The sequence below is a fragment of the Emydura macquarii genome, unplaced genomic scaffold, assembly GCF_026122565.2.
Source record: "Emydura macquarii macquarii isolate MOO-44397 ecotype Brisbane River unplaced genomic scaffold, CSIRO-AGI_Emac_v2 contig_67, whole genome shotgun sequence".
Taxonomy (NCBI): Eukaryota; Metazoa; Chordata; order Testudines; family Chelidae; genus Emydura; species Emydura macquarii.
In genome coordinates this window covers 4,348,479-4,492,657 of record NW_027130204.1, presented here as the reverse complement: position 1 = coordinate 4,492,657, position 144,179 = coordinate 4,348,479, and the positions used below count along the sequence as shown (strand labels likewise).

General features: G+C 46.1%; 2 long non-coding RNA genes across 4 annotated transcripts; one reads left to right on the top strand and one right to left on the bottom strand.

The window, feature by feature from the left end:
* Window positions 1-77,567: 77,567 nt before the first annotated feature.
* On the bottom strand, window positions 77,568-136,387 carry LOC137141473 (uncharacterized). 2 transcript variants are annotated; one of them, XR_010916654.1, is made up of 3 exons: window positions 136,295-136,387; window positions 96,074-96,125; window positions 77,568-77,777 (listed from the first exon to the last, which is right to left on the bottom strand). It is a non-coding gene; the product is annotated as an uncharacterized lncRNA (long non-coding RNA). The 2 variants fall into 2 exon arrangements; XR_010916659.1 differs by having other exon boundaries at window positions 135,915-136,379.
* Window positions 98,319-141,131, top strand: LOC137141401 (uncharacterized). 2 transcript variants are annotated; one of them, XR_010916626.1, is made up of 3 exons: window positions 98,319-98,562; window positions 134,818-134,971; window positions 140,923-141,131. It is a non-coding gene; the product is annotated as an uncharacterized lncRNA (long non-coding RNA). The 2 variants fall into 2 exon arrangements; XR_010916634.1 differs by lacking the exon at window positions 98,319-98,562 and adding an exon at window positions 133,715-133,826.
* The last annotated feature ends 3,048 nt before the right edge of the window (window positions 141,132-144,179 follow it).

The following is a 144,179-nucleotide window of genomic DNA, read 5'->3' as shown; positions in this document are numbered from 1 at the left end:
AACCAAACCTGTAAGCTCATCAAAGAAAGAATCAAGTTAATGTGATAAGACCTATTTTCCATAAAGCCATGTTGACTGGCATTAATTATCTTCCTGGCTTTTAATTCTTTGTCAATTAAATCCCATATCAGGTTTTCCTTTATTTTGGCCAGAATTAATGACAGGCAGCTTGCCCTTTTTAAATATTGGCACATTAGCACTCTCCGAGTCTTCTTGAATTTCCCTGGTATTCTAAGATTTATTAGAAGTCAACATCAGCAGGCTGGAGCTCTCCTCAACCAGTTCATTTAGCCTATCGTGGATGCCAATTATCTAGATCTGCTGATTTTAAAATGTTTAGCCCTAGTAGATGTTGTCTAACATCCTCCTCAGTTAATAATGGATTGGAAAGTACTTTATCATCCTCATGTGGTATGAATACATCATCCTGCATCTGTCCAAATTCAGACCATATTGTAGCAAGGCGCTGTGGCCTTCCTTGGAGCCTGGGCATGAGGAACAGCTGCAACCCCCCTGCTGGGCAGAACACGGCCCTGCAGGGCAAACACCTGAAACAGAGGGGCAGAGCCAGGACAGGAAGGGGAAGCTTAAAAGGCCAGCCTAGCAGCTCAGTCAGGGGGAAGCTGCTGCCAGAGGCAGACGTGTCTTCCTAGAGGCTGCAGTCTGGGCCTGACCCAGGCCTTGTGTTTGTTTGGAGCAATCGCCCCACTGACCGGAGCCTCCAAGGCCTGCCTGGACTGCCAGGCCCGAGTGACTGGAGAAGGCCGCTGGGCCCTAGTAGCTGGGAAAAGCTACCCGAGACGTGGAGTGGGAGAAACCCCCTGAGGCTGGCCTTGACCTGAAGGAGCTGCCTGACATCGGGGACCCACTGGAGCAGCCTGAGCCTGGTGTACTGGAGGACCTGCTGGGACCCTGTGACCTGGAGGAGCTGCTATCCACTGACGACCCTGAGGAGTTTCCAGACCTGCCGCCAGTCGACGGTGAGGGACTTGTGGGGCTCCTGCTCACTGACTGCCCCAGCGACCCAGGGGGAGACACCTGGCTGCAGATACCCGGGGACAGAATGGGAGGAAGTAGCCCAGGCACAGCCGACTAGAGAATGGCTGAGTCTGTGGCTGAACCAGTCACCATGTTGCAGCTGGATCCCTGCTGACTCGGTGACAAACCACTTTGCCACTGATAGGGCCCTCGGTGGGTATGCACTGGAGTTGGGTGGGTGTGTGTCCCCCCCCCATCTCTAACCACGCCGGGAGTGCGTGGCTTCCTCAGAACTTGCCTACCCGAGGATACCGAGTTTTGCCAGCCCGCCTGCCTGGAAAGCCGGGGGCTCTAGACTGTTACGCTTGCCCCGCCCATTGGAGGGCTGGGGGCTATCGAGTGCTTCACCAGCCCTGCTCAACTTGAGGGCCGGGGGCTGTAAACTGCTTGCTTGTCCCACCTGTTGGAAGGCTGGGGGCTATAGACTGCTTCGCCTGCCCTGCCCTGCCTGAAGGCCGGGGCCTACTGACTCCCTTGGCTGCCCTGCCCTGCTTGAGGGCCGGGGGGGGGGCTACAAACTACTTGTCAGCCCCACCCTACATAGGGGCTGGGGGCTAAAGACTCACCAACCGCTAGCGTTTTCCCGCTGTAGACTAAGGCGCTGTGGCCTTCCTTGGAACCTGGGCCCAAGAAACAGCTGCAACCCTCCTGCTGGATCGGGCCACACGCCTACACATATTTATTGAATACTTCTGCCTTTTCTGCATTGTTGTTAACAATTTTACCTCTCCATCTAGTAACTGGACTATACCATTGTTAGGATTTCTTTTGCTGCTGCCAGCCATGGATTTTCCCCTGATATCTTTTTCTTATCTTATCAATTTTCTATACTTCATAACTTTTCATTTATATTGGTTGCTACCTACTTCCCCTTTCTGTTAAGTATTATATATTGGGTTTTCGGGTTTTTTTATCTAATTGCTGCCTTCATGTCCCCACTGAACTAGGATGGGCTTATCCCCAAAGCCGTCGTCTTTTTTTGACTGAGAAATTGTGGCTTTTTGGCTTTCTAATAAACTCGACTTAAACAACTCGCAGTTTTCACTCTCATCTTTCTGCCAAATTTTTCTCCCCATCAATTTCACTCATCATTTTTTTCAGCCCTGGAAAATTAGACCTTTTGAAGAGTCAAGTTGATGTAATTACTGGTTAGGACAGTTCTTTAGTTGCCCAGATTGAGTGTAATCAGGCATTAATCACCATAACCACCAATGTCCAGTCCAGGGATCAGTTCGTCTTTATCCATCACAATGAGGTCAAGTATAGGTTACCTTTGGGTGGGTGTAATAACTACTGTGTCAGAAAGTTACCTGTAATGTTTCGAAATGCTAATGATGATTTACTGCTATCTGCAGACGACTGTCTGCACATCTGCTAGAGCAACACAATTATTCTTTGCCCAAATCACAGACATAATGTCCAGTCATCTATATGCAGAGCTGTGTGGAGCTGGCGTGGGCCATGCAGAGGTGGCGGGTCCCATACTGCGAACCAGCCTGCAGCTGTGCAGCGATTACCATGAAACCGAATGTGAGGGGGAGGGTGTGTGAGGGGTATAGATGCCACACTAGGACTGAAGGGGTTAAAGAGCCCCCTTTCCAGCCCCCCTCTGCAGTAAGAAGGAACGGACACCTGAACCACTAGACCATGCTTCCATCATGTGCCAACCTTTGCAGGCAGGCTTCTCTCTCCCGCTACCCTCTGGGAGTGGAGAGCTGCCTGGCCACGTCCTGCTCCTTTGCCCAAAGGCACTGTTCTGGGGTGCAGTCTGATTGGCCTCTGTCTAGGCAGACAGTGGCTGTCATGTGGAGCCAGCCCTGTCCAGCGTGTGTCCAATCTGAGGTCCACAGGCTGCGTGAGGTCTGGAAATTCCCATGCATGCGCCTGGCCGTGCCCGCTGGCTGTGCTCACATATCTTGGCACTGAGCAAAGCTGCTCCTGGAGGGAACCCAGTAAAGCTGCAACCCAGCTCCAGCACCCAAAGGGGCTCGCCCCAAACACACGGGCACCTCCCACTGGCAGGTGGCTGTGAACTGGAAGGAGGGAACACCACGCCGCAGGAGGGGGCACGTGCAGGCTGTGGTCATGGCAGAGTTTGGCTGGTCAGTGACAATTATATAGTCTCCTGCTCGAGAGCAGAAGCTGTTTGGTGACTAGGGAGTGAATGAAAACCCTGCCTGAGCTGCAGGGCTGAGATGGCCAGGGCCATCCATGGCTTCATGCAGGGCTGCTCCACCATGCAGCTGAGCAATTGCAGCCCTTCACCAGAGATACTGTGCCTGGACCCCTCTCTCCCAGGTCTTGTTAGTCTCCCCGCTCGCAGGGATTTGTATTCTGGCTGTGTACAGCAATATCCTGCCTGCCTAGGATTTGTGGGTGAGAAAATGAGATCTGACAGAAGGGAGATCCCTTACAGCGGCCCCAGCATTTCAGGGAAGTGCTGATGTGTCCGGGGCCAGGGCGGAAACATTGCTCTGGCATCAGGGCCCCTTGGAGAGAACAAACTTTGCAGGATGGTAACATGACAGCCAGTGTGGCCTGAGATACGGTGACCATTGCTTTAATGACTTGGGTGATGTTGGTTTCGTTTTCCCTGAATCCTCTGTGAGCAGACAAAAAAAAAACCCTTGATTAGGAAACACTGCGCATAGAGCAGCCAGCGCTGCCCTTGTGTCCTGGGGCTGGACTAGGGAGCTGTGTTTCTTCCATCGGCGGGAAGCTACCTTGTTCTTTGGCAGAACCAGCCACCATCTGTGAAATAGCTGCAGCCCTGAGAATTGAATTTGATCTGACATTTTGAGGTTGAGCCTTGGTTTCCTCGCTGATTTGAATACCATTGGGTGTCCAGCGCAAATGAGCCTGGCCAACACAGATGGCTGGGCTGCACCTATCAGAGCCCTGGAGTTGAACATTTGCTGCAGGTTTTCATGGGGGTCTCCAGAGTTGTAACCCCAGCCGCGTTTGCTCACTTAGCAATGTGCTGTCTTTGGAATTGTTCCATGGACTTGATTAAACTTGACGGATGCTATTGTCCGTGTTTCCATTTCGGCAATTTCCTGCATTGACGTGTCGCTGATAACGTCATGCTTTCATTGTGAGAAGCTGTTTCTAAGTGTGCTTAGTAAGAACAGTAACCCTATAGGAGACACTGCTCAGCCACGGCAAGCCAGGTAGCTCCCAGGGCTCAGTCGTCAGGATCTGGGCACAGCAGGGCGCTGCTAGAGGCTTAGATCTGCTCTCAGCTCTGGACTCTGGTATTATGGGAGATCGGTGTGTGTCACCGCACCAGAAACGGGAGCCAGTGTGAAAACTGGAGTGGAGAGCTCTCCACTCACATTGGTGTCCCATGGCCTTAGCTCTGAACGACTCTGTCTGAAGAATGCCTAATACAGTTTCTGCGAGGAGAATTTCTAACCTGTGGATCCTTTACAGCCTGAAACTGACATTTATGATCGTGTGCTGAAAGTGCCTGTCCTAGGGGATTTAGGCGCTTGTACAAAATATATTAAAACTTACAACCCAAAGGAAACTCTCCAGTGCTTTTCTAGATCAATAAATCTCTTACCCCAGAACGGACGGCTCCAGTGTATCACCATTTGCAAATGCAACTACCAGCCCAAAGACAATGGGCTAAATCCACTCCTGCTGCAGCCCCTGCCCAAGCGTTTCTGGCCAGGGACATGTGCCAGGGAGGAGGATGAGGCAGCAGAAAACAGCCACCAGCACTGAATCTGTGTCTGACCAAGAAGGACCACCTGAGTTATGTCCCCTGCACTGTGTACTACCCCGGTCATATGCCCTCCAGTGTGCATTGCCCTGGTCACATGCCTTGTATTGTGCACTATGCCAGCCCAATGTCCCATGTAGTGCACCGTGCCAGCCACGTCCCCTACGATTTGCATCACTCCAGCCACATGCCCTGCACTGTGCACCAACCCAGATACGTGCCCTGCGTTGCACAATGGCTCAGCCACATTCCCTGCATTGTTCACTCAGACATATCCCCACATGGTGCACATCCTTCCAGACACGCCCTGCAGTTCGCACTGCCACTGCCATGTGGCTCTTCCAAGGGGAAGAGACATGGAGAGGGTTCTTGCAGTGGCCTCTTTAGCCAGTATCACGCTGTACTTGATCGCCTCTGAGCATGGATGGGGCAGTGAAATTTCTCTGGCACCAGATGTAGCATCAGGGGTGAAGCAGTGGAATTCCTGAGATCTCCACAGGGACCTCTGCGAGCAGCACCCGACCATCTAGATTCGGCATCTGCAGGCCTCCATGCCACTCCAGAGAGACAGCAGCCTGTGCTGTGCACCATCAACAGGCCCCTCATGAGGGCTCTGTGTGATCCCCTGGGCCATGGACCATGCAGTTCTCTGCTGCCCCTGCTAATACAGAACCGTCCCGGACTGGCAGCTCAGGAAGGAGGGGTGCCAGGCCATGGGCCTGAATCTGCCTGGTACAAGCTACCCCCCGGCCGTGTTTATGCAACGTGCCCCCACAAAGTGTCCTTGCCTCTCCACAGGCAGCCCTGTGCAAACCTGCCCAGAGCTGCCCTGTTCATCTTCCACTGCAGACTGACAGACCTAGCTGCTTGCCAAGCTGCTAACTGTGAACGGGCAGTTCCTGTGCTGGGCGCTGGGTTTGATGAACATCTGTGGGGCGGTGTGTCTGTGTTGGTGTGTGAATGTGTGTGTGCCCATCTGTCTATGTGCGTGTGCTGGACAATGGAGCTGTTCTCTGACAGCAACATGCCGGAGCCCGGTCTGCATCCTGTATACTGGCTAAGCCTAAGCCCGAAAGACTTTGCATTTATTTCTGGTTATGCTGCCTTCTCTGGTTGTGGGCAAAGCTCGTCACCACTCTGTGCCTCAGTTTCCCCATCTGCTCTGCGGGTGTGATCTCCATCTCTGGGTGTGAGAGCATACATGAGTGGCTGTAAGGGCTCGCTGGAGGGGCAGAGCCTATGAAGAGTAGTACAGTGCTGGTCCTGAGCTCCAGAAACTGCAAGAGACTGCTGCCATGCCCCCAGGCAGGGTGTGCTGGTGGCCCCGGAATGAAGGGTCTGCTCTGCTCACTTAGCAGCCCAGCAGAGCCAGGCCTGAACAAGAACATGGGCTGCAGTCCACAAACTCAGACCATCATGTCTTGGGCTCCCTGCACAGGGCCGAAGGTGGGGACGGTGTCCAGGCTATGACCTTGGGGACATTTGAACTCAGATGGGAGTTGAGTTCCTTGTGTCCATGCCTTCCAGCAGATGGAACAAAGCCTCCCCTCTGGGAGTGAAGCGCTCCCCCCAGCAATGCAGCAGAACTCGGGAAGACCCGCCAAGATCAGGGGCTGCTGGATCCTGCCTTGACCTGGTCTTCGTACAGCAATTTCCCAGGTTGAAGCCGAGAAGTGAGACCCACACACTGGGCATTTCCTGGCATGTTATGACCTCATGACCTGCAGCTGGCCATTAGCTGCTAGGAAATGCCTGTCCTAGGGCCATTAGCACCCAGCCAGGACACAGGTTGGTTCCTCTTGCTGGGGCAACGAGGACTTTGACTTGCCTGATGACCGTGTGTACAATCTCAGCCGTGAGCCAACGCCAATGCAGGTTTCCATGCTGGGGTGCCATTAATTCTGAGGGATGATGATCTGTGTGGCTCTGGACACACAGTGCAGGAGCAGCACTGAGGCAACAGCATGCGGGACTGCAGGGAGAGAAGGTTTCCGACTACCCTAAGGTGCCAACATCAAACCCCTCTGGTCACATCTCCTGACCTTGGGCTGCAAGCCCCAGGCCTTTGCCCACCGTGGCACGCTGTACCTCCAAGTGGGCGTCGTGGGCTGGCTTGCAGCGAAGGGAACAACCATTTTACGAGCCATGAATGAGAGCAAAGGCCTCACGCCTGTTGGCTGGGAGTGGCCTAGTTTGCTTTATTACACACCTCTCAGAAGTATGGCCGCCTGGGAGACCAGGCCTTGTGTGCGTCCAGGTACAGTAGCACTATCACAAGGGCCGCCATTAGGAATTATCTTCCCTCCACCACCCCCTTCCCAAGTGTTTTCTTCTTCTGAGTCCACCCTGGATACAGCCAAAGGAAAAAGTGGAAGGCACAGAGTTTGTATGAAATTCCCTTCGTGCTTAATGAGGAGATGCAGGAATGTCTATACTTAAATCACTACAGCAGCAGAGCTGAAGCGCTTCTGTGTAGATCCTACCTCTGGTGACAGGAGGGGTTCTCCCATTGGTGTAGTTAATCCACCTCCTCAAGAGGCGGTAGCCAGGTCAATGGAAGAATTCTTCCATCAACCTAGCAATGGTACGCCGGGGGTGAGGTCAGCATAGCACTGTCTCTCTGGGGTGTGGATTTCTCACCCCTGAGAGATGTAGCTATGCAGATGTTAATTCCCAGTGTAGACCAGCCCTCACTCTGATTCAAGACCTTGATTCGAAAAGCAAACTTTGACTGCCATAAAATGAGCTATTGATGAAGCTTTGGTACTTCAATGACAGCTTTGTTAATATGATCACGCCCATGAATGGTCAGTAGCAGTCTGGCTTTTTATAGTCTACCCAAAGCATGAGTTAAAAGGTTAGCTCGTAAAAGGAAGCAAATATAAAAGATGGCTTATAGCAATTTGTAAACTTGCATAACCGTTATTCTCGCTGATAAAGTGCTAGATTCTGTTAGAATATTTGCAAGGCCCCAGAGGTTGCAGGGCACAGTGCTGTGTTCTGAACGTCACAGTTCAGCAAGAGCTTCTTAGATGCTGATTAGGAAAGATGATTTGACTCTGTGATTTAAAATACTCCAACTACTTTTGCATTCCCAAGCCATTGCACATTACCGAGCCATCACTGACAGCAGAAGTGCGCTCTGATGAGCACCAAAGCTGAATACCATTTTGCAATAATCAGTGTTATCAGATTCAAATTGCAGTGATTTCATTTTCTAAATTAATGTTGTATCCTAGCAGTTATCCTGGGTAAACACCAAAATTCATTCACTTCAGCTTGATCATTTATGGGAGATAAAGTGAGACTGAGGCATACTTTCTCAAGTTCTCATCTCCCTTAAATAATGGTTGTAAATTCCATTTAAAGCACACAAAGGTTTTAGTCTCATGCCCACATATGGATTTTTTAACTCACCACCATTTGTGGTTAGCAGCAAGTACCCAGTACAAAGAGTTTGTTCTAGTGGAGAGTTGCAAACCATCCGTCTCCTTTTTAAAGGACCCATCAGCATTTATCCCTTTCCTCTGCTTGTTTGTTTTCAAAACAGAGTTCAGATTAATAATTGGACGTGCCTGGTATCATCACAGCCTGGGCGGGGAAGCTGAATTTCCTCACCAGTCTCTGATACTGGGTCATTCTGAATCACACTAAAGGAATCAGGATCATTGTGGATGTGATATCCTAGAAAAGGTTAGTTTGGAGCTCGTAGAAGCTGCCAAAAATAGTATCATCCTCTGGTGGTACAATCAGCCAAGGGGAGTATGTTCTGAGGGTGTAATGGGCCCAAGGTTGTGCTTATTGGTTCAGTGTCATCTCCACCTGGGCAGGGATATGGGAGCACAGAGAATATTTTCTCCTAATGGGCCATTAATTTCTTTTTAAAGTCAGTTGTTATAACTACCTTTGAGACTCTTAGAGTGACACTGTAATCACGACAACTTGCTATAGAATTTCCTCTCTGAGCCATCTGCTTTCTTTTCTGAGGACTTGTCTACACTTAGAAAGCTAAAGGGGCACAGCTGTACTGCTTCAGTGCAAACACCACCTGCGCCAATGGGAGGGGGTTCTCCTATCTGCCTAAGTAAATCACCTCCCGAAGAGGCAGTAGCCACAGACCTCACAGGAGCATTTCCACAGTCACTATTCAGAGCAGAATGGCTCTTGGACTGAATCTCTGCAAGTCTTGAGGGCCCCTTTACTGTGTCCTGTCAGATTTGTTTCCTCTCAACCTGAGTTTAGACCCTTCCCTTTGCTCATTCACAGACGATAGCCGTTTAATGAGCGGAGTGATCTGCAATATGAGATGCCCATCAAATTGAAAAGTACGCTCTCCAAGACCAGCCCTTAGGTATAGCTCCAAATGCTGGACACTGAGGAAGAGACAGGATCAGATCTTGAATACAGTGGAAAAGAAAATGTTAAGTTGGATACTTTGAGTTACAGGGGAGACCCTGTTCGGAACGAACGATGTAGGGAAAGTGTGACAGTGGCACCAGTTATGAAAAAGCTGAGGGAATCCAAGCTTAGCTGGTTTGGGCATGTGAAAAGAAGATCGGAAGAATACACCGGAAACAGGGTGTAACCCTCCACTTCTAAGTTTAAGAGACGGGTTGGAAAACCCCAAACTAGATGGCCAAATGTCATACAAAAAGATTTAATTAGCTATGGAGTTTCTGAGGAACTGCTTCAAGACAGATTGGAATGGAGAAGAAGGTCTCCAAGAGTTGACCCCATAGAGAAGAAGACAATCACCATTTAGCAGGAAAGATGTATATTCCAGCACAACACATGCTCTGTAACCACTCCATCTCCAGCGCACCAAGCCTTCCTTCCTTGGGATGTTATAGACTCATAGACTTTAAGGCCAGAAGGGGCCATCGTGATCATCTATGTACCGTACTGAAGCACAGCCCTCCAACCCTAGAGACGAAGGCCAGCTACAGCCTTAGAATGACATACCAGCATATACTCACCAATTTGAGCCCTGCACTTATTGTCTTTTAGCACCTTAAGACTAACAAATTTCTGCGTGGATAAGCTTTCGTGGGCTGCCACCCACTTCGTCAGATGTTCTTGCTGTATACAGACTAACACGCTACCCCTCTGGAACTTATTGTCTTTGGATCTTAAAGAAAGATGGAGAAACTGTGGCACAAAGCAGTGAAGTGACTAGCCCAGGGCACACAGCAAGTCAGTAGCAGAGCTGGAGCTAGAATCCAGAGGGGACGTTCTGACCCCGTTTAAGTCAATGGGAGTTTTACCATGGGAATTCATCCAGGTCTCCTGACTCCCATTGGACCATACGGCCCCTTTGGCATATCAGCATCACTTGGCTAACTCCAGCCTGCCCTGGGCTTTCTGGGGTCCTTTACACATAAGTTACCGCTCTCCTGCTCATCCCAAGGTAGCACGTAGGCATGTGGTTGCAAACGACTGCGCCGATATCAGGAGCATTGGACTGTCATTTGTAAGAAGCGATATGAGGCCCCAGCTGCATGACAGACAGAACTCTCTGAAAGGTGTCTAGGCTCTGACAGCCTCGGCGGACATGGTCATAGGGCCAGAGTGTCCACACAACAATTTTCCCAACGTGAGTTTGTCAGCCATAATGGCTTCTCTTGACTTACTGTGCTGCACAGCCATGTTTGTACAAGTGCATTGTGGGAATCCTGGCTGCCTAAGCCACTGGTGGAGAACTGTGGGTGTTTCTCATATAGTGCAATCATCCTGCGCAGACACCTGGGAGCTAGGACTGACTAATCTGACATGCATAACGGGGTCAGATCTAAACAACAGAAGAACCTGGATGGAACTTGGTTACAGGCCGACATTGATTAGATGGCACCCACCAGGGGCAGATCCCCAGCTAGTGTAAATTGGCATAGCGCCATGGAAGCACCATGGAAGCTGAGGGGGAAGTTTTCCTGGTGTGTAATAAACGTAGGGTTAGGGGAATTCCGTATGTTTATGCTTGGCCGAATGCTATTATCCAGCAAAATTATTTTTTTTTTAAATTGCAATGTTTATTTAAAGCATTTTTCAGTTGTTATTGATGTAAATTTTCACAGTTGTGGGAAATTATGGGGAGCCAGATAATAACTATTTAATGAGAATAGACATTGAGATTCAAAAAATGAAAGCTTTATCATCGCTAACACACAAATTGTCACCATCATATGTCAAAATATACTATGTAAATATCCTTACATCGAATCCCAATGAGTTCTCATGCTGGAGTTTTTCTCACTTTGCCTCTCTGCACGTTTTGATTATTATCAGTGGAAATAATTTTTGTTGGTTTGTGTGTGTTCGGGGACACCAGAATTTACCAGTGCAAGTTGAATCCTTCCAACCCTAGGTATATTTCATCCTGTCTGTATCAACCTTTGTTTTCCCCATCAGGACTTGAGTTTCTCCCCCGCTCTCCTTCATCCAGTGCAGGATGACTGGAAACCAGGAGATCTGTGTGGGCAGTGCAGGGGGGGGGGCGGCTTTTGGGGAGTCAATGCTTGACTCCTTAACCAGCAGGGAGAGAGGTGTTGTTTTTTAGATTTGGAATTGGCTGCAGTCCATGAGTCTTTGTGGTTGAATCAGGGTCAGGGGTCTTTCTTGTCTGGGAGCTAGGAAGGTTCTGACCTCTTCCTTAGTGAGATGGTGGGCTGTCCAGGACAGAGGCTAGGTTGCAATGTCCCTGATATTGACAGCTAATCTGATGACAAAGTCCAGGGTGTGACTGGCTGTGTGGATTGGGCAAGACATGACCTGGAAGAGTCCCAGGGAGGCAAGCAAGAAGATGCATTTGCGGCTCTTGTTTGTTGACATGAATGCTGATGACAGGATGACACGTCTGGGGCACTTCAGCATAGCTGACAAGGAATCTGTGAGTTCCTTTATGCAGCTTTCTCCCCTTTAGAGAAAAATCATATACTCAGCTGTTCCTGAGGAAAATATTTTAAATTCATCTTAAAATAATTGACATTCCCTGGGCTCTAGAAGGGTAAATACTTCCAGGAAAGGATTCTAGGATCATGTCAGGACAGCTTGTTTTATTATTCTTGTCTTCTTCACAATAATGGATGGATTAAGTATGACTCAAACCCTCTGCTAACTATGCAGAAGTGCCATAATATTGACTTTTAATCTAAACCAGGTAATAAGATGAATATGCATTAATAATTCTGAAGATGGTATTTCCAGGCCGTCGCTCAGAAGACAAGGAAGAAATGACTGGTGTTGCTATTGTGGTTATATAGGAACACACAGAATAGTAGCATGGGAAGTGGTGCTGCTTGAATGGGTCACTGCTCTTGGAGCAGGGAGACACTCCACTGCCAAGAATGTTTCTGAAGGAGGGCTCCAGTGCCTATCTATTGCCTGTGTAAGGAGTCTATTGCTGTGCTCTACAGACATGGAGAACCAGGGCTAGAACCTCAAATCCTCCTCTACCATTTGCATGTATCACTGAACAGGGAGTGGCCATTACCCGCCTAACCACGTAACGAATGTGCAGGCTTCTCTACTTGACTTTCAGCCACGTCTGTCGTGTAGGTTCTGGACGTGCCTGAGGAGTTTTGGGCTGTGACCTGTGAGTTGAACTCGTGCATGTCTTGGCTAGTTGAGTCCAATGGGGAGCTGTGGGTCCCATTACTTGTGGGATGATCAATACCCCCCTTCAGCAAAGCTGGGTTCCAGCATCATTTGGGGATGGATCCAAAGCCCATTGAGGACTGCCATTGGCTTTGCTGGCCTTTGGAGCAGGCTCCTAAAGAAATGACGGCTAGTTCCCTGCTCCGGAGAAATTCTGCCTTCCCAGTCTCCCTGCTGGGGGAAAGTCATGGGAGGCAGCCCCTCTGGCAGTAGCAGGAGTCCTGGGCATCCCCTGGCTCTGATACACAGGCTGTGCTGGTTAATTAACTCCTTCTGCAGGTGGATGGAGATCAGGTTTCCCTGTGATTCCATTGGCAGCTCTGACCACCATGTCTTGCTGACATGCAGATGGGCCCTGGAAGCTCTTGAGTGGTTCCCTTCCTTCCTTGTTGAGAGGCCTCAGAGAGCAGTAAAGGACAATGGCTCACCTGCCCCAGGGCTCCCTGCTGCAGGGCATGCACAGCTCCATCCTGCCATCCCTCCTGGCCGTGTTGGTGAGGCTGGGCCATTGCCATGGGTTCTGTATGGGGCTGCACCTGAAAGGCACTGAGCAACTCCAGCTGCTGCAGAACATGCCAGTCCCCAGCATAGCAGCATCTTCTCCAGATGCCCATTAGCCCCGGGCACCCTGTATGGTGATGCCTGTGTAGCAGAGTCTCCCCAGGAAGCCCATTACACACTGGTCTCCATTGCAGTTCCAGGTGTAAATGGCTCGGCTCTTGACTAGCGCAGAGGACCACTCCTCCTGCAATGGGGCCAGCCAGCCACAGGGTTAAACAGAGGAGCTGGCAGTAGGATCTCAGTGAAAGGTCCTTTACTCCCTGCCCCCCTCAGGGATCATCAGGAACACTGCAAAGCCTGTCTACTCCCAAAGGCCCCTGGGACAGGGTGGGATGTCATGGGGGAGGCACTGCCTCCTCCATTCGGCCATGTAGTCTGTCAGCATCACACGTGGCCCCACAGATTCCTGAGCCCTAGTGCTGACTCTGAGTCGCTGGGTCCCTTTGGCTGAATCACCTCCTTTCAGTGGACCTCCATTTCCCCAGCATCTTTGGGTCCCAGACAGTGCCGTAGTCCCCTGGCCATCATCCCACTGTGGGGCTGCACTTGGACAGCATCTGCCTTCTGGGGATTCCCTGTTGGGCTGCAGCTGGTCGCGTCTTTAGTGTGGCTGCTCCTGGTGTGAAAATTCACTGCCCGCAACACCATCTGTATGGCCTTGTCCAGGGCCACAGACCCAGACCCTCTATTCACTGTGGCCCACACGGCAGGGCCCCTGCCAGGATCCCCTCCACAGAATAGGAAGCTCTGTGAGGTCACTTTGGAGGTGGGGGAGCTGTTTCCTATCAGACAGTCAGGGGTGCAGCCCCCAAACTAACAGAACCTGAAAGAGCGCAGGGGATCGTTAGGGAGCCCTGATGCCCCTGGTTTCAGGCACGTCTCCTACAGAAGCTGCTGCAGGGGCAAGGATTGTCCCAGGTGGTACTGCCCCTAGCGCGCCCCCTCATAGCAGCAGGCACACTAAGGCTCCGTTGTACTAACAATGACAATAAGATGGGTATTTTGCATTTGTATGGTCTGTTTACTCCAACCATCTTAACAGGCAGGGATGCAGAGCCCTTCTCTTCCAAGTCCTTCCAGGCAGACTCAGCCAGGGTCTATGTCAAGTACTGCCTTCGCTGTGCTTGCATAGTGCTGGTGTCATGAACTGGTCGACTGGACCCTGAGCCCTTGGTGGGGCCGTGAGGGACCTTTTATAAATACTTTTCAGCTCCCTCTCTGTTCAGACCTTGCTGGACAGGTGCTTCCTGGATTCCCAGCCTGCAATCACTGCGTCTATTCGGGGGGTCACTGCTGCGTTGGGGTTCCTTTGGGAAGACTGCGTTATTAGTTACAAGCATTGTCCCAGGTTGGCTGCACATTGACTCAGGAGCCTAGGACACACCAAGGTTGCTAAGGCTAAGAACCAGCAGCTGTGTGAGTGCAGCCTGTCAGAACATGTTGCCTCCATTGACCCTGTTATGCATACTTCTGTGTTCAGTGAGTCAGCCACCCTCGCATGGAGAGCAGTAGCAGAGCGCCTTTGATGGCAGTGGAAGCAGGATTGGGCCAGGGAGTGCCAAAGTGCTTGTTATACATACATCCAGATGAGAGATGAGGTGGATGAGGTAATGTCTTTTATTGGACCAACATCTCTTTGTGAAAGGGACAAGCTTTTGAACTACCCAGCGCTCTTCCTCAGGTCTGGGAGAGGTACTCAAAGTGTCACAGCCATATGCAAGGTGGAACAGATTGTTTAGCATAAGTGATTAACACATATTCTACGAGACCATTCAAGGGGAAGTGGCCCATTAAACTCACCAGTCATAGGTCAAAAAAGAGGAGTTAATAGTTACAGATTGTTGTAAATAAGCCATAAATTCAGTATTTTATTAAGACTAGGATTTTTCATGTCTAGCAAAGTTATGAATTGAAGCTTCTAGGCTCATCATTTGAAGGTGTTGTGCAGGTCAGCAGTAGGGTGAAAAGTGTTCACACACAGGTGAGAGAGTGGTTTTGTCTTTTATCATTTTTCTGTGTGTTTATTCAAGAACATAGTGACTGTCTGGTTTCACCCCCATAGTTGTTATTGGGGCATTTAGTGCATTGGATGAGGCACACCGCATGTTGTGATGGACATGTGTAGGACCCATGGATCTTGAAAGGCGTGTCGTGGAAGGTATTGATCGTAGTAGCAGTGGAGCTATGGCTGCAAGTTTTTCAACTGTTGTTCTGGCAGGGTCTGGTGCTGCTTTGCATTGGTGGATCCAGGTCTGTGGGAAGCCTGCTCCTGCTGATGAGTTTGCTGAGGGTGGGGGGGTTGTTGGAAGGCCAGAAGAGGGGTTCAAGAAAGATTTATTTCAGGATGTGGTCCCTGTCAACTATGGATTGTGGTTTAATTATTATGATATTATAATGTCACTATATAAATCCGTGGTACGCCCACACCTTGAATATTGTGTGCAGTTCTGGTCGCCCAATCTCAAAAAAGATATATTAGAATTGGAAAAAGTACAGAGAAGAGCAACAAAAATGAGTAGAGGCATGGAAGAGAGATTAAGAAGACTGGGACTGTTCAGCTTGGAAAAGAGACAACTGAGGGAGGATATGATAGAAGTCTATAAAATCATGAGTGGTGTTATTTATCCTTTCACATAACACCCAATGAAATTAAGAGGCAGCAGATATAAAACAAACATAAAGAAGTACTTCTTCACACAATGCACAGTCAACCTGTGGAACTTATTGCCAGGGGATGTTGTTAAGGCCAAAAGTATAACTTGGATCAAAAAATAATTAGGTAAGTTCATGGAGGATAGATACATCAAAGGCTATTAACCAGGATGTGCAGGGATGCAACCCCATGTTCTGGGTGTCCCTAAACCTCTGACTACTAGAAGTTGGAACTGGACAACGAGATGGATCACTCGATAAAGTCCCCTGTTCTGTTCACTCCATGAGAGCATCTGGCACCAGCCACTGTTGGAAGACAGAATATTGGACTAGATGGATCATTGGTCTGACCCAGAATGACCAGTCTTGTGTTCTTGATGACACACCATACTGTTTCCAGTGTGGGTGGTAGGTGACAAGCAAGGGTGTTTGCTCAGAGGGGAGTTTTGTTCTGTTTTGAAGCAGGTTCTCTTGGGATATTTGGGTGGCCCCTTCTATTATGTGGTTGCTTCTCTGGTTAAGTATCCTTATTTGGGATGGTAGTTCTAAGCGTGTTAAGGTGTGTATCCTGGACTTTCTCCGCAGGGCATAGTCTGTGGGATCTGAGTGCCTAGCTGTAGATAACAGATTTCTTGATGTGTTTGGGCTGGTTACTGGATCTGTGAAGGTAGATGTAGTGATCCAGGATTTCTTGTTTATAGTTGTCTGTAGGGTTCCATTGTTGAAACTGATTGTGGTATCCATAAAGTTGATGCTGGTGCAGGAGGGTTCTAGAGAGAGTTTGATGGACGGGTGGTGGTAGTTGAAGTTGTGGTAGAAATCTATGAGGGCGTTTCCGTGGTTTCGTCCACTGTGGGGTGTCCAGTCAGAGGATTCTTTTCTCTTGTGATTGTGGGGGAAGGGGCGGATGTGATAATTGTGGGCGGTGTCATGATTGCTCTGAAAGGATTCTTTGAAGTGGAGTCAGCAGAAGAATTCTTCTCGCTCTCTACATGTTAGTATGGTGTTAAATTCTGTGGAGGGGCAGCAGTACAGTTCCGTGAAGAGTACAAGTAATTCAACTCTGGTTAGGGGTAGTTTTGATAAACTGATGATGTTGTGTTGTGTCCATGTGGTGGGTCTTGGTGCCATTGTTTCTCTGGGATTCTCTGATGTTCTGTGGGTTTTGGAGTTGTTGTAGTTGGTTCCAATTTTTCTTTGTTTGTTATATATGTTTAACTTCTTGCAAGAAAGAGACCTGACATTCTGTTCCTCAACAGACCTGACGAGGTGCCCCAAAGCCTTTCTGGGTTCAGGGTGTGAAATACAAGGTTCCCAGTTCAAACAGACCAGGAAAGGGCATTTGGCCTTGTGCAAAGCACAAATCATTTCTCCAAGTTGGGCTGTAATTCTGTGGTACAGTGCAGTGTCTGTGTAATTATTGGCAATATTTTATCTGTGGCAAACCTCTGCCTGCCCACATGATTAACAACAGCCCTTTTCCAGCCACCTTTTCCAAGGGGGAGCTGCGTGTAAACCTCAAGCAGCCTTTGTCTGGACAGCATGCTGATTAGAAACTCCCAGTTAGCATGACGGAAAACAGACTCTAGACCTCGTCAGTGATGCTAGTCAGTGCCCACGGATCTGATCAAGTTCGCTGTAGTGCTGAATTCTACTGAACCACCTGCAGTCACATGCTCCCACGCTGCTGGGAGGGATTTCCGAGGACTAGTCTCTGCTCCCCAGGGATTTCTCTGTGAAGGCTGGGTGAAATCCTGCCCACTGGCCTGTTTTCCCCACTGTACAATTTGCCCCTCTTCTTGGTTTTAGAAAAGACAGGTTGTTTGTACAAACATCCTGCAGACTTCCCAAAGCAATGGGACCTTAAATCTGCACCACAAGCATGTCCAGCGAGAGGTTTCCATAGACCTAGGAGTGCAGATTGCTGTCTTGGCCAACACACCCATGGGTTGACTCTGGAAGCACTGAAAGCAAACGTTGCTACTTGAGCTGAAGATCCGGACTCTGGAGGTTTCTCTGTAACAGACTTTCATCCTCTGTAGGTCAGGCACAAGGACAGATACATAACACACCCTGCCCAGTAGGCTACACATGCCCAGGCGGATGCACTGAGCATATGCGAGCAGCTAGGTCAATTCTGGAGCCCTGGACTACAAAGAGATTTAGGTGTTATGATGCTGAGGGTCACAATGCTTAACTAGAAAAATCACAGGAACAACAATGCGATCCACAAGCCTGAGATTTGTACTCATGCTCCCTATAAAATGAATGGGGAGAGATGGGAGAAGCTGATGAGAGTGAAGCATGCTATCTGTTAGGCAGACTTATGAGCATGGTTCATGGATTGCTCTGGGGCTTGACATTGGCCTCTAAGAGAGCCACTCTAAAATAGCTTAAACAGGACAAAACTGCAAAGAATGAGACAGGCAGACCCCCAAGACTGGTGGTTTTTCTTCCATAAGATATACTAAGCCAGCAACAAACAGCTTCTGATCACCACACTGGTTATTCAGAAGATAAAAATACAGTTCCCTTAAAGTCATTCAGCTATCTGGTTCTACCCAGATGGCCAAATCAAATATGTTGGGGATTACTGAAAATCTTTGTCCATCATATGTAAAAAATTTGTTTCCCAGGAAATTTTAATTGTTTTTGCTTTTGTTCCATTTGAGAATGGAAAAAATAATCTAAATAATGGAATTGCCCATGAAGTGAAAAATCCAGTTCCCACCCAGCTCTAGGCAGGAAAAATCTCTCCCTGTGGAGAAGTTACCCATGACTGCCCACTTCCGGGGGTTTTGCATGGTTCCGCATAGCAGCTGGCACTGGTCAGCATGAGAGCCTAGGCTAGATGGACCCTGGTCTGAGCTCTGGCAGTGCCTAGATTAGAATTAGCTTCTGTGAGGTGAGCAATTTGGAATTAGTTGAACATTCCCCATGGTCTGTTTGTACCAGGTGGGATCACAATGGGTGTGACAGGAAGTAGGGAAAAGGCTATGGCACATACAGAGGCAGTAATGGTAGTCACTCAGGCAGTGGAAGAGACAATGAAGATGACTGGCTGTGGAAGCTGCAGGATGTACATGATCCTGGAGGGGGTACCTCAAAAGAGCTTCATTTGTATGAAGTGCCACCTCATAGAGCTGATGGAAGAGAAGATTCGAGGGTTGGAGATACAGGTGGAAACTGGTTGAGTTTAGAGGGGGGTTCGAGCTGATGATGGAGCAAAGGAATGAGGAGGCTGAAGGGAGAAACCCAGACCTGCAGATGGAAGCAGGACCAACGAACCCTGAGGGGAGAATGCTGGGTGAGGAAAGTGTTCAGTGGAAGCATGTGACTGCAAGAATCCAGCAGAGGAAAAGACTGGCTCATGAAGAAGAAATAGAGCTTAGAAACAGGTTTGCAGAGTTGGAAAATGAAGAAGGGGCACAGCAAGTGATTATTGAAAGTGGGAGGGCAAGGAAGAAGAGAAGAGCAGCTAGTCCTATACAAAGAGTGGATGAGCCAATGGAGATATCACCAAATAAGAGCCCCAGAAGGATATAGGAACAGTTGCAGAGGATTGCAAATGAGAATAGTAGATTAGATGACTTGCAGTCAGAAAGAACAGGGGATAGGTCGGAGAATCGCACCGTTACCAGGAAAAAGCAGGTCTATGTGATTGGGGACTCCCTGCTGAGAAAAACATACAGTCCTGTAACCAGAGCTGATCCGGAGAACAGAAGGGTGTGTTGTCTGCCGGGTGCTAAGATACGGGCTGTGGACCTGAGGCTGAAGAGGATCCTAACAGAAGCAGGAGAGAATCCATTGATTGTCCTTCATGTGGGTACAAATGATATAGCTAGATTCTTGCTGGAACGTATGAAAGGAGACTAAGCCTGGCTGGGGAAGACTCTTCAGGAAATCGAGGCTCAGGTGATCTTCAGTGGGATTCTGCCTGTCCCTAGAGGAGGATAACAAAGGTGTGACAAGATTCTGCTGGTCAACAGATGGCTCAGGCAGTGGTGCTATAAGGAGGGCTTTGGGATGTATGGTCACTGGGAGCCATTCATGGACAAAGGACTGTTCTCTTGGAATGGATTTCTCCTGAGTTGGGTGGGAATTGCATTTCTAGGATGGAGGCTCGCACAAATGATTAAGAGAGCTTTAAACTAGGGAACTGGGGTGGATGGTTGGGAGATGCCCAGGTAATCTCCATGCCTGATTTTAGCATTGAGATGGAGGAAAAGGAAGTAAGAAAGGACACAGCAGGGGGGACCAGAATGGACATTAAGAGGAAGGGTAGTGTAGATACCAGTCTAATAGGCGATTAAGATGTTTGTATACCAATGCGAGGAGCCTGGCTAACAAAATGGAGGAACTAGAGCTACTGGTAGAGGAAGTGAAACCAGATATTATAGGGGTAACAGAAACATGGTGGAATAGTAGTCATGACTGGTACACAAGTATTGCAGAAACTAGCATATGAAATTGCAAGCCCATTAGCAAGGATTTTTACTGAATCTGTAAACTCAGGGGTTGTACCGTATGACTGGAGAATTGCTAACATAGTTCCTAGTTTTAAGAAAGGGGAAAAAAGGTGATCCAGGTAACTACAAACCTATTAGTTTGACCTCAGAAGTTTGCAAGGTCTTGGAAAAAATTTTGAAAGAGAAAGTAGTTAAGGCCATTGAGATTAACGGTAATTGGGATAAAGTACAACATGGTTTTACAAAAGGTAGATTGTGCCAGACAAACCTGATCTCCTTTTCTGAGAAGATAACACATTTTTAGCCAAAGGGAAGCAGTGGATCTAATTTACCTAGATTTCAGTAAGGCATTTGATACGGGTCCACATGGGGAATTATTAGTTAAATTGGAAAAGATGAGGATTAATATGAAAACTGAAAGGTGGATAATGAACTGGTTAAAGGGGAAACTACAATGGATCATACTGAAAGGTGAACTGGCAGTCTGGAGGGCAGTAACTAGTAGAGTTCCTCAGGGATCGGTCTTGGGACCGATCTTATTTAACCTTTTTATTACTGACCTTGGCACAAAAAGTGGGAATGTGCTAATAAAGTTTGCAGATGACACAAAGTTGGGAGGTATTGCCAACACAGAGAAGGATGGGGATATTATACAGGAAGATCTGGATGACCTTGTAAACTGGAGTAATAGAAATAGGATGAAATTTAATAGTGGAAAGAGCAAGGTCATGCATTTAGGGACTAATAACAATAATTTTTGCTACAAGCTGGGGACACATCAGTTGGAAGTGACAGAGGAGAAGAAGGACCTGGGCATATTGGTTGATCACAGGATGACTGTGAGTCACCAATGTGATGTGGCCGTGAAAAAAGCTAATGTGATCCTTGGATGCATCAGACAAGGTATTTCCTGAAGAGATAGGGAGGTGTTAGTACTATTATACAAGGCACTAGTGAGACTTCATCTGGAATACTGTGTGCAGTTCTGGTCCTCCATGTTTAAGAAAGATGACTTCAAACTGGAACAGTTGCAGAGAAGGGCTACTAGGATGATCCGTGGAATGGAAAACCTGCCTTATGAGAGGAGACTCAAAGAGCTTGGCTTGTTTAGCCTAATCAAAAGAAGGCTGAGGGGAGATTTGATTGCTCTCTATAAATACATCAGAGAGATAAATACCAGGGAGGGAGAGGAAGTATTTAAGTTCAACGCCAACGTGGACACAAGAACTAACAGATATAAACTGGCCATCAGGAAGTTTAGACTTGAAATTAGATGCAGGTTTCTAACCATCAGAGGAGTGGAATTCTGGAATAGCCTTCGAAGGGGAGCAGTCAGGGCAAAAAATCTACCTGGCTTCAAAGCTGATAAATTTATGGAAGAGATGGTATGATGGGACAGCCTAGTTTGGCAATTGACTGATCTCTGACTACTGGTGGTAGATATGCCAATGGCCTGTGAAGGGATGTTAGATGGGGTTGGTTCTGAGTTATTACAGAGAATTCTTTCTTGGGTGTCTGGCTAGTGAGTCTTGCCCACATGCTCAGGGTTTAGCTGTTCGCCATATTTGGGGTTGGGAAGGAATTTTCCCCCAGGGCAGATTGGCAAAAGCTCTGGGGGGTTTTCGCCTTCCTCTATAACATGGGGCACGGCTCACTTGCTGGTGGATTCTCTGTACCTTAAAGTGTTTAAACCGTGGTTTGAGGCCTTTAATAACTCTAATGGGTTAGAGGTTTATTACAGAAGTGGGTGGATAAGATACTGTGGCCTGCATTGTGCAGGAGGTCAGCCTACATGATCATATGGTCCCTTCTGACCTTAGTCTATGAGTCTATGACAGGGCTCTGGCGATCAGGAATCTGCATGCACACTCTTCTGTAGTAAGGAGAGGTGACACTGTAGTGTTCCCACTGAGGTATGGGGCTTGGTGAATCCATTCCGTCTCCTGCATTTCCTGAGCTTCAGCTGGATGAAGGACTTTTGGCTTTAACAGATGGTTTGTGGAAGGAAAAAATCAAATGTAATCGCTGGCTCATTAGTAGCTGAGCAGCTGCTCCTATCCCATCTTGTACTCGCTCACAATGACATCTGATTCTCCTTCGTTCTGTTGGCATTCACCAGGAGCCATTTCATTGCCAAAACTGCCCATTAAACTGCCAGGCCCTGTGTAATAAAGATCCTAGATATTTGCAAACTGTTGGATTTATTGTGGATTGTGCTTGTGGTGTCGAAGGAGTGTATTGGGATCAGAGATGCTAAGATTTTACTAGCATGACCTTACAACACTAAATAGTCCATTGGAGGGGCAGGTTTATATATGTCCACTGACCTTGGCTTGCCCTGCTCTAGAAACCACAGCACAAAGGTCCCTTCAAACAGGAAAAAAGGAACCCAAAGCAAAACCTTGTGGACACTGGAAACTGAAAATAAACGTGGCCCTTCAGTTTGGGATAGCGTGACGTTTCTGTGAGTCACCTTGTAATGCCTTATCTCAGGAGAGAGGAAGAATTCATTGTGCTTAACTGGTTGTCACCTCTCTGACATCACCACCCAAACAATTTCCTCTGAGCTGTGCCAGCCCTCACTGTGCTTTACAGGTTAACAACAGGTGCCTGTCAGTCCCCACGCCACCTGCCCTTGAATCCTTTCCCTGTGCTATCCAGCCTGTAACTGCCTACTCAGAGAAACTCCAGGTGTGCTATTCCCAAGGGGCCAGTGTCCACACAAACTTCTTTGATTCAACTGAGGACCAGCGCACATATCACACCACAGCACCAAGATAGAGTTATAGTTTATTATCAACGGTTAAGATTTAAGAGCTACTACTGAATAAGGATAATGGAAAGAGAAAGGTTACAAATTAACAAAACCAAGACATGCTTTTTAGAGACTAAAATTAACTTTAACAGGCTAGCCATCAGCTGAAAACGGTCATATCTCACCTGAATGTCTTTTAAAATGTGTCCAACCAGGATGGGCTGGGATCCCATTTTCATGAACATAATCGCAATGCCCTGTTACTTCCTCAGCTGCAGAATAAAAAGGTGTCCCTTTGCTTTCTCTTTATAGCCCCCAATACTTGCTATAGGGCCCCAGAGTCAATATGATGCCGGGATTTATTCCCCAGTGTTCTGACTTCATGTTGACTTCGCAGGCACAGCAGGGCTTCCACTGGGTGAACTTACAATGCTTAATTTACATGTGAACCAAGGCAGACAGGAGAATAGACATCCTTTACCTGGCAAAAACCTTTGTCAATGCTGTCTTGAATCAAACTTCTCTAGGAACCTATTTTCAATACACGCGCGCACACGCATGCATGCATGCACATACACACACAAAACTTCTTACATGGTACTTGTACATATTAATGCCCAATGTGACGTAAGCTTTTATTGAAGACCTCACCTGACATTCGTTATGGCTAAATACTATAGAGTGTGTTAGGTGCAGTGAGTTTGTCAGGCCTGTTAGGAGCTGCTGTTACAGAACGGTGAACCCTTTGCCAGTTGACACCAATGGGCCTCTGTGTCATAGGTGGTTTCCATGTAACTTAGGTCAGGTCCTTGAGAAGAGAAGCTGTTGGTGAGAAAGTGTCTTGTTGGAATCATCAGCCCATCCTGGGAGAAGAAAAAGTCCCTGTTGGATTTTGGTTCGAGGTGTTGTTGAAACACATTCCTGTTTCTGCACAGCTGTTATGGACACACAGCAGTGGGGAGGAGAGGCAGCTCTGCCCCGTGCCCTGCTGACTGCCACCCAGCTGCTGCACAGGTAGCTCTGTGATGGGCAGGATAGCTCTGTGATGGGCAGGTGCACTTTGATCTCTGGTCTCCATCTTACTTGTCGTGCTGTGGGATGGCATCTGGGCAACATGCATGGTTCCCAGTACCAGTCCTTCTCTCTGTTGGCACTGCTTACATCCAATGTCCCAAAAAATCCTCCACCTGGAAAACGCCAGCATACATCCTCCTCTAAATATGGCCCAGAAGGGCATAGTCAGCCTCCCTGTCCCAGTACTATGGCCAATCAAGAAGGAATCCCCATGTCTCAAGCAGACTTTCTTCTGTTTCCAAGAGCTATCCGCTCTTTGTCAGGCCAGCATGTCAGCTCCAAAAAGTCATTGGCTGTCACCTGACTAGTTCTGCCGGCTCAGACAAATTCAGCCCTTTGACTCTAGTTTGGGCTGATTTTTACAAACATTTCCTCCTGACTGTGACTTTGGGTGACAGTGACTTTTTGTCACCTTTTTCCTGCTTAATTTTAGCAACGCTCTAGGTCAGACTGTAGGCCTGGATCCAATAGGACCCCTGTCAGAGCCCAGCTCTTTGGGGTTTGTTCATGTCATGAGGGATCCTGGGCTCCTTGGAATTTGAAGCCGTTTGGACATTTGGACCCTCTGATTTGTGTGTTCACCCAGCAGCTCTGGCCCTTCGGTGGGGCCATGTGTCCCAAGTGAACAGCCTTTGTCACAGCTGGTCTGGTGAGCGTGGAAGGACATGTCTTTTACCTTTACAGATCAGATCATCCACAGATGTGAGCTCCTCACTGGGAACCAGATCTCTGTCCTTGTGGTGAATGCAATACTCACAGCAGCCAGCAGTGATTGTTTCAGCCATGCAGACAGCAGGCTTGCCTGCTGCAACCCTGAGTTCTGTCTGCATCTTGTCTGACAGGTGGCAGTGCATGATTAAATGAAAGTGTATCTTGTGACTCCCACATACTGGCCTGCCTTGCCACAGACAATCTGCTTGAGGTATCAGCCCCTGGCATGTCCTTTCTGGGTGTGTATCTGACCACAATATTGTATTTCTGCAGGCATTCTCAGGAGCCCTGGTGATGACACCATGGGGGTTTTGTGACCATCATCGGAGGCTGATGACTGTCCCTACCCACCAGTTACATACTGGTGAAAGCATTCATGACCCAACAGATTGCTCTTTAGAGCGGTGCCTAGTTTTTCTGTAGATGTCAGAGCTTCATCCTGGGGCAGTGAGAGCTTTGCTGCGCAGCCCAGTGACCTTCTGAGTTTTTCCTTATCAGAGCTTTCAGAAGAGCCCAAACTGCTGCATAGTGTTGCGTAAACTCACCAGTAAGTCATCTTCCCTAGCAGCGCTGCTACCCCAGTACACTTGCTGAAGGCTTCACCTTGGCTTCTGCTGCTACTTCTGCAGGGCTGAGCTGGAAACTCCCAGCTAAGAGCCCATTACTAATATACGTCACATCAGTTGTTCTGATGCGGCTTTTGCCCTGATGTATCTTGTCTTCTCTTCTCTATATCGCTGGAGCATGACAAACCTGGGCACCATCTTCTTCCTCAGCAGCTGCAGCCCTCACCCAATCATCGCCCTGGCTGGATCTTCTGCAGCCAGGCACAGGCTTTGTACCTTTCAGTTTGAAACACTGCTTGGGCAGAATGAATACCATGGAGTGACTCGTTCACTCGGTGGTATCCTTAGGAGGTACTAAATGTGACCACCATTGTCTTTCCATGTCCAGTAGCCAGATCTGGCATTCAGAACCCTGAAACTGGGCACTCACCAATTGTCATAGTCCCAGATGAGGTATCTGATGAGGCTTTCATGTGACTGTTTTGTTCCTGTCTCACGGACCGAGACACAGCTGCAGCTGGCCTGTGCATGGCATCTCCTCTAACACCATGGCGTTCACCACTGCACAGGAGCATCTTCTTCCCTCTTTAGCCACTTGGTAACCACACAAATCCTTTTATCCATGTGGCCGTGCAGTGTGATGAGGATTTTCCCTGTGGGCTCTGTGGCAGTCCTCTCCTGTCACTGCACAGAATGTCTAACAGAGAAAATCAGCAAGTACAACACTCCCCAGTCTTGTTTGCTGCGCCGGATAGCTGTAGTGCTCTCATAGAAAAAGGGTGATAGGGAGCCCATTCATAACACAAATGTAGATGTCCCTGCATCAGGGAAAGCCTCTGACTGGCTGTTGCTAGGCACACTGCTATTCAGAGAGCACATGGTCACACACCACCCAGGGGCTACCACGGGAAGATTGGGGGCATAGTACTTGAGTGGTCTGTGAGGGATGCTGGTTTGCAAAACATCCATACATGTGTTGTGGCTGCTCAGAGCTAAGGGCACATGCCCTTGTGGAAGCATATGGTAATGGCTCAATTACCTATACAGGCTGAAGAGCACCAGAGATCATCGAGCAGACAGTGGGCACGGGGACGGGGCAAGAGGAAGCACAGCTACAGGGGCCGGGAAATGGATGGTCTCTCTGTGAAAAAGCCAGGCTAGGAAGGTAAGTTATTGGGCCCAATTCAGCAGCTAAACGGGCAGAGTGTTGGCTGGGCAAACATCCTGAGAGGCCACGGCAGGACAATGGAGGAGGTTGAGATGAAATGGATGCCCTAGGAGGGGCCAGGCTGCGAGGGGACATAAGCCAGAGAGAGGTGGTCCCTGATCTGGGTGCTCTGGTTCATAGAATCATAGAATATTAGAGTTGGAAGGGACCTCAGGAGGTCATCTAGTCCAACCCCCTGCTCAAAGCAGGACTAACCTCAGCTATATCATCCTAGCCAGGGCTTTGTCAAGCCTCAGCTTAAAAACCTCTAAAGATGGAGATTCCACCACCTCTCTAGGTAACCCATTCCAGTGCTTCACCACCCTCCTAGTGAAAAACTTTTTCCTAATGTCCAACCTAAACCTCCCCCTGCAACTTGAGACCGTTGCTCCTTGTTCTGTCATCTGCCACCACCGAGAACAGCCTAGCCCCATCCTCCATGGAACCCCCTTTCAGGTAGTTAAAGGCCGCTATCAAATCCCCCCTCATTCTTCTCTTTTGCAGACTAAACAAGCCCAGTTCCCTCAGCCTCTCCTCATAAGTCCTGTGCTCCAGCCCCCTAATCATTTTTGTTGCCCTCCGCTGTACTCTCTCCAACTTGTCCACATCCTTTTTGTAGTGGGGGGCCCAAAACTGGACACAATACTCCAAATGCGGCTTCACCAATGCCGAATAGAGGGGAATAATCACTTCCCGTGATCTGCTGGCAATGCCCCTCCTAATGCAGCCCAATATGCTATTAGCCTTCGTGACAACCAGGGCACACTGCTGATTCATATCCAGCTTTTTATCCACTGTTACCCCCAGGTCCTTTTCTGCAGAACTGCTGCCCAGCTCGTCGGTCCCCAGTCTATAGCTGTGCATGGGATTCTTCCTTCCTAAGTGGAGGACTCTGCACTTTTCTTTGTTGAACCTCATTAGATTACTTTTGGCCCAATCCTCCAGTTTGTTTAGGTCACTCTGTATCCTATTCCTACCTTCCAGGGTACCTACCACTCCCCCCAGCTTAGTGTCATCCGCAAACTTGCTGAGGGTACAATCTACCCCATCCTCCAGATCATTAATGAAGATGTTGAACAAAACCGGCCCCAGGACCGACCCCTGGGGCACTCCGCTTGTGACCGGCTGCCCTAGACATCGAGCCATTGATCACTAACCGTTGAGCCCGATGATCTAGCTATCTTTCTATCGATCTTACATTCCATTCATCCAACCCATACTTCTTTAACTTGCTGATAAGAATACTGTGAGAGACAGTATCAAAAGCTTTGCTAAAGTCAAGGTATATCACATCCACCGCCTTCCCTACATCCACAGAGCCAGTCACCTCATCAATCAGGTTGGTCAGGCATGACTTTCCCTTGGTGAATCCGTGTTGACTGTTCCTGATCACCTTCCTCTCTTCCAAGTGCCTTAAAATGGATTCCTTAAGGACCTGCTCCATGATTTTTCCAGGGATTGAAGTGAGGCTGACCGGTCTGTAGTTCCCTGGATCCTCTTTCCTCCCTTTTTTGAAGATGGGCACTATATTTGCTTTTTTCCAGTCCTCAGGGACCTCCCCCTTTTGCCACGAGCTTTCAAAGCTAATAGCCAATGGCTCTGAAATCACCCCAGCCAATTCCCTCAGCACCCTCCGGTGCATTGCATCCGGCCCCATGGACTTGTGTACGTCCAATCCTTCTAAATAGTCTTGGACCTGTTCCTTCAGCACTGCGGGATGTTCACCTCCTTCCCATTCTGTGCCACCCAGTAAAGTAGTCTGGGAGCTGATCTTGTCTGTGAAGACAGAGGCAAAAAAGGCATTGAGTACCTCAGCTTTCTCCACATCCTCCGTCACTAGGTTGCCTTCCTCATTCTCTAAGGGGCCACACTTTCCCTAATCTTCCTCTTGTTGGCAACATGCCTGTAGAAACCCTTCTTGTTCCCCTTCACATCCCTTGCTAGCTGCAACTCCAATTGTGCTTTGGCCTTCCTGATTTCATTCCTGCATGTTCGAGCAGTGTTTTTATAATCCTCCCCAGCCATCTGACCAAGCTTCCACTTCTTGTAAGCTTCTTTTTTGCATTTAAGTTCGCCAAGGACATCTTTGTTAAGCCAAGCTGGACACCTACCATATTTGCTATTCTTTCTGCACATCGGGATGTTTGTTCCTGCCCCCTCAATAAGGTTTCTTTAAAATACAGCCAGCTCTCTTGGATTCCTTTCCCCCTCATATTAGCCTCCCAGGGAATCCTACCCATCAGTTCCCTGAGGGAGTCAAAGTCCGCTTTTCTGAAGTCCATGGGCCGTATCCTGCTGTTCTCCTTTCTTCTTTTTGTCAGGATACTGAACTCGACCATCTCATGGTCACTGCTGCCTAGGTTGCCACCGACTTCTACTTCCCCTACCAAATCTTCCTGTTTGTGAGCAGCAGGTCAAGAGAAGCATGGCCTCCCAGTGGGGAGATATTAGGGAGTTCAGGCACAGGAGGGGCAAGGAACAAGACTCTCCCTATCATAGTGTGTTCAAGCCACCACCCCCCATCCTCCTCCAGACCATTACAAACACCCTGCACAGACAGCCTCCCCCTCAGTTCTCATGGAGCCCTTTTATCCCAGGAGGCTGCAGGTCATAGGCTAACATGGAAGAGGCAGCATACATCCACCAGGTCTGTGCTGGCACAAGGTATGCCATGTTCTCGATGCTTCCTGATAGGCTCATCTAGTCTCCTCTTACATCACCCATGCAGAGAACTTGTGCTCCAGAGGGGTCTCACTGGAGGGCAGCTTCCAGTGGCCTCAGGAACAGCACACCTGCCCTCAGGAGAAGGGGCCTTCTGGAGTCAAGCCCTCCCATGCTCACGCTCTGCAAGGTCTGGCAGGTGGTTAAGATATGTGGACTTTGCACAAACCACAGGGGATGTGGTTTGACCTAGGCAAAATATCACATCTGGGCCTGATTCCAACCTTAAACACACCCACAACTTGGATTGAGGGTCTGGCCCTTTGGACACCAGGACTGTGAGCTCATGGGGCTGGTATTGTCATTGTTTATAGTATGTCTGTATGGTGGCTGGCACAGTGGGGCCCACCCTGACTCTTAGGTGTCCCACAAAAAATGGTAAATAATAATTTGTCCAGGCCCATCTTTTCCAGATCCTACCACTCCTGGGATCTGCCCTGAGCAATGGCTGGGATGGTTCCACACCACCTTTCTACCTTGCTGTAAATCCCTCTCCCTGGGACGGATGCTCTTGCTTTCCATTCAGAGTAGGGAGGGGCATATTGTGTAGTTTAGTATCTTTATTTCCTCTTGATGTTCCCCATGGTTTGAGAGGGGTTGCCCTGGGCCAGGGAGCTCTGTGACTTCTCTCTGACACCACGCAACTTTCCCCAAACCCTCAAGGGAGCAACAATGTGAAGATTTAATTTCCCCGGGGTTCTCCTTGTTTTTGGTGGATATTTGCACTCAAATGTGTGAGGTTTTTTAGAGAGCAGCCTCACTTCGTAGATGTTTTCACCAGCTGCAGTTTCACATTTGTCAGTGAGACAGACTCAGTCCGTGGTACTGGCGACATTGACATTTCAAAGAAGTATCTTTCAATTAGTTTATTGAATGATAGTATTAGCATAATAAGGCTTGGAGTAATTCCCTGGTACAGCTGTTGCTGTACTGTAATATGCTTATGTAATGGGAAATTGTAAAAACCTGCTATTTCCCCCCCACTTTTCAGCAGATGTTGATGTCAGGCTGTTGGCATGAAGATGCAAAGAGAGAGTTTTTGTCTTTATTGACAGCATTAGAAAATAGGTCTGTCCAAATCTATGAAGCAGACAATAAAATAGATCAGAAAAGTTAGGTGATTATAGCACAGTAATGGCATGGTCTCAGTCAATCAGACTGGAGTTACTGACCAGTGACTATGCCAGGATTTCAGCAATATGCAATTGCCTGTCCTGATTGGCTGAGGCAGGGTTGAGTTGCATCTTGTCCTCAAAACAATTGTCCTAGTATAATGGCTGAGAAATGAAGATTCTCCCATGCACCCAGCAGTCTCATCTGGCCTCTGCACCTTCACACTCTTGGTCCCACCAGCCCAAGCTGCCCCTGGGGTGCATCCTATCTAGTAGCAGTGCCTGCTGGAGAGCTGCTGCGCCCGCACCTGTCCTCATGGCTCCAGAAGTTCTGAGGGCCAGGCTAGAAAAGAGGGCATGGTGCTCTGGCCACCTCAGTTCTTTCTGCCATCTCTGCTGAAATTAGGAATTCGAGAGAGAGGGGAATGTGGGCAAACAGTGGGCACGTGCAGAGTCCATGTGAAGAGTTCTGCTTACAGGTGAGTAACCTCCATGTTTTCTTTGAGAGGCCTCTGCATGTTCCACGCCAGGGTGTTAGGCAAACAGTTCTCCATGCTCTGGAGGGTGGGAAAAGATGACCTAGTTAGATGAGGTGTGAAGGGGTTGTGGTTGCGCTGAGGATCAGCTCTCACCCAGTCTGGTGCCCCCTTCTGTTCCCCCTGGGATTCAGCATGCACCTTCTTCATGACTTATGCCTCCAACCTGGTCACTATGTGAGTTTTCCTTTTTCAGGGTATCAAAGTCCTGGAGGATGAACCAGCTGAGGCAGTCTCCAGTTCCACTGCCCTGAGTGTGCCACTTCCCCAGTGGCTGGTACGGGAACCGGGGCCTACCCACTCCTTGAGGTTCCAGCCCAGGGACCCTAAGTCCAGCAATCATGATCTGCTTACTCTCAGACCTCCTTGCTATTTCCATGTGCTCCTTCCTTCTGCTCTGGTTGTGCCATTCCCTCAGGGCCAGGGCACCAGGGATGCTCCTTTCCCCTTGGTTTCCGCCTTTTGCTTCCTAAGACCAGAGAGGGACTACTGACCCCCCCACACTGCAGCCCCTTTCTGCTGCCATCTTCCTGGCTTTATCATAGCCCCACCACCTGTTCCTCCTGGCTGGGTTCTGTTCCCAATCAGGGGTTGCTTAATCCTGCCTCAGTCCCCTCAGGTGTGGCCTGTTAAATTAATTGGCCCCCTTCCCAGCCTCATTAACACTTTCAAGGCTAGTATGGGGTGAACACTCCATCATATAATGATTGCAGCATCCCTTGCCAAATGGGGCAGTTGATCTAGATGCCAGATCTAAGGAATAATGTTTTGTGAAGGTAGGAATCCAGCTCCAAGTAGCAGCTCTACAGATCTCTTAAGGTGGGCATACTAGCAGCTGAGTGCCTTACTGTTGCATGGATGTAATTCAAAAAGAGGTGTATAAAAACACCCAGAATGGGTGCTGTTGTTTCCACGTGTGGTGGTGTAGTCAGCAGTGTTGCTGTTTGTACATGTGCCCCAATTTGTGCACAGCACTGCCCTCTGGCTGGAGACACAACCACCTCTTTGTTACCCTATGGAGCTGCTACTCCCTCCTTCTCTGAGCGGGCTTCACATTCCCACCACCACTGACCCTTGGAGTCCAGCATCCCAATCTGGATTACCTCGGGGCCAGTAATAACTGAATTTGGGGAGGTTCTGATCACAAAGCAAAATGTCTGCACTGCATTGGAAAACCTCTGGCAGTGAGTCTCAGAGCTTGGGTTGACAGACTTGGGCTCACAAGGCTCATGCTATGCTGCTAAAAACAGCTGTATAGATGTTGCATTTTGGGCTCTAAAACCCAGGGCTGTGGGGTGGGCCTCAGAATGACAAACTGACAGAGTGACAATCCTGGGAAAGTTGTGTGGATTTGTGTGGGTGGAGAATGGAGGGTGTGTGCTGCAGTGAGGAGCTATGTGTATTTGGATTCTTGTATATGCTGGTTGTGTTGTTGTGGATAGTTACGTTGATTTGTGTCAGAAGGCGGGTTGAGCTGGGATGTTTATGTTGATTTGTGCAGGTGCAGGTAGCAGTTGTGTGCATGGGTGTGGCAGTGGGACCACGTAATCCATCACCTGTGCCGTCTCCCTCATTCAATCAATGAAAGCATTGCATTCAAAATAACAGAGATATCTCTGTTATCACAATGGGCTAGAAATCTTGGCATGGCACAGAGACGTGCCTGACTGCAGCTGTACACCCTACAGGTATAATTCATAAAGGCAAAATGGCTGAGAACTTAACATTGGATGGTAACAGACCATGAAACCCAGTGATGATTGAACTTGGAGATATTCTCAACAAGAAGAGCTCTCAGCCACGCTTGTGGCCATTCTCATTCTTCACACTCCAGTATGACTGAATAGGAGCTGAAGCTAGGTTGCTAACAAGGAGAAACTTTTCCATAGGATCGTATCAGTGGCGAGCTGTCAGCTCCCTGGAGTTTAATAGAATCTCCTGTACTTTTTCTGACCAGGACAGTTCCAGTACAGATCCAGATCTGTATCTACATCCAGAGGATTGATAGGGCTCTCTTGTTCCTCCTTAAACAGTGTGTCTGGGAATAGTGAAGGAAAAGATTTCCTCAGTGCTGGCGAGAATGACAGATTTGGACAGGACAGATCCAATATGGGACATTTTCCTTGAACTCCTTTTGGGAGAAGATTCCGTTTGTGACTGCCTTTCTTTAGACCTTTTAAAGGTTTAAATTCAGACTAATAAGTAGGGAAAGTAGATGACGGAATGAGGGCCTGTCTCCTGGAAAACAGGGACTCAGAAAAGGACTTGGGGATCATGGTGGAAACCATCTGACCGTGAGCTCTCTGAGTGATGTCACATTAAAACAGTAAATTGGACCCTGGAACATATAAATGAGAATATTAATTAGATGTAGGGAGGTGCAGATAACCTCTGCTTATGGCATTGGTGAGACCATTACTGGACACTGTGTCCAGTTCTGAGGTTCACACTTTAAAAAGGATGTTGAAAAACCAAAAAGGGTTCAGACAAGAGCTACAAGAAAGATTCGAGCTTTGGAAAAACTGCCACAGAGTGAGAAATCAAAGATACTTAGGGTATGTCTAAGTCGCCGCCGTCAGATCGATCTTTCTGGATCGATTGAGCGGTCAGTGTAAACCCGCTCAATTGATCAGGAAGTCGACATTAGTAAACCACCCCCTCAAGTGGCGTAGCACTGCATCGACGGAAACACAGTGCAGTGAAGACGGCACATAGAAGGGAAGCACAGCAGTCAATGGCAGTTACGCAAGCTACTCTGTGTAGCTTGAGTAACTCCCGTCGACTGCCTTCGAATCTCCAGGTAAGTGTAAACCAGGGTCAATTTAGCTTAACAAAGCAAAGGTTCAGCGGTGACTTGATCAGCGTCTCCAAGAATCAACATCTAGCTTTTCATCTAGCTTTCATCTGGCTTTTCATCTAGCAGACGAAGACAGAATAAGATCCAAAAGCTGGAAACTGGAGACAAATTCAGACAGGAAATAAGGCACAGTTTTCTAAACAGTGAGGGTAATTAACAATTGGAACAACTGACCTAAGAGAATGGTGACTTGGCCATCACTTGGAATCTAGCTGTCTCTCTCTTTCTAAAAGATCTGCCTTGGCTTAACAGGAGTTACGGGGCTGATTCAGGGATTACTGGGTGAGCCCTTTATTACACAGACGGACAGATTGGATGATCACAGTTATCCTTTCTGGCCTTAAGATCTATGAATCCACATCGCTCTCTCGGGCAGAAAGAACTCATTTCTCCATGGCTGTAACATGCCTTCCACTCCATTTCTGTAATGATCACAAATACTAGCTCCTTTCCCACACACTCAACATGTTTTAATGCTTTCAGTAGCAGTCAAACCCTGTTAGTTACTCACAGGTGGAATGTTGGACTTATGCAGAACAAAGCTGGTGCTCTGAGCGGACACTTTGTGCATTTTTATTTGTTACAAAAAAAACCTTCGGGCCTTTTCAGATCCTGTGATTTGATGAGCCTGCCTCCAGGTTGCGCGCGCGCACACACACACACACACACACACTCTCTCTCTCTCTCACTCACTGACGGCTAGATGTCAATTGCAGCAGCCTGGCAGCTGCTCCCACTGGAGTCCATGGACTGGACTGCATCCCTGCAGGGGACAATCAGAACTGGGTGTGAATGGAGCCAACAGGCCTCTGCACGACCCAGGTTCATGGGGAAGCTGTGGGAATGAGGTTAGCCATGCAGTTGGCGCTTTGTGCCCCCTTGATTCTACTCAGACTAGAGCCCAGTCACTGAAACCAGGCGAGGGTGATGGGTCTCAGAGCCCGGGTGCCAGCCTGAGCAGGACATCTAAACTGCTATTTTTAGCCTACAGTGCGAGCTCTGCAAGCCCGAGTCAGTTTACTCAGGCTCTGAGACTCGCTGCTGTCGGTTTGTGGGGGGGTGGAGTTTGTTTTGTTTTTTGCAGTGTAAACGTGACTTAGAGGGCTAAAAACGACACCTTTGCCTAGCCTAGCCCAACTCTGCCCCATTGCTGTCATGCTGCAGCATCATTGGGCCTGAAGAGGCCTGTAGTTTTCATTTCTCTATGCCTGAGTTCCTCTGGGAGGAAATAACCCTTCCCTTCCCCACTTGGAAACTGCATGCACACAATAAAAAGTGTGCTGAAAAACTAGAGGGGGCTCAGAGAAAAGGCACAAGAATGATTTGAGATCTGGGAAACAGGCCCCAGAATGAGAAGCTTATGAAGCACAATGTATGTAGCTTATCAAAGAGTTAAGAATTGACGACCATGCCCAGGAGGAGATTTCTAATAATAGAGGGTTTATTAATCTAGCAATGGCAGACCAAGATTCAGTGGCTAGATGCTGAGACAAACTCAGACTAGAAATAAGGTGCACTTTTTTAACTGAAAGGGGAATTAACCACTGGAACAGCTGACCCAGGGACCATCTCTTGAAGCTTTTAAATCAAGCTTGGTTGTCTCTTTGTAAACTATACGCTCTAGCTCAACCATAAATTATGTGCTCAGTGCAGTAAGCACTGGAGGAGGTTGTCCAGCCTGTGATATGCAGGGTCAGACTAGAGTGTCACAATGGTCCTTAACATCTGTGCATCTATAATGTAGCTGGAACCTGTGTGGGCAAACTCTGATCTCAGTTACATTAGTGTAAATTTGTGAGGTTCTCCAGATTTGCACCTCAGTAATGGAGTTAGATTCTGGTGCTCTGAGCTGACACTTTGTGCATTTTTATTCGTTACAAAAAAAACCTTTCAGCCTTTTCAGATCCTGCCCTTTGATGATATGTTACAATTTGTGTTTTTGTACCCAGCCATTAACCTGTCATCAGGACCCATAAAACATGCTGTTTTTTTCATGAGCAGCAATGGAATGTGCTCACCTTTCTCCTGATTTACAGGAGGCCCTGATCATGGTGGATTATGTAAAAGCCTCAAGCCAAGCCAGTGGCTCTGCATTTGCAGTGATCCAGGACTCTGCCAAACTGTATAAAGTCATATTCCAATCTTCCTCCAACTGGCCCCTCCCCCATGACTGGGGCTGCCAGCAGATGTGTTTTCAGAGAAGCTGTGTGAATGCAAAGTGAATGAAAGTGTTTTTGAAGTGCTGTTGCCTGCTGCTAGCCCAGGGGGCGCTAGGCACTGTGGGATGAAAGCGCGGGCCGCATTAGATTTTTAAAACCAGGTGGCCTCATCTTCTTCATTCAGCCACCACTGATGCTACAGTATTATTATTTATGTGTATTACAGTAGCGATCAGAGCTAGGACCAGGACTCACACGTAAAAGAACTCAACACTGCCTACCCAAGTGTTCAAAAATCACGAGTCAGGCCCCAAGAATCATGAGATATTTTTAAAACAATGACTTTGGAGGTCCTTTTATTTGACTTCTGGACTTTGACCATCTTGGGTGGTCTTGGGATCACAGTTTTGAGCTGTTCTCGGCAACCATGCTTAGTGTTATCTGCAAACTTGCTGAGGGTGCAACCTAACCCATCCTCCAGATCATTAATGAAGATGTTGAACAAAACCAGCCCCAGCACCAACCCCTGGGGCACTCCGCTTGTGACCGGCTGCCCTAGACATCGAGCCATTGATCACTAACCGTTGAGCCCGATGATCTAGCTATCTTTCTATCGATCTTACATTCCATTCATCCAACCCATACTTCTTTAACTTGCTGATAAGAATACTGTGGGAGACTGTATCAAAAGCTTTGCTAAAGTCAAGGTATATCACGTCCACTGCTTCCCCACATCCACAGAGCCAGTCACCACTTCATAGAAGGCAATCTGGTTGGTCAAACATGACTTGCCCTTGGTGAATCCATGATGACTGTTCCTGATCACCTGCCTCTTTTCCAATAGCCTCAAAATGGATTTCTTGAGGACCTGCTCCATGATTTTTCCAAACACCAAACAAATATGTCTAGCCAAGATTTCAACTGAGATGAGGAATTTTGGGTGCCTAGGAGTCTACCCAGCATCCCTTCAATTGTTTCTTTGAGCACATCCCTCTGTGCATCAGACTTCTTTAAAGTTACTTGAGTTGGGCCCCTCACACCCACGTGTCACATTGGTAAACCTTGGGCCCGACTATTTAGGGCCCAGTGCTGATTGTCTAATGCATACTGGGCAGTGCTTGGGCTGTCTGACTTCAGCGTGCTACTCAAGGAGCTAGTCAGTGCCTGGGAAGCTCTGAGAGCCATGGCCCTCCAGCTCTTTGTTTGCTCTTCAGTTATGGCAGTTCGCTTCACCTAGCTCCTCCTGTCACCTGATGTTTAACATTTGTCTCTTTCCTAGTGTTTAGGTGGCTGTAGGTAACCCCTTTTTAACTGTGGGGCTCCTGCTCTTGCATCTCTCTCTGCCCTGGCTTGATGTGACTGGCTGGGCCTATGGTAACTAGCCAATGCCTGTCACTACCCCAGTGCCTGTTGCTGCCCTGGCCTAAGGTAACTGGCTGGTGCCTGTCGCTGCGCCGGCCTAGTCTGACTGAAAGGTATGTTGTCTTAATTTAGATGGACTATTTGGGCCCAAAGAGTCTAAGTTGTTAACATAACATGACCTGTCACTGTCCAACATCAAACAGTGTTAAACAAGGTTTGGCGTTTGATATAAAGAGACCTCAGCCTGTGTGGCTCCATGACAAATCCACCATTAACCATCCTTTTAACTTTTTGTATTAAAGATACAGAAAAAGGAGGAAAAGAGTTAAAGGCTTCAAAATGTAAGGTGCTAAATAAGGCTTTCGTTTTAACAATACCCCTTGTTCCCTGGAGCTATAGTGAGTCTTTAGAAGGAATAACTGCTTGTTTGACAACCTCTTAGATGGTATTAACTAACCTTTTGGAGAAAGAGAGAAACAGTTAGTTGAGATGGATTGGAGCTGCTGTTGTGGCTGTTGTTAAAGTCTGATCCTGTTTTATAAGAAGACAAAACATGACAAACACACAAAAGGGGAGAGAAAAGAACAGCACAAAGACTGAAAATGCAGCTTCTGTCTCTGATGTTGCCTGTCATTTGCAACCTCATTGGTGGAGAAACACAAGCACAGCACATAGTCTGATCAGCCCTTTGAAACCCAGCAAACCTGTACTCATGTCAAGCTGTTTAGGACATGGCTTTTTTTTTCTGCCTCTTTGGTCACAGACTCCCAGTAGTGTTGCAAAATACATAGTCTTGCTCGGCTAAGCCAGACTTTTATTAGCCAGAAGGCAAAAGGAGAGAGCTAGGAAAGAAAAGAAATAAGGTGGGAAAGGAAGAGAACACACAAGGGAATAATGGGTTGATAAAGTCTCACGTCCCATATGGTGCTCTGGATATAGCACAGCATGGGGAGGTGGCCATGTCAATATCACCTGGCCCAGGCTCATCAGGACACTTCTCCAGATCAGATCAACGAAGGTCCTATGGTGTTACAGTAGGTCCCAGGAGACTGCGAGAGTGGCAGCCATGATGGTAAAGCTCACTCTTTCCCCATTTCAATCAGCAATTGTTGGGTTTACTTCCAATTTTCATTCCCTTTTTTTCCCAAATTTCATTTTCTGTTTGAGGACCTCCACATGATGGGCAAAATGGGGGTGATGGGCAGAATAGTGCAAACCCTACTTATTTGTCCACCAGTTAGGCCTAAATGCTGACACACCAATTTTTGTCCATTGATTTCCAGTCCCACACTTCTCTTGTTTACCAGGCATGATCTTAGCATAGTCCTTTATAGGCTGTCCTGTTTAGACATGCCTAGTGGCCCTAGGTCAGCAGGCCTTGCCTCATGGCCTCTCCTGCTCCTCCCCTTCCCTCACTGGGCCACGTCTTATTCGCACTGAGTAGCGCCTTTCTTATTTTTGATCCGTGGAACTTCTCAAGGACCCATAAGGGCCCTGACAAGCATCGAGCCACAACCGTGGGCTGGGAGTGCTGGCTCAGGCCGTCACTGAGCTCCCAACAGGCCTATGCATTTCTGGATCACATTGCTCCATGATCACCTGAATGTTGAACCACGCACCATTGTTATGAATGAACTCTAGTGTGAGATCAGCTTATCCCATGACACTTATGCCATCTGGAATAGCGGAAGTCTTGCAGTTCAGCTCTATCACTGATCTTGCAACCAGAGATCAGGTCCCTTCTGATTTTAGACCCACCCCAGACCCAAAACCTAGGCTGCTCTTGCGATTCAAAGCCAAAGAACTCCCCACCTGGATGCAGAAGGTGTCCCATTCTTGCCCATGCCCTGTTCTGTTTGCAGGATCACCATTGAACAGGTTCCCTCACTTTGTACCTAACCACCGCCAGACTCTGGGCCCCTTCTGGCCTGATGTGAAGAGATTGTGCTGTTGTCTGTGAGGAAAACTGGAACCTGAACCCCTCCACTGATTGCTGTGGATACACAGGGACCGAGCCGTGGACATGGCTGCAGTGACGCTTCCCCAGTTACTTAGCCTCACATAGCCTGAGTTCTCAGTTGGGATTGGTTTCCTGTTTTAAAAATCGGTCATATGGCTATAATCAGAATTATGCAAATTGCATTGTTCATGACCTACGCAGGGGGTTAAATGCTGCAATTAATAAATGTATTTTTAATGCTTTCAGCAACAGCACTCCAAACTATCCCTCCATAAATTACAGGAACTAGCTTTCCTTTCACTCGGCTGAGTTATTTGCACAAGAACTCAGGGACATGCACTGCATGGATTTATTATCTGCCAGATAACTTGAGGCATTTTGGTAAACAAAGTAACCTTGTAGTGAGAATCAGGGCATGTTCCCCTCAGGGGGTTAGAGCATCATTTCAGCTAATTTCTTCCTCATGCACTGCCCGGTTTCCTAGAGGACTGAAGTTTTTCCTTCTCATTAAAATAAACAGACAGAAAAGAAAACACAAAGGGCCCAGCCCTGATTCCATGGAACTCGCTGGGAGTCCCTTAGTTCAGGATATTGGGGTCAAGATGCACTGGGCAGAGCCAAGAGGAGATGTGAGCCTCCAAGGCTAGTAACAGGCCAGTCAAAGGTGGAGGTGCCATTTCTTTGGCGGGGTGGGGGAGAGGAGGGGTGTCACATACCCTCCAATCCAACCACACACGTCCCCATCCATCCTGGCATAGGCCCTCCTGACCCATCTCCAGTACACACTTTGCTTCCCATCGCCTCCCAGTTGTCTGAAGGAGTTGCCGCTGGTGTGTTTCACTCAAGGACAGCACCCTCAGCCATGCAGCACCTTCATACCCATGGGCTCACTGGGGACCCTGTGGTTTGTGCCCTGCCAAAAGAGGCATCATCTCTTCTAGCGAGAGAGTCGCTCTCAGGCTAAGGGGTGGCAGAGCTGTGGGGTGGCATGAGTGAAAGAGTCTGGTGGGCATGAGGGAGCTGGGTGCAGGAGGGTTGAAGCAACTGGGGCTGAAGGAGTGAGAACAATGTGCCAGCTCCTTCCTCTCCCGCACCTGGCACTACCAAGCCCTTCCTCCTGCACTGTCCCTGTTTGGCTTGAAGATTCCTGCAGGGGGGGGAGGGAGGCTGGCGGAGAAGTTCCAGGGAGGAATGGAGAGCCAGGGTACACACACGAGAGGCTTGGTGAGGCAGTCACACAGAGTCTCAGCCTCCTGGGGTCTTTCCCAGCAGTCCAACCACAGCGCTGCCAAGTTTAAAATCAGCGACGAACTCTTGTCTTTTGTAAAGGCGACAGTGCCATGTCCCCGTCCCGAATGCAGGAACTTTCTGGCTTCCAGAGACTCGGTCTCGTTTCACAGCCACAGCCCCGTTCTCTGTGTGCCACCAAAAGTACTACCTCTATTGTGCCTCACAGCCTGGAGCTCAGCAGGTTTGCTAGTCACTCAGCTAGCAAGGCAGACACCCTGGTCAGTTTCCAAGCAGGCTTAGATGTCTGTGAAAGAGAATAGCATGTACAAGGACAATATCTTTGCTCTTAGGTCTTCTTTCATTGTGCTAAATGCTGTATTCCTCCCACCTCATTCAATGGTCCCATGTTAGACCATCCAGCTTTTCTTTGTAAATCTCCCCTTAAAAAAATACAGAGCAGAACTCTGAGCAGTAATAATGAAAGTGGAACCTTATTGTTACGCTCACTACTGAGGTAGAGCAGGGGGAGAAAGCTGAATGATTCAGACCTATACAAATCAGCTGGGCTGATCACATGCGCCCTTGGGCATTCTTGTACTTCTTGTACTTCTGAGAACTATCCTGATCATTAAGACATGGACAAGTGCTGAAAGGCTGGAAGGAAGAAAGTGCTAGTTTTCAAATGAGGAAAGAATGGCCTGGAAATCCCTGTCCCTAATTCTGTCGCAAGGAAACAAAATGTTACAGCTATTCACAAACTCCAACTATAAGGGCAGACGGGACCATCACAATCATCTAGTCTGACCTCCTGCACATTGCAGGCCACAGAACCTCGCCCACCTACTCCTGCAGTTGGCCCAGAACCTCTGGCTGAATTCTTCAAGTCTTGATTTAAAAAAACTTCAAGTTACAGAGACTCCATCATTCACTTCAGTTCAAACCAGCAAGTGACCCATACCCCAAGCTACAGTGGAAGAGAAACAGATCTTGATGCAACTCTGTCATGAGATCAATGGCAGGATGAAGCCTTACAAGTCACGGGGCCACGAGCGGTAACTAGCCTGGGGGAATCTAGTCAGACAAACTTGCCTGCGTTCTTACCTTTTCTACAATTACCAGATGAGCAGGAGTGGGGAGCCCAGTAGCTGCATGATATCTATGTTTTGGTGACACACTTGAGACCACTTCTTCCCCAATCCCATAGAAAAATCCTTCCAGATGTACTTGACTTGGATGCTGCCTTGTGTTCAGCGACAAATAAGTGAAACATTACAGGTGAAGAAGGTCTATCCCTGTGATAGGGTGATTCCCTTTTTAGGCCCACTCGTGGTTCCTCAGCACAATCAGCAGTGTGTATCCTTGTAAACGGCCACCATTCTAGTGGCACTGCATCCCTCCTTCAGCCATGGGCTGTCTCCAGACGGACATATTATCTCTAGGGAAAAATGACGTTTCCAGGACCATCACGGTCTAGCCGGAGCTCACTTCCAGTCCTTTCCTACCGTCAGACACACACATTACATCTCCTTTCTACTCAGCCTCTTAGGGCCAGCCCCCACCTGAGCTCATGTAAATGAGCAGCTAATGTCTTTTCCATGACTATTGTGGTGTGTTTCTCAACCATGTTAGCTCAGTCCAGGCAGCATAACAGGGCTGACAAACCCTGTTGTGATGGAGGCCAACATGCCTGAAGCTCTGCTAGCTGGCCATGCTAGAGCCTAGTGGGGCACTTGGACAAAACAAGAGATGGGCTCAGACCTGAACACCAGACTGGGAGCCACCAAAGGTGGCAGAGATTTAGATCCAGTTCTACCACATAGGCCCCTTGCTGGTAATACCTCACACTCCAAAGAGCTTCATGGCAACGCAGGAGCCACCTGGCCCCTCAGCAAGGTGGGCCGGTGTTATTAGCTCCATTTTGCAAAAGGCAAAAATGAGCCCCAGAAAAGAATGCGACTTGTCCAGGTCATACAGCAGCATCTGTGGTATCCATAAATCTCATGGCTCACAGGCTTGTGTTCTAATCATTAGACCACCATTCCTCTCCAGCACCTAATGCAATCAGTGTCTTGCGCAGCACAAAGCAATTTCAGCCCAGAAGGATTCCTGGGACCCATCCCCTTGTCCATTGAAGAAAGCTCTTCTGTGAGTTTTCTGTTCTCAACTCTTTCCTGCATGGGGAAGCATATTCCGATTGCAACATTTCACTGGTAAGCCAGTCAGTTCTAAGGAACGGAGACCAGAAATAAGGATGCCTTGTGTACTATCTCCCATTGCCTTTGCACTGGTCATCAGCATTTTATAACATTCATATGAACAACTCTAGTTATAACTAAATATGATCTTGATGTGCTAGGTACTGAATAGTCCCTACTTCTAAACCTTCTGAAAGTGGCTGAGAAATGTACAGCCCACCACAGGGGTTCAGCCCCCGTTTTTCTAGGAAAATGTAGTGTTCCATTCCTGGGGGGGGGGTGGCACCATTGCTTCCACTGTGCATTGTCCTAGTGATGACTAAACAGCTGTGGGCCAGATCCTGCAATGAAACAAAACTGACTGACACCAGCGAGGGATCCAGCCTAGTTCCTAAATGTATGGAAAGCTATGAACTAAGCAGTGAAAGACTACTGAAGGAAAGTATTTTGACCACTTTAAAAAGGTACTTTTCTACAATACATACAATGTATTACCTAGGCAGCTAGGTGAGAGATTAAAGTCCAGGGCCTCTATGGTAGCATTCATTGAAATGCTTCCAGTTTCATGCACAGGGGCAGTTAGACAGGCAGACCTGCAGGGTTTCAATGCGTGGATGAGGTGATGGTGTAGGGAGGAGGAATGTAGGTTTATTAGGAAGTAGGGAATCTTTGGGGAAAGGAGGAGCCTCTACAGGAAGGATGGGCTCCACCTAAACCAAAATGGAACCAGACTGCTGGCAGGTAAAACAACAAAGATTGTAGAGCAGTTTTTAAACTAAGGCCTGGCAGAAACCTGACAGGCGTGGAGAAGCACACAGTTCAGACCAACACATCCCTTAAGGGAGGATTTATTAAAGGGGATACTCTACATCCTAGTAAAGGGGAGAGGCTAGAAACTGATATAATAAGATAGGAACTGAAAAGAAATAGTCAAACAAAAAGAGTTCCATTTAATTACATCACATGAAGGCAGACAACTAAAAATTGACAAATGTTATAAGTGCTTGTATACAAATGCAAGAAGTCTAAATACCAAGATGGATAAACTTGAGCGCCTGGTATTAAATGAGAATATTGATATAATAGGCATCCCAGAAACTTGGTGGAATGATGACAAGCAATGGGACACAGTAATACCAGGGTATAAAATATATAGGAATGACAGAGTAGGTCACACTGGTGGGGAGTGGCACTATATGTGACAGAAAGCATAGAGTGAAATATGGTAAAAATCTTAAATGAATCAAACAGTAGCTTAGAATCTCGATAGATGAAAATTCCATGCTTGAATAAGAAGAGTATAGCAATAGGAATACACTACCGACCACCTGACCAGCATGGTAATGGTGACCCTGAAATGCTCAGGGAGATTAGAGAGGCTGCAAAAAACAGAAAACTCAAATGGGGGATTTCAGCTATGCCCATATTGACTGGGAACATGTCACCTCAGGATAGGATGAAGAGATACAATTTCTAGACACCTTTAATGACTTGGAGTCCTGGAACCCCATGAGGGGAGAGCTAGTTCATGATTCAGTCCTAAGTGGCAAACAGGCTCTGGTCCAAGAGGTGAGTATGGCTGAACCACTCCATGATAGCAACCATAATGTAATTAAATTTAACATTATTTTAGGGGGGAAATTCCAAAGAAGCCCATCACAGTAGTATTTAACTTCAGAAAGGGGAACTAAACAAAAGGGAGGAGGCAAGTTAAACGGAAATTAAAAGAGTGAAATGCCTGAAAGCTTCATGGAAACTTTTAAAAAATACCATAGTGGAGGCTCAAACATACATGTGTACCCAAAATAAAAATAAAAATAAACCAGTAAGAAGACCTAAATAACCCCACCTTTGCTAAACAGAGTAAAAGAGGTGGTTAAAGGCAAAAAGACATCCTTTGAAAATTGGAAGTCAAATCTTACTGATGAAAATAGAAAGGAGCATAAACTCTGGCAAGTGAAGTATAATTAGGCAGGCCAAAAAGAATTCGAAGAGCAACTAGCAAAAGACACAAAAACTAACAGCAAAAGAAAAAAGTTAAATACATCAGAAGGAGGAAGCCTGCCAAGCAATCAGTGGGTCCATTGGATGATCAATAGGCTAAAGGAGTGTTCAAGGAAGACAAGGCCATAGTGGAGAAGCTAAATGAATAATTATGTGCATCAGTCTTCACTGCATAGGATGTGAAGGAGATTCCTGTACCTGAGCCTCTCTTTTTAGATGACAAATCTGAGGAACTGTCCTAAACTGAGCTGTCAATAGAGGAGGTTTTGGAACAAATTGATAAATTAAACAGTAATAAGTCACCAGGACCAGATGATATCCACCCAAGAGTTCTGAAGGAACTCAAATATGAAACTGCAGAGCTACCTATTATGGTATGTAACCTATCATTTAAATCAGCCTCTGTACCAGGTGGCTGGATGCTAGCTCATGTGATGCTGATTTTTAAAAAAGTATCACCAGAGGTGATACTGGCAATTACAGGCCAGAAAGCCAAACTTAAGTACCAGGAAAATTAATTGAAACTATAGTAAACAACAGAGTTATCAGACACGTAGATGAACATGATATGTTGGAGATGAGTCAACACGGCTTTTGTAAAGGTAAATCGTGCCTCACTGATCTATTAGAATTCTTTGAGGGTGTCAGCAAACATGGACAAGGGTGATCCAATGGATATAGCATACTTAGACTTTCAGAAGGCCTTTGACAAGATCCCTCACGAAAGGCTTTTAAGCAAACTAAACAGCCATGGGATAAGAGGGAAGGTCCCGTCATGGATCAGTAACTGGTTAAAAGACAGGAAACAAAGTGTAGGAATAAATGGTTAGTTTTCACAGTGGTGAGAGGTAAATTGCAGTGTCCATCAATAATCTGTACTTGGACCTGTGCTGTTCAACATATTCATAAATGATCTGGAAAAAGGGGTAAACAATGAGGGGTAAATTTTTCAGAAGATACAAAATTACTAAAATAGTTAAGTCCGAAGCTGACGGTGAAAAGTTACAAAAGGAGCTCACAAAGTTGGGGGACTGGACAAGAAAATGGGAGATGAAAATCAATGTTGATAAATGCAAAGTAATGCACATTGGAAAACAATCCCAAGTATACATACCAAATGATGGGCCCTAAATTAGCTATTACCTCTCAAGAAAGGTCTTGGAGTCATCATGGATAGGTCTCTGAAAACATCTGCTCAATATGCAGCAGGTGGCAATAAAGCTAACAAAGTTAGGAACCATTAGGAAAGGGATAGATAAGACAGAAAATGCCAGACTATTATCCATGGTATGCCCACACGTTGAATACCACATGTGGTTCTGGTCACCCCATCTCACAAAAGATATATTAGAATTGGAAAAAGTGCAGAGAAGGGCAAGAAAAATGGTTAGGGGTATGGAAAAGCTTCCATATGAGAAGAGATTAAAAAGAGTGGAACTGTTCAGCTTGGAAAAGAGAGTACTGAGTGGGGGTATGATAGACATCTATAAAATCATGAATGGTGTGGAGAAAGAACAAGAAAGTGTTATTTACTCCTTCACATAACATATGTACCAGGCAGTCACCCAATTAAATTAACAGGTAGCGGGTTTAAAACAAACAAAAAGAAGTACTTCTTCACACTACGCACAGTCAGCTTATGGAACTCGTTGCCAGGGGATGTTGTGAAGGCCAAAAGTATAACTGGGTTCAAAAAAGAACTAGGTAAGTTCATGGCGGACAGGTCCATCAATGGCTATTAGCCAAGCGGGTTAAGGATGCAACCCCATGCTCTGGGTATCCCTAAACCTTTGACTGCCAGACCCTGAGAGTGGAGGGCAGGGAATGGATCACTCAGTAAATTGCCCTGTTCTGTTCACTCCCTTTGAAGCACCTGGCATTGGCCACTGTTGGAAGATAGGACACTGAGCTAGATGGACCATTGGTCCAACTCAGCCTGGCCATTCTTATGTTCTTATGATCCACATTATGAGCAAGCTGCATATGAACATTTCACACAGTGGTTTGTGAGGAGCAATGCAGTCTTTGGCAGTGGCACATATGTATCATTTTATGCTAGGGAATTTCATTCTGTGAAATACATTGATTTTTAAAAATTGATTAGAAAAATGTCAACTCGAAATGAGACGGCTGAACAGTGAGTTTCAACACAGAAGGGAAATTTACCCCAGGTCACAGACTCACTCTGCAATGACTGTGCTGGCCCTGCCTTCCCACCGCACATTATACTAACAGGACAGACTTTATCCAGTCCCATATTTATATGGCCCCTATCCTTGTAGCATCTGAGCACCTCACAATCACAAACTGACAGCTGTACCCCTCTGCGGTAGGGACACGTCACCCCCAATTTACAGGTAGGGAACTGTGAGCCTATTGAGCCACTTGCCCCAGGTCATGCAGGGAGCCTGGGGTGAGCCAGGCATTGACTCAGTGTCTTCTGTGGCTCCAGACAGTCCCCTACACACTGAGCCTGCCTTCCTAGCTTTGTCAATACTTTCTTGTGGGAGATTTCTCCCTAGGTGAGATCAGATCATTAAATACTGCCTGGAACATGTTTCCGAACATGCTGTATCTCCTCAGTGTGTTCACTGAAATAGACATAATTATTCTAGGCCCTAACTCAGCAAAACACTTAAGCACATGCCTAACCTGAAATATGGATTGAAGTCAGTGACTTCAGTTTAAGAACTTTCTTGAAAGAGGGCCCTAACCCAGGTTCAAAAGGCTACAACCAAAACCCTGTGACCTACAATGAGCTAAGCTGGCATCTCTTTGCTACTCCCCTCACCCCAGCCTATTACCTCCCCTTAATATCAAAGAATTTTAGGATATTTAGCAAACACCTCAGAACTAACCTGACTGCAGAAGCTATACTTATTTGGTAGTCGATTCTTTGCTCAGCCAGCACAGTAAGGTGTCTAGCATGTAACAGTGTCTGAGTCAATATCCTCTGATTGTAGCCTATGGAGTTTTCTGTGCCTATTCCAAGAAGGACTAAAAAGCAAGCCTATGAAGTGTGTCATTTATAACTGGGCCTATCAAAATCTCTAGACATCCCTGAACCCTGAAATCCTTGTATACAGAGCATGGGCATAAGTGTTACTGAATTTCTCTTATATTTTGGACACAGGGAATCTCTGTCTGGTAAGTATTTTAACCTGGAATGCTGGGAAGTCACTAAAAGAAGCAGAGAGTCACCCAAAGTGATGGAGACTGACACCTTTTTCAGACAAAAGACCAATTTCTGCCTTTGGAAGAGCTGCACGTGTGTCTGAGATAAGATGTGGCCCTTTGTTGCACTAAAGAAACTCAGTCTATTTAGCTTATGTAAGAGAAGGTAATACTTATATTCTATTAGTATTAGTATTTACATTGAGAGTGGATTTCTGATTGATAGCAGAGGCCTCTTTAATCTATCAAATCAAGGCATAATAAGATCCAGTGGCTGGAAGTTGAAGCTAGATAAACTCAAATTGGAAATAAGGTTTGCATTTTCAACATTGAGGGTAATAAAGCATTGGAATGGTTTTCAGGAGATGTAGTGGTTTCTCTATCACTTGGAGTCTTTAAATTAAGATTTGAGGTCTTTCTAAAAATACGTTCTAGTTTTTCCACATTTTAAAGAGGATCTTGGAAAACTGGATTTGGTTCAGAAAAGAGCCAGAAAAAAAATGACTCAAGGTCTTGAAAACCTGCCTTAGAGCTTGTTCACACTTACCTGGAAATTTGGTGGCTGTCGACGGGAGTTACGCAAACTACACAGAGTAGTTTGCGTAACTCCTGTTGACTGCTTCTGCACACTGTTCACATTGCACTGAGCCGACGGGAAAAGCGTTCCCATCGGCTCAGCGCTACGCTAGTTGAGGAGGTGGACTTATTAAGTCAACTCCCTCATCGATTGAGCGGGTCTCACTGACCGCTCAATCGATCATGAAAGATTGATCTGGCAGTGGCGAATTTGCTGCTGCCAGTGTAAACATAGCCTTAGAGAGAGACTTACTGGGGGAAATTCTCTGTCCTGGGTTATGCAGGAGGTCAGGCTAAGTGATCAGAGTGATCCCTTCTGGCCTAAAACCCTATGGATATTGGAATATATAAGAATGCATACAATAGGGATGAACATCAAAAATTGCTTGAGGCCTGGAATGTCCCCTGCATGAGGAGACATTGAGAGGTGCACAGTGGAATGATTGACAATAAGGAATGGTCTAAAGAGGCCGATTGGGCACTTCTCTGCCTCCTGTCACAAAAACATAAGAAGCAGGAAAAGGATAAGGACAATAGCACTCAAATGTGAAAACTGAGCCCAAGCTGAAAAACCAAGACTGCAAAGAGAAGTCAAAACCAGATCAAACCCAAAGACCATGCAGCTGCATGTGTTGATTATTATTTCTGTCAAAGTGTTTTCAAAACCTGACATTTCACTTTTAAAACCCACTCAGTTTTGCAAAAATGTTGTTGAAAAAGCCATACTTTGGAAGGGGAACATTTATGCTGGAAATTCTCACCAGCCTCACTAACATGCTGGCATCGGTGCGTTTGCCTTGTAGGCACTCTGATCCCCTGGTGCTGAGTGTGGTATGAATGCCTAGCTAGACAGAGAGCCTTCCCTTACTCTGCATACACATTGCCCATGCCATCACTGCAGGCTGGGGGCAGAACATGGCCAAGCGAGGCTTGGGTTTGGAATAGGCAGGCCATGCATTCCATTTTAAGCCAGACGGTCCTCTTTTCTACGGTTGTGTCCCGTCTGGTCTGGCATCACTTCAGGGATGTACTGCTCCAACCCCGCTGGTGGGATCTAGCCAACTTTGTTCGAGGTCACACTGACAGGTGCGGGCTGGTGCGCTCTTCAGAATGACATCCTGTGTGTGCATGTGAGATCATGCCAGCAGGGTGGGGTCACAGTGCAGCCAAGGCCCATGACATTCCGAGAAGTACCAGAATATATGGTATTCTGGGGATGTGGCAGGCACCACATTTATGTGAAGCTGCACCATCCTAGGAGGCAGTTTGGGGAGAGGCCATGCCTTGGACACAATCATTTTGCCCCTAGCATGAAGACTGATCTGTCCATCTGGATAGCAGGCCCTCCTTAGTGAACTGGAGAGTAGGGGACTGGGCCATGCCCTTAGGAGGAGTTTGCCCCCAGGACTGGTAGGAGGAAGCAGCCCATGTTCTCCAGACTCATGATTATGCCTGGCTTTTGAGTGCTGGATGCTCACCATGCCCTTGCTTGCTGCCCTCTACATTGGTGCACAATGTGGTCCTTAACAGGGAGACTAGTGTTGGCAAGTATTTAGAGCAATGGTGCGGGAGGCATATTCCAAGATTCTAATCCAGCTCTGCCATGTAAATTGCAGAAAGGCACTTTACCCTCTGTGCTTTACAGTGGCCTGGTGGGCTGCAGCCAAGTCATGATTAATGCTTGTTGGATACTTTGAGCTCCTCAATGTCAAGAAAGTTTAGGGCTGAGTGCTGCTTGCACCCAAACAGTGCTATGGGACGTCCAGCTCCACCAGAGCAACTGACCAATATTCCTCATTCAATTTCTCTTTGGCTTTCTTAGTTCACACAAAGCAGGCGCTCCCTGAAAGTGGAGCATCTAAGGAATTATTGCACAGAAAAGCAAATGCTTTCACTTAAAAATGGCTTTTAAAGGCACTAATTGAATGGTCATCAGTCTCTAATAGTCTGTTTAAAAGTTTGTTTGCTAGACTAGAGGCAGTTTATACATCTCAGCTCATAAAGCTTGAATCTCTGTGGATTGACCATGTCTGCTGTGGTTCATAATTAATCTATGGCTGGATTTAGCTTCAATTTCTACTTGTACATTCAACCTGAAACTGAAACAAAATGCACTTAAAATATAGAGTTCTTGAAGCTCTTTCTCAACATGCATTATTCCTTGGCACATAATCCTGTCAAATGAAATCAATGCCATGTAGTAAATCCACTGCTGAAACTGCTTTTGACTGAGTTTCAACTGAAAATATTTATGACATGAGGGCTTTCCCCCTTTTTATCCTTACTTCTAATTTATTAACTGCTCTTTCCAACCCAAATTTCAAGTGAACACCCCTAAAAATCACACTGCTAACACAGCAAGGGCAAAAGTTTCATGTTAGGCTCCAGACAGTCCCAATAAATTCTTGTAGGATCACTTCCAAAACCTAGTTAGGCGCAAACTATAGTCAGAAATTCAAGCCAGCCAGATCACATGTGGGGAAAAGGTTCTTAATTGAAAGAGTTTTAATGTTTTCAACTACATTTCTAATGCGCAATATGTAAACATCTCAGCACCAGCTGCAAAGTCCATTGCACAGGAAAGTTGTGCTGTACCCATAAGGCACCTGGAAGGAAATTATTCTCTTCAGAGTAATATCTGGAATTCCACAGGGTTCAGGATTTGTGGCCAATGTGAAATGAGCCAGGGACGAGGTAGATTGTGGCAGGGTTCCAATCACACGGCACCCAGTCTGGTGTCACATCACTGCCATCCTTTGCTTAAATTTATTGTAAGGAACTAGAATCCCTGACACTCCCCTGCCTCTGCCACTCCAGCCCAGAGGAAGCAGCAGTGCCTAGGGGCAGCAGGGATGGGTGCCAGGTATGTTTAACATGCAATTTGTCGAAACAGAAGAAGAACTGAACATCGTTTGTCGGCATGGAACAAGATGAGCTACAGAGAATGGAAAGGTAATGAAATAACTTCTCCTGCACAGGGGCTCAGAGACCCCAAAAGCCCTTAGCCGCCATCTGCCATTTGACTAACGCTAGGGTGAGGCTTCCCTCAAAGCCTGACTGTTTTCCATTCATTTTACATCCTTCTGTTTGTCTTCATGGTTCCCCAGGAGCGAGGGAGCCAGCTCCTCTGAATCAGCATTCAGCCTGCTATTCCCCTTTGAGGCCTCCTCGGCCCAGGGCCACATATCAGTCATTAGAGCTAAGGGCACAGGCACCTCTCCCTGTTCTTGCTCACCACAGACCTACTAAGTGCCTTTAGCACAGGGGAAGATGCAGCCTTGGCATCTAATCTCACCTCTTCTACTGCACGATCTTAATATTTCATTGGAGCAGACAATCCTTATTACTGACAAAGGCTCAGCTTCCTATCCCGGGAGGAAGCGACCATCAGACCCCATCTTTAATAAACCAAGTTCAGAGAGGTTGCAGGTCACTTCAGGCAGAGCTGGGGCCAAAACCCAGGTTTCCCACTGACAGAGCCAAGTCTCAGCCACAAGGCCTCTCAGACTGAGCATGCCAAATCTGTGAGCTTGGTGATGGGGTCTGTAATTACTGTTCTAATCACCAGATTGCTCTCTGCTCCCAGAAAGAGGCATAGCACTCAGGAGTCTTGGCACCCTACGTCCCGGTGCTGTCACACACATACCTGTGTCACTCACTGGCAAAGTGTGAGTTGGGTGCCCCTCTAGGGGCTGATAATCATAGAACCATAGAGTTAGAAGGGATCACAAGGATCATCTAGGCTGACCCCCTGCCAAGATGCAGGATTCGTTGTGTCGAAACCATCAAAGGCAGATTGTTATCTAGCCTCTTTTTGAAAACTTCCAGTGAAGGAGCTTTCCACAACCTCCCTAGGCAGTCGGTTCCATTGCCCCACTGTTCTTACCTGACTTCAAACCGTGCTGAGCACCTGTGTAGGCTAAAATGGTATATAGTCTGATAATTAAAGACTGTATCAGTCCCAGACAGCAACTGCATTAAGCTGGAGGGCACAGAGCAGTAATTTTGGGTGAAATACATGGTAGGGATGATGTATTATCCCCCAAACAAACATTATAAACCCAGGGAATTTAAAAGAAATCCAACCTTGGACCTCTGAACAACCTTAGTTCTGCCAGTCATGACACTATGCTATAGCAGTACAGTTATGGCTAAGGTATTTTAGTGTTTGCGGTCTCAAATCAGGTTAAAGTGATTATGAGCGCTCATTGAAAATTTGCACAAGATTGCATTTCCTTTGGTGCTTCGTTTGGCCTCATTTCATGAAACTTCAACATAAGCACACATCTTGGGGAAAAAAAACAAAAAACCAGCAACAGTAATGACGTGCATTTGCCTTTTGCAGCATTTGCTTTTTGTGGTTTAACCTCAGTTTGTGTACATCCTGGAATTCCCCACAGGAACAAAACTTCTGAAAAAGTTTCAGCAAAAACAGTCTTGCACCTCACTGCACAGCAAATTTCAGCACGCTCCTGCAGCTCAGTATAAAGTACTCACGGCCTTAGACAGCATTCTAATTTACCTTGGATTTGCAACCAGACACTTCAAATTTCACAAAATCTGAACTTCATCAGGGTCAAAATACTTTTAAAAAAATATTTTTGAATGAGTCTTTTTCTTTAATAGAAGTCTTCAAATATCACACAAATAAATGACAGTAAAGTGATGTAATGAGCTGTAAATCTGAAAAATCTATTCCACTGTCAATGGTTCCAGACTTTGAAGTGGGAACTTGGAAAATGCTGCTAGTCTGACTGAGCCAGTTTTAAGTGGATTAGCTAAAAGTTGCCCTCATATTCAACTGCACCTGGGTCCTTTCAGTGGGCAACAGGCTTTCTTTCCTCTCAAGCTCTGATATCACAACAGCAGGCTATGAAGCATCTTTCTGTTCCTTCAGATCCCAGAGGTGTACAGCAAATAACCAGCAAAGGCACCCTGGAGAAGCTCATTGCTATAAGATTATTGCTCAGACATTTTACAGTTCAGTCTTCCACAAACATTTTAAACTATTTTGTGGGACCCGTCCCACTGAGAAAAGTAACTTTGCCTATAAAGATAAACGAAAACACAAGGGGAAAGGATACAAACAGCTTTTCTCAACTATTCTGAATGTATAGAAAAGGGTTTATTTTTTCCTAGCCCCCCTCTTTTTAAGAATTGGACTATTTCAACCCCAATCTCACTATGACCCAAGAATTTCTTAATGCCAGCTGGCTAGGAGGTTACAGGAATGGCCTGATACTGATCTGTACTTTCTGGTCCAAAGAATATCATGTGATGTCTTAAAGGAAAACCAGACTGGTCATTAACATTGTGAAATGTATGTGCAGATACTATGTAAGGAGTTACCTATGTATACTAATGCATTTAAACTGCCCCTCCACGGAGGCCAAGCTGCCCTTTCAGCAGCATTGTGTGGCTCTGTCAAGCTCTTAGATGATGATGATGATTTGGTTTTATTTGATTGATTATTGCAGTGCCCAGAGACCTGTTGCTCAGGGCCCCAATGCACTGGTTGTTGTACCCCCATGTCCTGGACAGGTGGTCCCTGCCCATTGGGTGGATACAGCAGGGGGAGAACAAGGGAGCAATGAGCTAACTATGATTCGTGCAGTGAGCAGCAGTGACAGTACTTTAGCCAGACATTGTTGAGAGGTGTTTAGGCCTCCTGGCAGAGATGAATTTTGAGAGAGATCTGAAGGAGGACATTACAGAGGCTTTGCAGACGTTTAGAGAATTCTTCCCCTGGGGGAGAAGGCACAAAGGGAAATTGGACTAATGGGTGAAGCAGGTGGCATTGCTGGGGGAAGGGAGGCCATAATGAGCTAAGTGAGCACAGTGTGAGGGGCCCCACATTCTGGCAACTGCTACACTGCCCCACTTCATTCCAAGGGTTGGTCTGCAACCAGTGCCAATGGCCCCCTGCACCTTTGGAGCTCCACCAGCCCAGCCCAAACAGCACAGTAACTGTGCTCTGTCCACCCAGCTCCACTCACCACATTCCTCTCCGCCACGTTGATAGGATAAATGCAGGACTTGAGTCCCAGCTGTGGCTCTGACCATGGCACTCTGGGAGGCTTGTGCCCCTGTTTGGTTGAAGCTGCCCATCAAAAAGAGCTGTAGTCAGCTGTCTTCCCCAGCTTTCATTCCCCATTTCCAAAATTGTACCCAGTATTACAGATTAGGTCTCAACAGTGCCTTGTATGATGGTACTAACACTTCCCTATCACTACTGGAAATATCTCACCTGATGCATCCTAGGATTGCATTAGTCTTTTTTCATAGCCACATCACATTGGTAGCTCATAGTCATCCTATGATCAATCAATACACCCAGGTTTTTCTCCTCTGTCACTTCCAACTGATAAATCCCCAGCTTATAGCAAAAGTTCTCGTTGTTAGTCCCTAAATGTATGACCTTGCACTTTGCACTATTAAATTTCAACCCATTTCTATTACTCCAGATAATAGCTGAGCCTTCTAAAGGCCATCTCTAGTCAGAGGTACGTTTACAATTTCTGTCTGTCTCTCTTTATATACCTAGGTATTATTTGAAAGACAAGGTGGGTGAAGTCATATCTTCTGTATTGGACAGAAGTTGATCCAATAAAAGATATTACCTCATCCACCTTGTCTTTCTATTATCCTGGACCAACATGGCTACAACAACACTGCATACATATTACTTGGGGATTTTTCTTTTTTGTTTCTTTTCATTGCTTTGCCAGTGCCTAGAGACAAAGATCAGTACTAAGAAAGAAAGAGAGAAAGAAACCCATTTTTTAAAATTAAAGCTTAAATTCTGCAGAACTGGCAGGGGCTGCCATACAAGCATCTTTCTGGCCAGTAACAGCCCAGTTATTTCAGTGCCTGGCCCCTTTCTTAAAACTACCTTACTGACTTTGGACCTCCACTGTCTCCCTGGCATGATGTTTTCTTTATTCCAATCTCATTGTGAGCTCAATACCCCACTCCCCCATGGCACATGTGTTGGGTAAAAACTTCAAAAGCACTGAAGTGACTTAGGAGCCTAAGACTCAATGAAAGTCACGGGGACTTGGGGTTCTAAGGACCTACATAACTTTTGAAAATAGGATGTAGGGTCCTATGTCCACTGGGTGCTTTTCAAAAATGTTCCCTTTCTCTCCTTGACAACAGTGGGTTCAACCACTAGTAGAGAAGCACTCGCGCAGTCTGTTGCCCATTTATATGCAAGTGTTGGCACAAGCTGAAATTGGGCAACTGCTGCCACTCCTCTATGATTGTTCTATCTTCTGACTTTGTTCCTACAAGTTCAAACAATTAACAAAACGAAGAGGTCTCCCTGTGTTGTACGTCCCCCAAGCAAAGCCAACATCTGCTACAAGTCAACCTGGCCAGTATTAAGGGACGACTTGCCTTTTTACTTCAAGGAACATCTGTTTATTATGAAACTTTGAAATCTCTGTAACACTGGGAACACATTTTAAGTAGACATTTGAAAGAAAAATCTATCTATTAGTCTGTCTGCAGGTTTGTCAAAGGCCTGGGAGAATCTTTGTCTCTATTAAGTGACTGTCTAAGCATTGCTGAAATTTCCTCCAAGAAGAATGACCATCAGGGTGAGTGCTTGTTAGAGGGTTACAGCCAGCTGTTTGCTGAGGTTGGAGTTATGCGGAGTAATAAGTACTCCCTGCTGGTATTAGCACTGCCCCGTGTCCCCAGCCTGCCTTGGGGAACAGTCTCAAGAAATACCCTTGCTTAAGCAAAGAGCATTTAGGCCTTCTTTATCTGTCAGAAGGAAGCAGAGAAGGGAACAACCCCATTTCCCCCCTTTCACATGAATGCAGCTCTGGGTGGAGGTGCGGGATCACCTGTGCTGGAGCGTGAGGCCACCAGGTCCAGCGTGATAGGGGCTCACAGCTACAGCTCAGTTTGGAGCCTCTCTGGGGCTGCTCAGCTGGGTTGGAAAAATCACAGGTTGCCTTCTGAGATTTCTGGTGCTCCCTGCCTCAGGCCCAGCCAGGCCAGAAACACCATGGACAATTTGCATTGTATTTTCAGCCTTCCTGCTGCTGATCCCAGCCAGACACGAGGCATCCTGTACTGTCCAGCGATGAACACAAAGAGACCATATGGGAGACACTAACCAGGCTGGTACAAAGCCCAGAATGGCTTTGTTTGAATTGGGGGTGATGCTTTTGTTCATCCAAACTGCTTCCCCTCTGCAGCAATGGCAGCCATGCTGCAATCTCCAGACCTGGCTCTGCCAGCACCCCTCTGTTGGCATGGCATGGCATGACATGGGCCCCATTCCTGGGCAGAGTCTATTAGGGTGCTGCCTGTGTTGGAACAGAGGCACCTATCTCCTGCTGAAATCAATGGGACTCACCTAGGCACTTTTGAAAATCCCACTAAGTGTCTATTTCCAGCTTTGTAGCCACAGCTCTTTGGTGTTTTACCACTACAGAGATGTAAACCTTTCTAAAGCATGGCTGCTTGTTTGCTTCTGTATTCCTTACGCTTTGTTCTGTGCTGCATTGTGGATGGAAGACTAATGGGTCAAAAACGTTTTTTAAACACAGTTAATTTTTCACTGTACTTACAAAGAGGGAGGAGAAATTATGTTAGCACTTCATTTCAAGACAATCTCACTTCCATTTGTTCTAATGTTTATATTATATATTTCCCCAGCATCAACAATTTACATCATCACACATGTATTTGGAGTTTCCATCTTTGTTGGAACTGCACATTATGTTGAGTTAAACATGTGGAAGCAATAAAGGAAATACATGGCTATAAATAAGACAAGTAATAAGGATACATAATGAAAGCCCATTCATCAAAAAGCTCTAAATGCATATACATTTTAAAAATCTGGAAGAGATAAATACATATATTAAAAAGACATTTTAAAATTCTGAAAGAGTGATGCAGTGGTGACATGTTATTTTCCTCACTACAGCATTGTAACGTGAATTCCTGGCTTTAAACTCAGTAACTCTAAGCACATGTGAAGCTAAGTTTAGAGGCAGACTCAATGCAGCATTTTATTTGCTTATACAAAGTGATGCTGAGGAACTTTCCCTGCAAGTCCAGCAGCTGTCACTGCAAGAGGAAGTTTGTGACTCTTTAAATAAAGGAAGTTTATGCAAGTTTGTGAATCTGTAGCTTTCTTTATACTTCTTCTATGATTCGATCACACTGAATTTTAACCGTAAACTATCGATTTGGAATCCTGAATCACCTATATCTAAGTCACTTCAATTTGGGGTGAAAAGGTGTCCTCTGGCCACAGACCACACATGCAAAACTTGGGGTGGAAATGACGTTTTTGAGGGTTTGAGGTGGGGATAGGGCAAAAATCAAGCTTTTACTGGAAAGCAGGTTGCACCATTAAATTGCCCCTGCATAGTACAAGGCTCTTAAGGGCTGGTAATGTTCGGCCCTCATCCTTCTAGCCCAGAAAATAAAGGGGAGATGAAAGTCCTTCTCTTGGGGCGGATACCCCTGGCATAACAACCCTGAGCTGACTGTCTCAGTGGCTGCCAGAACAACTAGGAGAGATGCGAGGACTGCAGCACTGTGCTGACCTTTTCTGCCATCAATGACACAGAGGTAGGTGGACAGGTCCTGGGAAGCCCTGCTGACAGAGTGGCAAGTGGACATACTTGTTGCCTCTCTAAAATATCCAGGAACTTGTGGAGTTGTTCCCTCTCTGCTGACTCTGATACCAGGATGCTCAGAGGTCAGATCAAAAGCCTAGCATCCCCCAAGACAGCTTGCTTTGGCAGAGGACAAGTCTCAGATCTGGACTCCATCCCCCTCGTGAAGCAGAGTAAGCTAGGCCAATATTTGGATGCATGTCACTGGTAAAGTACCTCTTCTCCTCCTGCTTACTGTAGGGAGTACAAATGCAGTGTTATATCAGAGGCAATTACAATAGCTCCCTCTGGGACTCATGGGCTCTGAACTACCACTCTATGGAAACTCCTGCATCTTCAGTGACCTTGCGCTCTGGCAGGAAGAGTGTGCATTGGGCCCCTGCTCAAAACCCTAACAGCAATGCATTCTGCACCAGTACAGTGCTCCCCCTTGGACTAGCCCAGCACACGAGAGAACTCAGCACACTATCCCATTGCTATTTCCATTGTCAGATGCTGGCCTGTGGATCTAAACTGTTATCATTGTTCAGCTCTCAGTGATGCTTGGGCTGCTCCCAAGCTGTCTGTTGGATGACTGAAGGCCATAAGGAAACCTTTTCCCTTTCACAGCTGCTGATGCAGAACAGCTGTAGAGTTCTGTCAACCTATCAGACACCTCCGATAAGGAAGAGCTGTGGATTTCTTTCCTTCCTTTTTCTGAAGTCACAGAAACTCCTCCCTGTCCCAGGAAAAGGTTTGGAGACTACCAGACAGGAAGACCTGTCAGAGTGGGCTGAAGGACAGGGGCTATAAATAGGTAACACCATGATTTTTTTCAGAATTGTTTTACCATGCAGGAGCCAACTGGTCTTACTTGTCAGTCAGGCTGCAGACAAGGGAACCTATACGGCAGAGTATGACTTTGTTGGAACTCTTAGTTCATCTCCTGGCTACAGGAGTATTTCCTAGACTTTAAGGAAAATGAAAATCCTGTTCAGAGACTATATCATAACCAATTCCCAAAGGTTTTCAGCTCAGTAATTTCATTTGCTTCTAATGGCAATGGAGCTGCTTTGCTGCACCGTGTAGTTAGTAATAATGGGTCTCAGCCGGACCCTGTTCAGCAAACAGGAGGGGTGAGTGGAAACTGAGCTTTCCCGTGTGGAGTATTGCTGGGGTTCTTCTGCTGGCTCAGGACAGCTAGCTCCTCGCAAGGCAGGCCAATGCTTGCAGCTCATGTTCTCTCGGTCAACTTCTTCCAAATTTCTGATTTTTACTTCCCACCTCCACTCCCGTGCACATTCTCCTTCAGACTGATTTATAACTTGAAATTTGGCATGGGCTTAATTCTATCAGACTGGCTCTAGCGCTGTTCAAAAAGAGTGTGATTGGAATTTATTATTATATTCACAATGGGAAAGGGGCATTTTTTTTTCAGCATCTTCTACCTCAAACACTTCACTGGGTGTTTCAATGAAGCTAGCATATTTATAGGTGTTAATCACAATCTTAGCATGATACAGAGTTTGGCTAAAAGTTTCTCACAAGAAATGTTTGGGTTGTTTTTTTTTTTGTTTGTTTGTTTGGTTAACCTTTCCAAAAAAGAAAAAAAGAAGAATTTTGGGCAGCAAAGCAAATACGGAAAATCATGAAAACTGTGTCACAACATTACCTACAGCTTCTTGACAGGCAGTGTGTCACTCCGTTGAAGGTGATGCTGAAATGCAGTGGAACAAATCAGCATTCTGGTCCTTTTGAGAGATAATATAGGGATTAGACGTGATTTTGTTTAAAATGCCCACTAATCCAAACTCATCTGTCATCAAAGAGCCTCTGCTAAATGAGTCCATTTCTTAACAAGGCAATAATGTTCCACTGCCATCTTGTCATCTGTCAGAGCCCTGATTGTTATTGGTCTTGCCCAAGAGGAAGAAACTGGTTTTACTGGGACATCCTTCTTGTCACCAATTGAAACAACAATCTGACTTTGTTGTAACTAATAGACCAGACCAGACTAATTATAGAGCTGAGATCTGAAAGAATCATCCCTGAATGCTACCCAAACCCCTTTGTACAGTGGAGTGGAAATCTTTCAGTGCAGTAATGTTTGCACAAGAGGCTAAGGGGAAAATGAGCTCCCCTGCAGGAGTCCACAAGAGCATTTAAGTGCATACAATAGAGCTAAGTATATGGCAGAGGAAATGGGAACTCTAGACTGAGAAGAGCAAAAGTGTCAGGTTTATTTTAATTGCACTGTCTGTGAAACAGACAGGAAAGTATTCATCTAGTGTCCCTTTTCTCTCTCTGCATTTTGAGTTATTCAGTTGGAGAGGCCCTAAAATTCCCCAGGCAAATGTGCTATTGTGAGTGTCTCAGTCAGAAGTGATTAGAGACAATCAGGCCAAGCAGTAGATACTTGGAGGCTCTCAGATGACAGTTTATACATTTTCAATTATGTTTAATTAGAGTTGTGAGGGTTTGAGAAGCCAGATCCCTTTGAAAGTCACTCCAAATTCACTGAAATCAGCTGAATTATACTTACTTGTTGCTGCTATTACTTTACCGTGCGCCTTTCCTTTGGCTTCAAGAGACTCTTGTCTCTCCAGTGTTGCCTTGAGGCTAGAGCTTGCATACATTAAAGTGCCAGCTCTCAGAAAAGGTCTGTATTTTTTGCCATTCCTCACTCAGTTGCAGAATTCCAGCCAGATTAACAAACCCAAGTGGGGTTCTTCTTTTGCGTTCCACTTTTGAGCAGCCCATATAGCTCTGCTGCCCCAATGCCTTTTCCACGACAGCACACAGAAACATTTAATTAAACACTAGAGATGAATCTTTCTATGATGAGGTGACTGGCTCTGTGGATGTGGGGAAGGCGGTGGATGTGATATACCTTGACTTTAGCAAAGCTTTTGATACGGTTTCTCACAGTATTCTTATCAGCAAGTTAAAGAAGTATGGGTTGGATGAATGGACTATAAAATGGATAGTGAACTGGCTAGAGCATAGGGCTCAACGAGTAGTGATCAATGGCTCCATGTCTAGCTGGCAACCGGTCACAAGCGGAGTTCCCCAGGGGTCGGTCCTGGGGCCGGTTTTGTTCAACATCTTTATTAATGATCTGGAGGATGGGGTAGATTGCACCCTCAGCAAGTTTGCGGACGACACTAAGCTGGGGGGAGTGGTAGATACCCTGCAAGGTAGGGATAGGATACAGAGTGACCTAAACAAACTGGAGGATTGGGCCAAAAGAAATCTAATGAGGTTCAACAAGGACAAGTGCAGAGTCCTCCACTTAGGAAGGAAGAATCCCATGCACAGCTATAGACTGGGGACCGACGAGCTGGGCAGCAGCTCTGCAGAAAAGGACCTGGGGGTAACGGTGGATAAAAAGCTGGATATGAGTCAGCAGTGTGCCCTGGTTGTCAAGAAGGCTAATGGAATATTGGGCTGCATTAGGAGGGGCATTGCCAGCAGGTCACGGGAAGTGATTATTCCCCTCTATTCGGCATTGGTGAGGCCGCATTTAGAATACTGTGTCCAGTTTTGGGCCCCCCACTACAAAAAAGATGTGGACAATTTGGAGAGAGTGCAGCGGAGGGCAACCAAAATGATTAGGGGCTGGAGCACAGGACTTATGAGGAGAGGCTGAGGGAACTGGGCTTGTTTAGTCTGCAAAAGAGAAGAGTGAGGGGGGATTTGATAGCGGCTTTTAACTACCTGAAAGGGGGTTCCAGGGAGGATGGGGCTAGGCTGTTCTCGGTGGTGGCAGATGACAGAACAAGGAGCAACGGTCTCAAGTTGCAGGGGGAGGTCTAGGTTGGACATTAGGAAAAAGTTTTTTACTAGGAGGGTGGTGAAGCATTGGAATGGGTTACCTAGGGAGGTGGTGGAATCTCCATCCTTACAGGTTTTTAAGCTGAGGCTTGACAAAGCCCTGGTTGGGATGATATAGCTGAGGTTAGTCCTGCTTTGAGCAGGGGGTTGGACTAGATGACCTCCTGAGGTCCCTTCCAACTCTAATATTCTATGATTCTATGATTCTAATCAAACCAGTGCTGAGGCTCCCCAAGGCTGCTGGGAAGGGAGAGGGACCTAGCAGGGATGGACCCATAGTGGAACTCCAAAGTTTAAGGCTGAGCGTGGCTGTCAGGACGCCATGGCCAGCATAATCTCTGTAGCTTTGGTCTGTGATCAGGAAATCCAAACGGAATCCAGTATTTTCCAGTTCCAGTTTATACAGGGCCAAAGCCTTGCGAAAACAAACACTCATGAAAATCCTGCTGCTGATGTGGGAAATCCCACAAGGACAGATGATACTGAGGCCTTTCCAATATTCAGGGTGTCAAAAACCTCATGATTTCTGCCATTTTGGGCTGAAGTCTCACAAAATGTTGTGAAAATTTTCACACTACCATATCCAAGCCTCAACCCTGGTTCTTTCTTGGCCATAAACACTAGTCTAAATCCAACCCCCTTCTGGGTCTGATCTCATCTGTCTCACCTCTAGATGCTGGTGCTTTCTGATAACTGGACAGGAAGTCTCTGCCCATCCTGCATGAATGTGCAGAGTCTGGCAGTCGTTGGGAACAGCAGTTCTTGTCTCTCAGAGCCCAGGGTGAGCATGCAGTACTCAAAGTTAGGAAAATCAATTTTGACTGGTAAACAGAGTCCATTTGAGCTGCCTCACAGTACCCATAGGACTCCGCAATGCCATTTGTTCAGAGTCACTTTTCAGAGCATTCAGTGGGAAGCCAGGCCAGCCTGACCCCTGGAATCTAGAAGTCTAGCTCAGTGCCTGGTGGCCAACAGTGCCATAAGTCTTTGCAGCAGAGGGAAACCAAACAGCCTCAGCCAGCAGCCACAAATCCATGCTGAAAGTTACCGTCACACAAAATTCCCAGGAGCTGCGAAGGGATGAATAAATATAATTCAGCTGCTTTCAGTGAATTTGGAGAGACTTGCAAAGGGATCCAGCTTCCCAAACTCATACAACTCTAATTAAACATCATTCACTGCAAACATACAATATAAACTGTCATTGAGAGCCTCCGTGTAGCTACTGCTTGGCCTGATTGTCTCTAATCACTTCTAATGGAGGGATACACAATACCACATTTGCCTGGGCAATTTTAGGGCCTCTCCAACTGAGTAATTCAAAATGAAGACATAGAAAAGGGATGCTCCATGAATATTTTCTTGAGTTACTCCTAAGGGAACTCCTTCTCCCCACCTGGCTGCTTTGTGTGAAGTCACCTGTGTGGCCTGATTTGGTAGGTGGCCTCTAAGCACGGCGACTGGATCAGCTTCAGCAGCCAAACAACTCTCTGCCCCGCTTTGTGAATCCCTCTAGGGTTCAGGCAGGAGGTAAGCACAGGGAAGCATGTGTCCAGAGGTCGTAACGGGAGTACCTACAGGGTTAGGTGGATGCCAAATGGGAGCTTTGTGGATTGTAATGATGCTTAAAAACAGAGCTTAAGGCCTAAGTAGCTTCATGGATCACACCCTAAGTGACTTAAAACAAACTGGAGGGAGAAATAATGGCAATTGCCTGGGCTAAATGGCCATTTATATACCAGCATGAAAATCAGTTCCTGAAATTTTTTCCTGTATAGTCAATGTTTCAAAATTTACCCCACCCCTAACATCCCTGGGGTTCTGAGGACTGACAGCCTATGTTCATGAGAAGACCTTGCAGGGTTTCTTTCAGATTCCAGCAGGGGAAGAATTTGAACAGAATGCATGTGACAGAATGTACCTGTATGTCCTCTTTATACAAAGTATGCCTTGTGAGGTATCATTTGAAAGCCCATAATTTACTGGTCATTTTTGTTCTGGTAAAATCTGTGTGGCAACATAGTATGTGAAGTTGTAAGATTCCACTGTATGGTGTTATTAACACATGTTCCGAACTGAGCTTGGCCAGCAGATGCATCTCAGACAAAGGAACGTGTGCTCTGCTTCATTTGCATTTAAGCTGTAACCAGAGTCATAAAGCAGGAAGGAAATCAAAGGGTCCTCAAACAGGTGAGGAAAAAGCAGCAGGGAACATCCTTCCGTATAGACACTTTATCTCCTGAATCTCAGCTTCTGCTGCTCATGGACATGGCTTTTTTATGCCGAGGGGAGAGCTCTCTCCCGGCAGCATAGAGCATCTTCACTAGGCACACTGCACTGTTGTATGTGTAGACATGCCCTAAGCAGAGATGTTAACTGTTCTTGGGTGAGATCTCAGATGGTATCAATTGAGTCAATGGAACTTCCCTGATTTGCACAAGCTCAGGATCTAGCCTGTTGTATCTAAATGTTATGATTATAGTAGGTCAGGTCCTTCTCATATAGTGTCATTGTGATGTCAGAGATAACTCAACCAATCATCTTCTCTCCAGTTAATTCACACGCCACAATTCTATTAGGTAAAGGAAATTGCACATGCATCCTGTGAAGGAGTGGGCTGTCCTTGTAGCCAGGTTTAGCATGTCAAATGAGCCCCTTTCTCCCCAACTGGGGCATCAAAGATTCCAAGGCCAGAAGGGACCATTGTGATGATTTAGTCTGACTTCCTGTCTAACATAGGCCAGAGAACTTCCTGGAGCAGATCTTTTAGAAAAACATCCAATCTTGATTTTAAAATTTTCAGTGATGGAGAATCCACCACAACCCTTGGTCAATTGTTCCAATGGTTAATTACCCTCACTGTTAAAAAGCGACTCTGTATTTCTAGTCTGTATTTGTCTAGCTTCAACTTCCAGTCATTGGTTCATGTTACACCTTCCGCTGCTAGGTTGAAGAGCCTATTATTAATATTTGTTCTCCACATAGGTACTTATAGATTGTGATCAACTCACTTTCTCTTTGTCAAGCTAACCAGACTGAGCTCCTTAAGTCCATCACTATAAGGCAGGTTTTCTAATCCTTTAATAATTCTCATGGCTCTTCTCTGAACCCTCTACAATTTAACATCCTTCTTAAATTGTGGACACCAGAACTGAACACAATATTCCAGCTGCAGTCACACCAGTGCCAAATTTAGAGGTAATATAAACTCTATATTCCTACCTGAGATTCCCCTGTTTATGCATCCAAGGATTGCATTAGTTATTTTGGTCACAGCATCACACTAGGAGCTCATGTTCAACTGATTATCCACCACATCCCACAAATCTTTTTCAGTGTCACTGGTTCCCAGGATAGAGTCCCCCATCCTATACGTATAGCCTACAGTCTGTTCCTAGACATTTACATTTAGCCATTCTAAAACAGAGTTTGTGCTCAGGCCCATCTTAACTAGTGATCTAGATCACTCTGTATCAGTGACCTGTCCTCTTCATTATTTACTACTCCCGCAATTTTCATGTCATCTGCAAACTTGATGAGTGGTGATTTATGTTTTCTTCCAGGTCACTGACAAAAATATTAAATAGCAAAGGACCAAGAACTGATCCCTGCAGGACCCCACTGGAAATACACCTGCTCAATGATAATTATCAGTTAGCCAATTTTTAATCCATTTAATGTGTATGTTAATTTTATATCATTCTAGTTTTTCAATCAAAATGTCATGCAGTACCAAGTCAAATGCCTTATAGAAGTCCAAGTATATTACATCAACACTATTACCTTTATCAACCAAACCTGTAATCTCATCAAAATAAGTGTTGTGAAGTTAGACAGGCTGTTTTCCTTAAACCCATGATGATTTCCCTTAATTACATTACCATCCTTTAATTATCTGGCTCATCCCATTTATCCTTTTTTAAAATTGGCACAACATAGGCTTTCTTCCAGTCTCCTGGAACTTCCCCAGTGCTCCAAGGCTTATTGAAAACCAACATTAGCAGTCCAGCAAGTTCCTCGGCTAGCTTTTTTAAAATTCTTGGATGCAAGTTATCTGGACCCACATCAAACATTCCCTGTACAAGATCTGCACCAAAAGAAACAAACTAATAAAAAATGAGAGTGTCCCATTTAATAGGGTTCATCAGAAAAAACATGTGTATAACAGTTCAAGAGGCCCTTACCCTAGGACCCCTGCTTTACAAGCTCCTCAAGCAAAGTCTCTGATGGGTCAGGCCAGTCTTCAGGGGCCTGGAAAGCATCACTCACTCAAATGGCTTCTAGTCTCCTCTCTCTAGCTCAGTTTCCTGCTCCTGTTTAAATAGGTCAGCCTAGGATGTGGCAGGAAGCCTCCTTGATTATACCAGGTTGTGCTGATTATGAGTGCCTGTCTGACCCTTAAAGGGGCAGTACACTCCTTCACACATAAGGCATTCTCATTGGCAAACACCTGGATCACCTGTACCCAGACAGTGCACTGGATTGGGTCCATGCTTCCGGGGCAGTATCATTCCATGGGTATATTTTCATTACAGAGTTAACTTGACTCATCCTTGGGTGTTGATCCTACCCCAACTACCATCTACACACAGTCTGGCTGCCTGTACCAGCACAGGCATCAGTCCCCTCCTGGCAGGTGTTCTCCCCCTTTTCCTCACACCTGTTATGCAGTGCACAGAACGCCTCAATAACCTGAATTGTATTAGATGCACTGGTGTCCAAATGGGTTGGCAGGAGGCACCATCTTGTTTTCAGTGGGCCAAAGGCACATTCCCTCACCACCCTGTGACTGCTCAGCATGTCATTAAACATTACCCTGCCAGGGGCTCTCTCAGCAGGGTAGAGCTTCATGAGCCAAAGCAGCAGACTGGCTCTCCCCAAATAATAGCAGGCAGACACCCTTTTGATATCCAAATTATTGGGTGGGAATAAAGTCCCAGCTTGTCCTAGTTGGAAAACACTACATCTCTGGAATACCCTGGCATCACATGCACTTGCCAGTGCATCCCACATTGGTGTCCCTGAACCCCTCCCTATGGTTGATCATGGCCTGCATAATGAGTGAGTACTATCCTTTCCTGTTGACATATTCATGTGCCCAGTGGAGGGGGCAGATGGTGGGCACATGTGCATCCTCACTGGCTACAGTACAGTTCAGGATCTGCATTTGCCCAAAGCCAGCTCTTATTTTGGGGACATTAGCAATCTCCACCACCAGTGGGTGAAACACCACAGGTAATGGCTTCACAAATCTCTATCACCACAGCCCCAGCAGTTGACTTCCCAACAACAGAAACTTGTTAGCCTTGTAGCATTAGGTTGGCCAGCTTCTAGATGGCAACTGCAACCTGCTTCCAGACTGGAAATGACCTTCCTCCTATGCGTCTTAGTGCTGAAGCTCCTCTCGCAGTGCCATGAAGGTCTGCTTCCTCATGCAGAAGTTCTGGAGCCACTGTTGATCATCTCAGGTCTGCATGACAATGTGATCTCACCACTCTGTGCTTGTAGCCCTGCTCCAGAATAGCTGGTCAGCATAGGTGGGCTCCAGACCTAATAACTTGCATCAGCTGTCTCCACTGCTCCATGTCTGCATTCGGGCTGCCTATCCAGGGTGAAAGCTATCGCTGAAATGCCCTTTGCCATGTCTCATGCCCTACATCTGCCTCTTTTGCTGAAATGAGAGTTGTGCTAATGACAGCCATTGGAACAGGTCACTGTGCTGAGCTGGATCAACCTTGGCACTGGTTGGAATGGAGGGCCATAGATGGAAGGCTTTACTCCTTGCTAGGCTAAGAGCACTTTCTCCCAGGGGCCTAGGAAGGCTAGACAAGCTCTCCCACAATACACTGTGAAATAATTCAGATAGTAGTGCAGCTTAGTGTGGCACTAAGACCCAGGCATGCCCCCAGAAGTCCTAGCACCTCACATGGGCAAATGCAGAACCAGTGTACACACAGTGAGTCGGGCATGGTTCAGGGATTGCTGTGCAGTGGGGATGCTCGCAGCTGGAATAGGCCAACTTGGGTGCCCAGCCCCAGGGGCCAGTTACACAGATTAATGGGGCAAGGGAGGCACAGTCCTTGAAGGTAGTGGGGCAAGGTTTGTGTGTGCTGGAGGGGCCTCGAGTGGTAAGTGGATTTCCATTGGGAGGCTGTGTCCTCTTGGATGTCCCTGTTCTGGGATCTCTGGAAGGATGGAGATGAGGCAGGCCACGTGGGCCTCTCCCAAGAACATACATGTGGAATACCGTCACTAGAGGTGTTTAAGAACAGGTTAGACAAACACCTGTCAGGGATGGTTTGGGTTACTTGGTCCTGCCTCAGCACAGAGAGCTGGACTTGATGACTTCTTAAGATCGCTTCCAGCCTGACATTTCCACGATTCTATGTTTTCTGAGAGAGGTGTGCATGTGTGTGGGTGTGCATGTGTGTGCGCATGTCTGTGTATGGGTCTGCCTAGGTGGCTATGTGCATGTGTGGGTGGATCTGTTTGTGTGGCTATACATCTTTCTTGCTCTCTGTCCCAGTTCCTGATTTGTCCAGGCTGGGCAGATGAAGCTCCATGACAGAGCTCATGTTGTTCTATGCTTTTGATTATGCTGTTTTAAAAGAAGTCACAGTTGTTCTCACTTCCGCTTCATCCTGGATGGCTACTTCAGCCGTGCACCTGGCTGGGGGGACGGGCTGAGCTGATACTGACACACTATGTGTTTGTGGGTCTGGGTGTGTGGGATGTCTCAGCTTGTGCCTTTTACATTAGACCTAACCTTCCAGGGGCACCTCGCTGCCCTTGTAGTACCACAGGGAGCTTCAGCAAATGCCATCCAACCCCCTAAGTCCTGCCCCAGCCCTGCCCCTGGGGGATGCATGGGGGACTGAGCACTGAACATGCTGCTCTGAAAATACCTGACTGCCCCACCCCACTTTGCACTCCACTCAGGCACTAACACTTTAGCAATCTCAGCCCAGATCTCCTGACTCCTGGGCAAGGGTTCAACCCATGTGGGTCCCCCCTGCCTGGCAACTAACTTCATCACAGACCCCTGCCTGCCTCATTGCCATTGTCAGATGCTGGGGTTGATTGGGCTGTAGCACTTGTGTGCCTCCGGGCAGGCAGGAGCCTTGCTGTGTGCAGTTCTCCCAGTGCTACATTCATTTCACTTGACACCATGCGTTAAAACTGCTGCACTCAGCATCCCTGCATGGCCTGGGAGGTGCTTCGCTCATGGGCAGAGTGCTAGCTAGTTCTTCACACTGATTTCTTCATTCTGGAGTGATTCCCTTATTCAGTTTCTACCTGGAGATGTGCCGGTAACTGATAACAATTCCCAGCCCTCCCAGTTAGCGGCATCAAAGGGAGGACAGGCTAAAAAGACCAATGCGCTTGGTGGGAGGAGGCTTTTTGGAGGAGGGGCTCTCAAAGGAGGCTTTGATCTCCCTACTTATCTTTTCCCTCTGGGTTTTCTGGTTTGTTTCAGGAGACACTGTCATTCTAATGGGACAGGCAAGAACAATTAGAGCCCAGTGCGATTGGACCAGCCTGAATGTTATCAGCTGCCTAGGACCAGTCAGGCCCTGCAAGGAGGTGATGTTTTTATGAATCTGACAGATATTCTTGGGAGTATTACAGTAGTCTTTCTGCATTAGTGCCAGATGCTGGGACCCCTTCTGGCCCCAGTCTCTGGTCTTGTAGGGATCTTACACTTCTGCAAGTTTTTCTCACTTTTATCTTTTTCTGCCAGATACCCCCATTTCAATGCCCTAAGCTAGTTCCAAGCTGCAAATCTTCTACCTAGGAACACATTAAAGTGCTATTATCTGACACACGAGTACAAATGCTCTCACATACATGCTTTCTCGCACACATAAACATGCTCACACACGTCATACACATGGATGCTCACAAATATGCTTGCACACACCTATGCCACATCTACCAAGAGTGCTGAAAAAGAAGAATGTACAAGCCATCTTCTTGGAGATCCGTCCTGTCTCCTGGGCACAGGCAAACAGAAGGCAGAAGATTCTGGAAAGCCAGAATCTGGAATTGCTGGCTAGGTAAGTGGTGGAGGTTTCTGGCTTTGTGGAACATTGGTCCACCTTCAGTGTGGAGAGGAGCTGTATAGTTTGGATGGCCTCCACCTCTGTAGAAGAGGGACCAATCTCCTGGGGGACAGGCTGGTTAGAGTAGTGAAGAGGGGGTTAAACTAATAGCAAAAGGGGAGGGTAAAAAGAGGAAAGATCTGAGCACTCAGCCAGCGCAAAATCGAGACATTGAGAACAAAATTAAGTCGAGGACACACAGGACATAAAGAGAAGAAATTCTTCACTTTCTTATACCCCAGAGCTAGGAGTGGGGTAACAAACAAGAGGAATTGGAATCGCTCATTTAGGAGAACAAATTTGGTTGAGGTGATTTTTCATGAGGTCTGCCTTCATGGGTTTCCAGATGGTATCACCTCAGACCGAGGCCTGCAATTTGCCTCATGCTTCTGGCATGAAGTGCTCCAGCTAACGGACATTCATGCTTTTACCTCCTTCGCATATCTCTCCCAGATAAATGGGCAGACACAGAAGATGAATCAAGTACTACAGCAATACCTGAGATGCTTTGTCAACTACCATCAAGACAATTGGTTCTTCCTCCTTCTGCATGCTGAGTTTCCTTATAACAATGCCAACCATGCCTTCACAGAGCAGAGTTCCTTCCTTGCAATTACAATTTTCCACCTTCGCTTCCACCCAGCAGCTTCCCTGAACCCAGCAGCTGCCAACTGGGTCCAACAAATTCACCATATCCAGGAGGAACATAAGGACCACCTCAAAGACATGAAAAGTGACTATAAGCAACACACAGACTGTCGATACCAGGAAGGCCCAGCTTTCATGGTAGGACAAAAGGTCTGGCTTACCACAAAGCCCATCCATAAGAACAGACAGTCCCCCAAGTTAAACCACCAGTTCCTCAGACCCTTCTGGATCTGTCAGCAAATCAACCCTGTCACCTTCAAATTCAAGTTCCCTCGATCCCTTAAGGCACATCCTGTTTTCCACATATCCCTCCTGAAGCCTTACACAAAGGATTTCTTTCCTGATCAGTCCCAACAGCCACCTCCGCCAGTCCAGGTCCAAGGACATGAGGAATACATAGTCCACGTGATCCTTGACTCTAAATAGTAGAGGGGGAGACCATGCAGATAAACCTAGCCCAGAATCCACCAAGAGGAGGAGGTAGATTAGAACCTGCCGAGCCAGGGACAACTGATATTCCCACAGTAGCACAGCCAGAGAGCAGTGTGGAGAATAGGCACTGCAGGAAGTACCACCCAAGAGACGCAGAGTGACAATATGCTGTGACCCTCTGATTGGCCAAGTGCCCCTACTTAATCCCAGGGGTTGCTGCAGGAAGTTGTCTGGGCAGCTATACAGACTTTGGCCTGCTGCAACACCAGACATTGCCTTGTCTCCTGAGCTTTGGTCTCTGACTCCATCCTGACTTTGACCCTGATTCCTGCCTCTTGATTCTAGCCTGGTACTGACTATGGTCTTTGGTCCCCACCTGACTCTGACCCTGACTCTCCTGCTCAGTGACTCCTGTCGCTGGTGGGCAGTCCTCAGGTCAGTTGTGACCTCCAGGCCAGACTGCCTTTGCCTGGTCCCCCACAGTTAGTAGTTCTGCAACTTCATATCTGAGTTCCTTCAGAACTCTTGGATGAATCCCATCTGGTCCTGGTGACTTATTACTGTTCAATTTATCATCACTAAAGAGCTGCAGCTCAAACACTCAGCCAAAAGCTAGAAAACTGCAGACTGACGGAAAAGCTGATCACTAGCCACTATAGAAGGACTCTTATGTGCTTTCTAAACCACAACTCTCATTTACTTCAGGTGTGTACAGCATCCGGCATAATGGGGCCATGACCTGGCTGGCTTCTAGGTACTACCATAATATTATTGTTTAATAATAATTACAACCAATAGAAGGCAAAAGGCCTCAAAATCGTATAAATCCCTGTTCTATTCCCACTGAAGAAAATGGTAAGAACGCCTATTGAAATCAAAACTAACCACAACAAAGTTCATTAAGAATTTGACTTAATTACAACCTTCCCTGCCTCCCTTCCCCGTCCCCCAGATATAGCAGGTGGGGGAGGGTGAAATTGATTTAATCACTTGGAAAGTCTGATGGGACAGAAACATGCCATTTTTAAACTATATTAAGACACGAAAATGTTACACTGCGACCCCCTTTTCAAATCAGGGTAATTTTAAAATGATCTTTCCCTCAAAAACTTCTCTCTTAAAACAGGAACTTTCTCCTTTGCCTTCAAAGTAGAGAAGCAATTTTAGGCCAAGTGAATTTTCCAAACCAAAATTATAGAGGGTTGATATAGAGCTTTGTAATGGAGGCTGGTTGCAGACATAGCTGTGAAAACATTACACTTCTGCACAATGACTTCATGAAGCGCAAAGAACTGCACTCAGCACTTTTATTCAGAAATCAGTTTCTTAAGTAGTTGACCATGGTCCATTAACAATCGAGATTGGCTAAAACCGCCACCTCAAACCTGAACCCACACAAAACTAGAGGATTGGATTAAAACTTCCAACTTTGAGCCCACTTGTATGGTCTGGGCTGTAAGTCTGATTCCAAACGGCTGGCATGAAATTTCCCACAAGGCGCTGACTTCACAAGGGTTCTCTCATTCCAGAGGGCAAAAAAAACCCAACAGATCTGACCACTGACACACAAGATGACACTTACACAGATATGCTAGTCCTTCACAAGGTTCAGCAGTTTGGTCTAATGCATATCTCAGCATCTCAGGAAGGAATCAAACAAAACTCCCTGATGCCACTGCATAGGGCACTAGATAATTCCTCCGAGCCCAGTGGTACTCCTGGCTTTTCATGGGAACCTTGGGATAAATGGCTGCAGGAAATGAGCTGAGCAAAGCTGACCTTTGCGATGCACTAATAGTCACTGCCCTGGGAAGGAAGGCTGGCTGCATAGGGGTGTGCTGCATTTTGGTGAGCAAACATTACCTTGCAAAGTTGGTTAATAAAACACAGAAACACATGCGCTTCAAATTACCCATTAGCCATAGCACATCTTAGTAAAAGGAGGTGGGTGTAGATTAAGGGGTAGCTCACTCTCTGAAGCTGGAGAGATACATGGGTCAGCACCTGTGAGATGGGTAGTTCCTGCAATAAAGTAGTTTTGATATCTCTGCTTTTAGCTAACAGGAGTTTTCATCTGGGTGGGAACATCAGAAATTACACAGCCCCTTCTGCTTTTGGTTTTTTCAGCATCAAAAGCCCTTCTCTGCCTCCTGTGTTACTCTGATTTCTGTGAGCCGAACATGTGAGCTCGCAGGTGCAGAAATGTATCATCCCAGAGATCTCAAATGCCCCAAAGTTGCAGGTTCTTCTTTGATTAAGGAACACATTGCTAGGAGGCAGGTTTTGGAGTGGAGAAAGAGTTTAAATTGAGCTCTTTAGTTTATAGTGACAACAAGGGGCTATTTGACATACACGACATAAGGACTGTCACATACGGTGCTGTGCTGGAACCAGGGAAGTGTGTCAGAAGCCAACTCTTGTGTGTGTCCTCAACAAGTCAAACTCAATGGATCACTGGAACTGTGCGTGGCTAGGGTTGATTATAGCCAGTGCCAGGCACCCTGCACCTGTTGCACAATCAGAGAGCATATATGACCTGCATGGTCACACCAGCCCATTGGGAGGCTCTTGTGCACGATGCTGGCTAAAATCAGCAGGGCAAATCACACTGAGGACATGTGCAAAGCTCATTTTAACATCAATGACTCCACCTGCTGAATCTGATTGATGGGATTTGCCCAGCACCACTATTCACAAACAGAGTCACCCCCTCACCAACTAGACCACCAAGTTCCACGCCCAGGGCCCAGGCCCTGGCACTGCACCAGAGTTATTACCATGCCTTGGGCCATGACTATGCAAGAATAGCATCAGGTGCTCTCCACCTCCTCTCACTGCAAGGCCAAAAAGGAAATAAAGTAGCTCAGATTTGTGATTTCTGTGATACTGTCTGCTACCAGGCTGGGTGGTCTCTCGCACACACTTTCAGTGTGACCTTGGGCAAGGTACACAGTCTCTCAGTGCCTCAGTTCCCCATGTATGCTCTGGGAGAATACTATACACTACCTCATGGGGTGTAGAGAGGCTACGGTCATTTCTGTTTGTGAGCTGTTCAGAGTCTGTGGTGATGCCGTGCCTACAGTATATAATAAAACGCACCTTCAAACCCAACTGACGTGGCAAGGGCCCAAATGCCTGCCACATAGCAGCACTGAATTCCACAACAAACAAGCATGTTGGTGGCCATGCTCACTGATTGTAAACTCAGATGCCCCAAAAAGTGAAACAGGACCGAACGTGTGGGATTTCCCATGTGGGTGCCACAGGAGGGACATCCCATGCCTCAGAAAGAGTTCATCAGAGCTGAGTTCTGGAGCGCTTCAGGTTTGCTCCTTGACCACAAGTGCTGGGCCTGCCCTTCCCTCTCAGTCCCCCATGCAGCCATGTTCTCTCATTGACTCTAATGTTAGCTACAAGCTCTGCCTCAGGTTAGTACAGCTTCCACAGATTTCAGTAACAAGGCCTCAGGACCCTCCAAGGGCCGAATTCGGTCCTTCTATTGTCATGATGCTGCTGCAGGCTGGCGTCGGCATGACCAGCATCGCGTCTTCTGGACAGCAGAGCTGTCCGTATTTGGCTGTACCATTATTACCTACCCTGATTGTAGAGAGCAGATGGACGGTCTATTTGGAGTGCTTGGAGCTCAGAGCTGATTTATCTTCTATTTCTTTTATAAATATTGCATTTTGTGACCACTACTCGCCTGAGTGCTTTGTGCAGCATCTAGAGCAAACCAGGAAGTCCTAAGAATCCTGTGCTCATCCAACTGCTTTTTTTATTACCAAATCCCCAAGAATAATTGGATCAACCTAGAGCTAGCAAATGCCCATCACCGTCTGGCAGCGGAGCTCTTCCAGTGCAAGCCTCTCAGTCAGAGAACTCCTGCTGCACAGACTGGGAGAAGCAGCCCCTCAAGTAAGAAGAAGGTTTTGTTTAAGATTCTGCGGCCAAAGGTCTTGATGGGAGAAATGTGCCTTATTGTGGGATGAACACAACTAACGCATTTCTCTGCAGTGAGGAGACCAGAAGAACCATCACACACACAAAGAGCTAAAGAAGACAGAGCCGGCTGCCCAACTGTGATTCCTGCCTATGCCAAGAAGCACCCGCCCCTGGTACATCCTGTGTCTCACTCCAGCATTGCGCCTGCCGTAAAGGAGGATGGCTCCATTCATGGGGGAGAATTCACGAATGCATTTTATGTGATCATGTAACTGGCATGAAGCGGCAGCTGCCCTAGGGTCCCATAGCAGAGGATCTAGGGACTGTCAGTCATTTGTTTTATTGTAAGAGACGTTAATAAAAGAAATTTTAAAAGTGTCACATCCCAATACCTCTGTGCCCAGCAGAGACAGAGACTTGGGGTATGCAATGGTCACTGGACTTAATCTAGAGAAGGGGAAATCCTTGGGTTCCGGGAACCAGCCAGGCTGGGAAACTCCCAGTGGTAATTAAGGGGAATTAGTCATGTGACTTTCCTGCCAGACTGGGCTTCTAACCCAAGACTCTTTCATAAACGTTAATGAAACCTCAAGCTGGTGAGCCACTGCACTGACAACCAGGAACAGCCAGCAGGGCGTGTGCATGGGCTACAGCTGTCCCATGCAGAGGGACTTTACAAGCAGGTCCTGGACACAGCAGGAGTGATAACAGTGTCTGGCTGGACAGCAAGCGATGCTGACAGGCTGCCCAAGGTGGGCAGAGAGCAGGATACTAAGGGGCGAGATGCACTGCTCACTTTGCATTGGGTCTGTCTCTAGCACCGGCTTTGGCTTAGGTCAGGAGAAGTGTCCGGCTGGGTGCATTACACACACTGCTTCCTTGGTTCCAGTTCCATTTTCTCTGGTTGTAATAATCCTCATGTGTGTCATGCTCCCAGTTGTTTGGCGAATATCACACAGACATCCCCAAGGGAACCCCCAAACCCTTGAGGGAAGGGGCTGGAGGCACAAAGTGTCTGGGACCCACCCCATCTCAGCCCAGGGCCTAGACAGAGGCACCCACTTCCGTTGGCATCAAGCTGTGGTGGAAAACCTGAAACACCAAGCAAGAGAGGAGAGGTAGCATGGGAGCTGGTCACAGGGCCCTGGGGAATGACACCCCCTGCTTAGTATAGAGAACTGTCCCTGCAGACACAGTCACCTCTGCAGGGCTACCAGGGCAGGGTGGAGCATCCAGTGAGATCCGGGGGTGGGCCAGGCAGGGGATTGGGCCATGCCCACACCATAGCTGCTCTGCAAAGAGGTTCACTCCCTTGTGCTGCCTGAGTAAGTCAGTGAGTCTTCCCCACTACATCTAACTGGAACTGCAGGACTAATGTAGAGAATGCAATGGTCCTGCCTGTACAGAAAGGCCCTGAGCTCTCTAGTGACCAGTACAGGTGGTCAGGGACAGTTATGCTTCACCCGAAGACAGCATCCCCTGCAGTGTGGTGACTACATACTGCATGCGGTAGCAAAAGATGATAACGAGGCTTGGCTTTTGTACAGAGATCTCATGCCTGCCACTGCCTGAGGCCTGCCCCAGATGCCAATTCAGAGTCTACAGGGAGTGGTTGCATGTTCAATGCCCGTGCCCAGCTACCACTGCCTCGCTAGCTCTGTGAGACATTGCACATGGCCCCTATCCAAACAGAACTAGTTTGGCTGGTGCCTAATAGAGAAATAGCAGAAAGCTCTGACTGTCTAGTCCAGAGAGCTGGCTCAGGGCTGCTGCACTGCCAAGTGATATCAGGGGCTTCCCTCAGGCTGTGCAGGGTCCCAGCAAGCTCTGAAGTCCATGCCCAGAGAGGAGTCCCTTGTCTGTTCGCTGCTCTCCTCTGAGGAAGGTCTCTGTGCAAAGAAGGATTCGTGGCTTTGTTATTTTTGCAGGACCAAGAGTATAGTGAGCTGGAAGGAATAGCTCCTCCAGGCAGCTGGTAGGGCAGGAACCAGAGACAATATAACATTACTTGCTGTTGTAAATTGCCTCTGAGCTGCACCTTTACATGTCAATTTCACTTCATTTTTAGATACCAACAGCATCTATAGATGGCTGCTCCTTTTGTTAGAGTTGCATCCCAAGATCAACAAGCTATCAAATTCAAAGGCACTTTCAGTGCACCTCTAGCAGATGTGTGTATTTCATTACTGCTATAGTCATCATGTGTTTTACTAGCCAGGCAACTTTCAGACTTGTTCATAGTATGGACTACCTCTTAAAACAGAGCTCTTTTTATGCACAGCTTCAACAATGTCCCTGAGGCTGGTGACTCAAAGAAGTGATATAAGGACAAGATGGAAATAGACGACTTGACTAAGATAGGGGGATATAAGAGACAGCTGCACACCTATGTTGTATATGTGTTGCTTATTGTATCCTTGTGATAGATAGAGCTCTTTGGAAGTGCTTCCTGGACCCCCGTCTCCCTAGAAGCATAGTCTGATAGTCACAGGCCCTTCTGCTACATCTATGTTTTTAAATGACTTTTCATGACATTCTTTTGTATCAATTCCAGTGAAATCCTAAACCTCGTTCTAGCTAATAACTGAGCTCTGTCCAGGAAAGGCACAAATTGGAGTTCCCAAGCCCTTCCTGAGTCAAACATTAAGAGAAACAAAACACCCAGGCTTTAAAAATTCTTCCCCTCAAATTGGAGATGACCATTTTATTAACCCATAGTTAAAATGCTACTCAGAGCAGAGTTCCAGTCAATAGAAGGTGTAGGCATGTATGTGCTCTAGAAATGCTTCTATCCCAAGACGGAATGATGATCTGACTTTGTTCTCATCTGCTCTCGTCTCTGGGCTGGGTGTGAGGAGGAAATACTTCACATCTGCTTGTTGCTCTTCAAAACATTTCTTTTGAATCATATCCAAACCACGAACAATAGTTCACATAGAAAACAAAAATTCTGTAATGTTAAGCTTGTTTTTCACATTCTTGTGGTTTGAGTTGATCAAGCATTATAAGAAAATTTATGTCAACTTCAATCTGTATCAAATGTGAAATTGCACAGTAGAGCTTGTAAAAGGCAACATTTGTTAATTTGATCTGTTTTATAATTTGCTAATTCACTGCAGACGTTTGATGTTAATTTATTCCCCTTTCTCGTTAATTCTGTAAAATGTGTTTTGAAATGGGCTTAATTATAATGATTGTTTCCAGAAATAAGGCAATAGGAAATTTGCTTTGGCAGAGTAAAGAACCCTTTGGAAGATGGGGCAAAGGACAAGGCTGCTTATGTCTTAGGAGTACTAACAATCAGACCCCATCAGCTCCAGTGGAAGGAAAGGATTCTCTACCCACTCTTCTCTAGACCTAAATGTATGTTACTGTCTCAGCAATAGCAAGTTTTCCCCCAAAGCTGTCCTTCCAGTGAAGGGATAAATGGAAAAGGAGAAAAAGAATAGGTCAGTGATAGAATCCTATGTCTAAATTCACCAAAGCATACAAATTGCAGTTTGGTTTGGGGTTCTTGGATGGGAAGGAGGCAGAAGATTGGGGGGTTAATATAGCATTCACTAAATGTTTTGCATGCCACACAATATATCACATACAGCTATATATAATGTACAGTAGAACCAAAGTTACAAACTAAGTGGTCAACAACACACCTCATTTAGAATTGGACGTATGTAATCAGGCAGCGGCAAAGACCAAAAAAAAAAAAAAAAGAAAAGAAAATACAGCTCAGTGCTGTGTTAAACAAACTACTAAAAAATAAAGGGAAAGTTTTAAAAAAGATCTAACAAGGTAAGGAAACTGTTTCTGTGCTTGTTTCATTTAAATTAAGATGGTTAAAAGCAGTATTTTTCTTCTTCATAGTAAAGTTTCAAAGCTGTATTAAGTCCATGTTCAGTTGTAAACTTTTGAAAGAAAAACCATAATGTTTTGATCAGAGTTACGAACATTTCAGAGTTACAAACAACCTCCATTCCCGAGGTGTTCATGACTCTGAGGTTTCACTGTACTCCAAATATGTCAAACATGCTCCATACAGCTGGTCAAATGTCTCAGTTTTGGAATATATTTATTTACATCTGGATACACATGTGGTATGTGTGTAGATATATAGAAAAATGTGGGATAATACATATCTATTTGAAAGCTATTGAAAAAGTGTCACCATATTTTCAGTGTAATAAAACCAACCAATTGTATAACTTTGCTAACGTTATATCAGCAACTATATTTTAAAGTGTTATGCAATAAAATGGAGTCATACATATAACATATGGAAAGTCCTATATTATGTGTGTATGTTTTGTATGGGACAAGTAATGTCCCCCATCACTGTAGTATCTGATCACGTCACCATCTTTAATATATTTATCCTCTAAACACCATTGGCAGGTAGGGTAGTGCTATTATCCCCACACAGACCCAGAGAAACTAAGCGACTTCCCCAGGATCACATAGTGAGTCAGTAGCAGAACAGTCACTTGAACTCACTTCTCCCAAGTGAGAGCTCTGTCCAGTGTTCATCCCTCTTCCCCTGACTGAACACTCAGGAACAATGTACGTGCCAGAGGAGGAGCATCCTCCAGTGCCCAGTAGAGAAGATACTGGGCCTCGTTATGTAGTCCCTGAGGGAGTTTGCAGTGATGAGGGCTGGGTTTGAGGAGCAGATGGGGGGACCCAATTCATACGTGTAGGATAATAAATATTAATCTCTGCATAAGACACCATATATAACAGGTATAGTCCCACAGAGTGACATGCAAATGACGGAGCCATGGTGCAGGTCAATGGCTGGGAACATACGGCTCTTCCATCTCTTACTCCCTCACCCCTCCCTCTGAATCTTCTTAGATTTGCATCCAGTCTGAGCCCACTGACGTTTTATCACTGACTCCCACAGGAGTAGGCTTGAGCTCTCAATGACAGGGAGCATGCTTCCCTTTGTATTGGTACAGCACCACAGAGCCCAGATCATGACAGCTAGGGATTGCAAAAGGGGGTTAGGCACCCAAAAAACACTGACATTTGATTAGGCTCCTTTGAAAGTCCCAGCCAACCACAGTGATGAGCTACAATGGGGGGACAGAACCTGCCACCCCGTGTACCCTAAACTCTTGTGTTGGTCAGTATTCATTCTGCGGGCACAAGGACTGGAGGATTGAGCCCTTGTTTTGCAGAGAGTCCTCTACACAAACTGTTTCCCACACACACACGACACATCCTTCCTTCCTTCCAACACTGCTACAATGGACTTGGAAAGCCTACACTGAGGAACTGCCACACTCGTCAGTAGAAGCAAGCTGTGGGCTTTGCAGGGAATAAATGGCATTCAGGGCTATTGTGCCCACTAGCCAAGCTACTGACCCTCTCTGTGAAATAGGTGGTGTCTAATGGCTGGGAATGAACCACGGTTGGCATCCTCTAGTAAACATCATCTCACCCTCAAAACCGCTCCCTCATCCGGAGAAGGCAGACAGGAAACAGCCTGACCGGATCCCCATGTTGGAAACTCAGCATTACAGCACAGAGATCAGGTCCATGTAAACCCAGAGCATGGAATATTCCTTACAAGACTTAACAAGTACCAGTGCTCTAATGGGCCCTCCCAACAATTCAGGACCCTTCATTGCCCTCATTCACTGAAGCAGAGTCTTCGGATTCACTGCACGGAGAGTGAGTATCAGTGATTCATTTATACAGCACGTCCCAAGGCTCAAAGTGCTCCACCAAGCTGTCAGCCATGTTCAAGTGTAATAAAGACCACTTCCCACACCAGGGAAATGAATGCAGCCACCACTAGGCACCAGGAGGATACTCTGAATAGTTATATGGTATTTTAAGAATATTTTTTTCCAATATATTTTCCAAACACAAAGAGCAACTTTTTGTTTTAGATGAAAGAAAAAGACAAGACAAGAAAGAGCTAAAGAGTGAGTTCCAGTTACACAGCTACAAAGAGTGACCAAACAGAAATAAAACAAGATTTCCCTCTGTCCTTTCTGAAATGAGGAGCGCAGGATGGAGCCAGCTTTCTCATATTCCTATGAATCACAGATTTTCTCTCTTAAATGCAAAGATCCACTTATGTTTCAAATTACAAATTCAAATATGTACCAAATGCCTAAGGAAATGACATAACTAGCCTCTATCCAGCTGAGATATATGGTGATTAGCTGTAGAAGAAAGCATTTCATTCTATGGGCTAGTCTGATTGGGAGAGATATACCTCTCAGCTTTCCTGTTAGGTCTTTGAGAACAGCCCCTGAATTAGGTTTTAATGTCTAAAGAAAACAACCACAAATTTTCTCATCCTGCATATTTACAATTGGGTGTAATGTGACATGGTCATTAACACCGGGTCTGATTAGTAAAACAGTCCAAGTATTTACATGTGATTTTCATACTTTTCATTTGCAAAACTTGTAGAAGCTTCTTGTGCTAAGTAAAAGCTAAACAGCAGTAACATGGCCACATTTCTACAACACAAACCAAGAGGAGTATCCCAAATAAGCAATAGAATCCAACAGAGTAGAACAAACAAGGCGTGATAAGGTGTCCAAAGCAAGTTCAATAATTAGATACTTAAAAGTGTAGCAAAGAGGAATGATAGTTTTGAAGTGTTTTTTCTTCTGCTGCTTTGTATGACATTAATGCCAAGAATCCCCAGCCAGGCTCAGGGCCCCAGTGTGCTAGGTGTTGTAAGAACACAGAACCACCCTAGACATGGCCCTGGCTGTAAAGAGTTGACCTCTAAAATGAGTGACACACAAAGCGTAGTGGATAAGGAGACACTGGGATACTGACATTGCAATACTTTAGTATTTTGTGCTTTAATTTTGTATGTACATAACCAGTTAGTGAATGGATAAATACCCACTTTCCCCAGCTGTCTCTCAGCCGGGGCCTTAAGGGCTGGATGGTTCTATAGAGGTTCTGAGGCAGAAGTGGCTTTGGATAAGGGGTCCGAGGGAGTGATTGGTGGCTAGTGGGACAGTTCCATGCCCAGGGGAGCAGAGAAGAAAGCGGGAGGTCATAGAGGGAGAGGATAGGGACAGACAACAAGACAAGGGGTTGAGCTGCAAAGTGCCTCAAGTTGAGGACAAGAAGCTTGAACCTGATGCAGTGGGAGAGGCGGATCCAGGAAAGAGACTCTAGGATAAGGGTGAGGCGATTAGAGCAACACACATGGTGTGTGACATATGAGCTCGGGGGGCCAAGTGAGGAGGAAGCAGCTGTAATCCAAGAAAGGGTCTGCGGGAGAGCTTGGCTGCCAGCACACAAGGATGAGCACAGGGGTTAGAAACATGATGGAGGGAAATGAGGTGGGGCTTGATGACAGCCTGGGTGTGTGGGCAAGAGAGAGGAGCCAGTGTGGATCCCCTAGGTTACAGGATCGATTGACAGGAAGGAGGATGCTGCTGTCACCAGCTACAGTGAATGGCAGGCATGGGGTGGACAGGATTGCATTGGGGGAGAGGTTGAGGAGCAGGCAGAGATGATTTGATTAGCACATCTGTGAGTCAGCAGCACGAAGGTGAGGTCACATGAATTCCATAGATCACCCCCAAGGGTGCAAAGGCAGGAGGAGCTAAATGCAGAGCCCTAAGGGAGTGTGGTAGAGGGACTACCAAAGGAAAGGGTGCAGGCACGAAGAGAAATTGAGGAAAATAAGGGGAGGAATGAGCCATGAAAGTCGAGGGAGGAGAAGATGCACCAATAGGATCAAAAGCAACAGGGAGGCCAAAGAGGGTGGGGATGGAGAAGATTTAGCCAAGAAGCTGTTAAAGGCCTTGGCGAGAACAGCTGCAGTGAGTGAAGGGGTGAGTTGGGCCAGAGGGAGCCAGGATGGAGCTATAGGACAGAGATTCACAGCAAGGACTGTAAAATGGTGCATTCTCTGGGTCTGGAGGGGAGAGAAAAGGGGGATGGGCCATTTCTGGAGAGGCAGGTGGGAGCCATCATAGATTCTGGATACCTGCACCAAGTTTGTATTGTATTGGAGAAGTGACAGACCTCCCCCAAACAAGTTTGGTAGCAGCTTGCTGAGAGAACAGAGTTAGTTCCAGACTCCAGACAGCATGTGTTCTGTAGCTTCTGCCCAAGAAACCATAAAGATTTTCCTATTAGTTAAAAAACAGGTCCTTCCAACGCTATTCTAAAATAGCTGGTCATGTGTGCATCCTTCAGAACATTGGACCCTCAAGAAAAATGAAAACTTTTCAGTTCTCAAAGCACATTGGAAACATTATATGAGCCTCACAATGTTCCCGCAAGGAAGTACAGTAGTAATTGTACTTATTTTTCAGGTAGGAGCTCTGCAAAAGGAGATGTTAAATGTCCAAAGTCATTAGTGACTGAGCCAGAAACAGAACCCAGCAGTCATGACCATAGGGTGACCAGATGTCCCAATTTTATAGGGACAGTCCCGATATTTGGGGCTTTGTCTTATATAGGCACCCCCATCTTGATTGTTCACACTTGCTATCTGGTCACCCTACATGGCCACCTGCTCTGATCTTGAGACAACACTCCTCTTGCCTGAGCCATTGTGTATTTGTTTTTGATTTCCATGTCTGAAAACCACATTTGAAAGTTAGGGTTCTACTTCGAGTGATTGCTCATATCCATTCCATTATAGGTGAGTGCGTGCCCCATGCACTGGTTCCTGGAACTATTTTTGCCCTTAGCAAGCACCGTAGGGCCAGCTCTGGCACTTCCTGGAGTGCCGCGCTCATGCCGCGGTATATCAGGCGCCGCCAGCCCTGAGGGACCTCAGTTCCTTCTTTCCTCCTATTGACGGTTGCTGGAACGTCTGCCTGGTGTTCTTCAGCAAGCAGCAATCCCTGTTTCTAGTTGTTGTTGTTCAAGTTTACATAGTGTTAAGTATAGCAGTTAATTAGTTAGTCATTAGAGTTAGGACAATAGATAGGTAGCCCGTAGGGGCTTCAGGTTGAGCCATGCCTGGCTTAACCGGTTTTAAGGCCTGTGCCACCTGCGGCAAAGCTTTCCCGGTGAGCGATCCTCACGACTGCTGCCTCTGCTGTGTCGGGAAGCAGCACCGCAAGAAGTGCCGGATTTGCAAGGCCTTCAAGCCCCGGACTCAGAAAAAGAGGGGCACCCGCTTGAAGGCCATGCTAATGGAGTCCGCGCTCCGGCCGGACTCTGAACCGACTCGATCCCCTGCGGCACCGAGTATATCCTCGGTGCGGAGCGCACCACCGGCACTGGGACCGTCCCGACAGCAGTCCACGGTACCGAAAAAGAAGAAGCGGCAGCAGGCCGCTCACAAGGACTCCCCCGTGCCACCAGTAGAGCCAGGGGTTAGCCAGGAGATGCCCAGCCATGCCCCAGCTGCTCCGGCACTGGCATCTCCCTGCAGGGAGCCTCCCCCGACTCCTGGGGGTGGGGGAGCGCCCCTGCAAGAGCCGTCAATGCCGGAGGCATTCGCCGCAGCATGCGCCCTGATGGGCCTGCCCACGCCTCCTTCCCCCCCTCGGCTGAGGGGGGCAGGTATGGTGTCTCAGGGTAAACCCACACTGGGTTGCCCTGGTGGATGGTCAAGGTAGGAATCCAAGTCTCCCCACAGACGGTCACGGAGGGTGGAGAGTGCAAGCTCCCTTCTGGGCTCTGACACGGGGTTGTCGAGCTCCTCGACACCACAGCACCGAGGGCGGTCTCAAGGCTCCAGCGCGAGGTGAAGTCGCTACAGTTCCACCTCGCGGGAGGATCGATCTTCGGGATCCCATACCACGGCACCAAGCCCAGCACGGCACACTCAGCGCCGGTCCTGATCCCCAGAGCACAGCCTGGCAAGGACGCGGGCGCCCAACCAGACCCGGCATACCCGGCACCAGTCCCGCTCACCAGCGCGTAGTCCAACAGCCCCCAGAGAAGCTCGACCTCAATCCCCAGCATGCAGCCCAACACGGATCCCAGTGGCTGAGGACCCAGGGTGCGCTCGACGCCGGTCCCGATCCCCGGCACGCAGCCCGGTGGCCGACGAGACCTGGCGATGCCGATCCCAATCTCCAGTGCGCAGCCCGGCGCGGATCATGGTGGCTGAAGGGACCCGGTCCTCCCGGCACCGGTCTAGATCCCTGGCCCGCAGCCCAGCATGGCTCCTGCTGACACCCAGCGTGCCCGGCACCAGTCCCGGTCCCACAGCCCACCTGAGGACTTGAAACGGGCTCAGCACTGGTCCAGATCCCCGGCATGCAGCTCGGAGCGGATCCCGGTGTCCGACGATGACCACAGATGTCGCCATTCTCAATCCGGGGCAGGAAAGTACTGATCCTGATCCCTGGACTGCAGCCCGGCGTGGGGCTCGGCACCGAAGGTCTCGGCACCAAGGGAGCCCTCGGCACCACGTCACAGTTCGGTGTCTTCGGAGTCGCAGCCGGTGCAGAGTCGTCATGGTCAGCACCACTCCATGTCTCCCAGGGGCAAGCGCCGTTATAAGACCTTGGTGCCTAGGAGGAGGTCGTCCAGCTCCTCCAGCCGCTCGCCCCCCCGCCGGCACCGTGGACATCGCCGTGACCGCTCCTCGTCTTCTCGGAGCAGATCATCAGCGGGGGTCGGATGGGACCACAAGTCGAGATGACATTGTTCCAGTGGCTCCAGGCCCCATACTCATCAGGGTGCCTCCCAGTCAGCACCAGTCCCGGTCCCAGCATGGCCTCAGGAACCATGGCAATGGCCCTACTGGGGGCCCTGGGGAACACAGACAGCCCAGGGAATGGTGCCGGTTTGATCCTCGGTGGCTCAGCCGGTGCCCCCCCTTCAAGCCAACCGAACAGGGACCATTCCTCTGAGGGGGAATCGGACCCTCAGGAGGGTCCCTCCATGGGGCCCCTCCCACAGTCCTCCTTGTCCTCCCCTGACGATGCGGCCACCAGGGACCCTACTTAAGAGGTGGCGAGCAACCTGAACCTTGAGCTCAAAGAGCTCTCTGAGGAGGAGGACCCCCTCCTTGGAGTATCGGGATCGGCGGGGCCATCCAGGGTCACGCCCTCCCGGTGCATGAGAGGGTCTTAAAGCTCGCCTCAGTTGCCCCTACATCCAAGGGCGCCGAGAAGAAGTATTACATGCCCGCGGAGGAGGTTGAGTTCCTTTATAATCACCCCGCTCCCGGGACACTTGTGGTGGATGCCACCAACCAGCGGGACAGGCAGGGGCCCAAGCAAATACCCCCAAAAATAAGAAGAACAAAAAATTAGACCTTTTTGGCTACTCCACAGGGTCTACTCCACAGGGGCCCTGCAGCTGAGGGTCGCTAATCACCAGGCGCTCCTCGGCAAGTACAACCTGAACCTCTGGTCCTCCCTACAGAGGTTCGTGCAGGGTTTGCCTCAAGACTAGGCATCAGATTTTGAGGTCATTTAGGAGGGCGCTACAGTGGTGGGGGCCACCCTACAGTCAGCCAGTAATGCGGTGGATGCCGCTAGCAGGGCGATGGCGTTGGGCATCGTAATGCGACGGTGCTCCTGGCTGCAGGCATCAGGGATGTCGCAAGAGGTCCAGCAGTCGATCCAGGACCTACCGTTCGAGAGTGCCGGCCTCTTCTCGGACCGGACAGACGACAAGCTGCATGCCCTGAAAGACTCTCAGGCTATGCTCAAGTCCTTAGGGATGTACATGCTGCAGGCCTCGAGGCGTCAGGCTTGGCCACGTCCCCAGCACCAGTCCCAGCCTGCCCCTAGACGGCCTCCCTGACCCGCTCAACCCAGGAGGGGTCGGGAGAGATACAGGCTGCCAAATCGCCGGGACCGCCAAGGCCCCTCGGCGGGTCCCCAACAAGGGCCACCCAAGGGGCACAATAACAAACAACAATTTTGATGGTGCGCCCGAGGGTGGCACCTTCCCCATCCCCCTGGATCTGACCCTCCCATTTGCTCACAGATTACACCGTACTACACCGAGTGGCAGAGCATTATCTAAGACCGTTGGGTCCTCGGTGTAGTTCGCAGAGGCTATGCCTTGCAACTCTCGGCCTTCCCCCTGGACTCTCCCCCTACCCCGTCCCTCTTCAGGGACCCCTCTCACAAGCATCTCCTCATCCAAGAGGTGAATTCTCTCCTCCTCCTAGGGGCGGTGGAAGAGGTTCCTCCTCAGGAAAGGGGAAAGAGGTTCTACTCCCATTATTTCCTCATTCCCAAGGCAAAGGGGGGCCTGAGGCCCATTTTGGACCTTCGCCGTCTGAACAAATTCATCAGGCGCCTCAGGTTCCGTATGGTTTCCCTAGCCTCCATCATTCCCGCTCTAGATCCAGGGGACTGGTATGCTGCCCTCGACCTAAAGGACGCTTATTTTCATATTGCTATTCTCCCTGGTCACAGAAGGTTCTTCCGGTTTGTGGTAGCTGGCTGCCACTACCAGTTCTCGGCCCTACCCTTTGGCCTCTCGTCAGCCCCGAGGGTATTCACAAAGTGTATGGCAGTGGTGGCGGCACACCTCCACTGCAGAGGGATTCAGATCTTCCCCGACCTGGACGACTGGCTAATCCAGGGCAGGTCCAGGGCCCACATGAGAAACAGCCTGGCACTCACCTGCGCGACATGCACCAGACTGGGGCTGCTCATCAACGAGCAGAAGTCTACTCTCACCCCAGTGCAGCGCATAGACTTTATTGGGGCCACCCTGGACGCCATCCAGGCCAGAGCCTTCCTACCACAGCCTCGCTTCGAGGCAATGGCCGCCATAATCAACGATCTCTACAGGTCCCCCACGACGACAGCCAGGCACTGCCTTCAGCTGTTGGGACACATGGCAGCATGCACGTATGTGGTGAGGCTGACTCACCTCAAGATCAGGCCTCTCCAGGCATGGCTTGCCTCTGTGTATGCCCCAGCCAGACACTTGTTGAACAGAGTGGTCACGATTCCCACTCACGTACTGACTTCCCTGGATTGGTGGAGGGACCCAAGGGAGGTACTGAGGGGTGTTCCCTTCAGAGGACTTGGCACCTTCAATAACTCTGATCACAGATGCCTCGGATGTGGGGTTGGGGGTCCACATCAGCAGCGACCTCAGCACCCAGGGGCTCTGGTCAGCACAGGAGAGGTGTCTCCATATCAACGTCCAGGAGCTCAGGGTAGTCCATTTGGCTTGCAAGGTGTTCCTCAGATTCCTGAGGGGGAGGATGGTGCAGGTCCTCATGGACAACATGGCAGCCATGTTCTATATGAACAGGCAGGGGGGGCGTGCTCCTCGGCCCTTTGCCAGGAGACCATTCGACTTTGGGACCTTGCGGTAAGGCACGACTTCCACATATCTGCCTCTCACCTCCCGGGGGTAAGGAACGACGAGGGGAACCGCCTCAGCAGGTCCTTTCTACCCCGCCACGACTGGTCACTGCACCCTTTTCCGCAAATGGGGTGTTCCCTAACTGGACCTGTTCGCGTCGTCCTGGAACAGGAAGTGCCCGAGATTCTGCTCGCTCCAGAGTCGCAAGCCGGGCTCCATTTCTGACGCGTTCCTTATAGACTGGATGGGGACCCTTATGTATGTGTTTCCCCCCATTCCGCTGCTGCCCAAGGTCCTCTTGAAGATCAAGAGGGACAAAACGAACATAATTCTGGTCGCCCCGGCCTGGCCGAGACAGCATTGCTTCAGCATGCTGCTGGACCTGTCCATTGCCATGCTGATGCCGCTCCCGAGGCGTTACAACCTGCTCTCACAGGATCGGGGTCGCCTGCTGCACCTGGACCTGGACTCCCTCCACCTGACAGCGTGGAGACTCTGTGGCTGACAGAGGGAGAGAGAGCCTGCTCGGTGCAAGTCCAACAGGTTCTGCTGGGTAGCAGAAAACCGTCCACTCAGGTAGTGTACCGAGCCAAGTGGAAGCGCTTTACCTGTTGGGCGGAGTCCCAGGGTATCCCACCGAACTGCTTGCCCATACAGGTGATTCTGGAGTACCTGCTCCACCTAAGAGTGCAGGGCCTGGCTCTGGCCTCCCTGAGGATGCACCTGTTGACCATCTCGGCCTTCCACCAGCTGTTGGAAGGGAGGTCGTTGTTCTCGCACCCTATGTCTCTCAGGTTCCTCAAGGGGGTGGAGAGGCTGTGTCTGCAGATCTGTGACCCAGTGCCTCCTTGGGATTTGAACTTGGTCCTCACCAGACTGATGGGACCCCCATTTGAGCCCATGGCTACATGCCCGCTGCTTGTCCTCTCCTGGAAGGTAGCTTTCCTGGTGGCCATTACATAGGCTAGGAGGATCTCTGAGTTGAGAGCGTTGACCTCGGAGCCCCCCTACACGGTCTTTTATAAAGACAAGGTGCAACTGAGACCCCACCCGGCCTTCCTGCCTAAGGTGGTGTCTCAGTTCCATTATAACCAGGATATTTTCCTCCCAGTTCTTTCCCAAACTGCATGGGTCGGAGGAGGAGCGGAGATGGCACTGACTGGACATGAGACGGGCCCTGGCTTACTACATCGAGCGGACGAGGCCATTCCAGAAGTCAACGCAGCTGTTCGTGGCAGCGGTGGACCAGATGAAGGGCACACCTGTCTCCACCCAGCGCATCTCCGCCTGGATCACCGCCTGCATCAGGACTTGCTACGAGCAGGCGAGGGTGCTGCTTCCAGGACCTGTGTCAGCACACTCAACCAGAGCCCAGGCCTCCTCGGCGGCCTTCCTGGAGAGAGTGCCCCTGCAGGACATCTGCAGGGCAGCGACCTGGTCATCAGTCCACACCTTTACGTCTCACCACGATATCGTGCAGCAGGCAAGGGAGGACGCGGGTTTCAGCAGGGCCGTCCTCATGAGAGCAACTCGACGCTGACTCCTACCCACCTCCAAGGTATGGCTATTTAATCACCTATATTGGAATGGATATGAGAAATCACTCGAAGTAGAAAACAGGGTTACTTACCAGTAACTGTTGTTCTTCGAGATGTGTTGCTCATATTCATTCCACACCCACGCTCCGTCCCCGCTGTTGGAGTCAGCAGAAAGAAGGGACTGAGGGCCCTCCAGGTCGACAGCACCTGATATATTGCGGCATGAGCCTGGCACTCCGGGGGGCGCTGTAGCCGGCCCTATGGGGCTTGCTAAGGGCAAAAAAAGTTCCGGGAACAAGTGCATGGGGCGCGCACTCACCTATATTGGAATGGATATGAGCAACACATCTCAAAGAACAATAGTTACTGGTAACCCTGTTTTGCAAAACAAAGCGTAAAGGAGGAGATATCCAAGTGCTCAATACTGGCCTAACTTTGTTCTCACTGAAACTAAAGTGTGAGCTTTATTTCTGAGCAGAGTCAGGGCGACATGGAGCACTTCTGTAAATCCCCAGTTCAAAGATTAGAAAATGTCCTTCCAGCTTTAACTCGGTCCCTGGTGCATGTGGTGCATTACAATACAGCCTATATCCACATGGGCCCATGCTGTTCTACCCTATGGCTGATTTGATAGTTGTGCTGAGAGGCCCAGGCCCCATTGTGCTAAATGCTGTTCAAATATAAAACAGACAATCCCTGCTGAGGGAGCTTACAGTCCTGGCCTGCTTCTGCACTCACAGGCCTTGTGACATCATGTCCTCCTCCCCTTGCCTAGCACAAACACTAGACTGCAGCTCTGCATGTATGAAGGATTGTGTCAGGCACTGAAATGGACTTTAGTGGTGAAGATCACAGCCTCCAAAAAGAAATCCATGGCAAACCAACCACAAGAATTTCTCCAGCGATAAGTGACAGCATCAACACCTACAGGGTGCCAGAATCCCCATCAGACCTCTCTCCATAGCTGGAAAGCACAAATTTTTGCCACTTGTCTGAAAATTCAGTCACAAGGGCCAACAATAACTCTATTTCCCACTGTGTGTGTCCAGGAGGCAACATTCCAGTAAGACAAATGCAGATGCCCCAGGATTCCACAAATGAAGGGGAAAGATGGGGTACTCATACAGAACCAACCAGACCTTTGAGCCATTTGCACTGGATACAGAATGGAAATCTAATGAGAGCTTTCACCAGGAATTCCTGGTTCCTCCCAGATGAGATCAGGCCAGAAAACTCATAGGGGCAACATTCCTCCCCAAATTTCAGAGTCATCCACATTCAGTCTTATCTGGAAGCCAGGAAGAGCTGACACTTGGAAAGTAAGTGAACAGTAATTAACCTCTCCAGAGAACAAGCTGAATTTCCCAAATCTCCAACAGTTGTTTTCAGGCTAGGCTTGATCCTAGAGTGAGCTGAAGCTGTTTTTTATCCCACCCACTTTACCCTCCCACCCATGCGGGTCCTTTGTGCATGTGCTGCTAGAAGCTGTTTAATCATGTGTATGGAATGGAGGAAAACTTGCTCTTAAGTCTCAGAGTGAAACCCCATATCCCGTAAGGGATCGCTTGGTGCAAGGACCTGCAGTTTTCAGAGGACAGTGCAACTGGAGAAGGAATTATTAGCAATCTTGGATTCATGTTCCCCTACACCTCCATTGCACCAAATAGTGAGAATTCTTATAACCATACCCCCAGCTTCCCCTAGTACCCAGAGTCCCTGCTTCCTCTTCCCCATCTCTCCTAGCATCTGTGGATCCCTTCGCCCCTACCCATTATTATCTATAGGATAAGAGTCCAGGAATATCACTGTGTGTCACTCTGAAGCCTAGACTGTCTAGTGAGTCAGTGCAAAGCAATGCAAACAGCTACAAACACAGATGAGAGCTCTTCTTCTTCAGAATATCCCCAGGGTCAATCACTGGGCTTCGTGGTCTGTTACCATCCAATTTTTAAGTTCTCAGCCATTTTACAAGTTACACCAAGGCAGTGTAAGGCCTGTCTCTATGCCTTGTCAAAGTCTTAGACCATTGTGCTATCAGAGATAACTTAACCAATCTTTACCCTTTACCTTTACCCTACTCCTTTACCCTACAGCTAATTTGCATGCAAAAGTTTGACTGGTTGTATAAGGAAGGTTGCACAGAGGGTGGATTACTTGGCCCAACTGCCACCATCACAGAGCACCACAAGTCTTCCAGACACAAATTAGCACACAGCCCTCATTCGACACCTGCAGAAAGCCACACAAGTCAAACCCCAGGGCTCTGTGTAAGCTCAAAAGCCTGTCTTGCAGTAAGGGACATTACTTCACTTAGCTTGTCTCTAATATTTTTGTCAGTCACCAGGGGGTGTTATTGCACACAGTCCTATATATTCTGTTTAACTGGATGTATTGGTGGTTAGATCTGTGGTGGTGGCACACGTGGTAATATTCCCTTAGCAAGCCATCACATTGCCTGAATCTCTGACTAGAATCATTCTTCAGATGCATAGCTGCTGTATACAGAATATACCTTATACAATAAGCCATTATACGGCATCTGAAACCCTTTCAAGACATAGAGCAGCCATTGGCACTTCTCTTGAATACACTCCTTGGTGTTGCAGCTTTGGAGATGGCTGAGCTGAAAACCAAAGCGCTAGTTTGCTCATCATGTAGGACCCTCCAAATCTAGGTGAAAGGTTAGACTAACCGTTTCAAACTTGGGTGTCTTACATCAATGGCAGTAGGTGGGGGCTCAGCACTTGTGCAAGTCAGGTCACTTAGTGTGTTGCCTTAATTTCAATTTATGCCTGAAACCCAAGTTTGGAAATCAGTCAGGCTGCAGTTTTAATGAACATGCATGCACGCTGATATGCAGCATGCTGGAAACCAATGTGTTCATTGCTGTATGGAAACATGCCAAGGGGAGCCATATTTTTTTATCACACAAGTATTCCTCTAATGCTTGTTAAAAGGTAACATCTATGGAAAGGAACAGCTTAATTCATATTTTACATGCAGGAGATAATTAGTTTTAACATTGTTGTATAAAGAATGTGTGTCTTTCCATAAGGAAAGGAGTCAGGCACAGGCATAGCAGCATTTCTAAAGCAAACCATACCGCCCAAACTGATTGCGAGAAACCTGAAAGACCAAGCGTCTTGCCAACAGTCAGCTGCAGGTCTCCAGAGATATGAAATGCCTCTATGCAAATAAAAAAACCTTGGTGGACAAGAACATAAAAGGCAATCAGGGGGACTCTAATCTTTCCTCCTGCATTTTTTAATTAGCACGGCAAGCCAATCAGTTGGAGCACTCGCTGATGGGAGATGCCAGCCATGATTGATGTCACATTTGTTCTATCAGGCTAATTGAAGCAGTCTGTCACACCAGAAAAAGGAAGCCTTGAAGACCATGACAAAAACGAAGTGAATTCAGGAAACAAGAATGCCATTCCGAGAAAGAGGCAACCAGTCTCCCTAATGCAAAGCAGAGCAGCTCTGCAGCTTGGTGATTCTCTCAAAACTTCAGATGTGAACTATTTGCCTTCAGCTAAGACCTCTAAATAAAAAGCATGCTAGAGAGCCAACAAATACAGAATATTCTGTGTTTCATCCTTCTCTCAACATGCAGAGAGGACAAGCTTCCATTGTCAAGGGGACCTCTGATATTGCAAACTGGATCCAGGTGCAGCACCTCCCAAAGGATAAAATGCTCTCTCTGTTAACCAGTACCCACTTGAGATAGCCTGATGGCAAGGAACCATCCACCAGCGCTATACAGCAGACATGGACTAGGAGATGACCTCAGAGCTCCTCTGCCTTAAGAGAGAAAAAAAAAACAGAACCAGGAACAGTCCACTTACTAGATCTATATTCCATTTGGAAGTGGCACTCTCGGCTGTTTGGAGAGCAGCTCCCCATTCTGTGAACAGAATATTCATCACCCCCAGTCACCAGCCAAGGATGGGACATGGAATGAAAGCTTCATCGAGAGAAAAAACTAGCTGACCAATACCTTACACAGTCATTTCTCAGATCACTTAGCTTTGTCCCATAAAACCCAAGCCCTTATGAAAACATGGCCTCACCCAAAAAGTCTCTCTCCACATCCCAGTGGCAGTGCTGGGAATGCAATGGAGAAGTCCTGATTTCCACCTATGTAGTCTCACCATGGTGAATGTCTGACACTTTTTTCCTCCACAAACTAGACATGGGACTGAGCTGCAAATCTGTGTCTAGATTCAAGCTTCTCCCAAGTCTGGGGATGTTTGGACCCCGGGTTTTGGTTGATGACCAAAGCCCTGGACAAGTGAGTAGCACATACATTGATCAAATAACCAGCATTGCTCCTCTGCAATAATGAACTCAGGCAAAAGGGCTAGGACCCCTATGGGGAAGGGCAGAGCTCCCTACAGAATGGGGACTCTCCTCTGCTGCAGGGGCCTGGCTGGCCTTTCACCTTCCTGGGCTGATTTTGCGCCTTTTTGCCCATTGTTTTTAAATGTATTTTTAAGTACTGGGCCCAGGAAGGGTGAGGGGATCACAGTATTTGGCCCATCCTGGTGGGGTCACCTCAGCATTAAGGCACGAGTCTGAGAAGGGTCCTGGTGGGGTCTCATCCCATCCTTCACTCTGCTTTGCCTTCTGAGCTTTCACCCTCATGTGGTCCCCAGTAAATGCCTTAAATCTTCATCAGAGACTGAGTCTGCCTCCTCCACAATGCTCCAAGTTCTGCCAGTTTAAGGCATGACAAGAAATTAAGGCAAGCAATTGAAGAGATTGGGATTGTTACCTTAGAAAGGGGGGTGAATCAAAGGCAACATGATATAGCTACATAAAATAGTGAATGGTCTAGAGAGGCAGATGGGGCATTTCTATTCCCCTGTCTCATAACAGGAAAAAGGGAGCATTCCATGACATTAAAAGGTGGGAAACTCACATTACTAACTTAGGGACAGGTTTTCAAGGATATTTAGGTGCTTAACAGTATAGGTGGCCACCTAATGGGAATGTCAAATGCACCTAAATGAGTCAGGGGCCTGTAACAGGACGGCTTGTCCATGGGCTGGAGAGCCTGGGGCTAAACCAGCCCTGATTACAAGATGAGCCCCACCTGAGCAGAATAAGGGTTTTCCCATATAAAAGGCAGCAGGAAGCTGCAAGGTGGGCATGGTTGAGTGAGCAGCTGAGACTGCCAGAGGCAGGAGAAGCTTGGGAAACAGGAGACTGTGTGGAACTGTGGCTAGTGAAAGGAGCAAGGCTTAGTCCTGCAGAGCCCTAGTCAGATAAAGCCTAGGACTGGGAGTTAAAGCAGGGAACCAGAGCTGAAAATCTTTGTTCATTTTGGACTTCTGAGTTTTGCTTTTATGTCCCACTATGACCAGCCTGAGGCAAACTGGTGAAGAGTGAATTAATGGGTTTGAGCTTAGAAGGTCACTGAAGACTGACTTCTTAGAGAGGCCTGGATGAAGAATAAATAGAGGCAGGACAGCCACAAAGGCAATCTTAGGTGCAAAGGGCCATGGTCCTACAATGCTCAACTCCCAGGGACATTAGTGGGCTCTAGGCACCTACCCTTGGAGAACCTGGCCCTTAGGGTATGTCTATACTGCAGCTATAAGTGAGCCTCCCAGCCCAAGCCAACAGACTTGCGCGAGCCACCATACTAAAAATAGCAGTGTGGACGCGGGCATGGACAGTCGCACTGACTAGCCACCTATGTACAAGCACATCTGACTCCTGCTGAGGAGCTGTTGCCCTCCATCTGCCTGGCCCCCATCCCATCAGCACAGCCCCTCCTGTGTGAACTGGGTTGCCGAGGGGAGGGACAAGGGGAGAGAGAGAGAGCTCTGCCTGCAGCAGCTCTGATTGGCTAGTCTGATCCAGGAGGCAGGCAAGTGGGGCAAACAGCCAATCAGGGGGTTGAAGTGTGATAGAGGAATGGAGTTCCTTGTGCCATGACTAGACTGGCTCCAGCCCCAGCTGAAATCCCAGCCATTGGTGCAGAAGCATTGCGGCGACAGGGAGGAGACAGCCGGGCAGGCCCTATGGCTCAGCCCTGACGGGGCCAGAGTGGGGAGCTTTCTGGTGCTGCGGAGCCTAGTGTAGTTTGTGGTGGAGGAGAGAGCTGTCACTCCCTGAGCCCCACGGGTGCCGGGAAATAGCTGGGGCCCACAGCACAGGGCCAGGGGCAGCAAGAGAGGAGGGAGGTTTTGCAGACTGGAGCTGGGCAATGGGTTTTGGACAAAATGGTCTGACTAAAAATGCCATTTGGGTCTACCTAAAATGAGTTCTAAGTCTGACACAGTGTTGGCCGGTCACAAGAGGACCAGAGGGGAAGGAGAAGGAAGGATAACGATGGCTGCTGTGCTGCTGCCACCACAACTCCCTGCCCCTTATAACCTTTAGCCCAGGAGCTAAGGTACTCACCTGGCTGCAGGAGACCTGGGTCTGATGCTCTGCTTTGGACTGTTCCGAGTCGCTGAAAATTACAAAAAAACAATCAGATTACTTCAGCATGAATGAAATTTCCTCCAACCCCCCCAATTTTTGGAACTACCATCAAACCAAAAAAACAAACAAAGTTATTTGCCGAGCTCTATTGCAGACCCATTCCTCTTCCCACCCACACTCTTCTCCCTGCACACCAAAAACCTTTTCCCAGAATAAAAACACCTTCGTGGAGATGAAGTTGCAGTTCTAGGCATGTACGAGATGGCTGAGTGCCTGCCACCTTCCCAGAACATTAGCACTAAAAGATTCCTGGATATTAGCATCCCAGCAGATGCAGAGTTAAGATAGCACTTCTACAGCAAGCCACATGCCATATTCATTCACGTAACTAGTACAACCTTAGCTCTGCCCCAGGAGACAGCAAAAGCCAAATCCCACATTAAACTTGAATATTCTGGTTGTCATCAGGAATCAGATTCTGCAATGGGCTTCTCCTATGCTTAGTCAGACACATGATAGTGCCTTGCTGAATCAGGGCCTAGGAGAAAACAAATAACAATAACCTTCTTGGACAGACTTTCATCAACAACAGTTGGTACCTAAGTCACTTCAATAGTTTTACTGTCACTCTCCTGACTTCCCTCCCATAAAGGCATCCAGCTGAACTGTGACAATGACATTATGCAGAACTTTTCCCCCCATCAGTCTGAGAACAATGACTTATCGCTGCACTGCTAGGGCAGAGTTAAGGTTGGTCTGGTTAAAGGAACTTGACTGTGTGGCTTCCTGTGGCAGCACAGTCTCAGTTCTGAACATGCTGGGACCATAACCTTTGATGTTTTGGGAACTCTGATGTCCTCGGAAGGGGACACTTGCTCAGCTCTCTGATCCGTGCCTGGAACTGCAGCTTCACCTGCACAGAGATTTTTGGGTGGGACTGAAAATGTTTGTATTACTCTGTCTGCAGGGAAGAAACTCCATTTCTTATTAATGGTGGCATATAGCATTACGTTTGTAAAACAAGATACCTAACATAGCTTCACCACAATAATGACATTGCATCAGAAAGACACTTAGTTGTTTTAAACAGCCATTTATCCCAGTTGTCTTGGATAGAGTTACATCCCCAGACAGAAAGGTAGTGGGGCTATTGCTGTCTCCACAGAGTAGACACTCATAGAAAATTATTGAGCCTGTTATCAGTTTAAAATTTGCCATCTTTCAGTGTCACTGAATGTGCCCTTGTCCTTGTGCAATCAGACAGGGTGACTAGAAGCTCCTGATTGACCACCCTACAGAGGGGCAGTCATTATCTATATCTTGATCATCTCCCCTCTTGTTCATTTCCTTTTGAAGGTAAACAGTCACAAGCTCTTCAAACCCTTTTCAGATGAGAGTTTTCCCATGGCCCTACTCATTTTTGTCACCTGTCTGAATGATTTTTCTGAAGGATATTTCTCTTCGCCCTTTCTGAGACAAGGTGACCAAAACTGATGAGTTAAAGATATTAATTGCTAAAACTCATTGTATATTTTATTTCCATTGTAAAAGCCAGTTTAAATTATGTTATTCTGTGTTTTGTGATAACAAGGTGAAATTCTATAAAACAAAAATATTTGACTAATGGAGTCTACAAAAGTCCCCTGGTTTTCACCTGCAAGGATCACCTTCATTATGGAGGTTGCACCCGAGATAAGTGTGAAGACATTAGTGATCAGAACTACATTTTGATCATTAAATGCCACCAGCCAGATTCCCCATCCAAACGGCAAAGCTGCATCTCATGTGGAGCTGCAGTGAAGGGCAGAGCTGTTGTGCTGAATACCATCGGATCTTAGAGTGAGCTTCCATGCCAAAAGAAAAAGTTACTTTACAAATGGCTCCTTTTCTCTCCTCTAGCAATTACACTGTGTTTTATCCTCTTTAGCTCTGCAGAGCTTGCCCAGGTAGGAAAGAGGGAGCTGGTATCTAGTCCTGCTTGAAGCACCAACTCATTTGTTAAGTTCCAAACAGTTGCACTTGTACATTGAATGCGGTTGCACCTGTGTCTTTTCAGGGAGAGTTTGAAGACATGGAGCTGCACAGATGGGATGGATGTATAGTACAATCTGCAGAACCTTTAGCACTGATATTGCTATGTGAGAAGCAAAGAGTCCAGCTTGACACTCAGATCCCAGGCTGAAGGTGCAGGGCTTTGACCACATTTGATCTGGAATGAATGAGGCACATAGAACCCCATGACTGAATTTTCAGAGTCATTTTTCAAACTAGAATCACACTTGAATGATTTTGCAGTGTAACATCTAACATCTAGAAGAGTCATCTGAAGGTGAGATTTAGCATTTCTTACATGAGTGACTTGGGCAGCTACCTCAATGAAAAAGGTGAAGAAATAATTGAGGGAGATCTTTGGCAGAGAAAGAGACTGAAAGAAATACTCCTGGCAGACTGCTTGACATAAAGCTGTAAGTAAAACTTGAGTTGTAAAATCAAAATACTACAGTAAATCTTGTTGACAGTATAAACTGAGAGCTGCTTTTCAAGCAGTAAAAATATCCATAATTGTCCAGAAAGGAAGAAAGTTTTATTACCAATTTTAAAAAAAAAATCAGTGAAGGAGGGTTGATTTTCAGCTGGTTTCTTGATTTCAGCATGCCTATTTCCTGGGCAATGACAGCTCTTGCATCAGTAGGGTAGTAGTGCCCAGACCATGTACAATGTGAGTCAAGTGACTGTATCAGTCACAGAGCGACAGGGCTGTTTATTCAGCTTTTATAACTGAGATAATTAAGGCCATAATGAATCACTCGTGTGCAATCTTCAGTGTAGACTGGCTCCATGGCATGTGTAATTGCATGCCTACCCAAACCTCCTCCAATAATACGCTATAATTAGGGTCACTTTTGTATAGTCTCTTTATATTTCACATAGATCGTTTAATCATGGCATCATACCCTGCAGCCCCTCTCACAAGGAGCCCCTGCTGATGGCATGGGGAGTCCTGCTTGCAGAGGCAGGCACCGAAAAAGCAGCTTAAAAACTCATCATGCAAGATCTTTCCCATGTACAAGAGACACCAGTGAAAGATGCAGTGAAAGGATCCCACTGCTGATCTTCATTGCCACAGACTGAAGAGTCCTGTAAAGCCCTGCCTGAAGCATGGTAAGGCAGAATATTACAAAATGAAAAGGGAAACCATGTTAGACACCAGCTCCTCAGCATCGATTGCCATGGCCACACTCTGAGCCACAAAATAGGTGACTTGTTTTAAAGTGAGTTTTAAACCCCAACCATAGAACATCTTTCTATGTTTAATTAGCAGTGAGTTTATTGCTGTTGAGAGGAGTAGGGAGGGAGGGAAGAAAGATTTGCCACCCTGGAGGATGGAGTTCAGTTTGTGCCCATAACAGGTACCAGCCCAACAGCTGTAATTCAGATGTCCTGGACGTTGTGACACAGCAATGGACCTTATCCACACTTCCATTCCTGTAGTCTATGAGGATATGAATATAGGCCCATAGTCTATCTAGTCCCCTGTCCTGTCCACTGGTGCCCAGGAACAGATGCTGCAGAAGTGGTAAACACCCTGCAGCACATAGGGGGATAACATGCCTGACCTATGGGGATCAGGATGAGACCTAGTAGTTGGAGGTTGATTTAAGACCTGAAGCAGAAGGCTTAATATCCAAATACCCTTCCAAAAGTGTTGTTAATAATAGCAGCAATAGCTCTGGCTGCTTCTGTTACCCATACAAATGTCAGATCCCTTTGTGAACCTTGCCTAGGTGACTTCCGTGGCAGTGAGTTTGGCACTCTAATTCTGTGAGAACGTATTTTCTTTGATCAGGTTTGAATTGGACACTTTAAGATCACTGAAGCTGCTCTTGTTCTCATGCTTGAGACAGGGAGGAAAGAAGCCCCAATCTACCTTCTCTAAACCATTCTTAGTCTGGATACTTGCCCTGAAAACAAGCTCCTTTCTAGTAAACCATTGCCTAAATTAGAAACACAGAGATACCCTCTCACAGAAGCACAATTCCTAAACTCTGACTTCCTTTAAAATAAATACATACAGAGACTGAATATCGTGCTGGCATGAACTTACCAGCTCCTTCCCCTCCCTGACCTCACTGGGCCAGCCAAGAATCTGCAACGAGCGCTTCACCCTTCTAGAGGGAAAACTTTCCCTACAAACACGTTCATTTTTTTAAATGAATCATCCTGGCAAAAGAAAACTTGGTTTCAAAGAAAAGAAAATGAAAAGGTTGGTAAATTCAAACTAGGCTGGGAAGTTGGCAAAACCTGTATAAAACCACAATTTTCCCATCCCTTCTTTGCAGCATCTGAATGTCAATGATTCCTCCTTGCTTCCTCACACAGCAACATCAGTGCTTCCAGCCTGCTTCCACATGCAGGAATTTCCACGTTTCAGGCATAACACTCTCCACACAAAATTACTCCCTGCCCCACAAACGGTTTTCTTGAAACCAGATGCCACTGAAGCACTTCTTTCTGTGATCTCATATCTGATGATGGTGAGTTCAAGTCCTTTATAGTCATGGCGCCAAACTCACTATTATTATATCCTGCAGCACCCACAGGGCTGGTTATTTCCTCCTTGGAACTGCAAGGTTGGGTTAGTCCACTTCAAGCTAGCTCAGTCTCTTTTCTTGATAGTGGTACATACACACAGAAAGGTGCAAGAATGCCTGTAGGGGGAAGTGGGGACAATAAACTGCCCCCAGAGGAAATTGCCTCCTGACCCTTGACTGTTAGAGGTTGGCTTAAGCCCAGAAGCAGGCAGGATTATCCCTTCCAAAGTATCCCAGCCTAGTTATTCTTGTTAACCACATCAGCATCTAACCACCTTGTGAATCCTGCCAAGTTCCTGGTTTAGGTAAAATTTTTTTCATATGTAATTTAAGCACCTCCACTGTGACCCTTTCATTCAAAGAAACCTAAGTAATACTTAGCGTAAGAGTAGGGCCCAAACAAACCCCCAGATACAAACAACCTCAAGCTTAAGAGGAGTTCTGATCTTTCTCAGATCAGAGCTTTGTTGCCTTGTTTCATATCTACTTAGCATTCACATAATGCTTTGCAGGTGATCTGTTGATTTCACTTAAACAGGTGTAAACCAAGACTAACTTCACTGACTGCCCTAGAGCAAGCCTGGATTTGTGCCAGTGGAACTGAGAGCAGAACCTAGCTCTCTCTCCCCCAAACTTGTCTTGGATCTGAGCCTGCTCCCAGTCATAGCTGCTATTGCTCCCATCCTTTAGCCATGCTGCCTGTGTCCCTTTCTGACCACATTTGAATTTAGTCTAAATATGGCCTGGGGCCAACAACTCTTCAGGCTACTCAAAAGACACTTTCCCCAATACACTCTTCCTCCTAGCCCAGCCCTCTTCCAGGCACCCAGATGGATTCTCTTCTATTCAGATTCATATACAGACCTCATCACCAGATTATCTGAATTCCAGTTGTCTCCCTCCCCTGCTGGAAGCATTATTACAGTGGCACAGCTGCACCACTATAGTTAAAGATGCATGACAACTTCCATTTAAAGGTCAACATTTAAGTACTCAAATTGACATGCTTAGTGAGATCCCTTTGAAATGTGGTGTGCCTCATGGGGCTAGGGGGTTGTGATAGTGATCCAAATGGGGTGTCATTTGACCAAGGGGTTCCCAAGTTACAGCCCCCTCAAAACAAAAGCAGTTTCCTTCTGCTGCCTTTTAAGCAGAGAGGTGCAGTGACTGGATGATTCACAGACCTTGCTGAGATTGATGGGTATGAACTTACCCTTCAATTGACATAAAGGAGAAATTAATCATAAGCCCCCACCTAAGACAAAAGAAGTTTCGGACTGAGTGACTGAAGGTTGCTATAATTTGAGAGTCATAGGTGGCAATTTTATTTTGGGAGGAATGTGATGAAAGTATATGGAGATACAGACATGTGGCTGCTTCCTGGGAAGGGAAGAGTGTTAGGGGGCAGAAGAGAGTTGAGTTTTATCCAAGGTAGTGCATGACATGCAGTAAATCTTTGGGGGACCCTAATTGTGATTGGCATGTAAGAACACGTTCACTAATTCACATGCACAGATGTGCAAAATGGAAGGATTACAGTGCGCATGTGCCAAAGAAGAAAAAAACTGAGGGTTTCTGTGCAGTTTGATGCTTGCCTGGATAGTTCAAGGGAACATGCCAACACCATTGCCATGGCAAACACCCATTTGCTGGTGTTTCTAGTGTGAAACTTTGTACACCTGTGCAACAGAGATTTAATGACTCATGTTAAGTGCAACAAGTTGTCCCAGTTACAATATAATGTGTTTTTATTTTATGGGAGGTTTACTGTGAACACCACAGAATAGTCAGCAAATTGTCTAACCAAATCCTTTGTTATATTAAATAGGGAGAAGCCAAAGACAGAGGACTTTGGGGAGGAGGGGAGAAAGAAAGGGGTTGAGGCTACGGAGGGGGCAGACCATGAGGATGAATGTAGGCAAGCCTTGGATTGTATTTTACCCACACCTGGGAGGGGGAATGGTTACCTTCTGACCAGGAGCAGGAGGGGTGGGAGCAGATTAATGTGGTATTTCCAACGACATAGCATCAAGGGTTATAAAAAGTGGAACAGCTTCAAGAGGAGAGATTGAGGAAGCACTGTAGTACAATATCTCATAGCCCACTGGCTAGGACATTCTCCTGCAATTTGGAGATCTAAGCTCTAATGCCTTCTCCACATCAAGCGGATGGGAAGAACTGAACCTTGGTTTCCCATATCCTAGGGGTGTGCCTAACCAATAGGTTAACGCTTCTAAGGGAGGCAGCAGCATCTTCTGCCCTGGCCATGTGGTGAATCTAGTCCTCCTTTCCTATGCATTGTCAACATGCATGAAAATCTAAACTCCATTTTCCAGGCTGAAACCAAAAGGAACGTTTTGACTTTTGTGGTTCAATCTATGCTGTTCAGCAAACTCCACATAAATTGACCAATAAATTGGGTCAACCCACAAATGCATTTTTCATCGAATAAACTATTTGTCCAAAAATGTTTTCACCCAGCTCTATTATGGAGTTCCACATCCTCTGGGACACATGCCCCTCCAGATTGCACAGGAAGGAGTGAGGAGGAGTTGGGGCTATTGCCCTCTCCTTCTCCTGACAGTGGAGTTGTCCTGATGTCCAAGGAAGAGTACCCTGCACCTTCCTGAGGACCATAGCATTAGGCCCAATTTCCTTGCACAGGGGGACCAGTCTTGGTTCTGCGGTTCATCAGATGCGTAGGCAAATTTGGGAGCAGCAGCTAACCTGGTGCTCATGTCAAATGATGTGTGGATCACAAGCCACCACCCATGAAATGCCCAGGATTATGGGAAAGTCGGTGAGCAGATTTTTCTGGACTGAAGGACCTCCTGATGGTCCCAAAGGGCAATTTCCAGAAGCACCATCTCCCGTGTCACCAGCCCCAATGACAGGAGTGAGCCATCTATAGTTTCCACTAGGTCAGGGACAATTTTTGGTTGAACTGGAATATCCAGGGCTTGGGCCATATCAGCCTATATGAAGCTGTCTGTTGCCCTGGAATCCACCAGTTGTGAGGGATCACAGGCCTCAAACCCAGGCCCACAAGTCCCCAGGCAGTGCTCAGGCCATGACCAGCAACCAGCAGTTCACCCGAGTAACCAGAGAAGAGTCCAGTGAAGGGTTGGCTCGCAGAGTGCCCCACCCCCAAATCTCTCAATTGGGGGAAATATCCAGCCCCCAGTTGCTGAGAGGCTCTATATAAACCAGGAAGTAACAAAAGGAAGTTGTCTAAGCAGCTAGAAGAATCCCTGGCTGACTGCTACTATGGACCCCTCCTACTTACCAGACTCCTGAGCCCTGCATTCCTGCCAGCTCCTGGTTCCTGCTTCCCCACCAGCTCTTGGTTCCAGTCTTCTTATCCCAGACTCGTCTTCTCCCAGTTCCTGCTGTTCTGCCCTGTCCAGGTCCCTGCTCCTCCGCTTTACCTCTGGCATTGTCTCCAGCTTTGACCCCTGGTTTCACACCCGACTCTGTTTCCAACTCTGATCTTCAGCTTGGTACTTAATGCTGCTTTTGGTTTTGACCCTTGGCTCTGACCATTAGGCCTGGCTCCTAATTAGACCTCTAGACCTGACTGCCTATGCCTGGTCATTGAACCAGTGTCCACTGTTGCAGAATTCAATAAGGCTCCCCTGGAACATGGATGCAGAGCTAGACTTTAAGGTGTGGGAGCATTCACCATGTTGGGGGCATGCCTTTGTGAGGAGTAGGGGGGCATTATTCAGGGCTTGCTCAGGCCAACCCCCTTTATTGGGCATGGGCATGGTTGTTTCCTGAACTGTGTTGTGTTAGACCTCAGGATAGGCAGTTGCCAAGAGTACAGCCAGATCCGCCACAGAAGAAACAGCCTATGGTGGCAATGGTGCTTTTTCCTCAGGTATCACATTGCACTGATATCCAGCTGCATGAGTTCGGGGTCTAGGTTGGAGGCAGGGACACCAGTCAAGTTGTAGCAGATGCACATCACTCACTGAGCCTGTTGATATGTAAGAGAAGGTCAACAAAGGCATCTAGGTTGGTCAGGGCCTCCACACAAGATAGCTCATCCTTAATCTTCTTGTGTAGTCCCTACCAGAACTGGTAGAGCTGAGCTGCTTCGTTCCACTCACTGTTGGACACTACTTGCCAAAAGTGAGTGGCGTAGGAGGAGACCATTTCCTGCCTCTACTGGAGTATGCAAAGGGCTACTTCTGCTGAGCAGGCATGGTGGAGTTTAATCAGATATGGCAGGAACCATGGAAGAATGTATCCCACTTTGAAAGCATCAGGCTTGCTCGTTTGAGTAGGAGCAAGGCCTAGTCCAATGCATCTCCCATCAGGAGTTCTAACAATGAGCCCTACTTTTGCTTGGTCAATGGGGTAGGTTTGGGGCTGGAGCAGAAACAGCAAGTGGCATTGGTTGATAAGACCCCTGAATTTTTGGCAGTCCCCATTGAAATGTTCTGGGAGAAGAACTGAGTCCAGATACATAGCAACAGTGCTGGCCCATAGGATGCAGTGTTTTCACCTGCAGCCAGGCCTCCTGCTTTCATAACACGTGGTTATCTGTGGTGCGCTGTGCCAGATGGGCCCACCGTGCCACGGTTTCACCATGGAGCTGGGTGGAGGCATCAGTGGGCAGTGCAGGGATCCACTTTTAGGAACAGTCTTCTTATCATCTTCATTAATGCCCGGGCAGAGGGAATGTGACAGGGAGCACTGATGCACCCTGCTCCAGTGGTGACCCTGCTGAGACAGGTTGTAAGAAGCTGGGGATGTCAGAAGTTCAGTTCCCAGAAGGGTTATCAGAGCCCCAGCTGGGAGCCTCCCTGAAGAAGTTGAGTGCAGCTGAGCCTGGCTGAGACCCTTAAAATGACCTGGACTGCTTCCATAAGAGGGAAGAGGCCAACAGGAGTTTGCCACTGAAAGCCTGAAGAGACAGACTGGCCAAGAGAGGTACCCTGTGCCAGTCCCATGTAAATCTCTGCAGATTTGGCTGAGTTAGGTGTAGAGAATAGTCATTGCCTATCTGCATTTCACATAGTACAGCTGCCTGTGGACTTGCTGCCAAAACCCCTTATGACTCCAGGAGCAGCACATGTCCTGCTTCAGTGCCTTGCTTCAGCCATCCCCACAGAGAGAGGAACATGGCAGATGCAGCAAAGAGACACTGGCTTGTGCCTCCTTTTGGCCTAGGTGAAGATGCACTGCACCATGAACCAGCAAGCTAAGAGTTCTAGGTGTAAGCATGGGAATAGTCCCGCTATTGAGGGGAATTTTCCTTGCTTCTCTACTACCCCAGAAGAATCAGATGGCGAGAGGATCTGAGTCCCTATTTCACCTCCCTTTACCCAAGTGGCTGCCTGACCTCGAGGACTCTTCTTCCACTCTCCTGTACAGTAGAATCCTTGTAACCCAAATAAGGCTGGGCCCAGGATCCCTGGGGTGTTTAATCCCCAGTCTCGCCAAGAGTCACTCAGGACAGGGACTAGGGTGTCCCCACTTTGGGGTACTCTCCTCACCGGCCACTTCCCTGACCCACTGGTTGCTACGCTGAGTTTAAACCACACAGCATGTATTAAATCGCAACTATAAACAAATAAGTGAAAAATGGAAAAGTTAAAGGATCCAGAAACACACACCATGGGCACAGGGACACCATAAGTAGTGGTCACTGGCATGTACCAGGCCTCTTGTCCCAGGCCCTGGCTGCACTGCGGTGATACTGCAGTAGGACACTGCACTGGTGGTGGCTATGTGCCCTCAGGCTCTAGTGGGCAGGACTCTTCTCCCCAGTATTGGCCCTCCCTTTGGGTTCATGTTCCCTCTCTGAATCCCGCCTTCAAGGCCCTTTTCTCTGGCTCTGTCCCCCAGCTGCTGCCTTCACCCCAGCTCAGCTCAGCATGCTGCTGTCTCCTTGGCTCTGCCCTATGCTGCCTTGGCATTGCCAGCTCACACAGAGGAGGGGCCCTGGGCTCTTGACTCCCTCCCCATCCTGCCTGCTCTGCCAATCTGGCTGACTTTCAGTGCTGGCCTCTCCCCATTGGCCAAGAGGACTGTCAGTCCCAGGATCCTGACTCCTTTTTGGCCCTTCCCCTTTCTCCTGGACTGAGGGTGAACCAAAAAACTCCACTAAGTTTCAGAGAGGGGCCAACAGCCCCTTACATTGGCTCACAGCTATTAATAGCTCAGTGTCCTTCAAATCCCTTATGCTGCGGCAAGGCCTCACCCAGTAAGTAGGTTGGGGCCTGACCCTAGATCTCTAGTATGGCAGGTTCAGGGCTCAGCCACTGAGCCACATGAAAAGGGTACCTAAATGTTGCCTTGTGTACCCATATGTTGCCTAAAAAATAGAGCTACTCCTGCCCATGTAACCCACTATTCTGGGGTGTTGCATCTCCTTTTCTGTGTCATGTCGCTGGTCCACAGAAGATAACCGTCTCCTTCAGTCGCCAGTTAATGCAACTAGCCCTTTAGCTTGTGTGGTAGAGGGCTGTGCTGACAAGTCAAATGCTGCTTTTGGTACCTGACTGTAGGAATATCTACATATAACAGAATTTGGTTTTGCCTTTAAAAAAAAAAAACCAGCTAGGAAATTCCATACAAAAAAACCCAGGTTAAAAGAAAGTTATTTAGGTTGCAAAGTCAGGCACTTAGAAGTCTGGAAATTCCAGATCCCAATGGTCACATTTGATATTTAACTTATGAGTCCTGCCACATTTCGGGCACAGAGGGACCGTGCTCAGGAAACGAGTCAGGGCTGTGTAGCAAATGAGTTTCCCTGGGGGCAGGCCCCTGCCTCATTCACTCTCAACATTGGAAGGTGTGTGATACACAGGCAGGAAGTACAAGGGTCACCTGATCTTGAAAAGAATCAACGCTAGCCCTGCCTGTGCCACAGAGCTCACTTGCTGGATGCCTAACTTGAGACCTTGGGCCTGATTGGCAGATGTGCTGAGCACTCGCACCAACAACTGAGGTCACTGGGAGGTGCAGATGCTTTGCACCTCTAGCCTGATGCACCGTGGCCTGGAGGGCAAGGCACAAGGCTTGGCTGTGGGGAGGCGAGTAGAACTGTATCAATAATGGATTTTTCAATTGGCTGGCAATTCCAAAAAATCAGCTGGGAGGGGGCAAGGGAATCATTTTGCATCAAACAAAGTGTTCTGTTTGACCCGAAATGGAATGCTTTCAATTTTGAGCTCTTTTTACAACATTTTTAAATGAAATCAAAGGAAAGAACTGAAAAATCAAAATGTTTCATTTAAAAAATGTCCAAAAGTAACTTTTTTGTGGAGGGGGAGAGGGGTTGTTGTTTTTACTGACGTGAACTCGACAAAATGGACACGAATTAACCGTGTTTGAGTGTCACCCAACCTGCTTTATTTTTGTCAAAAAACCCCTAAACAGTCTGTTGAAAAATTTTGCCCTGCTCTAGTCCTGAGTTCTAGCCCTGATTCTGTACTGCTGTAGTGAGTGACCTGTCACGCTGCCTTTCTGTCTCAATTCCCCCACCTATTAGAAAGGGAAAGTGGAGAACATTTGAAGTGACTCTACCTGCCTAATTAGATCCTTCTGAAACTCAATATTGGATTTAGGCACTTTTGAAAATGTAACCCATTAATGTTAAGCCACCTACTTCAAGGGGTGTTAATGTGGAGTAATTAGCCAAAGTCAGCACAGTGCTATGAACAGATAGAGTGTTTTAAAATTCTATATCCTTTGAAAAAATCAGACCCTACGTGGCCCATGTGGGAGTGCAGTCACCAAGACACCTAACGTCGGTGGAAATTTTTGGCCTTAACCTCCCTGTGCCTCAGTTCCCCATCAGGCCCAGAACTACATAAAAGCCCAGAAGACCATTAATAATCCCATCTTCCAAGCAGGGTTTGGATGGGATGCAGTACACAAAACAGAGGTCATGTGCTAAAATAGGATGAAGAAAAAAATATGGAACAACTCTTTCATTCCTGAGCAACCACCATCCTGGGCACTGACTGAGATGGGTCCTGTGGAAAAAAATAGCATATGATCATGTAATTAAAGGCCGTGTATGAATGTATACATACATCATCAGGCTAGGCTAAAATCTACCATTTCCTGATTACTGAGTGCTTGACTTTGCAACCTCTATAACCTTCTGATAATGTAGCTTTTGTATGTAATCTAGTATTTAGACTAAAGTAGCACTCAAAGACTCCTATCAAGATTGGGTTTCCATTGTGCTGGGAGCTGTAAAAACATTTAAGAAAAATGACCCCTGCCCTAAGGAACCAATAAATTAAGTTTCAGTGAAAGAATCTAGATTTAATTTGGTTTAACTGCAAATTGTTAGCTCTTTGGGGCACAGGCTGTCTTTATTGTTGTTCACCAACAAATGTACTGTTAACACCTGACAATTAATATGAAGAATAATAATCAATCTACTCTGAGTGAAAAATAAACACAAATACTTTTAAAAGTGCATCTTTCTCACCAGCTCATTGGTGACAGAAAATGTCACTAACTCCACCCACCGGCACCAATCAACCAAAAACTCCCCAAACTACAGAGACTCACCCACCAGCCAATCCCAGAGACCCACCCACTTCTTTCACTTCTGATGCCATCGGGCACCACTTGACAAAAAAAGTCAGAAAGGTGACTCTGCCCACGGAGAACACTAACCCTGCTTCTTAGCCAATGAAAGCAGCCAGACTCCGGCATTGAGTGGTTATGGTGATGAGCACAATATAACTACCTGGGCGGATTGTGTTCAGTTGGGTACCACAGTAATCCCACACAGCTCACATAATACTAGTATGTTTCAACCTGCTTTAAAATTTTGAAGGCGACACGCAGTAGGAGAGAACACCAGCATGGGTCAGTGTTTGACATGGCACTTTCACTCAGTAGGGATGGTCTATTGTCACCAACATGCATAGTACCCAGAGACTGCAAGGGGCTTTGGATCAGGCCCCATATACCAAACCAGCACCATTGAATATTACAGTTGCGTGAAACAAACCACAGTAAGCTGGGCACCGCAAAGTGCAGGCCCAACCCGGGCCCTGGTGTGCTTTGATTGGTTTATTTGCTACAGAACAGTGAGTTAAAAACAAAGGCTGAGCTCTAGCTCTGTGAGCCTTTGGCAGGTCCCTAGCACAGACAGGCAAGATGGTGTTTCTGTGTCCTTAATTTCCTTGCTGAGGGGGCTGGGCCCGTGTGCATTCCAGAGTCTCTTTTTGATCTAAATTAAAGCGGCTGCCCTTTGCAGTATAACCTCTCCCCATTTTCCCTCAACCCTCCTCTGATGTGGCTCCGGCACTAGTGTGCCTCTAAAAATGTACTTTTCCAAGTCTTCTGTCTCACTGGGCAAAGTTGTCACTGAATACAAAAGCTGTTTTTAATAAAGTTAAAAAGGAAGGGATGAAAAGAAGATGAAATTGAGCAGCCCAAGCTGTATTATTGCTTCTCAGTATGGGAGCTGCCCTCTCGGAGGTGCTGGCAGCTTCCAGTAAGGGGGTGATGTGCTGCCATTGCTGCCTGAGGGCAGTGCAAATTATTTGCCTCTGTCAGGCTTCAAAGAAAGCAATTATACTTAAGTAAAGCAATGAATAGATATTACAGCTTGCCAGCAGCTTTGAAAACAGAAAAGTTCTTTGAAGGAGCACCACACCTTTGACTAATGCTTGGTAACACACATGATAATTGTAAGAGTGTCCTGCCCCTGAACTAAGGGAGACAGCGCATGTTAGCCAATGGCTCCTATTTGACACAAAAAAAGTCCAATGGCTGCACTCAGTATGAGCTGCATATTTAGTGAGCAGTGGCACATACAAAGTCAGCTTCCTAGTGACGTTCTCAAAGAGCCTTTGATTGGAAATTGCTTTGGCAGGGGGGCTCACCTGCAGAGAGGAGTCTATAGTGCTTTTGAAAGCACAGCAGCTGCCAGGGCTGTAAGTCTGGGCACCTAGTGGGAGGAAGAATAGAAGATGGGGAGCCTTTGAATGAGAGGCCACTTAGTAACAGAAGGCATGTGCCAAGCTTGCAAAGTCAGAAAGAAAACTGCTCTTCAGAATTTACTAAATATTTGAAGGAGACTTTTTTCTCAGCTATTCTGTCCCCCTCATGTGAATAACAATGCAAGCAACAAAGTCACTGCACTGCAGAAATATACAAACAATCAGCCAATGAAAAGGGTGAAGAGTTAACTGAAGTGTGGAAGCCATCAATTAAATAGAGCAAAAGCTAAAAAACCCAGCAGGAAATGCACATTCTAATGCAGAGTTATGTAGACACAGTGAGCAGATGCCCCATCAATGTGTTTCTATAATTAATTACTTGCAGTGAGTAGCAAAGTAATGTGCATTTCACATCTGCAAGTAGGAGTTGTTGCATTTTGTATTTCTTGTTCAGCTCTCCATAGTGCTTTTTTCCCCTGCCCATTTATATGTTAGCATCAACGGACAACACAATACTGTTAATATTGTATTTTCATACTGCAGCCTGGTCATCAGAAATGGAAGTTACCATGTTTTAAAAGAAGAAATCATATTAGACATCATTAATTCAGAGGATACATGTTAAAGTCAAGATATTTTTAGGATGGTCTAAAATTAGGCTTCTAAATAAGAGGCAGAAGTATTGAGCACAAAACAGCTCCCAGACCCCAAATTAGCAAAACATTTAATCATGTGCTTAACTTCTTGAAAATCTTGCCCGAAATATTTCCTCCTGCAAACACAATTTCACATTTCAGCTGAGTGAAAACCTTCTAAGCCAAGTGACAAACAGGTTTATTTTGTTAGTCTGTCAGTTTTTTTTCTTATCCAATGTCTTCAGGGAAATTTAGTAACCAGGTGTTAACTTGGAAATTTGCAGAAAATTTCCCAAGTGGAAATAGGGCTCTAGTACCTTCATGGAGGAAAAACTGTGGTTTTAAGTTTAGGTTGCTGTCCTAAGAAAAATGAGTTTAGTTATCTCAATTAAATGAGAGCCCATACAATAAGGACAGTGCTTGTAATCTTACATGATTTCTTTTGCACAATTGCCGAAGCTTGGCAAAGGAAATGGATTCATCCCCCATCTGACCCCAACAAGAAAGCAAATCAGTTGTGTGTTTCTGTTTTGAGTTGTTTCTCAGTCATCTTCTGCAAAGCATTATATTTTCCTAAGAGCTCTGCCCCTGAGCTGATCCATCACAGGACATTTCAAAAGTAACCTGAAAGAGCAATTGTCCCAACAAAACAGCTTTGTAACAGCTGGCTTTCAGCAGGCAATTTGTCTGTTCATTAATTCCCTAGGTACATCTTACTCTGTGAACTTAAAGGAGGCTAAAGTTTGCAGAAAAACTATACAGCCAAGAATAAAGTATTCTAGAAAATGTGGTTGCTCTGGATTTTAAACTCTATGTTATGGATGGAGATGGCTGTCTCAGATTTTATGCTTGCATTGCTCTAGAGCAGAGTTAAGGTTGTTTAAATGGGGAGTTTGCTAATGAGTGTGATGAGTGACACACGTGTTAATGGTGCTTGAGGAAGATTGCACTTTCTGAAATTACTGCCGATTGGTTACTGTGGATTCTTAGTTTATTTAATGTGTGTTAATATTTGGGATGGTGGTTATCGTACTTAACTTAACTGAAACACTATGTAGTGTTTTTGATTTTGAATCTCCTTGTTTTTCGGAAGTATTATACCATAGAATTATGGATATACCTAACAATGAAGACATTAAGTTAAACTTTAAACTTTAAATTTTAATGTATGCTGATTTGGAAAACAAAATATTTTTTCTTAATATTAGTTTTTTCTAAATAGCTGATAAATAGTTATCTTTCAACATCAATATTTACAGGTGTCAAAAATATCAACTTTGAAAATAGTTTCTGAATCTAATGCGATTAATCTAAAACAGTGGTTTTCAACCTGAGGTCCATGGACTCTTGAGGGTTTGCAGACTGTCTAAGATTTCCAAAGGGGTCCACACCTCCATTCAAAAATTTTTAGGGGTCCGCAAATGAAAAAAGGTTGAAAACCACTAATCTACAATGTCCAAGGACTATGAGATGTTTCCAGCAATTTCTTTACGTTAATTCTTGCACAATATTTTTTCCATCATCATTATTCAAGAAGCACTTAAGAACATGCTTAAATCAGTCTCCATATTCAGGAAAGCAGTTAGCATATGCCTAACTTTAAGCATGTGCTTAAATGTTTCCCTGAAGTGGGGCCATAAAGTTTAACACAGATGTTTGATTTCTATTTTTCTTTTCATTTTCACAGTTAAGAAAACTTGTTGAAAGAATTGTTACTGTATAACACTCCACTCCAACCAGGGCTGCTTTTCTGGGTGGCTGCTTCAACAGCCACTTTTCTCCTTCTCTTTACTAGTTTGCTGTTTGGTCTTGACCTGGATTGTGGTGTGTGCTCTCAGTCTGAGCTCCAGCATAACAAAATTTTGGTCTGGGGATTCCTCCAGAGGCTTTAGTAACCCTAAATTCTACAGGGCAATGGGGTCAGATGTGCCAGGGAGCTCAGCAGGACACTGGAACATAGGGATTCTGGGATCAAGGAACCTTATAGGGATCTGTAACTCCCCATGACCCTGGATCCACAGCTCTCTAGTCAGCCTCAATGGACCAGCTTCCCAGTACTCCCCAGCCTTCCCTGCCACCTACCCCATGCTCCAACCCTTACCCCATGCTCCCCATCCCAGCTCTGAGTCCCAGAGGACATTCCACATTCTTAGATTTGGTAAGTCACACATCTACCTATAGGCTATGTACAAAAACCAATAAATTGCACGTTTGCATAAATCTTCATCTGATTACATGTATTTAAATAATTTGCATATATTCACAATAATCTTTGCTGAGATACAGAGAAAACAAGGGGAGGAACTGGAGAGATGGGGGCACTGAGATCTTGGCATTTCATTCTCCCCTTCCCTCTCCACCAAAGCCATTCATTGGTTCCCTACAAAAGCAAGTGGATTTAAAAAAGCACCGTTCTCCTCCTCCCAAAAAAAACCCCCCTTCACTTTAAGATTTCCCCACTCCAAACCTGCCCAACCCATTTTTCAAACATATATTTCTTCCTTTTTCAAACATTCCCTGCCCCAAAAAAGGAAATGAGAAGTTACTTCTCCTTCCACAAACCCAAGTCATTGCTTAATGAAGGTAAACTCTTCCCCAGAACATGTTCCTTTACCAAAAGCTCTCCCAAAATTCCAGCAAGTGCATTTAACCTCCTCCCACCCATCCCAACATTTCCTTCTAACTGTTGGGCCCATCAACTTCACAAGCCCAGGAGAGTACAGCACAAGGAGGATTTTCTCCCCCTCCCTCAGGCCTGGGAGGGGACAGCACAAGGAACCAGTAGGGCTGGCTGTGGCCCTGTGAAGCTCTCAGTTCATCATCTGGGAAGCAGGGAGAGAGAAGAGAGTGTGCTGTCTCCCCATGCTGAGAAACCAGACTGACCCTTGGCAAATGCAGCAGTTCTGACTGGCTGTCCTTACCCAAGAGGCAGGGGAATGGTAAAGAGGAGCCAATCAGAGATTTCCCCACAAACCTGTACAAGTGTCTGAAAATTTGTAGTCTACTGGGAAACCTTGTTGCATTGGTAGGTGTGAAGTCAGTCAGAACCACAACCCCAACGTGGATGGTGTGGACAGGCAAAGGCCTATACACCAGTAAATAGGGAATTCCTTATTGTTCCAACCATGCATGGACATGGTAACTGGTAACCAAACAAAGAGAAAATGGACTCAGGTATCAGACTTGAGGGATGGGAGTTGTCCAGGAAGGTGCTGCAGGGATCACTGGCTACATGTGTTTGTATAAGTAAATATCAAGGAGTGACAGGAATTATTACGGTGGTTTGACGAGGTGAAATATGGAGTAAGGGGATGAAATTAAGCAAAGGACAAGGTAGGACAAAAGCCAAGGAGATGGCCTGATTTATTGGCCATGGAATCATCTCTGAAGGGACGCAATGGAGTCCCCATCTTTTGGAACATTATTAAAACGTGATTGGACTAGAGTTCTAGAAATTATACTGCAGAGAAGAAACCTGCTCTGGTCATCCTGAACATCTGCCGTTAGCTGATGCAAACAGTTGCAAAAGAAGTTAAGATCAAAGCCATCAACCCCATGGGATGTGTTGTGCCTGCACAATGCCAGGGATAGTCAAGAATGCCTAAGAATTCTCTTGGCGAGAGATCATGGCTTGGCATGGGATTTATTTTTGTTTAATGCAGAGGTGCCAATTTTGAAATATTTATGGCACAGGAAGTCGTTTATATGCTGCCTCCTTAATGTCTCCTCAGTTTGCAGATATAAGTGATGTTAAATAATCCACTTCATTCGGAATTCAGGTTGACAAAATATTACTTTTTAGGGGAGGGAAAGTTATTTGGGAGAGATCCAAAGATTATGACTCAAGCACAAAAAGGTATTTAAATCTATTGCTTCTCAAGCAGCTAGGTTTCCAAATTAATGCCTTAAAGAGAAATTCTTGCAGCTATCCCCTTCAATGATCCCACAGTAGTGAAGTCAGTCCAGCTTTAAACAAAAAAATCTGCATTGTCAAGCTAAATACCCTGGTGCTCCTTTGGAATTTTTCAATAGCCACAGAATCCCAAGTGTGTCCTTGTAGCCTGTAAAGTGAACTGACCAGACCCTATTGCATGCACGGTATCCTCAGACAGTTTGGTGTTCCCTAGAGTGAGCACAGTTGTACAATGCTCCTTTGGGTCTTAGCAGCAAGAGTGGCCATCCTCGCTGGAGTCCAGGTTCATATTTCCCAGGGCTGCAGGGAGTCTGAGCACACACTGGAGGATATCAGGCCTCAATGGCATGTCAACAAGAAGCACATGGAAGGGCAAACACCATCACAGAGTCATAGAGTTTAAGGCCAGGAGGTATCATCTGTCTGACCTCTTGTATAACACAGGCCACCAGCATCACCCCACAATCACAAACTAAACCCAACAGCCTCCTCTCACACAGTGAGGAGGAGAGAATGCACTGGAAGAACATTTCCAGGAAGCAAATGTACAGGTGAGAATGCCACAGAACAGTTGCTCAAAGTCCAGGGCATAGAATGGAGAGGAGCTCCCTCCGAGCCTGGAATATGAAATGAATGGAAAAGAGAGGGAGTCCAGCACCCGAGTGGCTGAGGCACAGGGTATGAAATCTCTAGAAATGCACCCTCTGCACAAGAGAAATGGCATCCTTAACAATGCCCCCTCCTCTCTTCACTTCTCCTTGTTGGGTTGTTTTCATTTTCATCTCACTGCTATTGCCACAAATTGCTAGAAGAGCAATAGGCATCTCCTGAGGAATAAGAACTAGCTGTGCTCTGTTGGTGGCTATCAACTCCTCCCCGCCAGTCACTGAGACCCAGGAAGCGCCCTGTGCAAGTGCACTTTTGCTCAGGAGTACGCCTGCTGTGGTTATAATCTACAATGGCCTAAAATAAAAGTACTGAGATGGGTCAGTTCAATGGAGTTCTTAATGAGAAATGCCACATGCAAGACTGCGATATCTCCAAAGGTCGGCTCTTTTCTCACTGAGAATTAACAGCAGCTGAGTGATATTTTAGAATGAAAAATACTAGGAAATAGGTTCCCAAAGCAGACGGTGGGTGTTTTGCCAAGCCATTGCCATTGAAAGCTTGACATTGCCTTGGTGATTTTTCTGACAGACACCACGATAAAGTGATCACCAGATTTGGGATGGGAAGCAATTTCCCCAAAGTAAATAATGGCAAATGACTATTTTTATAGTGGGCACTAAGCAGGGATCATCTGCCAGGAGCAGCATCACCTGCTCTCATGTTATCTCACAATATCTACATGAATTTTTTAAAATCTGCTCAGAAGAATGTGGGGGGTGGGAAGGATTTTGAGGGAGGACATGGGAATATGAGGGGCAAGAGGGAGACCTTGAGTGATAGGAGACTGAATAGAAAATGAGAAAATATGCGCTGCATATGGGAGAGAGGAGACTGGGAAGCATGGATGGATGAAATGATAGTGGCAGGAGATTGGTGGGTCTGGGAGGGATATGGGGAACCAGAATGGTGATGGAGAAGGGGATACAAAGGGAAGAAATGACAGCACCACAGCTGAACTGTCCCAGAGTTCACTGGCCAGGTCAGATCTGGGATTTTCCTTTGTTCCATTGCAGGGAGCAAAGCCAGCCATGGGGTTCCCACCGGGAGCCAGACCCAAGCTTCCCCACAGTTCGGAGTCCTCAGTGCCTGGAGAGTAGGTAGGAGTTCAGACCCATCTCTGGATGGAGATCATACACTGTCTGTACTGAGCAGCTAGAGAAGCAGGTAGGGTGGGCAGGCCAGAAGACAGGAGCAGCAGAAAGACCACAAGAGGGGGCCAAATACAGAAGAGAAGTATTTATGGAACACTTCTGCCTTTTCTGCATGATTAGTTATTCTACCATTTCCAGCTAGTAAAGGACCGATAAAAAGGAGCCTTTTTAAAATGAGCTTAACTAATTTTGTTTCCTAAAATTCCCTCCAAAGTGAGCAGGGCAGCAAACTACTTGGCCAAGGTGAGGCATCAGAGAGCATTGGTCAAGGGCACAGCTGAGTATTTGCCTGGGCTACAGCAGTTACATTCAGAGGATTCAGCCAACCCTGCATGGCTGTGCAGGGGATTTCTCCAGCCACCTCCATTTCCCCATGGAGAACCCTGTATGCACTCACAGGAGCAATGGCACTGCCAGGCCGGACCAGACACGTGGTCCATCTAGCCCACCTCCTGGTTCTGCAATGCAGGGGCAGGTGCAGAACCATTGAGTGGATAATTGTGCCATACTGTTCCTCCCTCACCCCAGGCATACATCCTCTGCAGAGCTGTAGGGAATCCTAACCAAAACCAGCCCTCTCCCTGCAGAAACCTAGCAGTTTCTCTGCCCTGTGCTGACTGACTGTTCCACTCTCTCCTTCATAGCCACCTTACCTCAGCTTCACTGCACACCTGCTTTCTCCTCCCCTGCCTTGTCCCCCCCTTGCCTCTTCCCCTACTTTCTCTTTCCAGTTAGCTGATGTCCTGCTAACAAAACCCATGCAAGAAAAAAATTACGACACTAACATGACATTTGCTGCCATGGTTGCATCTGCGGGTGTGTTAGACCATTGCCCCACCCTGGGCCTTGTTGGTCTATTTAGTTCGTAAACTCTTTATGGCAAGGTCCATCTGCTGCTGTGTGTCTGTGCAGCACCTAGCACATTAGGGCCTGGTTCTCAGTTGGCCCACAGGCACAACTATAATAAACATGATTAATAATCAATAATGGATGGGAAAACCATCTGCAGACATGAGGAGTGTGGGAGACGCTGCTTTCCAGGGCACATACAACTCCCTGCTGAAATATACAGAGCTGGCCATGGTAAGAGGCCTCAGCTGTATTTTGTTTGGGAGGATGAAAGCCTATAACTCTTCAAAACCACAGCCTCCAAAACTGATCTGCAGCAAAAATCCTCCACCAACTCACAGATTCCTAGATTCCAAGGTCAGAAGTGACCGTTGTGATCATCTAGTCTGACCTCCTGTACAGCCCAGGGTAAAAAACTTCCCCAAAGTAATTCCTAGAGCAGATCTTTCAGAAAAACACCCAGTCTTGATTTAAAAATTGACAGTGATGGAGAATCCACCACGATGCTTGGTAAATTGTTCCAATGGTTAGCTACTTTCACTGCTAAAAATGTGTCTAGCTTCAGCTTCTAGCCATTGGATAGTGTTACACCTTTCTCTGCTAGATTGAAAAGCCCAGTAGTAAATATATGTTCCCTGTGCAGGTATTTATAGACTCATCAAGTCACCCCGAACCGTCTCTTTTTTACATTTAATAGACTGAGCTCCTTGAGTCTATTCCTATAAGGCAGGTTTTCTAGCCCTTTAATCATTCTTGAGGCTGTTCTCTGAACCCTTTCCAATTTATCATCATCCTTCTTGATGTACGCTGCTCCAGTGTTTATGAACAGTCGAAGTGTCCCTTCGACTCATGCACAATGTTGAGGCACCGAGAAAAAAGGACACACTCAGATTGCTGCATTCAACCACCACAAACACTGCCATGTCTAATGGATTCCTTTCCTGATAGCTGCTGAGGAAAACAGGAAGGGGATGAGGCAAGGCGGCAGGGACAAACTGATCCACCATGTTCCCCAAGAATGACATGCAGGCAGTGAATGAGGATTAACTGTGCATCCCCCTGCAGATGCGGATTACTTTGCTTGGAGGATGTACCACCACTAGCAGACACTGAGATCTCTTTCTGCACCTCTTCTGAATGCCTTGGCTATTTGGCTGAGTGCACCAAGTGTTCCAAACTCTGGCACATGTTCCCTGAGGGCAGAAAGTGCCAGGATCTTCAGACATTAGCCACAATATGGGAAAAGGGAGACATCCCTAAACTCTCTACACTGACGGTGCAAATTTCTACAATATTAGGACAATAGAGAGTACAGTAAGCAATTACCTCCACACAGCTACAGAAAATGGATAATTCCAAACCTGACACTGATTAACCACACAACTGCAGTGCGACATGAGCCCTGGCTAATCCCACAGGTCCAGACCAGTATGGACCATGGCTAACCTCACAGCTCCAGTCCAACATGGGCCATGGCTAATCTCATATCTAAAGTGTGACATGTGATACTTAATCCTATGCCTCCACAATTACATAGCTCTCATAATCCCACATCTCCAGCATGACATAGGCACTGGCTAATCCCATACCTCAAGATTGTCATGGGCCCTGACTAATCCCATGTCTCCAGAGTAACTTGGACCCTGGCTAATCCATCACCTCCATAGTAACATTATTTTGGGATTAGGTGTCTGTGTGGAGGGGTAGCATTGGGATTAGGAAAATGGGAATATTGGAATTAGGAAAACAGGCAGATGAATAGGATTTGGATTAGGAGGCCAGGTAGAGAAGGAGGTTTGAGATTAGATGGAGGCAGAGTATTGGGATTAGAAATCTAGATGGAGGGGAGAACTGGGATTAAAGACCAGGTTCAGCAGAGAAGAGGTCTCAGGGAAGAGGAAGTTGGATAGGGCAGTTTTCTGAAGAGACATAAAGGTCTCTTCCCAGACTCACAGGACTGTGTGCCACTGTATCATGCCACATGTATCAGCCTGGCCAATTTTTGTCAGGCTGAGCAAAGAGTCTGTAGTGACAGCAAAGGGGTAGCACCTTATGAAGCTGTGTTTACATTTTTTGCAGATGCCACCGAGTTTGCTTAGAAGTGATTTCTCAATCACTTAAACATTTTGTATTCCATGGTTCTCCAAACCTGTTGCAGTCCGGTCACCTTATTACAGCCCTCCTAGATTCCATCTAGCCCAAAAGCTTGCTGAAGTCTTTTTCTAAACAGGTGTGGTTACAATTTTCTTTTTCCATCAAGAAAAGTGTTTTCCCTCCTACTTTCCCCATAACTAAAAATATATATGAAGGGATTTTGCTTAAATGTTTAGGGTGAAAAAAATGTTAGCCTTGAAGAATGGCCATGCATGGAAATTTTCAGCTCAAAATGTGAGTTTTAGAAAGTTGTGAATTTGTAAAAATAGGGGGTTATAAGAGAAACTATTCTGAAAACTTATCTCATAGCATTAGTAAACAGCTAGAACTGGATTTTGATACACCAGTAGTTTGAAAGATATCTATGCCTCTACATGTATGACAGACTGGAAAGTTATAGAAGATAAGGGAGGAGAAGGGATGAGGTGAGGGGTTGCTGCAGGAACAGCATGCTGAGCAGAGTTAAGCCTGTCTAAAAACTGAGCTCACCAACATTTTGGAAATAAAAAAACGGCTAAATTCCTCAAATAAATTATTTGCTCACCTTTAGTCATTCATTCATCATTAATTCGCCTAGACAGCAGAGGTCCATTGCGACAATCCCCTATGGCCTCTACCAATGGCTTTGTTCCATTCACCTCTAGTACTAGGAACTAACAGCACAGAAGTGTCGTTAGTAAAGAGTCTGCACTCTGTACAGTGCAATAGGAAGTAGCTCACCTCTAAAATATTTGCAGATGTTTATATCCATTACAAGCAAGACTTTTTTAAAAGTTCAAATTAGTCACCAACTAAATGAAGAATCCTGTCTCCTTCTGACAGTTCAGTCCACAGCTCTGATCATCACTGTGGTATAAATCAACCTGCAGCAGCAGAAGACAGGTATTTACTGTAAATCAAATGCTGTCCACAGCTGTTGAAAATTGATTCATTCCCTGTTGATAGTTAGAATGGCTGCTGCTGACTAAAGTGCTGGAGAGAGTAAATTATTGTTTCTTAATGTTGGGCCTATTTCAATCTTTTATTTTTGACTTGTTTAACATCTGTACATCTTCAGAAGCAGCCTTAACTACGTCTTTCCTTTGTGAGCTGTGGAGATCCTCAATGATATCACCAGACTATCACATCAGAGGAGTCTATAAATCAACAGTATGTGTACAGTAGGGAGCTGGTAATGACACTTGATTCATAGATGCTAAAGCCAGAAGTGACTATTATGACCATCTGGTCTGATCTCCTGCTTAACACAGACCGGAGAACTTCACCTAGTAATTTCTGCATCAAGCCTATAACATCTAATTGAACTACAGCAACTCTCTTTAGAAAGACAGCCAATCTTGAAATAAAAGTACTGGAGAAACCACCCTTTGTCAATTGTTCCAAGGGTTAATTACTCACTGTTAACAATTTTAATCTTATTCTAGTTTAAGGGGCTGATCTACACTGAAAACTTACATCAGCATAGTTATGTCTCACAGGGCTGTGAAAAATCCACACCCTGGAGAGATGCCAACCTAACCCCTGGAGAAATTCTTCCATCTACCCAGCTACCACCTCTGAGGGAGGTGGATTACTACAGTGAGGGGACATTCCCTCTGTTGCTGTAATGAGTGTCTACACTGAAGTGCTGCAGCTGTGCTACTGTAGTGGTTTAAGCGTAGACATACTCTACATTTATCGAGCCCTGGTTTCCAGCCATTGAATCTTGTTCTGCTCAGTACAGTAGATAAAACTGCTCTCTACTATCAGAAATCTTCTCTTTGGGGAAGTACATATAGAGGTGATCAAGTCACTTCTTTACCTTCTCTGCCATAAGCTAAATAAATCTTAAATCTCTCACTGAAAGGCAGGTTTCCAGACTCTCAATCTAGAGCTAGTCAAAAACAAATTTGCTGAAGTTTTTTGTTTGGTTGGTTGGTTGGTTTTTTGGTGGGTTTTTTTTTTTGTTTTTTTTTAAGAAAAAACTGGATTTAATTGAAAACCAAACTTTAAGAAAAAATTCATTTAAAAAAAAGTAATTTCAGGAAAAACCTGAAATCTTGAGATATGTTTGAAATTTTTCAGTTCAAAATTGGGCCCACTTTCTCTGAGTTCTATTTCCCATACACACATACAACTTTTTCCACGAAAAAAGGGAGAAGAGAAGTTAAACAGAAGAAGAGAGAAAAAGTAACACTTTCCACTTTTTAACTTTCTCTTCGTATGTGAGAATGAGACCCAAGGAATATTTTGCCTATTTCTCCAGTGGAAAAAAATTGAAAAGTGACAGAATTTATTTTTTCTCTCCATTTTCTGTTACTTTAAAAAAAATTCCCCTTTTTCCCCACTGGAAAACCACAGGGAAAGTAAGAAAGTGGGTTTCCCCCCATTCCCCGCAAGAACGTCTGAAGAGGGTGCGCAGACTGCAGGGGAGAACTGGAGATGGAAACAGCGCACTGGGGACATAGTCACAGCACAAAGTGCTCTAGAGATTATGAACAGCGCTGCAGGTATTAATTAGTCAGGCTCTGCCCCATAAGGGTATGTAAATTACATAAGGGGTCTGTCCAGCCCCCAGGCCAGCCCAGGATCAGGAGGGTGTCTTAAAGCTGCATTAGCCCTCCTTGGCTGTGAGATCTCTATTGTACCTCTTAAGGGGTGCAACACAGAATCTCACCCTTTGTTCATAGACCTATGACTTCATAATTGGCTGTATTGAAGAGCACTCTGTTTCACTCACCTGTCTTCATCTTAACTTTTTACCCCTACTGGGAAAAAAGAAAGAGGAAGGGGGGGGGGGGGAGAGAGTAAAAAAAGCAGGTGAAAGTGAGATTTTCCTCACCAATATGGATGGAATTTTTTTTTAATTTGAAAATTTTAAATTTTGTTTCAGAGATGCAGATAGGTGCTTTTGTAAACCCACTAGGTGCCTAAGCAAACTAGGCATTTTACTCCAATTGAACTCAAGCTATTATCAGTTGAGAACCATATTACATGTGTTCACAGAGCCATTGGGGCAATTTTAAGCGCCACTGGGAGCAAAAGTTGACTACTGCTCATGCATATGCCACACTCAACTCCTCAGTGCCTTGTCTTACTCCAGACTGGCCAGGACCCATATCTAAATGGTTCTGGGAAACATCTCCACTGATTTCAAAATGCAATGTTTCAGGTCAGTTCCACAGACTGCAATATGTCTCCTTGGGTCAAATTGACCTGAAACGAAATATTCACATTCCAGTTTTCCTGATGTAAAATCAAAACATTTTGACATCTAAAATTTCCGATAGAAAATTTTGTTTTGGCAGAAACGCATACTCCATTGAAAAATCTTTTTGGTGAAAAATTTCTGACCAACTCTACATACTACCCTTAAACAGGGTGGATAAAAATTGATGTTTTTAAAAAATAATTATTTTTTAATTTAAATTGGATTTTTTATTTAAATTAAGCATACGACTGGGTTTTTTTTAATAAACCTATTTAAAATTACATTTGAAATTATGATAATGTACATTAAGGCCTAAATTTACTATAATCTATTCAAACCATTGAAATTAAATTAATATATATTAAACAGTGCATGTTTGCTGCCCAGTTTTAAAGAAAGTCTAACGACTGAACTGGTAGAAATAACTAGTTAAGCACCTGGAACCAGAGTTTGTTGAAATGTTAAACTAGCTTTCGACAGCAGTCACATCTTCTGCAGGCACAGAGAGAATATTTTCTTCATTTTAGTTTATTCAACTAGTTCATATTTCATTCAAAGTTAAGAAAACAGAGTTGAAAAGGCAGAAAAGTCTGTTTCTGTCTCCCATACAGTCCATGAGGAGCTAGGGCCCTGCACTCCACTCTTCCCCACCACTCCATGGGGAGCTAGGGTCCAACCCTCCTCCCCATGCCCACCCCCCATACATGCTATCCATGGGAAGGAAGGCCCTTGCCCCCCCCCATCCCACACACACACTGTCCATGAGTATTTAGCCCCCCCACTCTACACACACACTCAAGTCCATGGGTTGCCTCCCCATACACACAGTCCATGGGGAGCTGAGGCCATGCCCTTCCCTCCCAAACACATACAGAGTCTATGAAGAGCTAACCCACCCACACAGAGTCCATGCGGATCTAGGCCAGTGGTTCTCAATCTGCAGCCCAATCAGCACACAGCTGTGGCCCTAGTGACAGCCTCAGGGCCCTACATGTAGTATATGTATTGTGTGGATGCGGCCCACATAACACAGAGAGAGCTGCATATGCAGCCCACAATGGTAAATAGGTTGAGAACCACTGAGCTAATGCCTTGCTGCTCCCCACTGCCAACAGAATTGTAGAATCATAGGCATGTAGGTTTGGAAGGGACCTCAAGAAGTCCAGCACCCTGCGCTGTGGCAGGACCAGGTAAACCTAGACCATCCTAGACATGTGTTTGTTCAACTTGTTCTTAAAAACCTTCAGTGACAGGTAACCCTTGGTAACCTATCCCAGAGCTTAACTAACCTTATAATTAGAAAACTTTTTCCTAATAGCTAACCTGAAACTCCATCACTGCAGATTAAGCCCATTACTTCTTGTCCTACCTTCAGCAGACATGTAGAACAACTGATCACTGTCCTCTTTCTAATGGCCTTTTTTAATATATTTGAAGACTGTTATCAGGTTCTCCCTCAGTACTCTCTTCTCAACACTAACCATGCCCAGTTTTTTAATCTTTCATCATAGGTCAGATTTTCTAAACCTTTTATTGTTTTTATTACTCTACTCCTGTTCTAATTTATCTACATCTTTTCCTAAAGTGTGGTGCACAGAATTGGACACAGTACTCCAGCTGAGGTCTCACTAGTGCTGAATACTGCAGGACAATTACCTCCCATGTCCTATTTATAACACACCTGATAATACATCTGAGAATTATATTTGCCTTTTTCACAACTGCATCTCATTGTTGACTCATTCAATTTGTGATCCACGATAACTCCCAGATCTTTTTCAGCAGTACTACCACCGAGTCATTTATTCCCCATTTTGTAGTTGCTCATTTGATTTTTCCTTCATAAGTGAATTACTTTGTACTTGTCTTTATTGAATTTCATCTTATTGATTTCAAACTGATTTCCCAATTTGTCAAGGTTTTTTAAATTCTAACCCTGTCCTCCAAAGTGCTTCCATGCCTCCCATCTGCAAATTTTATAAGCTTACTCTCCACTCCATTATCCAAGTAATTATAAAAATATTGAATAGTACCAAACCCAGGACTGATCCCTGTGGGACCCCACTAGATATGCCCTCCCAGTTGGACAATAAACCATTGATTACTACTCTTTGAGTACCATCTTTCAATCAGTTGTGCCCTGTGATGAATTGCTAAATTGCATTATACTATTAATCCACTAGGTGGTGTCATAAGTAATATTTAACTTGAGCTCATAACACACATTCCTGATAGTATATTAAAGTATCTTATAGTTAAGGTTAATATTTTGTCACAGTTATTTTTAGTAAAAGTCAAGGACAGGTCACAGGAAAAACAAAAATTCATGGAAGCCCATGACCTGTCCCTGACTTTTACAAAAAAATAACTGTGACAAAACGGGGCTGGTGGGGTGGTGTGGGAATGAGAGTGTGAGCCCCACTGCAGGGGAGGGCAGGGTCCAGCACCAGCTGTCTATGGTGGCTGGGAGCTTTGGGTCTCCCCAACCACCTGAAGCAGAAAATATTACAGAGGTCTCTGGAAGTCATGGCATCCATGATGTCCATGACAATCTTATCCTTACTGATTGTGAACAAATCTTTAATGCATCTCTGTGGGAAGGAAGCTTTGTAGTCACTCTATATCTGATACAAGAGCCTGATCTGCAACCCGTAGAATATAAAAAGAATAGTTAATGGTTTTGTGCTTTAAGATAGAATAGTAAAGTATATAGCTTGGGAAAAGGGCTGGAAGGACCTGATAAGGGCTGTCTGGGTGCTAGCACAGCACAAATAGAGGGCAAACATAAAAACAAAAGCTGACCAGAGCTGACTACACCCGGCTAAGTAACACTTGAAAGTGCCTACAAGTCAGGATGACTCAGCAGAAATGCTCACTGATTGGTTAAACTGACCGCAAAAGTGACACTGTTCACTGATTGGTTACATACTGATAAGAAAAATGACACTGTTCACTGATTGGTTACATACTGATCAAGCTGATCAGTTTGGTGATCAGCCTGTGGGTACTTAAACCCAGAAAGTCAGTTGCACTTTGGACTGCAGCCCACTGGGAGCCTCGGTAGCTGGACTGAGCCATTCTATGAACCAGTAGCATGCAAGGGATGGCTAACACTTATCAGAGTTGACTCAGCCCAAGGGGCTTAAGGAGAGAAGTGTTTTTGGTAATGTATGAAAGTACACTTGCTTTAAGATAACAAACGAACATCTGTCTGTTTATCTGTCTGTGAAGAGTAACTAGGATTTTACAAATGATCATCTGTCTGTAAGCACGAGGCAGTAAGTAACAGAATTGTGTACTATAAGAGAGAGTTTACAAACGACCATCTGTCTGTAAACACAGTTTACAAATGACCATCTGTCTGTAAACATGAGGCAATAAGTAGTGAAATTGTACAAATGACCATCTGTCTGTATAAGGTAACAAGGAGTTTACAAACGACCATCTGTCTGTAAACATAGTTTACAAGCGACCATCTGTCTGTAAGCATAAGGAAATAAGTAATAGAATTGTGCACCATAAGAAATTAATACATGCATGGTAGAGTATTAGGCCTTTGTATCTTTTTCTGATTTTGTGTTTGTATTAGTTATGTCTATGTACTTTGTTCTTTACTAATGAATAAATAAATGAGCAATATTTCTTCAGTTGAAACCTTGTTCGCATTCTTGTTCGGTCACCCCCGTCCCTTGGCTGAGGCAACTCCTCTGCTTCCAGAGACCCACACTCCTAAAGCTAAGGCCTTTCAGGCTGCTCTGAGTCCACGCAACCTATCATGTACATGACATGGTGTCAGAAGTAAACTAGTACCAGAGGAGAACAGAAACAGAAGGAAATCAGCAACAAAAATTGCAAAGAGGAGGATCAAAGCAACAAAGGTTGCAGGATCAATCTCAGAAACATGCCGCTCTTCAATGCCCCAGAGAACTTCACTTTTGGTAGACTTACAGAATGGATAGACTGGAAATAAGATTTTGCATTGCAAACAAATTCCACAAGAAAACTGTGGACATTCAGGTGTGCTCTTAAATTCATGCTATGGGGAAGCAGACAGAACAAATCTTTAAATCTTTTGACTTTACTGAAGATAGAATCCTTTCCTAGTCATCTATGTGACTACGTATGCTTGATGCATACTATATACCTCTGAGATATGTGGTATATGAAAGAGCATGTTTTCACCAGACAATTCAGGAACCAACAGAAAACGTGGAATCTTTTATAATTGCTTTGCATGCATTGGCTGAAAACTATGATTTTGGGACTGCAAAATGTGAAAATATCAGAGACAGACTGGTTATCTGGTTAACAAACAAGAACCTTTCACAGCAGTTACAATTAAAGACAGACTTAACCCTACACATAGCTATTGAAACAGCAAAGCAGTCTGAATTAGTAAAACAGCAAAACCTAGAGCAATGTGTCAAACTTGAAAAACCTGAAACCAACTTAGAAGCTGTAAACAGACACATGAGTTCTAAAAGTCATTACCATAAAAGCTATGAGGAAATTCCAGGCAAACACCAAAGCCTTTCAACCTAAAAGCACAAGATGTGGAAAAATTTATACCCTAAGAGATGATACATGTCCGGCCAATGGTACAAAGTATGGACATAAATAAATCCATAAAATAGGGACATTTTGCAGCTGTTGGCCATGGCAGATAGGTAGTTGTCTAATATTACAGACACACAAGACCATTGTTTCTGGGATCTATCATGTGTGATGACAAAGAACCTGCCTGGAGAATGAAGATTATTGTCTTAGGAGCAGACGTCACAGTCATTTCTGAAGGGACTTACAATCACCTTCATCCCCTCCCAGTGCTGAAGTCACCTGACACAGTTCTGACTAGATTGGGACTCCTTCTGAACTGCATGGGCTAGTTCGCAAAAGAAATAACTTAAAGACAAAAGCTTTGCATTCAGAGTCCCTGTGATCAAAGACCAACAACCTTCTCCACAGTATGGTAGCCATTATGAACCTAATGAAAAAAGTGAAAGAACTCAGAGGATTTGATGATAATGGACTTTTGAAAGGAGATCCAGTACAAATAACTTTGAGACAAGGCTGAACCATACAGAATAGCAAAATCTCTACAGGACTCACCTTGGACTAGCTGCAGATTTATGCAGATTCAGAGGATATCATTGCCTGGTCATAGTGGACTATTTTTCCAGATATATAGAAATAATGTACTTGAAAGATATAACATGTCACATGTTAGTGAGAAACTGAAGTGCACTTTTGCTCACTTCGGTATTACAGAACAACTAGAGGTGGACAACAGATCACAGTTCCCTGCAGCAGTATTTAAGTTATTTCAAACAAAATATGATTTTGATTATATTACTAGCAGCCCATATTACCCACAGGCTAATGGAGAGACTGAGAAAGCTGTACAGACAGCCAAGAAAATCCTATAGCAGGAAGATCCGTTCCTTGTTCTTCAGAGTTACTGATCAACACCAATAGCTTGATATAGTCTAGCACAACTCCTGATGGGAAGACAACTCAGCACTACTGTTCCAACTTTGGAAAAGAATGTAACTCCAAGGTGGTCAGATATGAAGAGAGTAACTAAATCAGATAAAAAGGCAAAAAGAGCTTACAAGCACTTTCATAACAGACGTGACTCAGTTACAGAACTGCCAGGTCTAGAACACTGGTGCTCTAGCTGAGCAGTGAAATTGACAACTATGACAGCCCCAGATTTTACCAGTATAAAAATATAAATGTTTGAGTTATATTGTTTTTACTGTTCTATAATTTTTATGATTCATGTGTTATTTTGTTGTAAACTGTTGTAAAATTCAATAAAAAATAAATCTTACATTCTGAATTATTGTATGCTTTTTTGTATGTGTGTGCCTCCATGTCTGCCTGCATGTGCCTGACTATGTCCTTGTGTCTTTTTTATCTCTGAACTTCAGGTCCAAACACTCCCTTCACCCACTGCCACCACAGTACTCCTGCAGACATACCCTTTTTAGAAAAACAAACCACCACAATCTTCCCTCTCACCCTCCTCCCGTCTCCCTCTCACCCTTCCCTCCTCTCAAATCTAGGACAAAAAATTTGGCGCGCCGTGCACTGTGCAGCACTTTATATTCCCCAGCATTGGCGTGCCACTCAAAGCCTTCTAGCTTTGGCCAACATCACCTCTAGCCCAGGTACATACTTGACTTGTGCACCCCTGGTGTAAAGGTGGCAACCCTACACACACTAGGGGCTGGTTCACACTGACCATGCAATTCAGCAGCAGTCGACAGGAGTTATGCAAACTATGCAGAGAAGTTTGCGTAACGGACGTTGACTGCTCAGCTTCCCTTCTGCGCACTGTTTACACTGTGCTGAGCTGACGGGAACAGTGTTCCTGTCGACTCAGCGCTACTTGAGGGGGTGGACTTACTCAGTCGACTTCCTGATCGATTGAGCGGGTCTCACTGACCGCTCAGTCGATCCTGAAAGATCGATCTGGCGGAGGCGATTTTGCCACTGTCAGTGTAATCGTAGCCTATATCTGACATCTGTCATTTCACGGCCTTTTATACTCAGCCCTTCTTCCAACATATGGCACACATTAGTCTGTAAGTATAAAATCCTGTGGGAAATTGAGTGTTGGGGTACTTCTGAAAATTTTAATAAGTTAGGGGGTACTTGCTACTTAAAAGGTTGAGAAACACTGCTCTAAGTGCTTAAAGACTGACAAATCATTTGTTCCAGTGTCTTTCCAAGTATCAAAGTTAGGCTGACTGGTCTATAATCCCCTGGGTCCTCTTTGTTCCCCTTCTTAAAAATAGGTACTATGTTTCCCCTTCTCCCATCCTCTGGCACCTCACCCATCTTCCATGAGTTCTCAAAAATAATTGCTAATGGTTCTAAGACTGCTTTAGCTAGTTCCTGAAGTACCCAAGGGTGAATTTCATCAGGCCCTGCTGACTTGAATACATCTAATTTATCTAAATAAATAAATGTTCCTGCCCTTTTTTGGCATGCATTCTCCCCCCCTTGTTAGTGTTCATTGTATTCAGTATCTGATCACCAATCACCCTTTTTGGTGAAGACTGAAGCAAAAGAGGTATTAAACACCTCTACCTTCTTGAATGTCATCACTTATTAGCTCTCCTTCCCCACTAAATAGAGGACCTGCACTTTCCTTCATATTTGTCTTGCTCCCAATGTTTTTAAAGAACCTTTTCTTATTGCCTTTATGTCCATTGCTAGGTGAAATTCATTTTGTGCCTTAGCCTTTCTTACATTCTTCCTACATGCTGGTGCTATTCTTTTGTACTAGTTCTTAGCCTTTTGTCCATGATTCAACTTTTTGAATGATTCCTTTTTGATTTTCAGCTAATTAAAGAGCTCTTGATGGAGCCATATTCTTCCTATCTTTCCTTTGCACTGGGGTAGTTTACAATTATGCCTGTGCCGTTTGCCAGCTCTACTGAATTTCCTTTTTTCTTCTTAGGTTTTCTTCCCATGGGACCTTACCTATCAGTTCTCTGAATTTGTTAAAATCTGGTTTTGTTTTGTTTTTTTGAAGTCCATGTTTCTTATTCTGCTGCTCTTACTACTTCCTTTCCTTAGAATCATGAAGTCTATCATTTCATGATCACTTTTACCCAAATTGTTTGTTTTTCATCTTCAGATTCTCAACCAATTTCTCCCAGTTGGACAAAATCAAGTAGAAAATGGCTGTCCACCTGATTACTTCCTCCACTTTCTGAAACAAAAAAGTAGTCCCCAATACATTCCAAGTAATTTCTGGAAATTTTGTATTTTGCCATATTACTTTTCCAACAGGTGTCTGGGTAGTTGAAGGCCCCCATTACTACCTGGTCTTATGTTTTTTATATATGCCCCCTCCTCTTCTGATATGCTGGTATATAGTAGACCATGACATCATCTCTGTTTTTTCTCATTTTATCTTCACCTAGAGTCTTTCAGCTCATCTGCCTTGGACCTCCTTTTGGACCTCAGAAGATGTGTGTCTATTCTTGATATATAATGCAACACCTCCTGCCTTCCTATCCTACCTGTCCTTCCTAAACAAGCTGTACCAAGCTACTGCCCTCTACACCAATATTCAAGTCATGAGACTTATCCCACCAACTCTCTGACACCAATTGTCATAATTTATCTTATGTACTAATACTTTCAGTTCCTTCTCTTTATTCCCCTTACTCCTTCCATTTGTATATAGACATCTAAGATGTGTGGGAAGGGAGGCCTGTTCTGCCCCTCCACAGGTCCTGCGTCCTTTTCAGCTATGCTGGTATTATGGCTGGGTGGGGACCCGGTCCTGCCCTCTACCCTAGGCCCTAATCCAGGGACTGCTTAGTCCATGAGAGCTACTACCTTCCCTGGATCGCCTGTCCTTGGCCCCACTGCTTGTGATCTGCTTCCTGGAAGTGGGGCAAGGGTTCCCCGTCCTCCTCCCCCACCATGGTTCTCTCTGTCCCTGTGATCCTCCTCTGTTTGGGTGAGGTCACCCCACATCAACTCCGTTACTCAGTTGTCTGGATGACTGGGTCCTCCTTCAGGCCTCTGTGCCTATGACCCTTGACCCTACCCAGGTAGGTTTCTCCTTAACTCTGGTACCTTTTGTGTTGTGGTAGCAACTACAATTACTCCGAGCAAGTGTAGCCGAGCCGAGCCGAGCCGCTCCACTCCTCTTCTTAACTCCCTTTCAGCTGCCCTTATCTGCCTGACAGGGAGGCTTTAAACTGCTGGGGCAAGCTCCTTAATTGGCCTCAGTTGGCCTAATTGCCCAGGAGTAACCTCAGCTGAATCACCCAGAGAACAAAGATTTGTTGATCCTGGAGCTAATATATATACCCTCCAACACTCTCCTATAGCCATCAGGTCTAACTCTGTCACAGATGTTAAGCAGATTCCCCCACTGATTTCCCTCTTGTTGCACCTATGACCCTATTGTAATTTTCCATGTCACACCCACAACATTTAGCCCTCTGTTAAGGTCGCCTTTCTATATTTACCTGTGAGCTTTTGTCACTTTCCTCTTTTTAACCTAGTGTAAAACTCTCTCCTCAATATATGGGTGAGTTGGTGTGCAAAGATGCTCTTCCCCTTCTTGGTCAGGGCAAGCCATCTCTGCCCAGCAGACTCCTTCCCAGAACAGCATCCCATGGTCGAGAAAGCTGAAGCCTAAGTCCTCCTGTCAATGCCATCTTCTCAGCCATGGCTTTGTCTCCAGGATACATGTTTCCCTGCCTGGGCCCTTACCTTCAACTGGGAGGATGGACAAGAATACAACCTGCACCCCCAACTTTTCCACCCTCCATGAGGAGCTAGGCCCTGCCCTTCCCTCCAGGCACACACACAGTCTATGGGGACCTAGTCCATGGGCTCCCCACACACACACATTCCCTGGGGAGCTAGGGCCCTGAGCTGACTCCTCCCCCAGAGATGTACTCAGTCCCTGAGGAGCTAGGGCCCTGCCCCATCCTTCAGACAGTGCAGACACACACACAGTCCATAGAAAGCTAGTCCCTAGGGTCACACCCACACATGCACACACACAGTACATGGAGAGCTAGTCCTTAGGGTCACATTCACACACACACGGAGTCCCTGGGGAGCTAGGGCCCTAGATACGCTGTACGAGATTCAAGAAGGGAGAGGCCACAGCCAAAACCAAACCAACAAAAACCCCATGTCCCATTTAGGAAGGGCTCCAAATCAGCTGGCAGAGCTCCTACTTCTTCCCTGGTTCTAGGAGGCAGGCTGGCTTTCCCCTTCCCTTCTGTATCAGGTCAGAAGAGCTGCTGCTTAACCCAGCTCATAAAGCCCTGGCTTCTGAGCCATCTAAATTATAGTCAGGCCCTAGGGATGATGTTTTTTCTATGTCAGGCTGATGACATGGGGCCTGCAACCTGCAGTAGGCACTATGGCTGCTCTGTCCAGCTTCCTTGTCCTGATTATATAGCCCAGTCACAAAGGCAGGGCAGGGGACTTCTTGACTGCCCCCAGGCTGCCTGACTGTACGTGCCACATGGCCCTTAAAAAGATAGTACATCTTTCTACACTCCCCCCACGTGGGAGGAGGAAGGGCCTACCCTTGTGAAAAGCTTAGGCCCTGAGCCCCGACCTAGGACTCTTTTAAAGGTGCTTTTGGATTCAGACTTGGCCATTTTTACCTTTAATGATGCGGGAATCAACAAAGGCCCAATGTACAGAGCCTCCGAGCCAGCAAGCAGAAAAATCAGAGTTCAGTAAGCAAAGGGGCTGCAGATGTGGTATTTTGATGGCTGTGGGCTCTGGCTCACTCACTTGTTTGTTTGTACATGGTTTGTCCGGGGTGACATTTCAGAATGAAACTCTATTGGGTTCATAGGTTTTAATGAACCTCCTTCTTAGAGTTTTCAAATGTATCAGATTTCTGGGTAAGCCATAACAAAGACACCAGAGACTCATCTTCCAATTATCTTTGATCAAGAAGAACTGAACAGATCAAGATTATATAGCTTAATTGGCTTCCTTCAATTTTAATTGCAAGGTTTTCTACACAGCTCTCATGAATTCTTCACCACTTCAGCTGCAACTTCCTACTATTCCAGTTCAAGTTGCAGTAACTTCAGAGCTCCCCTGAGAGGACAGTATGTTTGGTTTGGTACAATGCAGATGGTGAGTTTACTTAACATGTAGACTAGCACTTCATTTTATATATCCACTGGGGAGCCTGTCATACATGTGCTCAGTATATTGATAAGTACTTCTCAGTTTGAAACATTTCTCTAGAATAAACTTCATATTTATTTTCTCCCTTCCTGATATCCTGTGTCATCAAGTCTGACATGATTAGTCAGTGGCATTAATGGTGCTACTGTCAAGGGTCATGAAAGCTGCCACGAATCTGCCCTCAGACTAGATATTTTTTCCTCTCGATAATATGCTTTGCACATTCCTCATCATTTTAGGATCTAATGGATATTTAAATAAGTTTTCAAAACTGTGTGTATTAGCTCTGCCATTTCACTCCAAAGCAATACTTCTGGCAACTCAGTTTTAGACGAACACCTATGTGTCTGGAAACAGTACTCTATTGTTGTGAAGGTTATTGTGTCCTGTATTTGGTCAAGTCAAGACATGGCAACTAGTGATTAATACTCTGATTATCTCCGTTCTACCCAAAAGCCATTGTTTAACTCAGCTTTGTGGTTTACACACTGTACGGAGGCAGTAGAAACCAAAGCTAGATTATACAGTACTGTAGTTCCAAGTAAAACAAGCCTTAGAATTCTTCTGAGCAGGGCAGGCTGGGGAGTAAATGCTGAGTTCCAACTGCCAAATTAGACCGTCCTTCCTAACCCTGTTGGTATGTGCTATGTGTCAGAATCAGAGGAAAACTAATTTAAGGCCCAATCCTCACTTCAATGGGGGCTGAGGGAGCTGGGCTGAGGGTGCTTAGCACCTCTCAAAAGGTATTTGGCCCTTACAAAGGTAGTGGAGGAGGGGAAGGGTTTTCAGGTTATTTAAACCTACTCCTGGTTTCCTGAATGCAAAATGGATATGTGCACATGCTCATACGCAGAGGAGAATCTGTTGCTGAGAAAACATATGGACAGTAAAGCCCAAACTTTGTGACATAGTAAAACACTGTTATTCTAATTCACAGAGCAATCATACAGTACTCAGCAAACTACAATGAACAGGAACATGGCTGGAACTAAGGAGCAACCAAGAAAGAAAAATTCAAAGATCAAGACATGTCCAAAGATGTGAAAGGAAGAAAGAAGCTGCCTGCATAATTGTTTCAGAGCTGTTCCTTGGTGAGCCCCAAAATTAGTTGTTTCTATGGGTTGATTTTTATATACCCACCACTATAATGTGTGGGCTCATTACCCACTTACAGACAAATGGTGACCTGCTACCTATCTAACTGTCCTTTGTCTTTTGGCTGTGCATGTACTTGATGCACTAATTTCTCCATAACAGATCTTTTTGACACTATTCTGTTAATTTGGGGCAATGATTTTTTTTAGTAACAAGAAGATACCAGTAATCCAGTACTAGAGATTAATTCTTCATTTCCTTGTGTGTGATCATTTCTGCTGAGGTGCCCGAGAAGAATTATCAACAGATCCTCCCATAATAAACATCCAGAAGTTTTTAATATCTGATCATGAACCACATCTCAATACACTTTAATAGCTGGATGCTTTCACTAAAGATGCATAAAACTCATACGCTCCCTGTAATTTCTTCAATATTCACTCCCACATCTAGACTATATAATTTTTAACATTTCTTGTTCCAATGAAACAGAAATGTCCTTTTATACTACAAAAAGAGGTTGCTGGTCTTTTTTCCCCAACTCAAAGCCCATTCCTCTGGGATATATTTCTATGGCATTCCCTTTCCCATCATAAATATACAGACAGTTCTTCATTAGGAAAGTTGCCAGCAAAGATAGATATACATTGGTTGCATTTATTGGTCTCCTATTAGCACAGAAGTCATCACTTCTATTAAAACTAGCTTCCTGTACAAAACACTCTCTAAAAAATGGAGAGACATGTGGCCTAATTGATAGGGGGTGGTGAGCCAATTAAAATGGGGTAACCACCAACACCACCCAGCACCTGCATATTAAATTCAACAACCAAAACTAGAACAACGTATTACAGCCCTCAAGAGGGCTGTGTGTCACAGGCGGAGACAAGGAGGGACCACGGTGCACCAATGCTTGGGAAATGATTAAGCAAGACATACTGTCATGGAGTGCATCACTCATGCTTGAGGCACCTCCTGCTGGTCACTCTGGGGATTAGCTCTTTCAGGTAACACCCTCTTCTGTAGTTCCCATGCTGTTGCTCCAAGTCCCTGACCAGCCTGCAGCCCCCTCTCTCCATCTCAGGAACCACAGCATCCTTCTGGGTAGGTCACTTGATGTTCCCCTTCCCAGGGGAGTATAGCTTCTCAGTAATACTAGGCAGCCTTCCCCCTCACTGCCTTTGTGACACTCAAGTGGCTGATTAGGGGAACCTGGGCCCACCCTCTTCTCTGGGTTCCAGCCCAGGGACCCTTAGTTTAGCAGTCTGGGCCTTCTTTCTCTAGCCTACCACTGGTTCCCCTTTTCTTCTTGGGCCTACCAGTTCCCAAAGTCTTGTCCCTCTTCTCAGGGAGTGACTGCAACTGAAGTCTCCACCAAATACTCCCTTTCTCCTAGGAATGTCTGTCTTTACCCAGCCACTATAACACCCCTGTTTGCAGCCAGCTATCTGGCTTTATGCAGGCCCCACCCATTCCAGCACAGGTGAACCTGTTCCTCTAATTAGGGATCTTCCCCCTCAGCATTCCATCTATTAGGTTAATGGGCCCATCTGGCCTTCATTAACCCCTTCCATTCCTGCATTGGGAGGGCACCCCATCACACATACCCAGATAATTCCAGCAAGTGACCCACAACACATGCTGCAGAGGAAGGCAAAAAAACCTCAAAGGTCACTGCCTGTCTGACCTGAGAGGGAATTCCTTCCCAACCCCACATGTGGTGATTAGTTAGATCCTGAGCATGTGAGCAATAACCAACCAGTTAAGCACCTGAGAGACAGAATGCTCTGTACCATCTCACAGCCCTGGCACACCCTGTCCAGCGTGCCATCTCCAGCCATAGCCATCTCTGATGCTTCAGAGGAAGAAGGTCCCCCCAAAATCCAAAAAAATAGTGGAGGTAAAAAAATCCCTACTTGACACGAACAGGCAACTGGCTGGAGCCCTGAAGCATGACTTTTAGGAACATAAGACATAAGATGAAAGGGACTGGCAGGGCTGCTGAGCTCAGCCCTGCTATCATAAGAAATCCCATTTTACAGTCACACTCATAAAATTGTCCATCTCTTTCTTATAACTAGAGATCTGGTGGCCCCTTTTGGCCTTAGACTTTATGACTCTAAGTTGTTTGCCTCCACTCCTGCTGTTGAGAGGTTGTTCCATAACCTCACCCTCTGATGATTAGAAACCTTCTCATTTCCAGCTGCAATTTGTTCATGGCCAGTTTATCCTTATTTGTTCTTCTGGCAACATTGTCCTTTAGCTTCATTAGCTTTTCCCCCTCCTAGGTGTTTATCCTTCAATGTGTTTATAGAGAGCAGTCAGATCCCCTCTCAGCCTGCATTTTGCTAGGCTCAACAAGCCCAGGCTTTTGCAATCTCCTCTCATAAAATAGGCCCTTCATTCCCCTGGTTATCTTTGTAGCTCTTCTCTGCACCTGTTCTGGTTTGGATTCATCTTTCTCTAGCATGGCTGACCAGAACTATACACAGGATTTCAGATGAGGGCTTACAAAGGCATTAATGCTTCCCTATCTCTACAGGAAATGCCTCACCTGATACATCCTAGGATTGCATTTGCTTTTCTTGTAGGTGCATCACATTGGTGGCTCATAATCATCCTATGATCATCCCACACACCCAGGTCTATCTCCTCTTCTGGCACTTTCAACTGAGAAGCCCACAGCATGGAGCAGAAATTCTTATTATTAGACCTAACATGCATGACCTTACACTTTGTACTATTGAATTTCATCTTACTTCTGTTACTCCAGTCTTCAAGGACTCTGAAAAAGGTTTGGGCAGGGGGCATAGATAATCAGCTGAACATGAGTTCCCAGTACAATACTGTGACCAAAAAAGCTAATGCAATCCTTGAATTCATAAACAAGTGAATATCGCAGAGGAGTAGAGAGGTTATTTTACCTCTGTATTTGGCAATGTGCAACTGCTGCTAGAATACGGTGTCCAGTTATGGTGCCCACAATTCAAGCAGGGTGTTGATGAACTGGTTCAGTGAAGAACCATGGGGATTAAAGGATTAGAAAACATGTCCTAAAGTGATAGACTCAAGGAAACAAATATTTAATAATGGTCTCTTCATTTTAGCAGAGAAAAGTATAACATGATCCAATGGCTGGGAAGTTGACATTAGACAAATTCTGACTGGAAATAAGATGTACATTTTTAATAGTGAGGGTAATTAACCATTGGAACAACTTACGAAGGGTCGTGGTGGAGTCTACATCACTGGCAATTTTTAAATCAAGCTGGAATGTTTTTCTAAAAGCTCTGCTCTAGGAATTATTGTGGGGCAGTTCTCTGGCCAGTGTTGTAAAGGAGGTCAGACTGAATGATCACAGTGGTTCCTTCTGGCCTTGGGATGTACCAAGGTCATCCAGATCTTCCTGAATCATATTCTGATCCTCCTATGTATTGATGATGCCTCCCAACTTTGTATCATCAACAAATTCCCTGAGCAGACTCCTACTTTTTGTGCAAATGTTAATAACAATCTTGAATCAGTTACACTGGGATCATGCTGTCAAGGATATCTTCACAATCTTTTGAATTGAAAGCATTATTTTGAAAGAGATCTGGGATTCTAGGGCAACTATTCATCATGATATATATATTCACTGAAAATATTTGATGTTCCTTCCCACATAGGCAAAAGTAGCTTGGACTGACAGTGTTGATAAGTATAACCCATCTGTGAACTGAGAAAGCAGCCTGAGCTTTAGCAATTGGCCTCAGAGGTAGTATGTAGGAAGAAAACAGGATGGGGTGTGGATGAAGGGCAGTGGATGGGAGCAGTAGATGCCCTCTTGAAGCAAAGGATCAGTTGAGGGTCCCAGGAGTGGAGTTGTGCAGGGAGCCTGGCCGGGAAACTGGGGAGCCACTGAAACAACATTATTTGCTACATTTAAACTTCACCCTACTGGAGGAGAAGCTTTAACTGATGCTCAGGCTTTCCCCACTCAGAGCTGATCAGTGAGCAACTGCCGGGGCTGGAGCAAGGGGAGTATAATGTGCTGGGGTGTGTAACAGGACCCCACAGAGCCACGACAGCACAGCTCTATGATCCCCTCATAGGCACAGCTCCAGGCACTCCCACTACCATCCCAGCACCAGTCCATCCCCTTTCCTAGCCCTCCTCTGCACCTCTATCCATGGCATGCCTCTGCCCCACACAGCTCCTGGCCCACCCACATCTCCCTGCACATAGGTCTGGCATCAGATACTTTGCACGTAGACATGACATCAATATGGAAAAAGTACAAATGACTAGCACACATGCACACAAACAATTGTAATATTTCTCATTTTAAAGCTGTCGTTGAGGAACATCCTTACCATTGAGCTGTTCCCATGTGAGCATCTGAACAAATAGGATCTGAACTAATAACTGAGCTTATTCAGTTGGATCCATTCCATTTGGAAATATCACAAACATGAAACAAAATGTGTTTTACATAGAAAAATAGCCTCTTTCTGCTCCCATTTTTCATTAGAATCTTCATTTCTGTCTTTTATGAATCTCCAATAAGAGACTCTGAGACATAGCTGTTTAGTGCTGACACCCTCTGGAAGTCAATACACTGACTGCAAATTCCCCAGAATTTGCTCTCTACCAATGCAAATATATAAACAGTTTAAGTCTGGCACAAATTATGATGAAGGGTCACTATGAAGAGGACACTAGTCCCACATGTAGCAGAAATATGGTACAGATGGGTTCCACTGTGAAATCTAACTGGAAACTACAGGCTGAAATTGCTGGCTTCCAGAAATTAGAATTCATAGCCTCTGAAAGCAGTTCTGCTGCTAGTGGTCCATTGAATTACCATTCTGGTCTCGTCTTCTATGTTTGGATATTTTTTAAAGTCAGAAACTACTGTATTTTGGCAACTAAACAGATATAACAGATATATTAAAGTTAGTGGAAAAAGTGGAAAACCAGAAAATCAAAGAAAGATCTTTAAAAAGTATTTTAGTAAATTTTTGACAGTAATACAGAGGAATAATTTTTTACTCAAACACAGCCAAATGCATTTAAATGCCTCCGCTTTTGATCTCAGTTTGCCCAGTGGGCCCTATGGAAGGATGTGCCTCAACACAAAGCTTGAATAAACTCTCCAAAAGACATCAATGTAAGTATCTCCCAGCAGTTAAGTTATGATGCTGGTAAAGCAATTTTCACAGTCAGAGAAGTGCAATTGTATTTTCCAGCTCATTAATCAGCAGCACAACAAAGCTACTGCAAATCTCAGCTTGCTTAAGAGTAACGGAACAGGGCTTAGAGAGAAAGAACACAAATTTTTTTCCTCTCATGAAAATCTCTCTGCCTCTTAACTTTGTATATTTCACAAATCCCTCCCAACTTCTGAAACCAAAGCCACCCATTGTTAAAAGAAAATGTAGTGCTTGTTTATTCAAGGCGCTTTTAACATTCCTCCCACCTATTGTTCAGCACACATGGGAGGAATTCTAAACTGCAATTTCGGGACAATTGGGCCCACATATTTGTTCTGGTCTCTCTCTCTTTAGTAATTAAAGGAGACCTCTAACCACATAAACATCTGTCACAGTGCCAATACAGAAAAGGTTTTACGACCTTTTTATAGAGACTCCTACAGTGTGAATGTGGATGTTTGAAAGAAAATCAGCACAATGCACAAAATGGCTTGCAAACTTCTCTACTATTTATTTATGGAAAGGCTCTTATGTGCCATTTCAAGCAGCACTATCTGAGTGCCTCCCAAAGATGTCTGAATGTTTCCTCAGCCCCCAAAGATAAGATTTGGCCTGATTTTCAGAGTGGCTGAGTACGCCCAGCTCTTTCTGCGCACCTCTGAAAATCAGGGACATATATGTGACTTACCCAGATCTCTTGGATCTGGAAACATGGGCTGGAAATTAGAATGTTCCTTCACTTCCTTTTTCAGCCAGGGCCAGAAGTACCACAAGCACAGCTTCTCATAGTCTTTGGGCACGTCCTCTGTCTACTGCAGCGAGAAGAAGGGCAATTGAGCTGTTACAGGGAAATGAAATGCCCATGAAGATGAACAGCTACAGAATATTCCAAAATACTAAAATAAATGTCCAGAAGACAGTTCAAAATAGAATTGTTTCCCTTTCCATTTACTTTCCAGTAAATTGCACAAGTATTGATTATATTTGGTGACGTGAATAATTCCATATAGTAAGTGGGAAATATCCCATTGCCTTATATTAAGAAATTCCAAAACATGGCTAGTGGAGAGAAGCGGCAGTCCTCATATAGACTTTTTGACCTCATCCCTAAATATTCCCAGATAAAAGCAATTCCAAATATGAATCCAAACTGGAATGCCAGCCTATTCTTCCATCCCAATAGCTCAGGTAACCATGTCTGAAACCTTTCAACTCTGTATCATGGTATAAACCTGACCCACAGCCATAGTCACCAAAAAGTGTTCTCGTCCAATGGCTCTTTGGTGACGATTATGAAATGAGTTATCAGGTCTCAGTCCATTTGCCTGGTGGACAAGTGTCCACATCATAAAGCAATTACCACTCTTGTCATAACAAGTGCTTGGCTGAGAGTCTGAGCAGAGAAACTAGGAATTGAAACTAGGGGGGCAAGGAGATTGAACTACCCTCTTACTCCTTGGGAAGGTCCATGCAGGTCAAGGGCAAAGGGTAATGACCGGACAATGTGGGCAAAGCTTACCCAGTCACTGGTTGTGCAGTCCCTGGAATGGGGTTAGACGGCTTCATTCTCCATGGCTACAACTCTTGACACCTTTCTCCAGCAAGTAGAATATTATAATTGCCACTGTGTCTGGATTCACTGTGCTTGCCAGGCCTGCTTTCATGTGTTATACAGAGTGCAGCACTCTGGTTAGGATGACCAGATAGCAAGAGTGAAAAATCGGGACAGGAGGTGGGGGGCCAGAGGTGCCTAGCTAAGACAAAGCCCCAAATATCGGGACTGTCCCTATGATATTGGAACATCTGATCACCCTAACTCTGATGGATGGCCTGTCAGACTCCTAGTCCTCTGCAGTCCACAGACACTTCACAAAATCCCCATCTGGCTTTATTTTCAGAGATGCAAAGTTGCCTCCCACTACCTGTCTTCCGCTAAATGTCAGCTATATAGAAATATAGGCCAAGGTCTCTCCTCAGTTATAGAATCATAGAAATGTAGGACTGGAAGGGCCCTCAAGAGGTCATCAAGTCCAGCACCTTGCTTTGTGGCAGGAACAAGTAAATCTAGACCATCCTTAATAGATGTTTGTCTAACCTGTTCTTAAAAACCTCTTGTGATGGGATTCCACAGCCTCCCTTGGAAGCCTATTCCTGAGCTGAATGACCCTTATAGTTAGAAAATTTTTCCTAATATCTCACTTAAATCTCCCTTGCTGCAGATTAAGCCCATTACTTCTTGTCCTATCTTCAGAGGACATAGAGAACAATTGATCACAGTCCTCTTTATAATAGCTCTTAACATATTTGAAGACTGTTATCAGGTCAACCCTCCCCTCTCCTCCCCCCCCAGGTTTCTTTTCTCAAAATTAAACATGCCCAGTTTTTTAACCTTTCAGCGTAAATCAGGTTTTCTAAATCTTTTATTATTTTTGTTGACCTCCTCTGGACTCTCTCCAATTTATCCCCATCTATCCTAAAGTGTGGCTCCTAGAACTGGACAGAGTACCCCAGCTGAGTCCTCACCAGTGCCAAGCAGAGTAGGACAATTACTTCCCATATCTTTCATACAACACTCCTGTTAATACACTCCAGTCCGATAGCTGCATCACATTGTTGACTCACATTCAATTTGTGATCCATTATACTATCACCTAGCCATTTAGTCCCCATTTTGTAGTTGTGCACTTGATTTCTCCTTCCTACATGAAGTATTTTGCACTTGTCTTTATTGAATATCATCTTGTTGAATTAAGACCAATTCTCAAATTTGTCTAGGTTGTTTTGAATTCCAATCTTGTCCTCCAAAGTGCTTGCAAACCCTCCCAGCTTCGTGTCATCTGGACATTTTATAAGCATATTCTCCATTTCACTATCCAAGTAATTAATGAAAATATTTAACAGTACTGGACTCAGGAATAATCCCTGCAAGATCCAAGATATGCCCTCCCTGTTTGACAACAGACTATTAATAACTACTGTTTGAATATGGCCTTTCAACCAGTTGTGTACCCACCTTATAGTCACTTCATCTAGAGACCATATTTCCTTAGCTTGCTTATGAGAATGTCATGTAGGACTGTGTAAAAAACCTTACTAAAATCAAAATATGTCACACCAATTGCTTCCCCCCATCCACTAGTCCAGAAATCCTGTCAAAGGAGGAAATTAGGTTGGTTTTCCATGATTTATTCTTGACAAATCCATATTGGCTATTTATTATAACCCTATTATCCTGCATATGCTTACAAATTGATTGTTTAATCATTAGTTCCAGTATCTTTCCAGATTAGGGTGACCAGATGTCCCGATTTTATAGGGACAGGCCCGATATTTGGGGCTTTGTCTTATATAGGCCCCTATTACCTCTCACCCCATCTCGATTCTTCACACTTGCTATCTGGTCACCCTATTCCAGATACCAAATTAAGCTGACTGATCTATACTTTCCAGGGTCCTCTTTGTTTCCCTTTTTAAAGATAAATACTATGTTTGCCTTTCTCCAGTCTTCTGGGATCTCACCCGTCCTCCATGAGTTCTCAAAGAGAATTGCTAATGGTTCCTAGATTGCTTCAGCTAGTTCCTTAAGTATCAGAGGATTAATTTCATCAGGATCTGCCATCTTGAATACATCTAACTTATCTAAATAATCTTTAACTAGTTCTTTCCTTTTTTGGCTTGCATTCCTTTCCCCTTGATGTTAATATTAATTGTGTTGAGCATCTAGTCATCAGTAACCTTTTTAGTGAAGACTGAAGCAAAATAAGCATGAAACACCTCAGTTTTCTTGATGTCATCAGTTATTAACTCTCCTTTCCCACTAAGCAGAGGACCTACACTTTCCTTCATATTTCTTTTGCTCTTAGTATGTAAAGAACATCTTATTATTGCCTTTTATGTCCCTTGCTAGGTGTAACTCATTTTGTGCCTTAGCCTTTCTGATTTTGTCCCTACATGCTTGTGCTATTCTTTTGTACTCGTTTTTAGCCATTTGTCCATGTTTCCACCTTTT